Source organism: Notechis scutatus, chromosome 1 (genome assembly GCF_049901735.1).
Source record: "Notechis scutatus isolate UNSWTSFEM ecotype Mainland chromosome 1, rNotScu1.2, whole genome shotgun sequence".
Classification (NCBI taxonomy): Eukaryota; Metazoa; Chordata; class Lepidosauria; order Squamata; family Elapidae; genus Notechis; species Notechis scutatus.
Window position 1 is genome coordinate 57,670,840 of NC_142009.1, and position 144,179 is coordinate 57,815,018.

The window sequence follows — 144,179 nt, forward strand, 5'->3', positions numbered from 1 at the left end:
TCTTTTTACTTTTTCTAAGTTGTGCTATTGCTCCTCACCAGCTTTATTGTATTGTATTTTATCTTTTTTTTTCTTGTAATAACTATTTGGGTTTTTGACTTTGTTGGAGCTTGTCTTTGTTTTTCTTTTTTTCTTTGGAAGTCCAATCTCTACGTTTGCTTTTTATTTTAAAGGGAAAGCTTTAGTATTAATGTTTTTTTTTAAGGGAATAGCCTTTTTCCCCCCTTTCCTGGTATTTTTGTTTTTTCATCTACCTTTATGGTTTATTCTTATGCACTCTTTTCTATTTGAGACCTTTCAATTGGATTAAGGTGTTGAAGAACCTGAAGAATTTTTCCTTTTCCTTTTTTTTCTTTTTTCTTTTTCAAGCCTTTTTCTTCATCTAACTACTGATTGGATTAAGGTATACAAGAACCTGAAGAAATTTTGTCCTCTCTTTTTTTCCCTTTTTTATTATTATTATTGGGCTTCTTCTTTTTTTACTATTTTTATTTTGAATTATAATTGGTTACTTCACAATTGGATTAAGGTTTAGAGGAACCTGAAGATTTTGAATTGCTTAAAATGAGTAGGAAATTTACAGCTCTTGGTTCTTCAACTTCTACTTCTTCCTCTCCACCATCTGGAGGACAACGTTCAATACAGACAATGTTAAAGCAAGAAAAAGAACAAGAAAAAGTGACTCTGCAGATGATTATGCAAGGAATTCAAAATATTCAAGCAAGATCAGAGAATATTGAAAAGAGAATAGAGAACATTGAACAAAGAACAGAGAACATTGAACAAAGAACAGAGAACATTGAACAAAGAACAGGGAAAACTGATGAAAAAGTGGAGAACATCCAACAAATGATGTTGAAGTATGATGAGAGATTCCAAAAAATTGAAGAAGATAAACAAAGAGACAAGAAGATTGGAGATATTGATAATAGATTAACAGTGGTTGAACAAGATAAAAGTGGTATGTTGAGATGGGAGATGGATAGATCAGAATTCTATCTTAGATTCCAAAACATAGAGGAAGAAAAAGGACAAAACTTAGCTGAGATAATGATAGAAATAGTGGCTGAAGCTTTGGAAATAACTCAAGAGAAGATGATGGATGGAACAGATGAGGTTTATCGAGTCTTCACAAGATATGAGATGAGAAATAGCTTACCAAGAGAAGTTCACATTAGATTTACAAAGAAAGCCATTAAAATGCAAATATTGCAAGTGGCAAAAGAGAAAACATTGAAATAAAAAGACAAGGAGATTGTGGTCTTGAAACAAATACCCAGAAGAGTGAGAGAGATGAGAAGAGAATACCGATTCCAGACTAAAATGCTACTTTAAAAAGAGGTGAATTATAGATGGCTGATTCCAGAAGGTTTAATGTTGACATGGCAATAACAAAGACATAGAATTGACTCAATTGAGAAAGCGGAATTATTTTATACAGAATTTTTGGGAGGGAAAGAGGAAGAGGCAGAAAAAGAGATCTCACTAATTGAATTCCAGAGGACTGCCAAATGGCGATTGAAAAAGAAGAAGGTGCAGTAGGTAGAAAGATAGAAGCCAATCAGGAGTGTTTTCATATTATTGTCCATTATTTCCACCATTAGTATTCTTCCATCATCATCGGTATAAATCAATTTTGCTGGGGTGGTCTCTTTAATATATAAAACCACTCCTCTTTTCTTACATTGTGACAAGGAAGTAAATATTTTCCCTAATTTTGGCTGTATCAACAATTGTTCATATTGTTTTTTAATATGTACTTCTTGTAGACAAATTATATCAAATTTTAATTTCTCTAATTTATGAAAGGTTTTCCTTCTTTTAACGGCTGAGTTAAGTCCATTTATATTAATTGTAATCAGTTTTTTCTCTTCCATGGTTATATTTTGTAGTTAAGTTTAGCAGCTCTCGTAGATCTTAGTTCACGTTGTTCTTTGGCTTCCACCTTTCCACCTACTGCACCTTCTTGGACTGTGCTTAAATGTTTATTGGAAGTAAAAACTTACATTTACTGTACAGTGTATCTGTACTCTCTCTAAGTCTCCCTGTATGCTCTCATTCTCTTAATGGGGAATTGCCTCAACAGAGGTCTCGACAGACTTGAACATTGGGTGCTACCTAACAAGTTTTAAAGAAGAGAGACTGCCCAGCAAGTCTCTGGAGTTTCTTGGTAAGGGTTTTCAGCAATGGTTTGCCACTGCCTCCTTTCCAGGACTGAGAGAAAGTGACTAGCCCAAGGCTACCCAACTGTGCCCAAGGTGGGACTAGAACTCACAGTCTTCTCATTTCTAGCCTGGTGCCTTAACCACTACACTAAAGTGGCTGTCATGGTAGCAACAAATCAGAACAGATTACCAGAATCTTGGTATAATAACAGTACAGGTTGGAGGCTTGCCAAATCCACTGTTCCTGGTGTTTACTTACATTATTCCCCTGTTGCTAGCATTTATTGATTGCCATTCCTTTCTTGTTAAACTTTGCTTTGGGAAGAAAAGGTGCAGCTTTAAAGAATATGAGATCTGTGACATAATGCTGCAGTACTTATTTTCCAACAAGAATGCACTTAAAGGAGCTAATTTATTTTCCTCCTCATTATTTTCTTTTCTTTTTCTAAAGAGGCAGTCAAGAGATCATTCCGCTCTCCCCCTTTCTTTTTCTTTTAAAAATATTGTGTATTTTCCCAATTTTCATGGGGTATAGTATGGCAGAAACCTCCCTGCTGAGATAGTTGAAGCAAAACCTTATAAGTGCCCAGAAACAGTGGTAAGAAAACATGCAAAGTCTCCACGAAGGCACTACTAAAGTAATTATCCACTACGTATTTAAAACTGAAATAAGCAAAAGATACTGAAGCTGTTTGTGAACACATTGATTTATTCACTGGAATTTGAGGCCTAATGTTTATTCAGTATCCCTTTTTGATAATGAGACCTTGGTATATCTGTTTCTGCTGCAAAAATCTCAGACAGGGGAATTTTTAGAGCAGTATTGGTAACTTCAACTTGGTATGCACTTTAATTCCCCAGCCAGCACAGGGATACATTGCAGGTCTTTATAAACTGTTGATGAGTAAATGGTCTTCTTTTATAGAATATGGAAGAAGAAAATAACAACAACCAGAAATACAAGATCGTCTCTCAAAACTGTACAAACTCTGTCAGAAAGGTTGAAGCTCAAAATAAGTAAAGCTTTTTGAGACATAACAAAAATAATACCCCACCCTCCAAAATCCATTCAGTGCATTAGAAATAAAAGGAAATTTCAAGATTTTCCAAGAGCTGTGGGTGCTTCATCACTGGAGGTTTTCAAGAAAAGTTTGAACACCCATTTGTCTGGGGTGGCATAAAACAGGGGTCCCCGAACTTGGCAACTTTAAGACTTGTGGACTTCAATTCCCAGAATTATCTAGTCAGCTGGATAAAGTCTCCTACTTTGTGCCTAGAAGACTTCCAGGGTCCCTTCCAGTCTCATGAGTTTATGTTTTTATTTAAGAACATTGAAACAAGAAAATGGTGAATCAATAAGTATAATAAGAGGGCAGAACTTCTTAATTTCTTCTCTCAGGGGGGAAATTGAGCTTTAACTTATCATTGTTATGTTACTGGGGGAATGTGGGAACTACAGCTTGGGGTGGAAAAGGAAAAAGTAAGAAACAATTGATCTAGTTTAAATGATTCATCAGATGCATCACAGGGTACTGAAGGAAATAATGGAAATGATCCCAAAACCACTCTTGGTTGTCTGATGGTGTCCTAGAAGATTGGAGGAAAGCTGATATCACTCCCATCTTCAGAAATAGGGGAAGGATTCAGGAAACTGAAAAAATTGCTAAATTGATCTGCATACTGGACACAGTGAACTTAAAAGGTGACCAAGGATAAATGTGAAAAGATACTGCCAAAGACGAAGAAACAAGGAAATCAAACTGGATGTCAGAACCATGACAATTATCAAAACAGGATGAGAAGCCAAAGCCAAGAAAAACAAAAATCTCAAGAAGGAACCAATGCAGAATTTTAATCAGTATTACAAAAACATCTGTAAAGACTTTGAAGATGGAAACATGGAAAAATAAGGGGGAAAATATCAGAATTCAAAAGGAGATTCCAGTTTTAAATTGGTTTGAAAAGATGCCAATGGAAAAATAGCAACTGATTAAAAAAATATAAAACAAAGAAGTAAGGACTATATTGAAATTTTGTAGAGGAGAAATGTCAATATCCAAGATACACTAGAAGATGTTCCTTATGTACAAGAGGGACTTGTAGTAGAAGATGAAGTTAGACCAGTGTTTCAATCATTACCAAGTGGGAAGGCAATAGAAACTGATGGACTATCTATAGAAATAAGGTGAGCTAAATAAGAACTATCAGTAAAAGTTCTAACTAAAGTATGCAAACAAGTCTGGAGAACAATACAGAGGCCAACTGACATACACATATCAATAAAAGTCTTAACAGTGTACAAATTATTGTGCAATACAGGTATTTTTTGAACACAATTGAGCTCAAAATTTCTGTTGCTAAGTGAAACATTTGTTAAGTGAGTTGTGCTCCATTTTATGACTTTTCTCACCACAGTTATTAAGTGAATCACTGCAGTTGATAAGTTAGTAACCAGGTTGTTAAGTGAATCTGGCTTCCCCATTGACTTTGCTTGTCTGAAGGTCACAAAAGATGATCACATAACCTTGGGACACAGCAATGGTCATAAATATGAACTAGTTGCCAAGCATCTGAATTTTGATCACATGACCATGGGAATGATGCAACAGTTGTAAGAGTGAAAAGTGGTCATAAATCACTTTTTTCAGTGCCATTGTAACTTTGAATGGTCATTAAACGAACTGCTGTAAGTTAAAGACTACCTGTATTTTTAATTTCTAGTGCAAAACAATGATTCAACTTATCCAAGGCAGATTAGAAGCCTGTATGGAAATGAAGATGTTTAAACTGGCTTTGGAAAAGGCTGAGTAATATGTGACATTATTTCTGAATAATTGAGAAAACTAAAGAATATCAAAAGGACTTAGCAGATGCTTTACTGATTATGGGAAAGTCTTTGATTGAATTGATCAAATCAAGCTATTCAATCTATGTGCAGAATATATATATATATATATATATATATATATATATATATATATATGTATGTATGTGTATATATGTATATATATATATATATCTTAAGTTTTCGCGGGTACTTATATGTATGGCCTTCGGCTTTGTTCGGGTATTTTCCCACGTCATTGTAGTTGTTCTTTTAAAGTTGTAGCAACGTTTCAGCAGAATCTCATCTGCCATCATCAGGCTTCTGTATTGTGTCCGTCTGTGAGTCAGACTTTTACAGTGGTTTCAGATTTAAATTTGGGGCAGCCTATTGCTGTGCCAGAATGGTTTTTTTCTTCATCCTAATTGGTTTGGAGTCTTGGTCTGTGTTTATTGGTCTCGGAGTTTGCTGTGTTCTGCTTGATTGGTGTCTCTAATATCTTCTGTCTGTTTTTTGGCTCTTTTTGTATCTTGATTGGCTGGCAGCATTGTGTTACTTTATTGGAGGCCTTTAGTGCAGCTTGGCTTCGGGTAAATGGACGGCTATCATTAGTTAGGAAGCTGGGTTTCATCTGGGTGCCTGGTTGGGATGTGTTTGAGCTGGAGGTATCAGGGGGGATCTGTTTGTGCCCAGGTGTTTGCCTGGCTTGTGGTGTGGAGATTTTTTTGTTTGTGAGTGCAGGCTTCCAAATGATTGACAGCCTGGTGGAATCATCTCTTCTATTCATGCTTTCTGGTCTTTTTTCAATCTCTATGGCTTCTCTGATGATTCTGTGGCTAGGGTTTTCTATAGTGGCTAGGGTTTTGGTGCCATTGAAGGTGATGCTATGACCTGTGGCTTCCATGTGTTGGACTAGTGAGGAAGTGTGTTCCAGCTTTTTGTGTTCATCCAGGCGGGTACTTATTCTTCTATTGGTCTGGGAAAACCTAAACAATTTCCTAACACACCTAAACAGCACACACCCCAAAATCAAGTTCACCATGGAAACGGAAACAAACAAACAACTACCATTCCTAGATGTACTAATCTACAAAAAAACAGATGGCACACTAGGACACACCATATACCAGAAGAAAACACACACCAACCGCTACCTCAATGCCCAATCCCACCACCACCCAGCACAGATAAACTCCGTGGCCAAAACACTAATCGCCAGAACCAAACGCCTGGCAGACAAGACACACATTAAGACTGAACTATGCACCCTGACTAAAGTACTGACAGCCAACGGCTTCCACAAAAGCAAAATCACCAGCTTGATCCACAAAAACACACTGAAACATAATAGAGACCCAGAAGATGAACAGACCTATGGAACAGCTGTCCTGCCCTACATAAGAGGTACTACAGACAAAATTAGTAAGGTACTACACAGACATCACATCAAGACTGCCTTCAAAGCAGACAGAAAAATAGCAGCCATCCTTAGCAACCCCAAAGATAAAATTGACCTGGAAAACCAAGGCATATACGAAGTCCCCTGTGCATCATGCCCAGCCACATACATTGGACAGACCAATAGAAGAATAAGTACCCGCCTGGATGAACACAAAAATGCAGTCAAAAAGCTGGAACACACTTCCTCACTAATCCAACACATGGAAGCCACAGGTCATACCATCAACTTCAATGGCACCAAAACCCTAGCCACTATAGAAAACCCTAGCCACAGAATCATCAGAGAAGCCATGGAGATTGAAAAAAGACCAGAAAGCATGAATAGAAGAGATGATTCCACCAGGCTGTCAATCATTTGGAAGCCTGCACTCACAAACAAAAAAATCTCCACACCACAAGCCAGGCAAACACCTGGGCACAAACAGATCCCCCCTGATACTTCCAGCTCAAACACATCCCAACCAGGCACCCAGATGAAACCCAGCTTCCTAACTAATGATAGCTGTCCATTTACCCGAAGCCAAGCTGCACTAAAGGCCTCCAATAAAGTAACACAATGCTGCCAGCCAATCAAGATACAAAAAGAGCCAAAAAACAGACAGAAGATATTAGAGACACCAATCAAGCATAACACAGCAAACTCCGAGACCAATAAACACAGACCAAGACTCCCAACCAATCAGGATGAAGAAAAAAAACCATTCTGGCACAGCAACAGGCTGCCCCAAATTTAAATCTGAAACCACTGTAAAAGTCTGCCTCACAGACGGACACAATACAGAAGCCTGATGATGGCAGATGAGATTCTGCTGAAACATTGCTACAACTTTAAAAGAACAACTACAATGACGTGGGAAAATACCCGAACAAAGCCAAAGGCCAACATATATATATATATATATGGTGTGTGGGTGTGCGAGTGGCTGTACACACACACACACACACACACACACACACACACATATGCAGGTCTTGGCATATTCGGGTCTTTTCCCGTGTAAGATTGAGAGTATCTTGGCAACGTTTCGACGAGGTCCCACTTGCCATCTTCAGGCTGGTGCTTTCAGCTTTGTGCTTGTGCGAGCAAAGCTTGATTGGAGCTTTTGTCTCCCTATATATACTGATGGGGAGGTTGGCTGTGTTGTCGTTTCTTGATTGGTTGATGGAGTTGATGTTTGCAGATTGGCTGGCTTTTTCGTAAGAACATGTGTAGCTGAGGTATTGGCTGTGTGTCTATTAGCCTCCTGTGTTGTAACGACCTGGGTAATGGGCTGTGTGATGACCTTCTGAGTTCTATTGATTTGACATCCTGTATCTTGTGCTGTAATCTCCTGGGTTGTAATGACCTGGGTCATGGGCTGTGTGATGACCTTCTGAGTTCTATTGTTGTGACATCATGGGTTTTGTGCTGTAATCTCCTGGGTCATTGTCTATGTTGCAACATCCTGAGGTTTTGTGGTGTAACCTCCTGAGTTCCGTGATGTGGTATCCTGAGTGGGTGGCTGTGATGTGACGTTCCAGGTTTTGGTTTAGCTCCAAGTTTGAGGCCTGAATATGTGTTCATGGCGTGTGTCTGTTTGCTTGGTTTGGGGCTCGGGGTGTGTGGCAGCTGGTGATGCAGCTGTGGTCTGGTTTCTGACAACTACCATCCAACTCTGATTTCTAAAACTCTAGTAATGAAAGTCAAGAGGAACAGTGAAAAAATGGGGTTAAAATTAAATATAAAGTGGACAACTACTATGATATCCAATCTTAGAACTGACAAGTTCTAAATATAAAGTGGACAACTACTATGATATCCAATCTTAGAATTGACAAGCTTCTGCCTTTTAGGACCAACCATCACAGTAAAAGAACCCAGGAGTCAAGAGTGTACCACAACATAGCACTTGGTATGGAACCAGGGAAAGCAGGAAAAATGTGGTCCTATGCATCACTATTTTAGAGAAATAATAAACCTGGCCATTGTTGACCCAATTCTTAAGTCTAACATCTTGATTTCTAGGATGTTCATACCTAGCAAGTACAATGCTTGCTGTGCAGTGTTATTAATACAGTCCCATCTATACCATGTCAGCCCTTGTCTCTCTAGGTGGGCAATTAAGGCTGTTTTTATGCTATTAAACAAGCTCTAATAGTTGCAGCCAACAGGCTATCTATTATCATTATTGAGTGCAATTACTATCCCAGTCACAATCAATATTTGTTTACACACAGCTGAGATATTGAAAGCATGCAGTGTGTTTAACTGGTTGTTACCACTCAGATCGTGGAGGAACTCACAGAAGCTGAGAAAAGTTATCGTTTGGCTATTGATCATTTTTGGAAAAAAAATGGGAGGGAATTTGAAGAATGTCTGAAAGACAATGAAGAAGATGCATTGAAGCTAGTATACTAAGAAGGATTTTGAATATTAGAGAGATTAAACTGGCTTACAAAAAGATCACATAAGGAAAAAAAGACATGACACATGACAAAATATTACATATATATATATATATATATATATATATATATATATATATATATATATATATATATATATATATATATATATATATATATATACACACACACACACACACACACACACACACACACATATACACATATATACACATATACACATACATACATACACAAAACAGGCAAAGCAGATAACAAGACCTGGAAAGGACTAAGAACAGGAAAATTGGAGAAAGACAGAGGGGCTAATTCTGGCTGCACAAGACCAAATCTTAAGAACAAATGCATACAAAGCCAGAATTGAGAAGACAGCAATAGATAGCAAATGCCACGTCTGCCAAGAAGCTGAAGAAATAGTAGACCATGCAGTTAGCTGTTGTAAGAAGATTGCACAGACTGACTACAAACAATGGCATGACAAAGTAACAACAATGGTGTATTGGAATATCTACAATAAATACCACTTGCCTGCAAGCAAGAATTGGTGGGACCACAAAAAGATAAAGTAATAGAACATGAAGCAAAATTGCTTTGGAATTTAGAATTCAAACAGACAAGGGATAAGAAAGACAAAAAAAGTCTATACAGTGGACAAGAAAAGAAAAGAAAGAACCGGAGAAGAGAACAAAATACGAAGAATTGCAAATAGTAGTGGGGCACTTGTGGCAAAAGAAAGCAAGGATAGTTCCCATAGTAATAGGTGCTTTGGTTGCAACTGGATTTCCAGTTTTTTCACCCTTCCTACACACATAATAACTTGCAGCAAGTGATGAAGAAACAAGTGAAAAACGTATTTTGTTTAACCTCTTTTTTCATAGTTGGCAATAGCTCCAGAACCTTTTCCCTATGATGCCAAATCTCTCTCTCAACCTGGGAAGGATGGAGCACTTTTCCTTGGAAATGCCATCTCCATCTCTACGTGTTCAAATAGCTAATAAGTGAAGTAATTGTAAAGGTAAACCTCCTTTATTTATATTGTGTCCAGGTTGTGAAATGATATTTTTAAGTAACCAGTTGGATATATAGATGGGTATGAATACTAAATCCACTTGTTCATTTCAAAATATTTTGACACAATTACATTTTATTTTGTCATGCTTAATATACATTATGCTGCAAAGGCCTCATATCTACAAGTACTGAAAATGTAAAGGGGAAAGGTCAAAGAAGCAGTTGCGCATGTTGCTTAACATAAATCCGACAGTGCTCATGGAGGTTAATCCCAGGCAATTGTTCTAAGAACTGTATCTTGATTGAGATGGCAAAATTAGCTTATGAGTGCATCCATACTGGCTGACAAATGAGATGTAATTGCTTCATCCCTGTGCAGAACCAGCATTCATCTTAATGGCACTCTGAAAACATGTTCTAATGTCAATAACTAGGTAAATGTGAGCTGATTGGTTACATGGCATATACTTTAAAATGCACAGACCAATTTATGTATAGCTTCATTCAGTGTTAACTGAAATACTCAGTGCTCAGCAAAAATATTTACAGACTCCTCATATCCTGGACATAAACTGTTTCAACTCAAAGTAACGCTTTCGAGCACTGCACACTAGAACAACTAGACACAAGAGCAGTTTTTTCCTGAACTTTTGCTAAACAAATAATTCCCTCAACACTGTCCAACTATTTACTAAGTCTGCACTACTATTACTATTAATCTTCTCATCGTTCCTATCACCCATCTCCTCCCACTTGTGAGTGTAGGACTGTAACTTTGTTGCTTGTATCCTTACGATTTATATTGACTGTTTCCTAGTATGATTTGATTGCTTATTTGTACCTTATGACTATCATTAAGTGTTGTCCCTTATGATTCTTGATGAATCTATCTTTTCTTTTTATGTACACTGAGAGCATATGCACCAAGACAAATTCCTTGTGGGTCACACTTGGCCAATAAAGAATTCATTCATTCATTCATTCATTCATTCATTCATTCATTCATTCATTCACTCACTCACTCACTCACTCATTCATTCATTCATTCATTCATTCATTCATTCATTCATTCAGGGTTGTATGAATTTCAGATTGATCCTAATGCTCTGCTTTGTTCTTGGACATGGATTCCATGGGATGTGAGTCAAGCATGTGTTTCATCCTCCTTTTCTCTTTTTAATAAATTTGGCAGATAGCAAGCCAAAGGATACTGAGAAGAGAAAAGTAAGGACTATCTATGGTCATATCTGACTGTGTTTAACTTAAATGCATATTGAAGAAATAGCAGGGGGGAATAGCAGTTCAACAAGACTCCTCCAGCCTTGTTGCCAAAATTAAGAATCATTGTTATTAATTAGCTATATATTGTAAATAATTTAAAGGAAATCAGACTTCTCTCTCTATACTAGGTTAGTAAGTCACACAGTCAGTTGAAGATTACACAAATGAAATACCCTTGAACTGTTGAAAGCTATAAGAGAAGAGCCATTTAAAATGGCAATGGTTGCATGGCAACAAATATGGTGAACTTCACATTGATTTGTTAATGAATTCAATTTAAAAACTCAGATGTCTTCCAAGTTAAGGATCTCTCTCTTCATTTATGGGCAGCATCACTTCTTAACTGGTAAGTGGAAAATTTCTTTTCCACTTACCAGTGGAACAAAGAACAAAGTAGACAATACATGGAGATCATTCTTAAAAAAATCTTTCCTGCAATTTTATTTCAGAAAGAATAACTTTATGAAATAAAATCTTTAGTGTATTATGTGAAAGAAATGTTTGAGCTGACGTAGAAAGTTGATGCTTTAGAAAAGAAAATGGCTGTGGTAAAAATCTTAGCAATTGATACACGTAAAACTAGTTTGATACAGTAATTCTGATTTTAAAAAATGGCCACAGATGTTGACACTATGTTCAATATAAATAATTATTTTCAAAATGAAGTGATCTCGTAGACATAATTTCTCATTTTTAAACACTTGTGAAGTTGAGCAAGATTAGTTCACAGCAGTCTTTGGGGAGATGTGTGTATGTAAGGTTTTTTTTTTTTTTTTTTAATTTTTGTGTGTGGTAATACAAGCTTAAAATCCAAACTGATAATTGTAAGGGTTTCTCTTTCAATTCAGTACAAAAACCCAGTCCTAATATTGTGAGGGTTTTTATTAAGGCAATATTATTCATCCTTGGTTGTTCTGAGGAATTTTGGAAGCTGAACTACACACAACTTAAAGTTGTTAAGATTAACACTGATCTACAGTATGGCTTCTCATTTATAAATGCTTCAATTAAATTATACTTTTTCTTCTTCTTGATCTATGAAGATATTTGCATGCATTTTAAAAAATCTCTTTAGTTTTATGGAATTGTAAAATTTAAATGTCCAGAGGACATTGGTGCTTACTATTTTTTTTTAAAAAAGAATTCTCATATCCTTCTACATGAGAATGAGTTTTTTTATCTAGAAATGTGTTGGTTAAGTATATATTAATTAAAATTAAAAATTTGTTAGGGGTATGGAAATTTTGATTAATAAGTCTTCAACATTTGTAGATGATCCAGAGTAATATAATTCTGATGCATTATTTAAAGTTGTTCTGGTTAGCCAGCAGCAGGTGCAGATGGCTGAGAAGAGTGATGACTCTGATGAGGGGCCAGGACTATCAGGGAGTGGACTGCTGCCTTCAGAGATTGTGGGGGCTGGCAGCAGTGATGAGGAGGTTCCCGAGGAGCCTGTGCCAAGTGCACGTGCATGAAGGATTACTCGGAGGAAAGAACAATTACAGCAGCACAGGCGACTCGGGAGTAAGGCTGCAAGGTAATGGCCCCTCCCTCAAGAGGATAAAAGCCAGGTTTGAAAAAGCGTTCTTTGCAGATAGCAAAGAAGCTCTTAGCTCAACTGGTGGACATCTTAGTTCATGAATCTTGTAAATTAGTTCTTATCTCTGGGTTTTTGGCAGCTTTAACAAACAACTTGGCAAGGCTCTTTCTTGTTGGAGATAATTGTTGGAAAGCAGCCTTTTATCTGTAAAGGAACAGCATTCGTGATTAAACTTTGAAAGGTGGGGGATGCTGCCTTTGTCTGTGTTTGCTCTCTGGGAACCCGGCTGGGTCACAGCAAAAGTACAGGTGAATACATATTTTTAAATCTATATTTGCATTTATTAATTATGATATTTCTACTAAGGATACCTTGATACCTTGAATAATCATTTTGAATATCAGATAATTATGGCTGGTGTTGTTAATCAAGTTTTAGATCCATTATTATATTGCAATACTTTTGGGCTAAATTCAATCTTCATGTAAGGCACAGCTACAAAGTTACAAGTTATAGTTTAATTGATATATTGTCACTTCTTTTGAATGCTACATATGTCTAGTTCCATTTTTCACTATTTCAATCTTCAATTGATGAAAGTGATAAATGAAATATTACAATATCCATTCATGTTCAACTACTATTATCTTTTATCTTTTTACTTTTTTTGAACTTTAACATTTTTATTAGATTATAAGATAAAATACAAAATATAAAAGACACAGTGAGAGGGAAGGGGGAAAGAAAAGTGAGGAAAAAACCAGAGAAAAGAAAAGAAGAAACATTGACTTCCGACTCTCTCTGTTGCAGTAAAAAAAAAAGCATTAACATCAAACCACAACTTTTTCTTTTTCCATAATACTATAAACTAGCCATTTCTATAAAAATATATCAATTTAATCGGTAAAATTACCATTATCAATGAGAAATAATCACCCTAAATAGTTTTAAATACTGTACAAATTATTATTTAGCTATCCACTTTTTATAAAACTGATAAATAAGACTTTGAAGATTTTTTAAATAGACTGCAAAGACATATACTGATGGTCATATTATTTCATAAGTATCATAAAAAGTAAGCAATCCAAACAAGACAATTTTTAAAAAATTAAAGAAACTTTTGAGGAAGTATACAAGAAAATCTACGTATATTTACGTGAAAGGATACTATCTGCTAGATTGGAATTTTATTCTCTATATGCACTCAGAGTAGAATAATCATCGAATTGTATAAAATAAAAATATTGTTTTATAGAAAGGAATAGAGAACACATCCAGTGAATTATTGGCTTCTCAGCTGAAACAGCAACAACATTAATTATACTGTATAATTAATGTTCTTTGCAAAATATGCAATGACTCTAATCTAATGAATTAGCATTTTAAAAACAAATAATTGTGCTTGATTTTATAATATGGAGTCAAAGGTTGCTAAGAAAGAAATTATTTAAAATAATGAATCTATATTTCACATACACAAGCTAATTATCTGACTGTATCTTTATTTCTTCCCTGATACTATGAAATCTAAAAATAGGTGAAGCTCCTAGTCCTTTATTTTCTCCTTCTATTTTTGCAATTTTATAATGAGGATTTTTGAATGAAGTATTGTCATCTTCTTTTAATTAGTTTTACATAACTGAATTTGAAGGTTAGTAAAGTTACTGCTGATAGTGCAAATTATCATCTGAATTCTTTTATAAATATTGATGCCAGAATGTTAGTAGTGTTACTGAAATGTAGACTACAGATGAGCTTATCTTTGATTGTCTCTCAATGGAAGTTTTGTAGCATGAAAGTTCAATAAGTCTCAAATAACATTAGATTATTAATTTATATTGCAAATATCAATTCAGAAAAGTGGGATCAATATTGCCCTTGTTGGACATGAAAAAGGCCTCTCTTATCATACAATTTAAATTATTGGAGCACCTTCTGGTGAAACATGAATGTTTCTTTTATTTAATTAACTGAATTAAAACTTTAGTCCTCTGGTCACATATGGAATTACCTTCATTGATGTCAAAGGAGCCTGTTTCTCTCCTCTTGCATTTAATTTGATAGTGAAACCACTATCCTTGTTTAATCAGACAATTTAAGGATGCTCTAGTCATAAAAATGGCTGAAGTTGAAAATAAAGTGTTATTCCAGACTGATGATGTAGTATATTTTATTGATAATTCTGAATGTTCTGTATCAATTCTCATAGACAGAGTGGCTGATAAATTTTCAGGTTAATCAGTTAACTGATGTAAGCTTAATACATTTATTTCAGTTCCCTTAAATATCTTGGAAGTACCTAGACCAGTGATAGCTAACCTTTTGCTCCCCCGCCCCCCTGCGCATGCGCACAAATCTCCTGCATGCACCCCTCCCCCTGCACATGCTCAGCAGATACCTGAAAATCAGTGGAACTGAGCTGGGGCGATGGCTCACGTGCCCGTAGAGATGGTTCTGCATGTTACTTCTGGCACGTGTGCCATAGGTTCACCATCATGGACCTAGACAAATGTCTTTCTGGTATCTGTAAATATTCTTTTTAGTCTTAAAGTTGATAGAAATACATTATTTACTACTGATAGAAATTCTAGTGAGCTTGTTTGGAATTACAAATGATGTGAAATGAATATTATTTCAAGATTCATGTATATACTTAGAGAGGTCCCCAAGTTAATATCTTTAAGGTATTTTTAAAAAAGATACCATGTTTTTTCCCTGAGAATAAGCATACAATTTGTCTTTATCTAAATTACAATTTTCATATATATTTTCTGAACGTCAGCTTTATCATGCCTATTTTTCCCTGGAATCAAAGTGATTCAGTTCAAAACCTTTATGGGAATCATTGAGAAAAATAACTGAGTGATTATAGCAGCTTAAATCTAAAAATAGGTGAAGCTCCTAGTCCTTTATTTTCTCCTTCTATTTTTGCAATTTTATAATGAGGATTTTTGAATGAAGTATTGTCATCTTCTTTTAATTAGTTTTACATAACTGAATTTGAAGGTTAGTAAAGTTACTGCTGATAGTGCAAATTATCATCTGAATTCTTTTATAAATATTGATGCCAGAATGTTAGGTGTGTTACTGAAATGTAGACTACAGGTGAGCTTATCTTTGATTGTCTCTCAATGGAAGTTTTGTAGCATGAAAGTTCAATAAGTCTCAAATAACATTAGATTATTAATTTATATTGCAAATATCAATTCAGAAAAGTGGGATCAATATTGCCCTTGTTGGACATGAAAAAGGCCTCTCTATCATACAATTTAAATTATTGAGCATCTTCTGGTGAAACATGAATGTTTCTTTATTTAATTAACTGAATTAAAACTTTAGTCCTCCGGTCACATATGGAATTACTTTCATTGATGTCTCCTCTTCCATTTAATTTGATAGTGAAACCACTATCCTTGTTTAATCAGATAATTTAAGGATGCTCTAGTCATAAAAATGGCTGAAGTTGAAAATAAAGTGTTATTCCAGACTGATGATGTAGTATATTTTATTGATAATTCTGAATGTTCTGTATCAATTCTCATAGACAGAGTGGCTGATAAATTTTCAGGTTAATCAGTTAACTGATGTAAGCTTAATACATTTATTTCAGTTCCCTTAAATATCTTGGAAGTACCTAGACCAGTGATAGCTAACCTTTTGCTCCCCCGCCTCCCTGGCATGCGCACAAATCTCCCGCATGCACCCTCCCCTGCACATGCTCAGCAGATACCTGAAAATCAGTGGAACTGAGCTGGGGCGATGGCTCACGTGCCCGTAGAGATGGTTCTGCATGTTACTTCTGGCACGTGTGCCATAGGTTCACCATCATGGACCTAGACAAATGTCTTTCTGGTATCTGTAAATATTCTTTTTAGTCTTAAAGTTGATAGAAATACATTATTTACTACTGATAGAAATTCTAGTGAGCTTGTTTGGAATTACAAATGATGTGAAATGAATATTATTTCAAGATTCATGTATATACTTAGAGAGGTCCCCAAGTTAATATCTTTAAGGTATTTTTAAAAAAGATACCATGTTTTTCCCTGAGAATAAGCATACAATTTGTCTTTATCTAAATTACAATTTTCATATATATTTTCTGAACGTCAGCTTTATCATGCCTATTTTTCTCTGGAATCAAAGTGATTCAGTTCAAAACCTTTATGGGAATCATGAGAAAAATAACTGAGTGATTATAGCAGAGGTGGGCAAACTTTTGGCTCGGGGCCACATTGACTTTTAAAATTTGACAGACGGGCCGGGTCAGCACAAGATTTTTGGGAATCGCCCCCCTTCCCCCCTCTTCTCCTCCTTCCCCTCCCCTCGGAGGCCCCTGAGTCAGGAGTTGCTACCGCCGGCGCGCGGCTCCGCGGCTCCAGTCCGCGTTGCCTCGGGAAGGGAAAGGCAAAAGGAAGAGCCGCGGCGGTGCTTTGCAACGGAGCAGCAGCACCGAGGCTCAGGCTCAGCGGCTCCTGGTTTTGCCTTTTCCTTCCCAAGGCAACGCGGGACTGGAGCCGCACGAGCTGCGCCGGCGTAGCAACTCCTGACAGCCCCAGCCGGACACCTGAGCGGAGCCCGGCGAAACTGCCTGTTGCTGCTGCCGGAGCACCGCCGGTCGCCTCCTCCAAGCAGCCCGCCCGCCCGCCGGGCTTCCCTCTGCCGCGCGGCTGGGGCCAGGCGCGGCGCCGTGTTAAAAGGAAGCCGAAAGTTGCTGGGAAGTTGCTCGGGTGCTGGGAGCAGGCTTTAAAGTGCCGCCCAAAGCAAAGTTTAAGCCTGGAAGCCCGGAAATCCGAGCAACTTCCCAGCAACTTTCGGCCGTTTTAACTCGCAGGCGCTGCGCCTTGCCCCAAGCCGCACAGCAGCCCGCTCCAAGCAGCCCGCCCCGCCCGCCAGGCGAACCCTTCCCGCTCCTCGGCGGGAAGATGCTCCAGCCTGCAAACTTTGCCTTTGCAAAGCCCTGGAAGCCCGGAAAACCGAGCAACTTCCCAGCAACTTTCGGCTCGTTTTAACTCGCGGGCGCTTGCCGCCGCCCTGAGCCGCATGGCGGAGGAAGCCCGGAGCTCCGCTGGGTCGCCTCCTCCAAGCAGCCCGCCTGCCTGCCGGGCTTCCCCTCCGCCGCGCGGCTCGGGCCAGGCGCGGCGCCCGCGAGTTAAAAGAAGCGGAAAGTTGCTGGAAGTTGCTCGGGTGCTGGGAGCAGGCTTTTAAAGTGCCGCCCGAGCAGGACCACCGAGCCGGTAAACGGGGCACCAAGGCAGGGCAAGGCTCCACCAGCAGTGGCCTAGCTTTAGGTGGCTCCAAGCAGCCTGCCCGCCCGCCGGTGGAACCCTTCCCGCTCCTTGGCGGGAAGACGCTCCAGCCTGCAAGCTTTGCCTTTGCAAAGTTTAAGCCTGGAAGCCCCGGAAAAAAAGGGGATCGGCGGGACTCACCTTCGGAGAGGTCGCACTCAAAGGTGATTTCAAACTCCCAGCCGAGGCCTTTGCAAATTTCTTTTCTTTCCTACCCCTAGATCGCTCCGAACTGTTTTGCAGCTTTGGGGCCACGCGGCACAGGGCAATGCGCCACGCCCAGCTATTTTTTTTCAGGGGCGGGCGGATTGGACAGACCAATGGCAGCGATTTTTTTCAGGGCGGGCCGCATTGGACAGACCAATGGGCCGGATGTGGCCCGCGGGCCATAGTTTGCCCACCCCTGGATTATAGTATCATGGCAGACACTCGTTTCCTTTTTTATAAATAAAAACTCTTCCAGTATTTCCTGTATTAAAGGTTGTAAAATAGATTTGGAGGATGTTGGGATGGAAGTATTATTCATATGAGAATGCTATTTGGGATAATCCTGATCTGAAAGTTAGGGGGATAATGTTTTTAACAACATTCAAGCCATAACTATTCTAACAAAATATAGTTAGTCATCCTGGAAGGAAACGTTATGAGATTTTTAGTCCACCCCAGTTTGTTATAGCTATTGATCTGCCTACCTTTAATATTGGATTTAAAGTTCTTATACTACTTGCAAATGTATCATTTGATGAACTAAAATGCATAAATTAATAAAATGTAGAGGCTAATAGACTTATTAATACTTTAGTTCTAATTGTTAATGAAACGTTTAAATCATTTAAATTATTGCAAGAGGAATTTAGATTGTCAGACAGCAGAATGTCAGTATATTCACTCAAAACATCTCTTGATGGCACAAATTCTTCTAGGCACATTGACAGCATATAAAATTCTGGATTTGCTATGTCAGCAAATTTAGAACAGACTATGTGGCCTAGAGAGTCAAAACATTGGCTGATATTTATAATGAAGAGGGAAAATGCAAAAGAATGTGCAAATTACTGAACCATTGAACTAATTCATCGTCCAGGCAAAGGTTTTTTGTTTTTTGTTTAAAGAGCTTAAAAAGAATTGAACTATACAGGGAGAGAGAAATGCTGAACAAACAGACAAGTAAAGGCACAGGTCCATGAGAGAGGATAGTTAACACGAAATGGATAATAAAGAAAACAATCCATGAAGGAGTTTTCCTTTTTTTTACCGACTACAGCAAGGCCTTTAGTTGTGTAGATCATGCCAGAATGTGAACGTACAGTTGACAGTGCAGAAGTGAAAGTGACTGATAGTTTTGTTTTCTCTGGCTCAAGAACTGGTAAAGATGGACAGTGTGCTAGAGAAATAAAGACTAGATTAACCCTAAGGAGGAAGGCAATGACAAACCTGGGCAAATTCAGGGAGAATAAAAACATTTCTATCATAGCAAAGATTAGAACTGTTAAAGCAATAGTTGTCAGGTGCAAAAAATCTGGAACTAAGGTTATTCAAATGAATACAAGTTTATTCCATGCTACCTCTAAACATGAATCTAAAGTACTAATGGTCAAGGCAAATTGCTGGTTGATCTCTTGTGGGCACGAAGGAACTCCAAACTGATGATACACTTGACCTCTCCCTCAGGCTCAGCTTGGTCTTCTCCTACAATAGCATTTCTGGTGGCAAAGTATGACTGCAAAGGTGGACCTGAAAAAGAGAGAAAGAAAGTATGGATCTGGAGATAGTTACTGAGAATATCATGAACTACAAGATGAACCTTGACTGTTTACATAAGGCAATGGCCAGCAAAGAGAAACTTACATCCCTTGAACAATGTATTTTTGGGGGGAACAAAAAAAAATGACTACACCTGGCAAAGTTTGTTGGAAGTAAAAGAAGGTAAAGGCAATGGATGGATGACATCAAAGAAATTACAGGGCTGTCCTTGGGAGAGCCACAAGTTATTACTGAAGACAGATTGAGATGGCAATATTTGTCCATGCAATCACCAGTAAACATGCCTAACTCAATGGTATGTAACTATCTAATAAATTCAAAAACAACACAATATCTTTCCAGCAGGAGGACAAAATTCATTCCTTTCTACTTTTTGTGTTTTCTTCTTAATGTACAACACCATATTGATTTAAAGATGTATATGCCACAGAAATAGTGCAAGACAAATTTACCACTGAAACCTCAGAATTTTAAAATTAGCACCCCTGAATATCTAGCCAGTAGAACAGAAGCTTAATTAGCAAGATCCAAGATTGAGAATCTTGCCTGGTTAATTCAAACAGAAAAGTAGGTGCCTCTTCTCATCAATATATGCTAATGTACTCTCTCAGTTCTCCATACCTAAAGACCTCTTGTGTTTTGTAAAATTAGGCAATACAAGAATTTCATACTCACTCAAGGATGGGTGCCAATGAAAAACAGCCAGAAGGACCCCTGGCAATCAGGGATGTCTCAGCACTCAAGCATAGCTGCTTATTCAAGGAAGAGATATTTCATCACCTCAGATCAAAAGGGGAGCTAGTCTGTCTACTCTGAAACCGGAATTAAAGCTCTTAAGCCAGCCAGAAACATACCATTTAATGAAACTAGCAGAAAGAGAATCAGTTCTTTTCTTATTCATTTCTAGTGCTGTGCTTGATTTTTCAAGTAGGTGTGCTGATGCTGTAATACAGAGAAATGTGTCCTTGTAACAACTAAAGCAGGGTGGAGGCACAAGCCTTCTTTCTGTAGAAAATGAGAAATAGAAGAGAATATATAAGGCTCAGGGTTGAATAGTGGAGAACTAGGTCCTCTCTGAGCTTGGTTGTTTGCTTGCAGACGTTTCATTATCCAGGGCACTGATCATGTTGCAAAGTCACTGGATAATGAAACAACTCCAAGCAAACAACCAAGCTCAGAGAAAACCAAGGACTCCAAAAGGAGAAATATACTAAATGGTAAATGGAAACAATCAGTGGCAAACCTAGGCACGCTACCCAATTTTATCTGAATGCATGAGGGACTCGTAGGAGAGACATTGCCCTTGAAACTTTGCTTTGCAGAAAATCTGATTGGATTTACCAAAGATGTTTAAAAGACTAAAATGGGGTTCAGCAATTGTGCTTCAGTATATTTTGTGAAACTGTAGCCTGTTGTATGAACTAGGGCTAGGCTGTCACACTAAGGCATCAGTTAAGTTCATTTTTTAAAATATAAGCTGTTACGTAAACATAGGAACTGCACTTTGTAAGGTTGGGCTTAGAGTTTAGTATGTCAATGAGTTCAGTTTCTGAGTGTAGAATTATGCCTCCTTTCAATACTTCATACTATATATGAGATCTGAGAGTTACATAGTATGATGGAAACTAATCAGGGAGAGCTCCAACCTAGAAATAAGGAAAAATTTCCTGAAAGAACAATCAATCAGTGGAATGGCTTGCCTTCAGAATTTGTAGCTGCTGCAATACTGGAGGTTTTAAGAAGAGATTGTCTGAAATGGTATAGGACCTCCTTCATAAGCAGAGAGTTGGACAAGAAGATCTCCAAGTCCAAGATCACTTCCAACCCTGTTGTTCTATATTCTGCATTTTGCATACTTGAAAGGAGTACAGTTGTGTTATATAAGCATATTTCACATGTGTGCATTAGTCAAATTACTTTGAACATTACCTAAAAATAAGATTACATAGAATCACACATGTTACTCTAATCTTCTTGGCAAACTGGCATCATGCAGAAAATATTAACGACTGTGAGCAATATCTTTGAAGTTCTATTCTCTCATTACCTGTAATGACTTCATGTTTCTTTGTTAAAACACCAGTTCTGTTCATTCATTTAAAAATTATTTTAAAAGATTTATATGGCTACCTATTTTAATCACAATATCTTTGGAGGCTCATACGTACACAATAAACATAAAATAACTACATACTTTTCTTGGGCTCCAACCTTACTTTAGACCAGTGTTTCCCAGGCCTGGGTAATTTACCCAAAACTGGGTAAAAGTGATTTTTCTTTGGGTAATGATACACAAGACCATTATCCAATCACAACAAAGATTTTAAAATAAAGACTTTCTGATAATCTTTAAAGAGGACTTCCAGATAAGTCGTCTTGGGCAATGAAGGAAGATGTTTAGGAAGAGCTGCCTTAAACCATTGCTTGGGGCTTCATAGGTTATAGGTTCAGATTTTGTGGTTGATCAAATGCTTTGTTTTTTCTTAAAATGGTCAATTCTGTCTAGAGAGTTTGGATGGCATTAAGCAGTTAAAAAGGTTACCCCCCTCACACTCTGCTGTTTTGTTTTCTTGACTAACAAGTGGACTTCACAAGACTGTACTGACTATTTAACATCTGAGGGAGTGAATTTAAATAAAAGCAAACCAGATAGTGACCAATCTGTTGTATTTCCTAAACCCAGTGTCAGAGATTGGCTTCTATTTAAAAAAAAAATGCTGGGAGCACAGGTAAAGTGTGAATAACAAACAAAGAGTCAAAAGCTTGGCTCTGACTTACTTTGCTGCCATGTTCTTAATTAGAACATAAACACTGTCAGATTATAACATTAGCAGTTCTAATTGGGCCAACAAAACAAGAGACTAACTGTCGCCTTAGCAGCCAGATTTCTCGCAGGCAGGATCACTGTTCAGAATACAAAAGCACTAATGGCTCTGTGCGTTGAGTGAAAGGAGTAACAATCAAACCCTGATTAATAAGGGTGGGGTGGGAGGCTAGTGTAAGGAGCATGCAGGACCCAAAGAGAAGGCAAGATAAGCAAGCAACTGTGACAAAGTGCACTGTTATTTCTCTACAGACAATATGGGTATTTAAGCCAATTTTCATGGCTGAGAAAAAGGACTTGAGGACATGAGAAATCTATGGTGTATTATCAGTAGCCATCTGGCAAAATGATTCCTGCTTGTTCCACTGAAATACTAGATGGATTGATAGGAATATGATAAATAGCAGCAGCAGCTGTGGTAAATATATTGATCATGCCCCTCTAACTAAGCCCAGAATAAAAACAGCAATAGAAACTATAACATATTACAAGCAACTGTAAAATCACCACACAAAATAAGGAATCTCTTCATAAAAGGCCCATAATGCATAATAATATCAACTATGTTCAAATTAATATATTTTTAAAGAATTTAAATTATAAGAGTACTACTGCCCCCATCCCCAAATATGTGTTTTTAAGATTTCTCTAAATCTAAAAGATCTGGTTCCAAATATAATTCTGGTGGGAGATGGTTTAAAAACAATAACCACAGAGCTAAGAACAAAGCAAGCAGATGATACCACGGCTGACTGGCAACAATAATGCAGACTAAATGAGTGACTGGCCTGGTGACAATTGGTTATCATGTGATCCAATCCTAAGAATAACATTGTAGAGTTATTGTAGTAGAAGAAACCTTAACTGTTTTCTACGAGAAAACAGTTTATTGATGCATATTGCATGTCCTCATGATCCATACATTTTAGAAGTCCTTCTACTTTTTCATTCATTTCCTATTATGTATTTCATCAACAATAAAGGAAAGATGACCATGTGTCAGCCTTCAAGATTTTCTCCCTTTGCTTTGCATCTTTCAACTGTCCTAAGTAACAGGGGGAGGAGGGGGGGATATGGTTATGGGAAGTGAGCTGGAGGTGTTATAAACCAGAACTATATAAGCTTGGGGTGGGGGTAGATACTTGCTTAGGCTTCTATCCTATGCTATGCGCAGCTGCAAACTCTTTATCAAAATATGTCAAGGTCAACGGACAGAGGCCTCATCACCACCTGGAGATGCCCACATGATGATATACACAACTTTTAATTGGATGAGCCAATTGAACTATTGGGGGTGGGAACGTTGCCATTACTTTGTATATGTGATTTACGCGCCCATTTTCTCAGGTTCAGAATTCTTTTGTTGCTACCACTTGATTTCCAGTAAAAGATATATTTTCTCTGATTAATGGAGTCTAAGTATTTCTTTCTTGGATTTTGAATGGAGCATCAGCTGACACCATGTCAGTCGGTTTGTGTTCTCATGAAGTTGGTAACTATGATAAATGTCTTGAAAGTGGCACCAACCTTTGACTGTTTCGACTTAGTGTAACATAAATTTAACAGCTGTAGTTGGGATTAAGGCTTCAGTTTATCTTTGAATTTAGTAACTATGGGTTATTCAATAATCCACATCTTTGCATGCTGTAGACATCCAATAGTAGTTGTCATTGAGCAACATATTAACATAACAACACAATTGTAAATTGTATCTTTAAAAGGTCTGGTGTTTGTTTGTTTTTTAACTTGGACAGCATTAAATACAAAATACCAGGACAAAAGGCGGACAACCTTTAGAAAACAGAACATAAATTATTTGTTTTTCTCATTTTTTTACTTTTTAAATTTAGATTCATCTTTTATTATATGAAAATTATTAACAAATATAAATAATAAAAAAGAAAATTTAAATTATTTAACCCAGTTGGATGGAGAGAAGCTTAAATAACATTGGTCCTAACTATAGCTGAAATCTATGATGTTATTACTTTCTAATGTGTACCAATTATATTGCTTCCATTGATAGACACATAGTGAATAGTACTAAACCCTATTCATTGGTATGATCATGTGGCAGCTGTTACAACAGGCTTCATGAAAGTTCTATTGTGAAAATTTAAATCACAGCTAGAGGTCTATCATTAAAAAAATATCATTGTAATGCAATGACAGTCTAGATCCAGGATGGAAACGTCAAGCAACACTTTGAAAACAACAGAACAGTAAGTATACATTATAAATAAATATAATCATAAGCAAAACCCAGTAAACTACCTCAAGCAAAAATAGCAAAAGGTATGAATATACTTTTCTAATTACATCAACAAGATTATGACACCTCTTAAACTTCAACGCTTGCAATCTTATTCACCCAAAGGATTGATCCTTTTCAATATATCAAATACTGATTTTGTATCTCATTCTCTTGTACCAACATAGCAATAAATCATTCTTTCTGTCAAATTATTAGATGTTAGGCATTTACTTCTTCTCTGACACACAACATTCTGTTCTCTAATTGGATCCTCAAGGCCAGTCATTGACATCTGGCATGATTTTACAAAGCTTCTACTCTTTGGAGACCTCCCCTTCCCATCATCTTTACATAATTTGATTTTTTAAAATAAATGGCCAAAGTTTAGTAGACAAAGAAGTTGATTTGCTATTCTCTCGCTTTCTCCCTCTCTCTCCCTCCTCTTTCTCTCTCACTCTCTCTTCCCTGAATTGTTTTAAAAAATATATAGACTTCATGCATTATTTTCTTAAATGAGAGATGCAGAACCTGAAGTTCTAGGGTAGACACTGGACTTTTTAAAAATTGGTATTATTTTATAATTGTTAGTGTGAAATCTTGGGTAGCAATCATATTAACTGCATTTATTTGCAGATGATTTTTTTTTACTTTAAATTAAATTAAAAGTAGGGTTCCTTTCCCCTCTGCTTATGGGCCCACCCACATTTAAGAGTGCAGATTTCAAATTCCCAGAGGTTGTGGGAGGAGCTGCTTGTGAAGGAAGCAGAGAGTGAGTAAAATGGAAAAAGATAGTGGCCCGCATACCTAATGGCGCACGAATCATATAACTATAAACCAAGAATACCAATAATACATTTAGGGTAAGTGCGCTTGAGATTGTGATTTCATTTTATTTCAAAATGACCGGCTTAGTTCAGTGTAATACATGCATCCAGTTTTGGTCACCACATTATAAAAAAGATGTTGAGACTCTAGAAGAAGTACAGAGAAGAGCAACCAGGATGATTAAGGGACTGGAAGCTAAAACATACAATGAACGGTTGCAGGAACTGGGCTTGGCTAGTTATTAGACCGGATGGAATATGTGCCTACTTCTTAAAAAAGCTATCCACTGCCATAGCCAAACCTCTAAGCATAATCTTTGAAAAATCTTTCAGGAGCAACTCCTTGCCAAAACTATGGTCACAAACAACGGTAATCCCCATCTTCAAAAAGGGAGACCCCAGCCTAGTTGAAAATTACAGACCAATTTCCTTATGCTGCGTCACCTGTAAAGTCATGGAATCAATTATTAACCAATCCATTATCCTCCGCTTAGAGACAAACAACCAACTCTCTAATAGGTTTTCTCTTGGTTTCAGAAAAAAACTATCCTGCAATCTGCAACTCTTACACTGCAAAAACATATGGACTACACTACTTGATCAGGGAAAAGCAATAGAGGCAATCTCTGTGCTCATATTAAGAACAACTGCGTTCTCTTCGCTGATGATGTAAAGCTGTTCAATGCCACAGACAATACTGCTACCCTTCAAAAAGATCTTGACTATGTATCAGAATAGTCAAACAAATGGCAACTTCGAATCTCAACAAATAAATGCTCTTTCTTACATATTGGCAAAAAAAAATCAGAAAATAAAATACAAGCTGAATAGTCAAGATCTTGTTGATGATTCAAACTCTGTCAAGGATCTTGGAGTACTCATCTCTAATGATCTAAGTGCTAGAGCCCACTGTAACTACATAGCCAAAAAGGCATTAAGAGTTGTTAACCTAATCTTATGTAGCTTTTTCTCTGGTAATATCACACTACTAACTAGAGCATACAAAACATTTGCTAGACCAATACTCGAATACAACTCATCAGTCTGGAACCCACATTACGTATCTAACATTAGCACAGTTGAGAAAGTCCAAAAATATTTCACAAGAAGAGTTCTCCACTCCTCTACTCATTGTAGAATACTTTATGCCACCAGATTTGAAATTCTCGACCTAGAAAACCTTGAATTACGCCATCTTCGGTCTGATCTACCCTGTTTCTCCAACAATATGGCCTCCCCCAATAGGAAGTCCCAGCATGTTTTATAGGCATGAAATGAAACTAAGCCCATCCCCCCCAAATTAAGGCCTATATTAAAACATGCAAAATGGGGGGAATGGTGGGGGGGCTTGCCATTAGGAAGTACTTTTGTTGCACACCCGGATATGGTGCTGCCTGCGTTGACCCCGATATGAAGTGCCTCACCAATGCCGAGGTCAACATCCAAGCCATCGCTGCCCGCCCACCCGAAGATGCAAGGGGGGGGAATTAAGTCACCCCCAAAAAGACGGCCTAGCCATTTTTTCGGGGCTCAAAAAAAAATAAGACCCGGCCTTATTATATGAGAAATACGGTAAGTATGGTATATAAAATCATACATTGCAATGACTTACGTGTCAATGAATACTTCAGCTTCAACCATAACAACACAAGAGCACACAATAAGATACAAACTCAAGGTTAACTGCACCAAACCTGATTGCAGGAAATACGACTTCAGCAACAGAGTGGTCAATGTCTGGAATACTCTACCTGACTCTGTGGTTTCTTCCCCAAACCCCAAAAACTTTAATCTTAGACTGTCTACTATTGACTTCACCCCCTTCCTAAGAGGCCTGTAGGGGGCGTGCATAAGTGCACCAATCGTGCCTACCGTCCCTGTCCTATTGTTTTTTTTTCTTCTTATAAGTATCTATCTCATGTATTCAAAACTATATTTATTCTTATACCTGTATCTTGTAAGCCATTGACAAATCAAATAAATACTAAAAAAAATACTAAAATGCTAGTCTAGTAAAGAGAAGGACCAGGGGAGACATGATAGAGGTCTTCCAATATTTGAGGGGCTGCCACAGGGAGGAAGGGGTCAAGCTATTTTCTAAAGTGCCTGTAGGCCAGACAAGGAATAATGGATGGAAACTGAACAAGGAGAGATTTAACCTGGAAATAAGGAGAAACTTTCTGATAGTGAGAACAATTAACCAATGGAACAGCTTGCCCTCAGAAGTTGTGGGAGCGCCATCACTTGAGACTTTCAAGAAGATATTGGACTGCCATTTGTCAGAAATGGTGTAGGGTCTCCTGCTTGGGCGGGGGGTTGGACTAGATGACCTACAAGGTCCCTTCCAACTCTGATTATCTGTTACCACAGTCATGTCAATGCCCAGTCACTTGGGCATTGGCTAAGGGGGGAGTAAGAGGCAGAGAATGTTATCTCTGTATATCATCTTATCTTGAGAATATCATCCAAGTTGGAAGAACATATTCAAAAAATAATACATGCATCCCAGAATTTTGTTACTAATATGTAATATTCTGAGATCAGGAAAGACATAGGAAAAGGCATTTGGAGCAAAAGCTATTTCAAAGACAGACTTTTCTAGTAAGGCTTGGAAAAAATATTATATGATTTTATATATTATTAAGAGACACAAAAGAGAGAAGGAAAGTTAAGCCCATTAATACATCAAGAGAGAAAAAATTAAATGTAAAATCTCCAATGACCAAACTATTTCCTTTGTGGTATTCATAGTCTTTATAATGGTAGGAACAATGGTTTAGACAAGTAAGATTCTCTTACAGCAATTGTTAACTAAGTCAAAGAGAGCTAGAAAATATTTTGTATAAAAAGTGATCAGTTTGAAACATATATGTATTGAATGAGCAAATAGGAAAATACAAAGAAAGCAAAGTGTAAGAAAATCTTTAATGATAAGGCAAGGATATTCAGCTGCTTTTGAAGGAGGAAGGGTTACAGTTGGCCTTTGGGTGATGTGTTGACAAACAGATAATCAGAGTTGGAAGGGACCTTGTAGGTCATCTAGTCCAACCCCCCACCCAAGCAGGAGACCCTACACCATTTCTGACAAATGGCAGTCCAATCTCTTCTTGAAAGTCTCAAGTGATGGCACTCGCACAACTTCCGAGGGCAAGCTGTTCCATTGGTTGATTGTTCTCAATGTCAGAACGCTTTTCCTTATTTCCAGGTTAAATCTCTCCTTGTTCAGTTTCCATCCATTATTCCTTGTCTGGCCTACAGGTGCTTTAGAAAATAGCTTGACCCCTTCCTCCATGTGGCAGCCCCTCAAATATTGGAAGACTGCTATCATGTCTCCCCTGATCCTTCTCTTTACTAGACTAGCCAAGCCCAGTTCCTGCAACCGTTTGTTGTATGTTTTAGCTTCCAGTCTCTTAATCATCCTGGTTGCTCTTCTCTGTACTTTTTCTAGAGTCTCAACATCTTTTTTATAATGTGGTGAACAAAACTGAATGCAGTACTCCAGGTGTGGTCTTACTAAGGCTTTATAGAGTGGTATTAGTACTTCCCTTGATCTTGATTGTATCCCTCTGTTAATACAATTTAGGATTGCATTAGCTTTTTTGGCTGCTGCTGCACACTGCTGGCTCATATTTAGCTGGTTGTCCACTAAGACTCCAAGATCCCTCTCACAGTTACTGCTATTGAGACTGGTTTCACCCAGTCTATATGTGTACTTTTGGTTTTTTCTTGCCTAGGTGTAGGACTTTACTTTTCTCAACATTGAATTTCATTTTGTTAGATATGGCCCAGTGTTCTAGTCTGTCAAGATCCATCTGGATCTTGAGTCTATCTTCTTGGGTGTTAGCTATTCCTGCCAGCTTAGTATCATCTGCAAATTTGGTAAGTTCCCCTTCTATTCTCTCATCTAAGTCGTTAATGGAGATATTGAAGAGTACTGGGCCTGAGACGGAACCTTGTGGCACCCCACTGCTTACTTCCCTCCATGTAGACTTAGACTCATTAAGGACGACTTGTTGAGTGCAGTTTGCCAGCCAGTTGCGAGTCCATCTAATGGTGGTGCTATCTATTCCACTTTTTTCTAGCTTACTAAGAAGGAGGTTGTGGTCTACTTTGTCAAATGCTTTGCTGAAATCTAAATATATTGTGTCCACAGTATTTTGCTGGTCTACTAATTTAGTCACTGTGTTGAAGAATGAAATAAGATTGGTTTGGCATGATCTGTTTTTAACAAACCCGTGCTGACTGCTAGTTATTACTTTACTTGTTTCTAGATGTTGGCAGATCTGTTTTTTTTATTATCTTTTCCAGTATCTTCCCGGGTATTGATTTTAGGCTGATTGGTCTATAGTTTCCTGGGTCTGTTTTTTTCCTTTTTTGAAGATGGGAACCACATCAGCTCTTTTCCAGTCCTCTGGTAGTTCCCCGGTGCTCCACGATTTTTGAAAGATATGGTGCAGTGGTTCTGAGATGACCTCTGCCAGCTCCTTTAAAACTCTGGGATGTAATCCATCAGGCCCCGGTGATTTGTTTTCATCAAGATCAGACAGGTGTTCTCTTACTATTTTTTTTCTTATTTTAACTTTTATTTCTTGTTCTGAACTAAGCAAGCTCGTTGGCTTGCAATGCTAATAGTTTTCTTTCCACGACAGGTTTGTAAACCTGCACTTCTGATTGGCCCGCTGATAGCGGATCGTGATTGGTCGCTTTTGGCTGATCTGATTGGCTGACAGCGGGTCGCTGCTGATTGGACACTCCCAGCGCGGCAAACTCAAACTATTGGGTGTTGTGACAGCAGCCAGCTCTATAAAAGGAGCTGCTGCTGCCCAAGTCTTTCGCTCTGTTCTGAAGTCACTAATAAAGAGTTGGAGTCACTATTTCGATGCCTCGTCTCCGTTCTTGCGCCCACATGCCCAGACATAACATTTCTGGTCTGTCTTTTACAGTTATGTTTTTGGTGGGTTGTGCTATAGTTTCTTTTTGCGTGAAGACGGATGCAAAGAATGACTTAAGCAGTTCTGCTTTCTCTCTGTTGCTTGTTACTTCCTTGCCGTCTTCTCTCTTTAGTGGACCGACTGTTTCCTTGATTTTTTTCTTGTTATTTATATGTTGGAAGAAACTTTTTTTTATTATCTTTGACTTTTATTGCAAGTCTTCGTTCGTTCTGAGCCTTTGCTATCCTGACTTCGTCTTGGCAGATTCTGGCTATCTGCTGATATTCTGCCTTAGTTGTATGTCCTTCTTTCCATTTTTTGTACTTGTCCTTTTTTTCTTTTAATTTTCCAGAGAGATCTTTGTGCAGCCATGCTGGTTTCTTCTTGGATTTCTTGCTTTTCTTTCTCAGTGGTATTGTGCTGATCTGGGCTTCTATGATCATACTTTTTAGAGTTTCCCAAGATTCTTGAGTTGTTGTCCCCTTTAGGATTTTCATCCATGGAATCTTTCCCAAGTTCTCTCTGAGTTTATTGAAATCAGCTCTTTTAAAATCGAAGACTCTGGTGTCGTTATGTTCTGTTGCTTGTGGTTGTGTTATGTCAAATTCTAATATGACATGGTTACTCTCACCCAAGGTTCCTGCAGTTTCAACTCCCTCTATCACTTCTTTTCTGTTTGTAAGAATTAAGTCCAGTATGGCTGTCCCTCTAGTTTCGCCCTCTACCTTTTGGACAACAAATTTGTCAGCTAGGTTGGTTGGGAACTTATTTGATTTCTCACTTGGTGCAGAATTAGTTTTCCAATTGATATCAGGATAATTGAAGTCTCCCATTACTATTGTTGTGTGTTTCCTGCATATGTTTGTTAGTTGGCTGGCAAAAAGGACATCTATATTTTCTGCTTGATTGGGTGGCCTATAATATACATCTATGGCCATGTCATTCTTTTTTTCTTTTATATTGACCCATATGCATTCTAGGAGATTTTCATATTTGGTTTCATGCATTTCTGTAGCAATATAGTGGTCCTTTACATACAGTGCAACTCCACCTCCTCTTTTATGGGGTCTGCTTTTTTTTGAATAGTTTGTATCTTTCTACCAGTATGTTCCAGTCATGGGTTTCATCCCACCAAGTTTCTGTTATTCCAACTATATCATATTTACCTTCATGTATTCATAGTTTGATTTCACCCTGTTTGTTCCCCAGACTTTGTGCATTTGTATATAGGCACTTGAGATCTTTATGTCTGACACTGTGTTTACTGTCTCCATAACCTGCCTGCCCCTACTTTCTTGCCACCTGTTTGATTAATGCACTTGGCATGGCACTCACTATTAAATACTTGGTTTTGGTTGGCATCAAGGTTGATAATCTTACTTGCACAAACATCTGTTTTGCATGCACTGGTATCCTTATTAGTTTTAGGTTGCTGGGGACAGAAATGTTCTGAATCCATTAATTCTCTGTCCCCGCTGTTCAGTTTAAATGTTTTTCCAGAAAATCTGTGAATTTAATGCCAAGTAACTCAGTCCCTTTCTTTGATGGATGCAAACTATCTCTTTTGTACAGTTTTTCATTGGACCAGTTGCAGACATCATGACTAATAAAACCAAAGCCTTCCCTTTTACACCACTCCTTTAGCCACACATTAAACTCTGCTACATGCTGCCCTTTCCCTTTTTGTTCCTTGTATACTGGTAGAACCTCTGAAAAGATAAGCTTACAGCCCATATAACTAAGTTCATACCCCAAGCTCTGGAAGTCTTTCTGAACAGAAAGTAAATCCTTCTGGGACAGATCATTTGTACCAAGATGTATAATAGCATCAACATCACAGTCCTTGCTGGCATTCTTGACTATCTTAAGAATACACTTCTTGTCTCTGCTGGCAATAGCACCTGGTAGACACCTGACCTCTTTCAAAACCTCAGTATCCTTTCCTAAATTTATATCCCTTACAATTGAGTCCCCAACCAGAAGGTGGCTTCTCTTTTTGGATGTCTTGCTCTTCTTGTGTGACTGGTGCGTAATACCTGATTCACACTTTCTCCTTTCCAAAGTAAGTACTTCTAGGACCATGATCCCCGGCTTACTTGAGTTATCATTATCACAACTACCTTGACCTGTCACTTTAGTGTCCCTATTAAGGTCAGCAAGGGCACTGTATCTGTTATGCTGGGACAAAGCAAAAGCTTTGTGTTTATGGTCCACAGCTCTCACCCTGCCAAATCCCATGGTTGTCCATACTGCCCTTTTCTTGTAGGGTCTTTGTGGTAGTGGGGGCTGGTAGCACGACAGCTCAATAGATGGCTGGATTGGGCACCTAATTTCTGCTTGGAGAGCACAGATTAGAGATTGTAGATCGGTAATCTGTCCATGTAGACTGGTAATTTTTTTACAAAGAGAATAGTATCCAGTACTTTGAAAAGAGTACTACGAAAGACAGCTGTAAAACAAGTATTACACTGAACTAAGCCAGTCATTTTGAAATAAAATGAAATCACAATCTCAAGCGCACTTACCCTAAATGTATTATTGGTATTCTTGGTTTATAGTTATATGATTTGTGCGCCGTTAGGTACGTGGGCCACTATCTTTTTCCATTTTACTCACCCTCTGCTTCCTTCACAAGCAGCCAGCAGCTCCTCCCACAACCTCTGGGAATTTGAAATGCAATGGAAGCAATTCAAACTGCCTTTCTTTTCTACTCACCCTCTGCTTCTTTCACAATCAGCCAGCAGCTCCTCCCACAACCTCTGGGAATTTGAAATGCAATGGAAGCAACTCAAACTGCCTCTTTCTTTTCTACTAACCCTCTGCTTCCTTCACAACCAGCCAGCAGCTCCTCCCACAACCTCTGGGAATTGGAAATGACTTGGTGTCCAAAGGCCAAAACATGATGAAACCAAGCTTTTTTTTAAAAAAAAGGAGGTCAAAACACACCCCAAATACATTTCAGTCTGGATTTTTTTTTTTTTTTTGTAATCAGCTACGATCAACAAATGTTTACTCTAAATGTTGTGTATGTGTATGTATGTGCTTGTGAGTGAGTATACACATAAATACACATATACATATGATTTTTATTAGCTTTCGGGTTTTATAGAGGGCCAAAGATCTACCGTATTTGCCGGGCGTATAAGACGACTGGGCGTATAAGACGACCCCCAACATTTCCACTCAAAATATAGAGTTTGTTATATACTCGCCGTATAAGACTACCCCCTCTTCCACACACCTTCCACTTTTGCACTTTTTTTTTTTTTTTGACGCACTTTTCTGCTTTGGACAATTTTGAAATGAGCTAATCCAATTTTGAACCAAGAATATGCAAATAGCTATGGAGTTTAGAAATGAGTTTTAAAAATATTTTTCATTGCTTACCATTAAGCGTAAAATATGTTGTAAATAAAATGAGAACACAGGAAACGTTCTCTTCTCAATACAGCTGATCTCTCTCTCTCTCTCTCTCTCTCTCTCACACACACACACCAAAAACCGGACACTGAAAAGGCTGCCAAGGAACAGTATATTCAATGCCTTCTCTTTAATCAAGAAACAAGGAATTCCTTAGAATCTTTTTTTTTTCCCAAGTGGCCCTCTTTAAAAAAAAAAAAATGGAGGTAACACTTTCATTCAAAAAGTCTTCCAGTATCTGGAGTCGCTCAGACATATTGAAGTGAGGCAGGAGAGTAAGTGAAATTTGAAATGATCCAGCTACCGTTTTCTTCCCTCCCGCCCGAAGGCCATTATCTCCACGTCAAAAACGAAGGAGGGAGGCAAAGAAGCCAAACACGCTAAAAAGGATCTCTTTATTTTCCTACACAAGGTCACACCTACTTTTCCGCATTCAAAGGACAACCTCTCCTCACCACCACCACACACACACACACCCCAATACCCGCAAACAATGTTCTGGGCATTAATCACCATTGCTACATTAACCTGGTAAATTTATACCCTGCCTCCCCAGTGTTGCTTTGACGGCAGGATTTCACACAGCGGGCGCTCGCTTGCTCTCTTCTCCGCTCTCCCACCGTTCGCACATGTTGGAAGCACCATAAAACCTGATAACCCACCCGGGGCTCCCCATCCTTAACCTACAGCCGCCCGCATGCAAAACCTGCGTGCAAAAAGAAAAAAAGAAAAAGAAAAGTACGCCGCACGTGAGGATCTTGAATCCTCTCCTCCCCCACACCGCTAAGGAAGGAAGAGGGGGAAAGGTTGCGCAGCGCGTGGCGCAGTGACACACACACACACACACACACACACACACACCGCTCCCCCAGCCTCCCTCCCGGCTGCAACTCAAGCTCGAAGTGGGAGTCGGAGTCCTCCTGGCGTATAAGACGACCCCCCACTTGGAGGCATGTTTTTCAGGGCAAAAAAGTCATCTTATACGCCGGCAAATACGGTATATCTATATCTATATCTATATCTATATCTATATCTATATCTATATCTATATCTATATCTATATCTATATCTATATCTATATCTATATCTATATCTATATCTATATTTGAATGTCATGCTTCCGTATTAAACACGTTTTAATCTGCATATATGGTCCCACACAATTAATTGAACACATACTAAATATGGCTCATATTTGGACAGACTGGTTCTTGCAAGGTAATGGAGTTGCGTGCAACTTTTTCATCAACAGATCACTCTCTGGTTGGCTTTAGATTAGCAATTCATATAAACACTCATCCAGATATCTATTTATGTAGATTCTCAGTCATCCAGAATGTTGAACATTTCGGATGAGGAGCAAAACATCTTCAGTCAAAACAAGAAAGGAAAAACCTTTGAAGGAAATACTTAAGAACATTGACAAACTAGAGAGTTTGTCAAACCAGAGGCAGGCAGGATGTTGAGGACCCTGTAGAGAAAAATATATGAGGAAGTTTTGGAGGTACTGCTGAATATGTTTTTCCTGAGGAAAGAAAGTCTATGGAGAAAGAGTAATATCTGAACAGTTATCATGTAGAAAAAGAGACAGAATTATTTAGAGTTTTTCTTTAGAAGACAGGGAATGGAACAAACAGAATTAAAATGTTCATGAAGTCTTTAAGAGTTGCTTTGTGACAAAGTAGAAATAGTACTGATCAAGGAGCCTGAGATATTCTAAACGAGAAGAGCAATTAAGATAACATTTCTGGTGATTCCATCTTTGTGCATCGAAAGAATTCAGATCAACATAGAGACAAAGAACCAAAAACAATTCTCCAAAAATATATGAAGAAAGATCCATAATGTCCAAAGTGCAGAAAGTACTCAATATATTTTTTCAGAAAGTACTCAATATATATCTGAAGGATGGAGAAAATCTAAAACTACATATAAAGGATACCATGTCAACTTAAGATGCAAAACATATTTAGAGAGAAAGAAATGAAGGTTTTCTTTTTATAAATAAATTGCCTAGAAGTTACCAATATCAGGGATATGCAATAAAAATGAAAAAGGAAGTAGATATAAATTTTAAATAAATAAATATTTTTATCTGGTGAAAATGAAACTTGCTTTGAAACTGGATAAAGAAAGCTAAGCAAGACAACCTCCAGCAGAGTTAAAAGAAGTGATGAAATTATTTGAGATGAAACTGAAATGATTGGATGCTGGAAGAAATATTTTAGGAGTGAATAAATAATAATATTACTGTCCAAGAAGTATTAATAAAAAGGCATAAATGCTAGGAGAATATTGAAAACAGCTAGATCTGCAAAAATAAATGGCATAATTGGAGACCTATATAAACATAAATGCAGTTTGTCATAGTATGGCACAGTGCGAGTACTGTATCTGTGCCCTGTTCATCACAAAAATGTTGCTAATATTCTTCTGTATAAAGGGCAGTTCACAAGAATAAATGCATAAACTACAGAGGATTAATGTGTTAAAAATGCGAAGAAATTTGTGGAATTCTATGTTAATGAGCAAATTTGGGAAGCCATGTTGGAAAGGTAAGAAATAGTAAGAGTTGTGGTGGTGCAATGGTTAGAATGCAGTACTGCAGGCTACTTCTGCTGACTGCTGGCTGCTGACAGTTTGATTCTTACTGGCTCAAGGTTGACTCAGTCTTCTATTTTTCCAAGGTGGGTAAAATGAAGACCCAGATTGTTGGGGGCAATATGCTGATTCTGTAAACTGCTTAGAGTGGGCTGTAAAGCACTGTGAAGTGGAATATAAGTGCTCTTGTTAGTGCCAGTGCTTCTCTGCATTTTGCATAAGGGAATAATAATATCAGTGGGGTTAGCATGATGGGTGCATCTTTATGCATGAGATAAGTGTTGTGAATCAATAAAAGTTACTAGCATAAATGCAAATCAGGGTTTGGAAACCTGCACACCTGATTGGTCCTTATACAACAACTAGGGATTGGTCCATAACTAGTCCCTGATTGGCCACTATTTTGACACTTCTCATTGGTTATAAGTTTGAACTTGTTGCACATGTCATTAGTTATCAAGGTAGCAGCTAACCCTATAAAAGGGTTGCTGTTGCCCCTAGCCTTGCTCTGTTCTGTTCTATTTACTATTATTAAAGAGTTGAAGTCACTGGTCAGATGTCTGGTCTCCATTATTCTCCAAACTTAACACTGGCGACGAGGATGGGATACGGAGACCGAAGAGCTGACTGAGTTACAGAGCAACCAACAGAGCACGTGGTCGAACACGCATCATCAACGGCAACATGGCCAGCGGTGCCGTACCACCCGCTCCATTCAACCCAGAAACTGAAGACTGGGAATCGTACATGGATAGGTTCCAGATGTTTCTGGAGACCAACAATTTGAAAGATGCAACAACCGGCAAAAAAAGAGCTATCTTTCTAACTCACTGCGGGCCTACCGTGTTTAAAATGGCAAAATCACTTGCCAAGCCAGCCGAAGTAAAAGAGATGGACTGGGACGTCCTCGAGCCTTTACTACGGGCTCACTACGCGCCCACCGTGCCAACCTTAGTCAGAAGACACGAATATTACCAGAGGGACCAACGGAAGGGCGAAAGCCTTGCCAATTACATCGCGGACCTCCGCAACCTGGGAGGCCTCTGCGGATTCTCCGACTTAGAAGAAGCCCTCCGGGACCGCCTGGTTCTGGGCCTAGAAGACGGCACGATCCAGAGCAAAATTATGGCTAAGGGGGACATCAGCCTCACCGATGCCCTTAAAGAAGCCACGGCAGCGGAGGCGACAAAGAAGTCGGCAGCCCGAATGCGCCACACCAACACACCGCTACGTCAACTCGCCAAAGATACCTCGCCTCGCCCAGACACCCGGTATCGACTCACCACGAAGACCTAGAATCCCCATCAGAAAGCGATGAGGAAGAGGTCAACCGACTCCGAACGGAACGAGACCAGTTCACACAACCCTCATTCCGACCGTGTGCAGGATGTGGGGCGAATCACCCACGATCCAGCTGCAAATTCCTCGACGCACTCTGCCGCATTTGCGGGAAACGAGGTCACATCGCAAAGGTCTGCAGAAGCAAACAAAACTCCAAACCCCGACAGGCCGAATGCCAATCTTCCGGATTCTTCGGCACACACCGAGAAAAACTGAACCACCAATGGGGAAACCACTCCTACAGAAACAAACCGTCCACCACTTCCACCAGGCGGGAAGAAACCAGGCGGGAAGAGACCCACCAAACAATCACCATAGGCCACGCTACATCCCTTGATGCCGGGAAAATCCGAGTAAAGGTCGCCATCGAAAACAAACCTTGTGTGATGGAGGTGGACTCGGGATCTTCCCTCTCGATGGTGTCGTGGAAAACGCTCCAACAGCTCATTCCAACGATTCGCCGCCAAGACCTTAACCCTCAAAGGGTTATACTCAAAGACTATCAGGGTAACCGAATTCCCATCGTCGGGTCCCGCAGATTCCAGGTTTCTTTCAAGGACCGCACCGTCACACTACCACTGACTGTCGTGGACCGCGACAGGCCTAGTCTTTTAGGCCTTCAATGGTTCAGACCGCTCGGAATCACTGTAGCCGGAGTCCACCGGGCCGAGAGCAGCGATTGGGAGGAGGCACTCGTGCAAGAATTCCAAGACTTTTTCGCAAACGGACTAGGCAAGTACAAGGGGACCCCGATCTCATTTAACTTGAAACCTGAGGTAGCACCCATCCGCCTTAAGCCACATCGGGTGCCGTTTGCCTTGAAGCCTAAAATCGACGAACAACTCGATAAGCTAATAGCGCAGGGCATGCTGGAGCCCACCGACCACGCCCGCTGGGAAACCCCTATAGTGACGCCTATCAAGCCTGATGGGTCACTAAGAATTTGCGGAGACTACCGGGCCACCTTAAACCACGCACTGCAGCAAAGTGCATATCCAGTGCCGGTAGTGCAACACTTGCTCCATTCCCTGGGTGGCGGGAAAGTTTTCGCTAAACTAGATCTAGCCCAGGCGTATCAACAATTGCCTGTAGATCTGACCACGGCAGAGGCACAAACTATCGTAATGCATAGGGGCGCATTTAAATGCAACCGGCTCCAGTTCGGGGTAAGCGTTGCCCCTGGAATCTTTCAGAGCTTATTGCAAAGGTTGTTACAAGGGATAAGAGGGGTCGTACCATATTTCAACGATGTACTCATCGCCGCCCCTAACAAAGACATTCTAGAAAAACAACTCAGAGAGGTTTTACGAAGATTCCAAAACGCAGGCCTCAGAGTTAAAAAAGATAAATGCCAGTTATGTACCGAAAAAGTCGAATTTTTGGGATACCTCCTGGACAGCCAAGGAATCCATCCCACCAAGACAAATTAAGGGCGATTAAAAAGGCCCCCACTCCAAGGAACAAGGCAGACCTACAGGCGTTCCTTGGACTTATCAATTTCTATAATGACTTTTTACCCCACAAAGCAACGGTAGCTGAACCATTGCATAGACTATTAGACAAAAAAGCAACGTGGGTTTGGGGACAACGGGAACAATATGCTTTCCAACAAGTGAAGAAATTGCTAACTTCTGATTCTGTACTTATGCAGTACAACGAGACTCTTCCGCTCACTATCACGTGTGACGCATCACCTTTTGGGGTTGGGGCAATTCTGGACCACGTATTACCAAATGGAGCGGAAGCCCCCATCGCGTTTTTTTCGCGAACCTTAGCTAAAGCTGAAAGAAATTATAGTCAGCTGGACAAAGAAGCTTTAGCTATTGTGGCCGCAGTTAAAAGATTTCATGAATATGTTTATGGCCGTGCATTTACGATAATTACTGATCATAAACCACTACTGGGGATCATTGCAGGTAATAAACCAACCCCGTATATATTGTCCCCCAGAATGACCCGTTGGTCTGAATTCTTGGCGGCCTACAACTACACCTTGCAACATCGCCCGGGGAAATCAATTCTCCACGCTGATGCATTGAGCAGAACGCCGCTCCCAGACTCTGTTGTAGATCCAGCCCCAACCATCTCAACACTACAGATCGAAGCTGTACATGTACCACCATTGACGGCTAGAGACATTGCCTTTGAAACAAAACGTGACCCAGTTCTGCAACACATCCTACGCTGGGTTGAACGGGGGTGGCCGACAGACCAAATAGCACCGGAATGGGCGCCCTTCAAAGCCCGCCAAACCGAACTGTTTTCCCAAAAAGGCTGTATCTTGTGGGGCGATCGAGTCATAATCCCTGGCAAATTGCAACAAACTGTTTTGGCGGTATTGCATGAAGGACATCCGGGTATCGTGCGGATGAAAGCACTCGCACGCAGCTACGCTTGGTGGCCGGGAATCGACAAAAGAATCGAGGCCTGGGTCGCTACTTGTCAACGTTGCCAGGACGTCAGCAACGCCCCGCCTAAAGCAAGCCCAACCGAATGGGAAACTCCGAGGGGACCTTGGTCCCGTATTCATATTGACTTTGCGGGACCTACCAAAGGACACACTTTCCTTATTACTGTTGACGCCTATTCAAATTGGCTCAAGATCCATCGAATGAACACAACTACAATGGACTCAGTTATCAATAAATTAAACAGACTATTTGCCACACACGGGTTTCCGGACGTGTTGGTCTCGGACAACGGCCCACAGTTTACTGCATTACCCTTTGAACAATATCTTGCTGATCGGGGCATCCGCCATGCGCTAACCTCGCCCGCGCACCCTGCGGTGAATGGACGTGCAGAACGCATGGTACAATTTGTAAAAAAGACCCTTCACAAAACGGAATTTGGCAACATCGACGAGAAAATCAATCGAATTCTCTTGTTGCAGCACATCACGCCCCACAGCGTGACCAACAAAACACCCGCTGAACTTCTTATGGGGCGGAAACTGCGATCGCACCTTGACCGGCTCCATCCCGCATTCGCACCGGAAAAGCCCTTCGGCTCCAGCAGCAAATGCCGAGAATTTAAGGTAGGCGATTTAATCTTTGCCAAAAACTTTTCCGGCGACCCGTTATGGATACCCGCAACCGTTACCCACCTTACCGGGCCTAGATCGTACCGCCTGCTAACAGACAATGGGAGGGTGTGGAAACGCCACATAGACCAACTCCGATCGAGATTACCACCCAGCGCCCATGACTCCCTGGGTTCACAAACTCAAGGGGGAGGAAATATCGAGGAAATTGACTTTGATATGACAAATAGCAGGCCAACGGAAACCCTACGGCCCAGCGAAACACCGGAACTTGAAGCGGGGAGGGAATTGACCTTTTCAGGGAACTTTAATACGGGGGAAACCGAACTGCAAAACCCCGAAGAAACACGGAATAGCGGAGACAACCACAGTGAAAACAGCACGGAATCACTGTGCAGCGAAACAGACTTTAATAAAGATCATCCAAACGCTCCACCGGAACCGGACCTTAGACCAAAACCGGTGGAGCCACGGAAATCATCCCGACAGACCAAACGGCCTGTCTATCTTGAGGAATTTATTACAGCTCCCCTCAAACGGAACCCAAGGGGGAGGGGTGTTGTGAATCAATAAAAGTTATTAGCATAAATGCAAATCAGGGTTTGGAAACCTGCACACCTGATTGGTCCTTATACAACAACTAGGGATTGGTCCATAACTAGTCCCTGATTGGCCACTATTTTGACACTTCTCATTGGTTATAAGTTTGAACTTGTTGCACATGTCATTGGTTAATAAGGTAGCAGCTAACCCTATAAAAGGGTTGCTGTTGCCCCTAGCCTTGCTCTGTTCTGTTCTATTTACTATTATTAAAGAGTTGAAGTCACTGGTCAGATGTCTGGTCTCCATTATTCTCCAAACTTAACAATAAGTACCTGCAGTCTTGCCAAAATAAAATTGCAATGCTAAATAGTATGCTGCTATCATAACATCAGAATACTTCATTAACATTAAACATTAATACTTCATTAAGAATTAAAAAAGAACTTTTGAATCTAAATCTGTAATTATTTGGTACAATTAAAGTACAGGTGTAGGAAAACACTAATCCATATTTGCATTTACTTCTAATTTCCTATCATGATATGGCAATGTAGACAAACAAATTATGTCACTGGAAGTATATGGAGTCAGCATTTCTGAATGAAAAAAAATATACATACCAACTTTACATTCTAAAGAAAGATTATTAAGTTTACATTCATCTTAATGAATAATATCACATTTTGGGAGAATTGGTGAATATAATGCATTGCCATCTTTCTAAAGACTAGCCATGTGATATTCAAACAATAGACAATTTGAAGATCACATGACTGCATCAGACCCCAGCAGTGTAGCATCCACTAATAGCACTGAAGCAGCCACAACTTTCCCAAATTTCATTCTTTCAGAAATGAAAGGTCCCAGATTTTTGACACATTTTGTAAGTTAGCCAATACTGTGGTTTAAAAATGGTTGTGTCCTGTGATATATCATTTCATCCAGTTAAAGGTCATGATAATGAAGTTGACAGAAAGCCTAAACATGTTTAGACATTTTGAAGAGAATCTCAGGCATGATAGGTTAAATAAAAGCAGCCAATTCCTTCACTGAATGCCATATGCAATGGAAATTATTGTAATTCACAATACTTTTTTTAAAAAAAGAACAGAAAAGAAAATAATACCATTCTCCAAATTAGCAGTGTCATATTATCAAAAGGTGTTGGCTGCATACTCTATCTCAGGAACTCAATTTCACTGAGGGACTCATCATGGTTATGTTTGACCTGGAGGGGGTGGATGGGCATGGCTGGGATGGGCGTGGTCAGGATGGGTGTGGCCAGCTTGATGTCACTTGTGTCAGGGGCACCTGTGGTGGCTCGGAGGGGCTACAGCCCTCTGCCAGCAAAAATGGAGCCAGGAGAGCCACGCACGGCCCTCCCAAGCTCCATTTTCACTGGCAGAGACACCATGGGCCGGTCCTTCACTATTTCCAGGGTGGGCCCATGGGCCAAATCTAAACACCCTATGGGCCAAATCGGCCTGCAGGTCTTGAGTTTGACACCCCTGCTCTATTTGCAAATACCCAGGCTTTTAAATGCATAGGATTTCCATGCATTCTGGGACCCCCACATTACATATTGGGGTCAGGACCAGGGATGGGATTCTACCAGTTCGCACCTATTTGCTGGAACTGGTTGTTAACATTCTAAGCAGTTCAGAGAACCGGTTGTTAGAAGAAATTACTGGCCTAATCCTGTAAGGAAGGCAGGAAAGAAACATTCTGGTGTTGCTTACAGAAACTGCCCCTCCGTTAACCCTTATTACATTCTTGGCAGGACTAGACTTCCTGTCTCAGGAACCTCTCTGGAGTTTTTCCCCCCTCCTTTGCTGGTACTTTGCTTGTGTGGAGTGACCATTCAAAGTTACAATGGCACTGAAAAAAGTGACATGACCATTTTTCACACTTATGACTGTTGTAGCATCCCCACTGAGGAGATGCGTGCCTCGATGTGAGTGATATTGAATTGGCCGTGCCCAGCCAATAGCATGACCACCAAGCCACGTCCACCAACTAAGCCACACCCACAGAACTGGTTGTTAAAAAATTTGAATCCCACCCCTGGTCAGTACCATACGTGAGGCATCACAACCCCATTCTATATGCTTCAGCTCACACAATGTAAACAAGATAAAGACTAAAGACAACGTATTAGATTGTAGCAAATCAATGTTTGGAGAGTTAAAGTATGTAAGAATTTTTTTGATTTTTTTAAAAAATACTGGTCTATACAGAAACAGATAGATTAAAAAGAGAAAGCTGGAAAAAAGATTGTTCTATACATTTTACCATAAAGCTGAGCAGACTTCAGGAGCATCAATATCAGCGGGAAACCTGTGGTTCTTCTGGGGTTTGATGCCTTCGTTCTAGTGAGGCAAAAGATTTTCCGGAAATCTGTTCGCTTTGGAATCCTTATTCATCACTGCCACATAGCTTGAGAAAGTGGGAGGGGGTGATTTTTATTGAGTAGCTTTAAGTAGACAAAATAGAATTCTTTTGTTAGTTCAAGGTCATGGAGTGTGGCACAGGAACAAAAAGGAACTTACTTGGGATTGGTTCATGTGATGTGATGATGAGAGAAAAGGGGGTTTGTAGTTTGGGACTTAGTGGGAAGTCCGGGAAACTTTTAGTTTCAAAATTCCACAGATGTGCCAGGTGCTATTCTAATAAAGGTACTTTTGAGATTATGCTTGTCTCGGAGTTACTGACTGGAATGGAGGTTCCCTGGAATGCTGACAAAATCATGATAATCATAATATAAAAAAATACAACAGATTCAGCAGGCAGGGATGGGAAGAGCAGTCAGCCACAGGAAATCACAGGCTTTTCCAGAAACAAAAGATCTCCAGTACAATAAAGAACAACAATTTTATTCTTCTCTGTGTCGAGCCCTGTTCTGGGGCTCGCCATACCTGGGGTGGGGGGGTCTATACTAAGCCAGCAATGCAACTGAACAAAGCCAATGGAGCCATGGGAGTGTCGGGAGCATCGGGTGAGGCTGCGGCTACAGCAGCAGGACTTCTGGGTGCTGCGCTTCACCACCGCTCGTCAGCTGGCTGCTCAACAGCTGATGGCCTGTGGATCAAGCCTCTGGTCGGGAGGAAAGGCTGCTACGGCTGCCACAAGACATCCAGTAGGGATGTGCTGTGCTGGCCAGCTAATCACTCTCCAGCTGGCCGTTTAGATGGACGAGACAGGACTGCTGGTGCTGGTGCGAGGAGCTAGAACATGACTATAGAAGAGGAGGGAGAACTGTGGTTGCTGGAAGGCAGGGAAGGCTGATACTGGATGTTGGGTGACTGGGGGGATGTGGCCGGACCAGATGGCATGAGGGTGTGGTGTCTAGCCTACAAAGCACACTGGGAGGTTGAAGTTCCCAGTGCTGACTTTGCAAGGGATTTTTATGTTCCTACTTACTGTGTGTCAAGGCTCTGGACTGAAGATTAAAGACTGGTTTGCTGCTACATTGTTGTGCTCTTTGTTATTGGGCATGTGTGCTGTGGTTCTTCCCATGGTCCACCTTGGACCTTTGAGGCTCTCATTCTATCAGAAAAGACTCCGACATTCACACCACCAAATGAAATTTCTGTTTCTTCCATGTCTCTGACTTCAAGTGGTCATAGTCCAATTGGGCCAGGTAGGAACCCCCGGATCAGAAAGATGGTATCTTACTAGGCTTCCTCAGTAGATATCATGGAGAGTCTTTGGCACATCAAAGGCTGTGATAACAAGGGTCTTTATAATTCATCCAGATGACTGGGCTTCTGGATGGCAGCAAATGTGAGAATGGCAGGGAGGGTCAACACAAGGCTGGCCAGTTTCTACGGCTTGTACAATCATGAAAAGTGAAGCTTAAAGCCAATTATCTTCCCCTACCAGTGTAGTATTTATTTGGAGAAGCAAAAGTCATGCCAGTTACTTCCTCAAGAGGCAAACTTTCCTGGTAGTGCAAAGGGTACAATGCCTAAGCTTATGCTCTTAGATTCCCCAGGTTGAGGCTGTAAGTGCTTTATAGGTAATTAGCATTGCTTGCAGTTTCCTGGTTTGTTTTTGTGCCTTGCAGAAGCCTGTAACCAGTCCATGGGGGGTATAAGAAGAGCTGTTAGACAGAAGGGAAACAAGGCAGAAATTGGCCAATTAGCTAACCTGCTAAACTGAAATGTAGTCTCCTTTGCTGTCTTGGGGACCTAGTCATTCAACTGATTAGGAAAACTGAAGTTTTCTTACCTTGTAACTACATAGGAGGATTGTGATAGCAACAACGTCAATAAAGTAGAATACAAAATTTCTCAGTTCAGAAAGTCATGCTGTATTGTGAGCTCAGCATAGAGCTCTTCAGATGCAGGTTCAGCCACAACCATAAATTCTCTTGTCATAGTAAAATATAAATTACGTCCCTTCCTCTTTTCTCATGAAATCAAGCTAGAAGTGATATCCAAACAAGGGTTATGGCTTTACAAATAACTGCTACACTGGTCAACTAATTTCAATCAAGGACATTTTTTTTTCATTTTTGTATCCCTCCCTCTCAGATATGCTGAGTCACTCTTGTGAATACTTTAAAAGTATTTTCATACCAGTCCTTTTCATATGAAACCTTATAGACCTCTTTCAACAAAGTTGCTAATAGAGACTGATCAAGACACCATGACCTCATTTTTAATTAGGCTCATTTTTAGGCCTCGACTTACGACCACAATTGAGCCCAGAATATCTGTTGCTAAGTGAGACATTTGTTAAGTGAGTTTTGCCCCATTCTACGACTTTTCTTGCCACAGTAGTTAAGTGAATCGCTGCAGTTGATAAGTTAGTAACCTGGTTATTAAAGTGAATCTGTCTTCCCCATTGACTTTGCTTGTCAGAAGGTCACAAAATGTGATCACATGACTTTGGGACACAGCAATGGTCATGTGAGAAAACCACAAAACACATTTAGAGACGGTGAACAATATGAAAGAGCTTTATTATTAAGCTTTTGCAAAAGGGAATTCTGCTCATAGCAGAAGAATCTTTCCCAGGAAGGCTGGGGAATATATATACAGGTTCAAATATACAGTCTCTGCCCCTTTCCTGGGTTCAAAATCTATCCAACTATGTAATTCCCTATGCCACATCCATAGCGTACCACCTGTTTCCCTTTCTTTGGAAACCACCCTTGTTCTCATGGCATCTTCCTGTTATGTTCTTCTGAACACAATGGATCACTAACCAGTTCCGATCAGGTCAGAATGACCCTCGCATATCTACATTAATTCTCAAGCCAAAATACAAACCCCCATGTTCCAGCCAAAAACCTGACATTTACTTTAGAACATAACATGTTACAAAACAGTACATATTTGTTAGATACAATAATATAACCAGTCATCATTGTAAAAAGGTCACATTTGCTCTATACTTCTCAGGTAGAACTTGAAATACATATATGTTATTTCCACATATGACAGGTTATAAGCATGAACCAGTTGCCAAGCATCTAAATTTTGATCACATAGCCATGGGGATGCTACAAAGATCGTAAGTGTGAAAAATTGTCATAAGTCACTTTCTCCAGTGCTGTTGTAACTTTGAATAGTTACTAAATGAACTGTTGTAAGTCGAGGACTACCTATATTTTACTATTTGCTTAAAAAGTTACAGAGAAATCATATACACACAAAAATAAAGAGAGATAGCATCTGCTTGTCTCTGAATAACTGAACAGTATATAAATTGGATTACATATTTTGTTTTTAAAAAAATCTTCTTTCCTAAGAAATTCAAGTTAGGAATATATTGGAAGATAGGTGTCTGGGGTCTTTTGGTATTATTTTATTATTTTGCAGGATATTTTAAATGAAGCATGTGGTGGATATTTATGATCCTAGTATCAGGAGAGGCGCATAAGATATTAAATTGGAATAATGCCAGAGTGCAAGAGAAGGTCTGAAAATGCAATATACTGAGTATTGACTCAGAAATAAGAGAAATTTCTTTTCCATGCAGTGTTGTGAAAGGACCATTTACTCTTGCTCAAATTCCCTTTTTCAATCTACATAATGAGGATATCAGCAAAATTCAGTATTATATATTAGAATATGTGCTGCACGAGGCCTCATCTGAGGCTCATAGGACTGTAGCCTTAATAAACCTAGCTGCTTTGGGTGTGCTTTGGCTTTTTAACTTATGGAAGAAAAACAAAATATGAGTGCCCTAAATACTTTATACTGAATGAATGAGCCTGAGTTTGGAGTTGGTAAGTTTTGTCCTGCAAAACATGCTTTTCAAGAAGTATACTTGCAGTAGTATGAAGCCTTTCATTTCAGTTTATAAAATCTCTTTGGCAGCAATGTGCAATACTGTAAGAATAAAAAAAACATATATTTTCCTATCATTGTTTTTTTTTTCAGAGATGTTTGAGCAATCTGACCAGGCAAGAATCAAGTTTGGCCTCTATACAACCTCTGCTATTTACATAAAGTATTTATTTATATATCACATTAAGAAACATCCCCGGTTTTTTTTTCACCTTTTATGTTATTCCTTTGTAATTAATCTCTATATACAAGAGATCTGTAACATGGCATTCATGGGTTCCACTACAGCTGTAGATATTGCCCCCTTTTGCCTGAATCATCCTAACTCATTCATTGTTATAATTTTCTTTTGATTTAAAGGAGATAAATGAAAAATAAATCTCCTGCAGAGCAATGCATCAGTACCAAATATTACCAAGCTCCATGCCAAACATTTCACTAGATGTAGCTATAAACATATTTTAAATATGACAGTTGAACATAAATAAATGAATAAATAAATAGGAGGCACTTTGAGAGAATAGGTCTGCTCAGTCATGGAGACCTATTAGTCACTCCCAATTTGGATTATTGTAATAAGCTGTACCTGGAGCTGTCTTTGAAAAGGATTCGGAAACCTCAGCAAAATGCAGCAGTGTGACCAGTTACAGGTGCAGGTCATTCAGCACATGTGACAACACTGCTCTGGAAGCTGCAATGGGTTTAGTATGCTTCCAGGTGCAATTCAGGGTGCTCGTAATTACCTTTAAAACCTTTCACGGCTTCAGTCCCAAGTTACTTAGGGCAGAGGTCTCCAACCTTGGCAACTTTAAGACTTGTGGACTTCAACTCCCAGAATTCCTCAGCCAGCAAAGCTCTATGGAACAGCATCCTTCCTGAGATTAATTTTATATTGCCCCTGCTGGCCTTTCACCAGGAATTTGAAAACCTGGCTTTGCTTTCCATCCTGAGGCCCTGGCAGTATTGGGGAGCCTGCCTTATGGCTGATTTGGATGTAAGATATGAATATGCTTGGCAGGTATTCTATGTCATTGATATTGTCCTGTCCCTCCTCCCCAAATAGTTGTTTTATCCTGATTTTATTTTGTTTGCAGTTGTTATCCTTCTAGAGCCATATAAATTTACTAAATAAATAAATATTTATTACTCTTTGAACAGAAGCATCTAAAGGCTGGGGACATCTATGTAATAATATACGAACGGCCCCTGCCTTTGGGCACCAGGAACTGATTCCATGGAAGGCAGTTTTTCTGAAGACCTCTGTTTGTGTGTGTGTGTGTGTGTATGTATGTGTGGTTTTGCATGCTGTCTGGATCCCATGTGTTTATGGGGCTTTGCTAACTTGCATAGCCTGGTTCCTGGCAGGCCGCAGACTGGGGACTGGGGATATCATGTACATATAAACAAAACAATTTACATCCCTATCCCTGTTTCTAGAATATTTTTGTCATTCAGCTGTGAGGGGCCAGGGTTTTCTGGAAAGTGGAAGCTGCCTCAGTTATCCTGACATATGGGGTGTGAAATAGTTACTTATTTTCCGATGTTTATAATAATACTCATTATATCTATCCAAACCTAAAATGGAGACTGCCTTTATGTGTTTCTTCACTTGAACAGTTCTTGGTTTTTCATTTAAAATCTCGGTGTTGTTTACAATGTTAACTCAAAACAATACAAATTAAAGTCCCTGCATGAAACCCAGAAGCAAGCCAATAAAAGCAGCAGAAATTAAATTAGACAAAATGAGTAACCAGACAGGTTTCTGCAAAAAAAACAACAGCCAGGGTATGTGTAGAGTGCTTTCTGTTGACTGTTAAGTCCTTACCATAGCCAGTCCCTACTTTGTAAGGCAAGGGGTTTCCAAATCAGAAAGCATATTTACTTAGTAGGCTTGAGGGTTCCCTTTCAAAAACAAAATAAACAGTAAAAAATTGAATGCAGCATATTGAGTGGAATTTACCAAATATTTCAGCTGTAGTCTTAAGTACCTTGACCATAGCTTGGTTGAAATGAAAATAAAATTGAAGTATCAGTTTTGTATTGTGCCTTCTAAACTGGGAAAGTAAGATGTATCATTGTATTATTTATAGTGCTGGAAAAATATATGTTAATGCAGAAGTCACTCCAGTGCACAGCTTATTAATCATGGGTATGTGTGTGTGTGGGGGGGGGGGGAGATGGCATGCGTGTTGCCTTTTATGAAAACTTCTACCAGAGGCAGAGGAAAATTACACTTCAGCATTCAAGAGAATTGAGAGACAAAATTATTCCACATAAGTGCACAATTTAATACTGATGCCATGATTTATACATTAATATTAGCCATTTGATAAGTTGGGCTGATTTTAGCAAGTCAAGAAATCATAATGAGGGCAATGAAAAAGAGGCCATTTTTCCCTTGAAAAAACTAATTCCAGTTGTGGAGGATCAAGCCATCATTTTTAAATGATGGAAAAAACCCACTATTCCTTGGTGATGACCAAAAATTATTTTCAGGCACAGATACTTAAGCTTCAAATACTTGTAATATTTACCCCCTGATTTAAAGCTAACCAAAAGCAATTAAAAATCTTTCTTCCTCTCTCCAAATTTACTATGGTATTTATCTACTAAAGATCTCTTAAAGTTACTCTTTCATTCTCAGCATTGATAAGGGGCAGGTTCTCCAAGAAAAAAATAGGAAGGGGAAGGAATTTATCTTGCAATAGCTTACAGCAGTAGTTCCCAAAGTGGGCGGTACTGCACCCTGGGGGGCAGTGGGATGCCTTAGGGGGGCGCTAAGAGGCAGCATGGGGGCGTTCAAGGCATCGGCACCACAGGCTCACCCGATTGACTGTTGCACCGCTCCAGAGCCGGCACCTTGCGGTGGCAGCAGCTTTGCTCTACTTTCCCAACATGCTGCTGCATTCGAGGCGTCGGCTCTGGAGCAGTGCAACAGTCAATGGAGTGATCCTACGATACTGACACCTCAAACATCCCCCTGCTGCCTCTTAACACCCCTCTGCTGGCCCCCTTGGGGGCGCTAAGAGGCGGCAGGGGGGCATTCGAGGCGCTGGCCCCTCAGGTTCACCCCATTGACTGTTGCAGCAGAGTGGTGCAAGGGGCTCAATGGGGTGAGCAGCCCTTCCAAGCCGGCCAGCTTGCACAGGCAGCTGGCCACCTCGTAGCGCAGGACTTGGGCCATGTGATGACCGAAGATCTGCCAGTGGCTGGCCAGGCACTTGGCTTTCAGCTGGTCCTCATCCAGGAAGTAGCAGAGGTTGCGCAGCTTGCGGTTCTCTGCCTGCAGCCTCCCGTAGATGGCTTTCAGCTCACGGATCTTGCACAGGTGCTCCTGCAGCTGCTGGTTCACGCCCTGGATCAGCCGGCCACATTGCACCAGTGCCGCCAGCTTCTCGGCCTCCTCCCGGTGCAAGCAGTGCACCATCTCCTCCTTGCTGCAGCCGTCCAGGTCCACCTTGTTAAGCCTGGATTCCCCAACGGGTGTTAAGGAAAACAAACTAAACAGAACGTGCAGCGAAGTCAGATAGGAAGACAGGTAAATGTGTGAGATAAGTTTTCTAGTTAACACGCAGTAAAAATACAGATACGCTTGTGCTATCAAAAATATAGTTTATTCCATTTAAGAATTATAGCATAGTCAAATAAACGGTCCATTAGTCATATATCAATTTCAGTCAATTCTTGTCGGGGATACTCTATTTGCAAAGTCCGTGTTGAATAGCCAATGTCAGTTCACTTACAATAAATCAGTCCAATCTTTATATTCTCTCCGTTGAGAAAAATCAACACTCCTTCTTCTCTCCCCCTTCCATCAAGAATGCAGTCATCAATCCATCCAGTAATTAGTGATCAGTAAGTCAGAGAGAGCGAACTGCAATTGCCTCGCTTCTTATATAGTGCTTTTACAACCACACCCTTAATTACATTCCTGCAGTTAAAGTTACACACACTTTAACTAACAAACCATGATACCTTATTTATTATTTTTACCCAAACCAGTTAGGGTAAACAATGTTATCCCTAACACGCCTCACTGGCCGGGGCATTGGATAGTGGAGGCGGTGGCAGAGGAGCCAGTGGCCTGGAGGGGTGGCTGACCAGGGGCGGCAGAGGCACTGGGAACATCGCTTGCTCAGCTTTGGCCAGTGCAAAACGGTGGTGGGGGAAGTAACTGGTTAGTCCACCGTGCAGTGGCATCTTTGTAACGCTGGACGCCAGGAGAAGCAAGCTGTGCTTTTGCAGTGGGACCTCCCTCTTTCTCCGCCATTGGCGCTGGGATTACTGGGTCAGATGCACAGCAGGGCTGGGTGCACTGTGCCTCTGCCAGCCAGGAGCAGGTGCAACGAACAGAGAAGGGAGCCTGTGCGATGGAGGGCGGGAGTGAAGGGGGGAGGCGGGATGCCTTGTCGGTGCAAAGTGTGTGTGTGTGTGTGTGTGTGTGTGTGAGTGAGTGGGAGCACGTGGGCCCATGCATGGGAACGGACCGATGGTGAGGGAAAGCAGCACTGTTTTTTCCCCCCAAGTCGGGAAAATTGGGGAGAGAGTAGGTGTGTGTGTGGGGGGAAACAGAACAGGCTTGCATCCTTTCCCTGGTCGCAATCCGGATTAAGGAGTCTTCCTGCACCCACCCACCCAATCACTCACTCCGGGGTCTGGGACACACACACTGCAGCCTTCTGTAGCTTGGTAAGGGGCGCACATGCATGGAGACACAATTGGGATTAAGGGGCATGGGTGTGGGGGAAACGGCTTGCACCCTTTCCCCGCCGCTCCGCTTCGGCAGGTCCCTCCAGTGCAGTGGGCTCAATGGGGTGAACCTGCAGGCCTGGCACCTAGAACGGGACAGTGGCAGAACGTTTGAAAAGCAGAGCAAAGCCAGAGGTCGGTAATTTTTGCTGCAAAGAATCACAAAAGCTTGTGGGCTGTGCACAAGAAGGGACACACATGTCAATGCAATTCAGCAACATAAAATAAAGAAATAGAAATAAAACAAATCAACAAGAATCTGCAAAGCATCTGATTAGATTCTATTCACTACTAGAATCTAATCAGAGATGCTTTGCCGATTCTAGTCCAATGACCTGCTCCAGCACGGTTAGAAGGGAGTGTGTGTGTATGTGTGCGCATGGCTATCAAAACTCCAAAAACAGGTCAAGTATCTCTGGGGAGGCCAGTCATAAACAACCGGCCATTAAGTGAGGACCACTTGTATTTGGTGTGCCAGTCACCTGGCCATGTCCACCCAGTCACATGACCACCAAAGCACACTTACCCTGTCATGTGACCACCAAGCCATGCCCAGCCAGTCACGTGACCCCCCCAAGCCACGCCCACCCAGTCACATGACCAGCAAGCCACACTTATCCAGTCACATGACCAAGCCACACCTTCAAATTAGGCCATGCCCACAGAAATTTGAACCCCACTCCTGAGTTTGTAGCACCAAGGGGGTGGTGGACTGAAAAAATTTGGGAACAACTGGCCTACAGCCTTCAGTGTTAGAGGATGACCAGCAGTAGTGATGGTGAACTTTTGGAAGAGCTAAAGCAGGGGTCCCAAAAATTGGCAACTTTAAGACTTGTGGACTTCAACTCCCAGAATTCCTCAGCTAGCATAGCTGAGGAATTCTGGGAGTTGAAGTCCACAAGTCTTAAAGTTGCCAAGTTTGCAGAGCTCTGAGCTAAAGGATCAGGTTAAAGACAGGTTTGGCAGGGAGAAAATCTTATCTATTTGATCGCTTAAGAGTTGATTGCACATTGTCAATGAAAGCCGATGGATTGGAAAAATTGTGTTTTCCTAAGGGCTATTGTGGATGTCATTTACCACATTTTCCAATATAACTGCAATTTACTAGTTCCCTTCTTTCTGACTCTCCTTGGCTGCTATAATTGCCAGAGAAATCCAAATGAGACTTGGGCAAGGGCGTAAGAGTTGTATAAAAAGGAAAAAAGGCCAAAGCTGTCAAAGCTCTTCCCAGGCAGGTAGGGCAGCTGTTTGCCTTTAGACAAAGCATTTCAGCTGGAGAATTTCACTCCCATTGCCATTTAGCAACAGTGAGCAAGCATAAGCATACTCAGTGCGTCTTCTGCTTTTATAGCATTTATCGTTTGCTGCAATAATAGTCTTCCTTATGCCTCTCCTATGTTCAGTATGAATCACCTTATTTCTCCCGGTCGGTGATTTATAACATTTTACAGTTCCAGCAGCCAGAGGAGATGAAATTAAAAGGCCTAAGCACGTTCTATGGTATTTCCACAGCGGCTTTTGTTTGACCCGTCTAATATTTTACAACAAAATTAAGGAAAGTACAACAACGGCAAATTCCTCTTCAAGGGGAATATTTCATTCATCTCAAACAGCCAGCCGGTTACCGCCATCAGATGGGAGGTTTTGCTTTCTTTCTTTTTTTTCTCAATGGCCGGCTCTTCTCCAGCTCAAGCCTTCCCTATCGATCCCCTGCTCATTTGCATAATGATTTCTTCCGAGGCGGCCATTGGCTGCCGCGAGCCGCGCTCGTGCGTGATGTCAGCACTCACAGAGTATTGCTCGGGTTGTGGCGGGCAGTTGGAGCCTGTCAAAAAATCTTCGCGCAGCGGCGGTCGCGGCCGAAGAGGGAGAAGAAGCGGGGCTGAATCGCCCAGCAAAACCCGCCTGTCGAGCGGCAAGAGGAAGGGGGAAAAAAGAGAGAGAGAGAGAGAGAGAGAGAGCGTAGCTGGCCGAGACTCCTCGCTTGAGGGTCACCTAAAAAGAGCCTCTCCGTCACCTGCTCCAAGCGAAGGAGAAAGCCCAGCGCAGAAGGAGAAGCAACGCGGCTAAAGAAGTCACCCCGCTAGCCGGAGTGGGTTCCCACTAAAACAAGGGCGACAGGGGCCGCCTCAGACCACTCTCTCTTGAGGGGGCTACCTTCGTTTCAGTCCCGCTAGTAGAAGCCCCGACAGCGCCCGCCTCGGCTTAGGACAGAGACGGAGCCGCGCGAGCAAACGTGAAAGTCGGGGTCGTCCGCGGCTTTCCTGAGCCGGCCTCGCCTGGAGACCAGAGGAACGCCGGACGTTAAGGGACGATCCGATAAACGCTCCCGCCTCCACTTCTCTACAAACTCGCATTTCTCAGCAGGGGCTGGAAGATCCCGGAGGAAAAGCTTTTAGCCTGCCCTTCGTGGCCAAAGGTTCTTTCCGACGTGGAAAAAGGCTCAACGGGGTTGTTGGCTGCCCCTCTCCCCGAGCATCCGGTCAGCCGGCGTGCAGGAGGAGTTCTTCGGTCCGCTGAAAGAGGCTGGCGCGAGATTGAAGCGAAGAGAAACCCCCACCTCTCTTCCCTTCCAAGTCCGCTCCTTCCAAGGCAGAGCGCGCCTCGAGGACAGGACGAGACCTTTAGACGCGCGGCTTGCGAAGGGGGTCCCCGGCCGCGAACCTGGCTTAAAGGGAGGACTGGACTGGGGGGTCGCTGGAACAGGCTGGGGCGGGCGGAAGATCAATTTGTTTGGTCACCTAGCCGTCCTGCCCCGTCTCCCTCTCCCCCCTCCACCTCCGTAGCCGCCTGATAATATGAAAGGCGCTGGTTTCCCGCCGTTCCTTCTGGCTCCTCTCCTTATCTTTGCCACGCAAGTGGGGACTGTGGATGCGGGCAGCCCGTTCTCGGGCTCTCGCGCTGGCGGCCCGCAGCCGCCCCGAGATGCCCCAAGTTTCTCCCGGCAGCAGAGAAAGACCTTAGCGATGGATTTCATCGTGCCGTCGCTGTTCCGGACCTACCTGAGGGAGCTGGTGCTGGGCGACGGGGGCAGAGGCGAAGCCTTGGGCGCTTTCAAGGCGCACTGCAGCCTGGTGCTGGACTGCCCGCCGCTTTTGCGCGCCGCCAGCTCTTGGCCGCCCAGGAGCGGAGGAACCTCGGAACCCGCCGGCCGTGCCAGAACCCAGTCCAAGGTGCTGAAAGCCGGGACGGTGCGAAAGCTGCGCCGCGCCAAGCAGCTGGTGCTGGAAGTGGGCGAAGCCAACCTAAGGGACGACTGTGCGTGGCGTTCCGAGGAAGGAGTCGTGGCGACGGCGAGCCGGCTCGAGTTTACCCTCACCGAGGAATTCAGCTGGTGGATCCGCTCCGGGGAAGGCAGGCTGAGAGTTCGGTTGATGCCCGAAAGGAAGGCATCGTTCTTGGGCAGGGAAGGCAGCTTATCAGCGGCCATCAGGGCATCCCGGCCCCGCCTATTTCTCCAGATGGCCACCAGAGGTGAGAAAATAGTTGGCGACTTGCGCAACCTAGATAAAGTCAGCTTCCTCGAGGTTTGGCTAGTCTGTCTCTGAGGAAAGTTTGAGAAACGCAGCGGTGGGAGTTATCCTCTTTTATGTTAAGATGGTACTTCTAGGTGGGATTTCTAAATCTCTGCTTTCATTTATCCCAGATAAAGTGAGCCTTTCACACTGTAATTCTTGTAGTATTAATTCAGAAACGTCCGTTGGAAAGAGTTTGTGTTATTTTTTATTTTAAAAATCCATTATACTTTTAATTTTCTGCATTCTACATAGTGATGCTTATCCTGGAAGGGAATAACATAATGAGTACGTAATAAACTAAATATCAATTTTCCCCTCCCAGTTCACAGTGCCTAAATGCCTCTTCCTCTACAGTATGTAGCTCTTAAGGGTTTGTTGGAGAGTAATGCACTGCAAAGGAATTAATGTGCTGGTTAATGACTGCAATAAAGTTATTGTAAATCTTAACATGTCAGCCAGTACACTATCAATAAACTTTTGTGCTGAGTTAATTGTAAAAAATATAACATATAACATTTGTTTTTAGAGATTTTCTCCAAGAAGGAGCAGGTCTTGAATGCATTGTGCTTGGCAAATGAGATGTGCAGGATGAGAAAAAGAAACTTCTTATTAACATACCTGTGAAAAATTATATGTATTTTTCATTTTTTTAAAAAAATGCCTAAGAAATATTTTACTCAATGACTCATTAGTAGCACATATCATTTCTTTTTAACTGAAATGTAAAAGTTATTCATTCAGAATAGTATAACTGAGATTCATAATTGCAAAAGCCACCCTCTGATTAAATTAAAATTAAGATTTGTCATTGGTCATAAACTGTTCCCATTAATTAACAGATCATAATTAGTATCTTAATATTTTAGTGCAAATAGCTTAAAGACATTGCCTACATCAGGAGATTTCTGCAGACTAATGGCCGAATTAAAAAAGAAATGCAATATGGTTCACTGGGATATACTTCGTTTTTCTAAACTGATAGCATAAAATATTATATTTCAAATTTATGTAGTTCTGTGAATTACAAACTAAGCTGCTAAAAAAGTACAAGCACTGAGACATAATTAGACTTCATGTAGCATAGCCAGACTTCATTCCTTAGTCTACCAGTTCTAAAATAGTTCATATACTTAGTTATTTTAAATTTAGTGAGATTTTCGTAATATACAGTAATGTGCAATCCAAATAGCACATTGAAAGCAGCAGAAGTTGTTCAAGAAACAGAACTAGATACAGAGGTACCCGCAATGGTTACTTTCTCATGTGACATGGTGAGGTTTTACAGAATCATACTTCTTAATGTTGTTTGTCTTTTCTACAAATTAAGCCAGTGTTTCCCCACCTCACTCCAAAGCATTTATATCACCTAATGCTAGGCTATAAGTTTGCTGTGGAACATGTGATCTTCAGGAATTAGTACTAGGATGGGTATCTGTTGAGCTGTTGAGAAGGAAACATATTGGATAAAGTTTTGCTGGAGAGACTGTTAGAATTTACCTATACTAGCCCATGCAACCTATGAATTAAACTTAAATCAGAGGGAATTGACCTAATTGTCAAACCATTTCATATAAAGATTCCATCTCATTACACTTCAGCAATATTAGACTAATGCAGACAACTATTAAACTGGGTATCTTTTTGCTGTAATTTTTTTAGATGGACTTCCTAATCTCCACTTCTTTAGCACTAATATTATCTGCAAAAAAGCTCTTTTCCTCCTCTGTAATTTTATGCACTTCTTATAATATCCCATAGGTATATAAACTAGTCATTATAAAACAAACTCTATTTTTATGAAATTTCCAAAAAAGAGTGCTAGAATCTTTATGTTTATAGTTGCTAATTTTTGTAAATATTTCAAAAGAAATCTAGTTTGAAATTATGGAATGAAATCTGAAGTATTCAGATTCAATCTTATATAGGGATGAACAGGTCAGAAGTTTAATATTACTGAAATTACTTGTAGCTGAAACTACACTTGGACAAAGAGAACTTCAACTCCTGATTGGTGACCTCCAAGTAGATTCCTTGATAATAAGCTATTGATGCTCTGACCTCAATTCCAGGAACATCAAGAAAAGGATTTTGAGAAAGTACCGTTCAGATCGGTTTCTCCTTATTACTTATAGCAGATATAAATAATATTCTGATTTTGGGTCATCCACTATTGGTCCCAAATAACAAACTAAGACTACATATGTATCTATGCATGTGAGCGAGATATTATTGTATAGATTGCTATGTTTTATATCACTATCTTCCACAGCAAACCAAGCCATTATGTTAACAACTCTATTTGATTTATTATTATGTACAGCCATGCATTCTAATGCTACAAGATATGGGCTGAAAATTATGGATGATCACTCAGTGGTAAAGATGCATTAAGATTTTTTCGTACTTCTTTGTTGCCATCTAGGGATTGCCTGATGTTTTGCAGCCCAGTTCTATACATTCTCAAAGTATGTTTCTTCAATGTTCTGCCAACACCACTAGCCACAGGTAGAAACCTATCTTACACATGGGCTTTCAATACTGCTAGCACCAATCAAGCTGTTGCAAGTGCAGCAAAGCAACATCTTTCTCTATAGTTAGCTTCACAATTGTTCTATTGCTAAAATTGACTGGAAACATGCTGCAAACAATGACATTGGCACTGCAAAGCCTTTACACTGTGTTTGACAACCTTTCCCCCACTTTCTTTGTAGTGAGTAGTTCACGACTGCCACCAACATGCTATTTTTTATTTAGTAAGCAAAGTTATTGTTTGTCTAAGCCAATATTAAAATATTGTCTAAGGAATGAAGAATTCATCAGAACTATGCTTAGGTTTCAAATGAACAAGTAAATGTCCTTGCTGCTGTATCCTACCACACATAGAAGCTCATAAAAAAAATGCTTAACTGAAATTATCTGTTCAATAAATCACTGTTCTATGAAGGCTGACCCTCAGTGTGTAAGGGCTGTATTTTTAAACAGACAGTGAAATATTGTAAGAAAAATAATCATAAAGGATGATGAGCAATGCTCTATGAAACATGGCAATAGAATATTATTTCTTTCGAAATTGATGGTAGAAAGCTAAGCAAGCACAAAATTTACACTAATATTTGTAACATGTTTTTCATGGTGAATTGTAAACATAAGTTTTACACAATTCTCAAATCATATGTGAAGCAAGGACAGACATAATTTAAAGTAGAAACACTGACTGTTGTTTATCAGGGTTTAAAGTACCAGCACAAAGTGCTATTCTTTAATGACAGAGAAGTGGGCCATCTTGAACTCTCCAACATGCAAATAATAGATTGTGCAGGCACATATTCCACAGACCATTCATTTATATGGATATTGGATTAACCTTTTCTCCCCTTTTGAGGGAAGCAAAATGTTTAAAAGAGACCTTTGTGTTTATTATTTATGTGAGTAGAAATCTAATTTGAAGGTGGATATAGAAGATACTCCATAGCTCAATAAAAGTATGAACTTGGGTCAAAATCTATAAATCAATGGTCCATGGGTTTCAGCTCCTAGTAGATCTTCTGAAAACAATGCCATTTGCTAATTCCAGCACATAATTTGGCAAGAAATCTATAGCTGGTAATCTATGGATAGTGACGGGTGGGATTCTACCAGTTCACACCTATTCAGTAGAACCGGTTGTTAACATTCTAAGCAGTTCGTAGAATTGGTTGTTAGAAGAAATTACTGGCCTAATCCTGTAAGGAAGGCTGGTGTTGCTTAAAGAAACTGCCTCTCTGTTAACCCTTATTACATTCTTGGCAGGATTAGACTTCCTGTCTTTGGAACTTCTCTGGAGTATTGCTAGTACTTTGCTTGTGTGGAGTGACCATTCAAAGTTACAATGGCACTTTGACTTATGACCTTTTTTCACACTTATGACTGTTGGAGCATCCCCACAGTCATGAGAGGCCAGGCGAGGAGATGGTGCCTCGATGTGAGTGATATTGAGTTGGCCACGCCCAGCCAATAACATGACCACCAAGCCACATCCACCCAGTCACATGTCCACCAAGCCATGCCCACCAATTAAGCCACGCCCCCAGAACCGGTTGTTAAAAAAATTGGATCCCACCCCTGGATAGTGATAAAGATTTAACTCCCATATCAGTAAATTCTCATATATTTAAAAGTGTACAGGTTTGGGGATACCTGATAAAGGATATGCATATAGAGTATGTGCTAGTACAGTATAGGTATCTCCCGGTCGGTGAGACACAGAAAACAATATATATCCTTGCAACATAAACCTTCTACTAGAGTTTCTAGATTGCATAGAACAGTGGGAGCAAGTTCAGGTTAAAACTGGACTTTGCTTGTGCCTGTGATATACTGGCTGAAATGAATTTTAAAATATTGTTTATGGTGAAAGGCAAAATTCATGAAAGATACACAATGACAAGAGCTTCTGAATATGGGATATACTGGTAGTGCCAAGATCTTTTCACAAGTGAAAGATCGTGAAAAATTGGACATGAAAGAAAAAAGGGAAAGAAACTACTATGAAAGAACAATAGCAGGAAAAGAAGGTGTGTAGAGCTATGCTGATAAGAATCTGAAATAGCACGCTTAGTGGTACGATGAATTGAAAGAGGCTGTGGATTTAAAAAAAATGTAACACAAGCTGCATAAATTAAGATGACTGAAAGATATTATGGAAGACAGAGAAATAAATTTGTTTTAGTAGAAATTTAAAAAAAATGGTTTGGTAGTCAATGAAAAAAACTAAACAGGAAGCTTCCAGCCGAATTAATGGAATTAAAAATAAAAGGCATGAAATTATTTCAGCAAAATTAAGCTGAAGGAGGGCCGAAAGGAGTAGAGATTTCTATAAGAATGGTGATGATATCTTGAAGTATGGAATTAATATAAATACAAATTCTATAAATGTTTGTGGCCATTGTTGAATAAAAACTCATAAATGCTACGTGAGTGTTAATACATCTGGAGGTGTACATTATATAACTGGAGAAATGTGGTTTTTCTAATTGGAAGAATTCTTTTATTGTGTTCATGGGCCTTTTTCAAACAAGCTCCAACATCAGGCATCTCCTTTCCCATCTGTTTTGGATGATCTTAAACATTATTTTGCTAACATGTGACATTAAGGACATTATGCAATACTTTGCACATTGTTATTTTTTTCTCCTTGGTATTGGAATGCACATTAACTTTTTTCAATCATTGGTTATTGTGTTGCTCCTTAGATGTGTGCAGGTTTAGCCTGACTAGCACTTTTACTGATTTTTCTTCGGTTGCTTACCATTTTTCTATAGATATTCTATCACTTCCTGTAGCCTTGACAATGACCAGAATGCTGACCTAAATTCATCTTCTAGTTCAGAGATTCTTGTAAGTAGGGAATAGTTTCAAAGAAATCATGGATGTTGACACCTCTCCTCTACAGAATTTCAGAATTTCACCTTTGCTTGATCATCACTGAATACTGTATGTTACAATTTGTCAATTCTTTTATCATAACTGCTAGAGGTTAGATCCTCCTTTTGAGTTCAGGGATCTTTTGAAAGACTGAGGGTGGAGGTTTGTTCTCCAAGCTTGTAGGTTTGTTTCCGAATGTTTCATTACCAGTCTAGGTAACATCTTCAGCAGAGTTTAGGGAATGTCTGTGTATGTGTTTTTCAGCTTTCAGTTATGGGAGATAAACTGAATGGTGCTGGTGAAAACTAAATTGAGCTACTTTATTTTATGTTATAGCAATAGCAATAGTACTTAAACTTATTCACTACCCCATAGTGCTCCATAGTGCTTTACAGCACTTTCTAGGTGGTTTACAATGTCCCCAACAATGTGGGTCCTCATTTTACCACCCTCGGAAGGATAAAAATAATATGATGGATATTCTTGTATTGAAGCACTGATAAGGCTATATAGTTAGATTATTCAGAAGGTCATGACACTTGGATTTATAAGACAAATTGAGATGTCAAAGTCTTCCCAAAAGTAATGAAATGAAAGTAACAATTCAATTTTATTCTCCAGAGAGCATTTCCCCCTAATCTATAGCACACTTGTGGACTAATACTAATTTAACTTGAGGGCTATGGCAGAGTATGGCATGGGTTTGTCACTGCATTTTTTCTAGATTTATTGTCATGCTGACATCTTAAAACCAGCTGGATGCTTAGTAACAGTTCTGAAAGGTTCCCTCAGTGAAGATTTGATTTCATTTAAACTTCTTATGGACTTAGAGTGGCAAAGACTTCTCTGGTTTTATGCCTGCAAAGTTCTGGCCAATAAATTTGTTAAAAGAGAAATGAGGTATGTGACATTATGAAAAGGTGTTCATTTGTGTGTAGTTTATAACCTACTTTTGATGATAACATTATCCCAAAACAGAACTTACAAGAAAGAAAACTGAAAATTCACTGAAAATCTTCTATAAATTAGGTTTTCAACTGGAATACAGACCACACATAAGTTGGGATCAAATGTTTTCTGAATTAGACATGGGATCTTTTCAAGTCCCTTCATTTGGAAAGTTTTGGTCTTGAAAGAATTTCTGAATGAGGCTCAGCAGAGGATGCTTTTATTCCAAAAAAAATCTGCAAACTTGAGATATAAAAGAAGTAGTGAAACACTTTACTTGGCAAGATTGTCTGGGCACATTTTCTTCTCTATATGTCTGAAATGGATTGCCAAAGTTGCCTTGGACAGCAATATGGGCGGCATATAAATTTAATAACATAAATGCATTTATTGTATTCCAAGGTGGAGACAGGAAATATTTTATATCACCAATTGGCTATGAATTTGGAAGAAAAATATGTTTTTATTTAGCCTGATATATATGACAATATGAATATTTCTTATATGAATATATAAGAAAACATATATTTAAACCCTATTAACATTCTGTATAGAATATCATATTAATTTAAAAATGTATGTTTAATGCAAGTACTTCAAATATACCCTGCGAAATACAAAAATTAGTTGTATGAATGTATGCAGTATCTTCATGATGTATCTATTGTAGTGTTATAGGACTTTTCATATTTAAGTGCTAAATGCAGAGTAAATGAAGTAATGTTTACCCTCTGTGCAAATGTTTTCATAGTGTGCAGGAATACGTAAAAAGGACATTGAATCAAGAAAACAGCTGAGGTTTTTTTCAAGTCTTCATTAGACGTTCCTAGTTTTCTGTGCATTGGAGTGCAAAAAGCGAATCTCTCCTTTGAAAAGTTTGCTCAGATTTATTTATTTATTTGACTTGTATGCTACCATCTCGCCTAGACTGGCCTACTTACTGATAAGATGTAGAATATGAAAGATAATATATTTTTTACCATCTCTATTTTGCTACTTGGAATCATAAGTGGAGAAGGTACAGTAATTAGGTTCTATAATTAGAATGCACTGTAATTCACTGACTTCAAAATATACAAAAAAAATCCCTTTGACTGGCTGCTCTCCTAGACAGCTTCAGTCAAAGATATTAACTTTTTTACATATCCCACTTAGCTGAGTCAAGGAAGATGCCAAACATGAAAGTCCAGTGAGGAAGGAGTAATTTTAAGCTAAACTTTGACCTGCTTTGGATGAAATTGCCTTTCCACAATAAGTTGCATTGTGCAAAACTAGACAAAGTATGATGGGAGACAAATTATGTCTTTTTCTGCTAGACAAATGTACAAAAGCTTAAAGCAGGCCCACAAATACAGAGCTTGTTGAGGCAATCCCTGTCTGTTGTTCCCTCTTCTTGGGAGGGATTGTTACCATAATCCTTTAGGGAAGAAATTCCTTCAGAATTAATGTTTTTCTATATGAAAGGTTTAGATTCTGGGGAAGTCTCTCTAAGTCTTCTGATTTTAAATAAATAAGAGCAAGCTTCCAACAGTGTTACTTTTCATTTCTCATCTGCAAACTATCCAGGAAACACATCACTGGCAATAGAGCTATGGAGCTGTTGCTTCGGAAGGCTTAACCAGCCCCAGTCTGAGCATTTGAAACATCTTGTCTGTCTCTGACAACCATAATGCTATTTCCTTAACAGTCCCTCATCTGATCTTTTGTGTTGTTGTCTTGGTTTTCTAGTGGCCAGTGGGATGCTGGTATTTTCCCCTTGGCTTCTATTGTTTCATTTCATTTTAGAGACAGGCTCTTAAAACATTCTGCTTAATTGTCCTAGGACTATAGAGCCTTTGATCTTGTTAATGATTTTTATGACACTAATATTAATTCTCCACATTATGTATGCTGTGATATAAAGGGGCAAATGAGTATAATAACAGTGTGTCTGTTTCCAGAGGGGAATATCTCCTGAGTAGAAAAGTAGGATATAACTAAAATAATACTAAATCAGCATGTTGTTTTTTCTGCAAAGGTCTAATTGAATTCAATGGCAAAATAAAGACCAACCACTTTAATAGCGCATAGAATTTTCTGGCTCACACTCTATCTACTTCATTAATACAGGGAGTATAGTACTGAGAAAAGAATGTGACATAGAACCATGAACTCATAGAGTTAGAAGCTTTCGTCCAATCCCTTGCTCAGAATAGGAATCCCAATTAAAGCATCTTTGACAGATATCTCCCCAGCCTTCTTCTAGTAAAGAGAAACTTACCATATCAATAATTAGTTTGTTGAACTGCTCTGACCACTAAGACATTTCTGCTAATATTCTGGCAGAATTTGCCTTGCTACATCTTCAGATCAGTAGAGTCAGGTCAAGGCTTTTTTTTAGGTGACACTTCTTCAAGCATTTGAAGCAGAGGTGGTATTCAGCCAATTATGACAGGTTCTGGAGAACCAGTAGTGGAAATTTTTTTAAAATAAAGTTTTATTGAGTTTTAACAAAACATATAAAACATCTTATTTGAGTACAGCATGGTTCTGGGTTATCACATTTCCATACAGACACAATTTCATATGCATATTCATCTTATGTATTCAACTTCATATCTTATTACTCTTTTTCCAACTTCTCACTATTTCTCCCTTTACTTCTCTTAATTTCCTTTTATGGTTATCTCATTTTCTTCTTATTCGATTGTTTTTCTTTTACCTAAATTTCTATATCTTTTTATTCATTATACTTATACTTTTGTCTGTCTTGTTTACAATTTCATATGTTCTCTTCCAACATTCTTAAAAAGCAAAATTCCCCGTATGATTGCCAATCGGAGTGCAACACCTTTAAGTCTTATTGTTATTATCATATGAATTCTCATTAAACATTAAATTTGTGCATTCTAAAATTATAACATTCAAATTTCTAATATCTATTTTATATCATGCAAATCTCATCATTCAGACTCTGCTTGGTACTTCCCCTTGAAAATGTAAAAAGAAAAATTCTAAAAACAGCAAAAAACAATATATATATTCAAATTCATTCTAGAACTGGTATGAGCCTTGTAAATCTTTCACGTTTCTTTTCAATATTTATCAATTTTTGAGAACAATTGAAATGTTTCCCTCCCTTCTTCATTATTATGTTAATTGTTAATAAGCATACCATTGGATAGTCATACAGTTTTATCTTATAAATTATGTACTATTAATAAGCAAAATAATTATTCAAATTCATTCTAGTAACTGGTATAAATTCCCTTATAAATCTTTCACATTTCTTTTCAATATTTTATCAATCTTTAGAAACAATTACAATGTTTCCCTCCCTTCTTTATTATTGCATTAATTATAAATAAACATACCATTACATAACAATACAGTTTTTTTCTCATAGATTATTTACTTATTCCATTTCTAACTCATTACAGTATTCTACTGTCACAACACTATCTTTTGTATCTTTGCAGAATCCTCACTTTTAATTTAGCCATTGTCTTTGTGTTTTCTAGCTGAGCAAATACCTTTAATCCTAGTACGTTTCCCCTTTTTATTTCCTGCTTTTGTCCCTCATAAGTTCTTTCCCTTTCTATCTTTCCCTCTTTTTTCTCATCCCTTTTTTATACCCTTCTCTCTCTGATTTTCCCTTCTGTAGTTTTCTTTTCTGCTTCTCCTTGCTGTTATACTTCTTTTTCAGACTATTTTTCTTTTTGGCTATTCCCTTTGATCTCAAACTTTTAACTCCTTTCCCCCCTTTCCCCCTTTTTACCACACTTGGCATTATTTGATCATTCAAAATGTCTTCTTCTTTGTCCCGCCCTTCTTCTTGCTCTTGAAGCTTTTCCTTTTGCTTTTCATAGTTCAGGATCTCCATTTCAAGAAATTCAAATACGAAGCCAAAAGATCTTCCTCCCCTTTCTACATCTTCTTTCTGTTTTTTAAGACTCATCTTCAATTCCTCCAGGAGTGATGCCATTTTAAGCACTTTTGAACAACCACCCGATTGACTTTAAGTAAAAACAGGAAAAAAAAAACCAATGCCAATTTTTTTTTTAAATCACCAAATGATCCCAGACTGTTCCTTCTTGTTTCTTTCCTTTACTTTTCCTTTCTGTGGGTTACTGTATCTTTTAATAAGATTTCAGTTACAATGTTTCCTCGGGAATCTTTTCAAAGTTTCACTGTTAATCCTCTTTATTTTTCCAGGTGGCACTCCATTTTTCCATTATTCTAAGTCCCACCCTTTTGCCTCCACTCTTCTCCTTTTTAGGGCTTTAAAATGACCAAGAAAAAATCTTTATTCTCCTTTTGACACTTAGATTTCAGCTTAAGATTGCCTATTAGTGTCAAAATAGATTAATATAAATTTCTTTCCATACCATTTGTAATTGTCAATATAAAGGTAAAAAAAGGGTTTTTAACCTCCTTTTCTCTCTCCTTTGCTGCTTAAAGATCTTTCAGAAGTATCCCTCCCGGTACTTTTAGATTCAGTGTACCTTGCTTAGATGTTCTCTGTTGTTTAGCCCGGTCTGTCCTGCTTTCCTTTTTGTCTTCCTCCTGCACAATCTTATCCAGTCAGGTTCTTCTTTGAGGTGGCCATTTCTGACCACCGCTGCAACTGCCTTCGGGGAAGGGAGTTTAGACCAGCCAAGGAGGAGAGACGCGGCTCCCCTCCACTTGGCTAGCAATCTCCCCCCTCTTCACCACCTCTACGGGGTGGCTTGACCCCCTAATCCAAAGGATCGGGCGCTCCAGTGGCGAGCACAGATTGAAACCACGCACGATCGCGGATTTCGGTCTGTCGCTGAAGAAACCCAAACTGGAAGTCTCCAGTAGTGGAAATTTTGAGAAGTTCAGAGAACCGGTAAATACCACCTCACCCTGCCCCCATCTATTCGCTGCCTCCGAGTTCCAGCTGATTTGAAGTCCCAGCTGATTGGCTGGGTCTTCTTTTGTTGCCCTGCACAGGAGAACGGAGTTGGAAAGCAGGTTAGTGGGGTGAGGAGGGTATGGGGATTTTACAGTATCTTTCCCCTGGAGTGGGATGGAAATGGAGATTTTGCAGTATATCCTTCCCCTGGAGTGGGGTGGAAATGGATATTTTTACAGTATCCTTCCCCTGCCACGCCCAGCAAGCCACTCCACACCCATCAAGCCATGCCCACAGAACCAGTAGTAAAAAAAATTGAATACCACCACTGATTTGAAATCTTTATGTTTAAGACATGGCCACCCCAGTGATCCTTTCTAAGGTCAGCTGCAAAATTTCAAAGAGGTTTAATTTAATGTAATTTAATTCAATGAAATTTCCATTAAATCACCTCTTTGGAACAAATTTGTAAACCCCTGTTCAAATGTAGTGAATTGATTGAGGTGGTTATGAAGTGTTTCACAGATCCAGCTCCCGCCCCCTTGCTTTTTGGGAAGGAGGGTTGAATTTTATGATATAATATTGACATATGCAGGGACTCTTACACTGAGGCTGGAGATTCCACCTGCCATACAGTGGTAGCCAAAGCTGCTTCAGGTGCTGCTGATCTGCAAATCCCAGCATCCTTCATCATTGGCCAGGATTTTTTTTTTTCAAAAATCAATTTGCAGCAATTATTTAGAAGTGCTTTAAGGCATTTTTATTGTGAGGTGTAATATTACTGTGGTCATATTTTGTGGAATATTTAATCTTTACCATCACCACTCTGTGTTCTGCCCCATTCCTCACTATTTATTTATTTATTTATTTATTTATTTAACTTATATTGCCGCCTATTCGCCCATGGTGACTCGAGGTGGCTTACACAATGTAAAACCATATTTAAAAACAAAAATAAAAACTAACAAAAAGAAGCAAATAAATTAATAAAGTACAATAGAGCAATATCTGAAAAAAAATAAAAATAAAAAATAAAAATCACCCCCAACTCCCACCCCCCGCCCTGACAGCAGATCACACTAGCCATTTGATGGGCTCCATCCCGCTCTGGGTTCCTCAGGCCCACTGGCAAAACCAGGTCTTCAGTGCCTTCCAAAAGAATGCTAGAGTAGGGGCCATTCTAATCTCTAGGGGAATGATATTCCAGAGAGAGGGAGCCACCACAGAGAAGGCCCTTCTTCTGAGTCGCACCAGATGTATCTCCCTCAGGGATGGGACACACAACATTCCTTGCCTCCCTGCTCTAATGGGTCGGGTAGATGTGACTGGCAAGAGATGTTCCCTCAGATAACCTGATCCCAAGCCATGAAGGGCTTTAAAGGTGACAACCAGCACTTTGAATTGCACCCAGAAGCAAATAAGCAACCAATGCAGCTCCTGCAGGAGAGGTGACACATGTGCATACTGGGGTCTGCACAAAACCATGGGGGCTGCTGCATTATTATGCATTATTATTATGATGCATTATTATTATGATGCATTATTATTATGCATTATTATTATGCATTATTATTATGGCAGTGGTATGGAGTGTGTTTTTAGAAGGAATGAATGAAGAAGGTTGGGATTGTATTACAGATGTATATATTCCCAGCAGGATCTCCCAAGCTGTAAAGGTCTAGTTAAAGAAAGCAGGCACTTACATTGGGCACAGCAATATAGAAAGATGTTAGAGGCAGAGAATCATTTTAGTGACAATCACAAATAACATGGGAAATAAGGAAAGTTCTTCAAAAAACCCCAGAAGGAGGTTCCAATCTCAAATTGGTATGATAAAGGATGCCAATCAATTAACTTTTAATGCAGAAAATTTCCAGTTGGGTTAATTAGTAGTTACATGTACATTAGTAGTTACATGTGTATACAGATGAGTCACTTCAATTCCTCTTAAATCTCATTAATTTTCATGAAAATTTAGAGTACATAAATATGTGTAGATGCAATATTCTAAACCACACAGGGCAATTCTGAAGGACCATCCTGTTCCACCCAGATTCAAATTTATGATCTTAATTAAAGCTTAACCGGTGATCCTACTGGTTCTCAGTGTTCTGTGTGGAACCAAGGTTCAAAAACCAATTTAAACACGAAGAATAAAGACCAGTTTCTGCTGGTCTTAAATTAATTCAGAATGCCGTATTACAATCTCTTCTTCATTAGCTCTGTTACTGTGGTTGACAGCTACCTCGACACTGACATAGGCTGTCTACCTGTGTAATCGTGTAAATAAATGCAGTTATTTTTTCCTTTACTAATGGGGAAAGGTGGCAGAAAATCCTTGAAAGCTTTTCTAGAGGCAAATCAGCATGAAAAAGAAGTTCCCCAGAGGGCATCTTGACTATTGAACTATCTCCTATAAGCTCAATATTTTTCAAAAGCAGAGCTGCTAATATGTTGTTTCCGATATTCTAATTTGCCGAAACATCACCAGTTCCACATAATGTTCTGACTTGAAGGTCTCATCAATGATTCATATAGGACTGAACTTTCTTTATACAAAGGCTGGCTTTGGAAATTTCAACTCATTTAAATCTTTCTTGTTTGGAAGAGAAGTTCCCGTTGGGAAGCACCATAAGCATCTTTCTCCATTTAGTTAAAAGCCCAAATATTTCAGCAGCCAGGAAATGTAGATTCTCTTGGAACTGCCAAGTAAAATATTATGAATGTTATTGGTTACTTCTCTCCTCTTTTTTTGTAAACAAGAATCATAATTTATTTGACAATCTGTAGTTTTAAATCATGTTTCTAACCTGTCTATATATAATTTATGAATGGCTCTGACATATAGGAGTTATTTGCCACATAATCCAGAAAATGATTTTAATAAAATATTTAACCTATTTAAGAACCACTGTGTAAATTTATATTTAAAGTTCAAGATTTATAATGGTATGATTTTGTTTTTGTTTACTGAATCATGTATTTAGAAACATATATCAATGATTCCAAAATTAGCATTCCTGAAATACAATTTTATAGTTGCCCAAATTTAATTCATTACTAAACTACCCAGCAACAATCTAATTTGCTGTAATTTTGGTAGATAATAACATTATGCAATGTAATAGCCAAGCTGGAACTATGTTTAATATAAGAAAATAGGCACAATTTCTTTAAAAGCAATTACTTTAGCTTTGGCTATTTTGTACATCTGTTTCTGAAGCTTGGCAGGCTCTCTTGAGACTGTTTTGTGTAAATATTTAGTAGAAATATAATTATAAATGAACATCAACAAATGATGTATACAGATGAAGTGTTTAGAGGATCTGAAAGTTGGGTTACATTTCTTTAGTCTAAACTAGTTATCACATTCAGAAATTGAAATCTATGTTCTTTTGTCCGATGCAGGTTGGATACACTCCAGTATAACAATATTCACCAATATGGTGCTTTGTGGAAGTGTGAGACAACTCATTTCACTTGTTATTCTACAATATAATGTAATGATAGTAAGCTAGACAAGCTACTATATGCAAACCAAGGTGTGTGTGTGTGTGTGTGTGTGTGTGTGTGTGTGTATACACTTTTAAATCAGTGTTGATTTCTGGTAAATGCCCAGATAAATTCTTGCAATTTTGTTGGCAAGTTTTTTTCAGAAGTGGGTACCATTGATTCCTTCCTATGACTGAGAGAGGGACTAACTCATGGGCCACCCAACTGGCTTTGGGCTTAAGATGAGACTAAAATTCATGATCTCCTAATTTCTGACATGATGCATGAATCATTACACCAAACCTAGAAGTGTCTACCCCTAAATTTAGGGTGACTCAAGTTTGACCAGAGATATTTAGACTTACACCAAGAAGAAAGTGACAGAACTGGAGATGGAAATGGAAATGGAACTCTTCAATACATTAAAAAGAATGTTGACAGAGTCTTTAGGGAAATGGAACTGGACTGTCCCATTTCTCCAAAGAGTCTCTCAACTTTCTTTTTAATGTATTGAAGAGTTTTCTTTTACATAAAGGAAATCCAAGGGGGGAAGTATTATGTCATAGGTGGTCATGCTAAGATGGAAAGGATCTGTTCTGAAATGATCCACATTTGTCTTTTCTCTGTAATTCAGAGAAATTTGGTGGGAGAAAAATGTCAGCGAAGCATAAATGCAGATTTGATAAGTTTGATCTTTTGTCTTTTCAGAACAATAAATGCCAGAAAACTTAAAATGACAAGGTGGCATAGTGGAGTTATTTATATGTTTTAATAATTTAGGGAGGACGTGCATTTTGAGAGCTTCATACTGCTATGATGGTCTTGCCAAAATTGGTATCTAGAAACACCAGTCTCATAGTCACAATTAAATACATTTCTACTATAAAACAAAATAACAACACACAGTATTTTAGGTTTAATTATAACTTCATGAATGAACAACATTGTTATTTTGCTCACAAATGGAAGAAATCAGTAAAGATACGATAAAAATAGTCCTATATAGTTGACATAATTCTCATCTCCTTTTATCCAAAATGCACAAATACACTGTCCAGAAATATTCAGGAAGATAGAACTGATAATCAAACACAGAATAAGCTAGAATAAGATAGGAATTATATGGAAAAATAGGTTTCAATAGAAGGGTATCATTTTGTGACCTAGGTGCTTATTTCCCCAATATAAACATATTGCTACAATAATTGAATGATATTAAGATAGCATAACATTACATTTAGCTGTAGTAGAATATTACTTCATTTATGAGATGGAGGTTTTGGGCTGGTTTCTGAATGTTTTGTTATTTAACTAGATAACATCATTGGAATTCCACTGAAGATGTTACCTAGCTGGTAATGAAATGTTCAGAAACCAACCTACAAGCTTGGAGAATGAATCTCCATCCTCATCCTACATCGAGCTACAGATACTTGCCACTATCACAAATTATTTCATTTATATTCAATCTGTCTTTAATATGTTTTAAAGCAACATTTATACATTTCTCAAGAGATTTCCGATTCACACAAAACTACAGAGCCATACTTTGCTTTACTGATTATATCACAGCTTTGATCATACACTTCACAGGAAGTGAATCTTTGCTAAGGAAATATTCTAATCTAGTTCTAATATAGTTGGAAGATGACAGAATGTAGACGGCATTTTTCACATGGATGACAACCAATAATTTTTTTCTTTTTAATTCACAAATTAATATTTTGAATGCCCTCATGCATCTTCATAATACGCAGCAGCATGCAATCTTGTATGCTTACCATTTTATTTTGTCTGCAGTTGTCAGTGAAATATTTTTTAAAAAGTTTCAAAACAAAATATACATCCATTTTTGCTTTGTTGCAAAAGGATGAGGGTGCCTATTTGAGTATGTGTTTTAGAAAGCTTCTTCCTAGGAGTAATAAAGATCCCTTCTTCATTCAAAAGGAATATCTGGTTCATGTTAGAAATCAATTTTTTTAAATTCAGGTTACTGTTTGTCCTGTTATTTGGGATTCCTTTAGGCATATAGTTTGATAACATAAATAGTTTTGTAAGATGTTATTTATCATTTGTTTGCTTGGCCCTTCATTAAATCAGTGACCAGTTGATTACTTATAGTCCTGTATTGCATAACTTTTTTTCGTGATCCAACAAAGCTTAGGCATTGCACACCAGTCTTAATTACAACCATTTCCAGTTTAGATAATTAGGAAAGTGGTGACCTCACTATTCTGTATCCATCTAAAAGGCAGTGATTATATTTTAATGGGAATCTTGGTTAAGAATGCTTGGGCCTCTTTGGAGGACACTTATACTAAGAATCATAGGCTCCACTAGTTTTCTTGGAATATTCAGCAGGTTCTGATAATTACACTAATGACATTTTCATAAACTGCCTTTTAGATTTTAATCTTAAAGAATCTAGATGGCAATGTTCTGGATCCTTTCTGATGTGGACGGTTAAATGGAATAAGTGCTGAGGTTACTGGATGCTGTTGCAACACTTTTGAAAGAGCAATTCCATTGCCTGGGAATACTTTTAAACTGCTTTAGATGCTGGCTGAAGCAAAGGAGCATATTTGACTGGTTATGTCTAATTCACTAGGTACAACTATCCCGAGCCACTCAGATTTAGCAATAATTACACCCCAAATGTGCTTTTTCAAAAGGCAACTGGACTTTCTTTGTTTTTCCTTAAAAAGGTTTTTCACTTCTCATACAAGAAGCTTCTTCAGTTCTGACTGAATGGCAGAAAATATGAAGATTTATACTCCTTGCAGTCATCTGGTCATTAGCACTCTCTCTGAGAGTTGTTGAGACCACTTGGGAGTTTATCTGTGCCCTTGGGGTCACCTAAGTGCAAGTCGGTGTGGAACCTTCTTGGAACTGCTGAAAGGACAGCGCTGTAAACAGGAGATAGATGATGTAATATCCCTCCCCCTCTGTTTGAGAGAGGGCTGTTTAATTTTAATGTAGATGGTTTCTTTGATCCCTCTTTCAAACCAGCAGTCCTCTCTGTCCAGAATGTGGACTTTGCTGTCTTTTGTTGAACTCTTCACTAGTTCAGGATTGTTTTGAACAGAACTGAAGAAATTGGTATTAAACTTTAAATCCTGCAGAGCATATGGTCAGATAATCTGTGGGATTATTTACCTCTCTTGTTGCTGTTGTTAAGATCTGCAGGAGAGGCTTTTCTGAAGATATCCTTACTTTATGAGGCTTTATCAACCATTCTTCTATGTTACTCCTAATCAAGGGAGGAGTTATTTTGGATCCTCTTCCCACTTCCTTTACAAAACAGTTAAGGTACTGGTTTTACAGCCAGACATATAGTGCTATTTTTAAGAATGATTTTTTACGAATTGTGCCTTAGTTTTTAATTATTTTTTTTACTCAATTGTTTTATTTTATTTTTTTCTATTTGTGCTCATATAATGAACAGGCTTACTCACAGAACATTGAAATGGCAATATCTATTAAAAGCAACCCTGTGAGATGGATTGGGCTGAGAAAGAATGGCTGGCCCAAAGTCAGGTTCTAGAGCAGAAGTAGAGAGCACAATGCTCTTCCTTGGCATCTCCATGTTTCGTTCTGTTTGACTTTAATTTTCAAATCCTTTCACATATAAAGAAAAGCAACAAAAATGGAAAGCTAGCCTATTCAGAAAAAAAAAATACATATGAAAGCTGGAAGGTGTAGCTGGAATCATTTTTATGCAGCTTGAAGAGATGATGGGGAATTGGGGAAAACAGTTTGTATCCTGGCAAATGTATGTTATGAATTGTCACACTCAAAAAGGCAGGCATCCTTCCCATGGAAGCCATTATGTGACATGCTCATGACATGGTGTCAACGTTCTAGAAATAACTGCTGGTATTTCAGAGAGCCTTGAAGGCTTGGCTTTTTTGCCCAAGCCTTTGGTGACAGTAATTGAAGCCCCTTTTGGATAACTTGGTTTCTTTTGCTTGTGGCCCAGTTTGCGCCATTTTTTTGTTTCATGTTTTAATCATTGTATTATTTTATTGTTCTCAGTATTTTTTATCAGTGAACTGCCCAGAATGACTTATTTGTTTCAACATGATGAAATAAATAAATACCCTCCAGCCACAAAGAATGGCTACCTCTCTATTTGTTTATCAAGTTATTATTGCTATTGGTACAATGCCAGTTGTCTCAATGGCAATAAAAGTGTACTACCAGAATCTTTGCAGTGGCCCACATTCATGGAGCACAAAATTGCATATTTTAGGCTTCTGGTTTGAGCTTCTTCGGCGACAGACCGAAACCTCGTCTCTGCGAGGCTTTGATCCGTGCTCGCCGCTGGAGCGCCCCGAGCCGGCTGGTTTCGGGGCTAAGCCACCCCGTAGAGGTGGTGAAGAAGGGGGAGACTGCCTGCAGGGTTGAGGAGAGCCGCATCTCTCTTCCCCCCCAGCTGGCCATTACTCTCTTTCCCGAAGGCGGTTGCAGCGGTGATCAGGAATGGCCACCACAAAGAAGAACTCAACTGGAAAAGAATGTGCAGGAGGAAGATAAGAAGAGAAAGTTTTGGTTGACCGGGTCAAATAGCAAAACCAACAAATAAGGTACCCTGGAATTGAAATTATTTTAAAAAAACAATAATATTGTTCCCTAAGAAGATTTTTAAGCTGCGAAGGAGAGAGAAAAGGGAAAAGATTTGGTGTTTTTTTTCTTCTCCTTTTCCTATACTGACAGCTAAGAGACTTAAGCAAGAAATTGGGAAAAAAATCCACTTTGACATTAATAGGCATTTAATGCTGAAAATAAAAAGTCAAAGGGATAATAAAGATCTCTGGATAATCAAAAGTTTTTGAAAACAGGAAAGGAGAGAAAAAGAATAAAAGGGCAGGATCTGGAAGGGAGGAGACTGCCTGGAATTAAAAAGAATTTACAGCAAAATCTCAACAAGACTTCCAAAAGATACATTTTAACTGAAATATCGCAACAAAAACCCCAGGAAGAGAAAGTGGAAAAAGAAATAAGAAGAAATAACTCGGGACTATTTGGATTACTTGATGATTTCTGGATTTTTGGTTATTGTATTTGAATGACTAAAATCAATCGGGTGGTTGTTTAAAACTGTTTAAAAGAACTGAAAATGGAACTTAAAAAGTACAAAGAAGATGCACAAGAAGGGAGAGGTTCTTTTGGCTTTGTATTTCAGTTTTTAGAAATGGAGATTTGGAACTATGAGAAACAACAAAAAATGCCTGCAGAACAAGAAGATTGCGACAAAGAAGAAGCCATCTTTAATGAATAAGTAATCTTAGGTGGGGGGAAAAAGGAAAGGGGGGAAAGAGAATGGAAAGTTTAAGATTGGGAAAAACAACTCCCCCAAAAATAGAGTGAAAAATAAGTATAAAATCAGAAAGCAACAGAAGAGGGAAATGCAGAAGAGAGAATTAGAAGTAGAGAGACAAGGGGGTAAAAAGGGGAGGGAGAAGAAGAGAGGGAAGAAAGAAAGGAAAAGAAGTTATAAAGGTCAGAAACAAAATATAGAGAAACAGGGCCTATTTAGAGATAATGGGTGAAAATGTAATGGAAAAAGGGATTCTGCAAAGGTACATAAGATAGTATTGTTATATTAGAAACAGAAACAATTTTAGAAAATATGAAACAATGTATGATTAAAATGTTTGATAAAATAGATATCGTAATTCAGTGGAATGCTTGTCAATAAATAAATGTAACAAAATGAATATTCAATGATTTACAAAACATATGTGAAGAGAAATAAGGGATAAATTAATTATGGAGATTATATGTGTCTTTAAGGAAGTATGATATTTAATTGAAAAGAAGTGTTAAAGATGTTAAGATTTTAATGATTATTAATGATAGAACTGAATTGGAATGGAATGAGGGTTTATAATTACATATATTTATAATCTTTTTTAAAAGAATATAGGGTGTATTATAAGAATGTACCAGCAGAATTCGATTGGAAGTTATGTATTATGTGTTATATTGAAGGTCATAACCTTAAGGTATATATTGAAGTTTAAATAAGAGTTGAATGGATGTAATTAAAAGATATAAAGGTGTCATACTCCAATTAGTAACTACAGGAGAAAATTGAAACAGAACAGACAAAAGTATAAATTTAATGATTTGAATTGAGATGAGATAATCAAAATAAAATTGAGAAAATTAAAAGAGGAGAAAAACTATATAGAAAATGTAGAATAGTATAAGATATGGAATAGAACACAAAAAGGAGCATGAAATTGAGTTTTGTGTCTGTATAAAGAAGTTCAACACGGGACCATGCTATTTTCAAAAAAGATGTTTTACTTATATTTTGTGTGTGTGAAAACCCAAATAAAACTTTATTAAAAAATAAATAAAAATTGCATATTCCAGTTTCCTCAAATCTGGTATTCTCTAGATGTGTTAGGTCTGCAATTTCTCAATACATATAGAGGTGCCAGGTTGGAAAAGTTATTTAGAAAAATATATATATTGACATATATTTTAAAGTAAATAACCAAGGGAAATATGATCCCTAAAGTACTTCGGAATGTATCTTTCCCATGTAATAGGCATAAGGGATTATGTTTCAAATAAAAACACAGACTTCATGATTCAGCTAAGGGGTGATCATCTTCCCACTTTCAGCCATATTTCTTCACTCAGCAGACATGAAAGTGTTAATCGGAGAAAAAATGCTTACAATGTATATTATTTATTTCTGCAACATTTATGAAAGGCAGGATCATATCCATAATCAGAAGTGCCATGTTTTTCTCTCTATTGACTCAGGTGTTTGAATTAAATAGCTATTAACACCATCAAATAAACAAGTATCTTACACAGCCTGCATAAAATATTATTCTACAAATTAACCAGATGTTCCTTTGGGGAAAGTAAAAAGCCTTGCAGAACTTTTTTAAAAAATTCAATGTAATGACAATATCTTTTCTGAGATTTGATTGATGTCTTCTTCTCTTATTACACCTTAATTACTCAAATACTTTGATCACAGAATAATAAATAAGTCCATTATTTAATTTTGCAACGGGATATAGCACCAAGTGGTGAAATTAGGTTTTTTTTTTTCATTTGATCTACAACCCAACTAGATTTTAAAACTAGCCCAGAGCTACTTTTCAGAGTGAGATGAGCAGCATATACATTTAATAAAATAAAATAAAATAAATCTGAGTCAGTTTTTCCTAAGAATGAGGGATAGACTGCCAGGAGAAGCATAAGCATTTGTCTGGCTTTTTCTCTGACATCATTTTAATTAAGAGAAAAAGGAGAGAACAAATCAGGGTTTTACATCAGTGGTATAACCATTTTTTTAAAAAAAAATTCCAACATTTTTTTCTTCCACTGATGTAGTGTTTCAGCTTCATCCCATCTGAGATATCCCATTTTTTACTTCTTTCCCTTCCTGAAAAATAAGTACTAGCATAAATACTATGATGCACATATTAGTAATAAAAGAAAATGCAAACAAAATAACAAAACATTTATTGCATTCATCCATTAACCAAGAGGAAGACATAAAAATCATGGACATTAAATGTAGCCTTCTCCAGCCTTAATTCCCTCAGTATCATTAGCATTCCTTCAGCCAGCATGACCCTTTGAAGACACCTGGCATTTCTTTTTGAGACATAAAAATAAGATCAGAGAAAATTATAACCCAGAAGTGTTGAGGACATGGGAGACCTTAAAACAAAGAGTACTTCAAAATCCAAATTTATATCTATCCTTAAACTGTTAGATCAAGTTTTTTTTCCTGGATATTTTTTTGTGTGGAATGGATAATTATGGGAGTGATTTACACAATTTTTAAATGACAGTCTTGATTAATGAACTAATTTAGCACTGATTTTACTGTTATTTTACTGAATGAAAAACAGCTTGAGGAACTATCTGTGCATTTAAGCTTTAATTTAGTCTTCAGTTCTGTGATCCATTATCTTGAATGGAGTTATTGTATTTAGGATTGCAATCTTAAAGTAATGTGTATATTTGTTTGTTTATTCTAAGAGCCTATATCCGTGATATCCTATGGCACGTGTGCCGGAAGTGGCACGCAGAGCCATTTCTGTTGGCACGCGATCCATTGCCTGGAACTTATCCATTGTGCATGCGCACGCGCCCCCCTGCAAGTCAGCTGATTGTCAGGTATCTGCCACGCATGCACGGGGGGAGACGCCTGTGCGGGAGATGCACTTGCATGCACAGGAGGTGGAGCACACGGGGGACTGCACGTGCATGCGCAGAGGTGCACAGTGTGGGGCGCACACATGCATTGCATTATGGGTGCAGATACACTCACGTGCATGCATGCTGCACACACTTTTGGCACGTGGCGACAAAAAAGGTTAGCCATCACTGGCCTATATACTATTTGTTTCCTGAGAGAGACCTCAAGCTGGGAAATCAAGAGCATCTCTATATTTAAAACAATAACTTTCAACTCCTTATTTGTACAATTATTTAAAAATTAAAACAATATTTGATAAAGTAAAAGTTACTTATTAAGGCTTTTCCTTGGATTTGATAAAAAAAAGTTGCTTTAGAGCACTTGAGGCATAAAGACAGAACATGAACCTGCTTGAAATTCCCTAGAGCAATCACAGGATTTTTGTGGCAATGAAAGTAACCCTATGATCACAGGAAAAGGGGAAAAAATTGCCTTAAGAAGTTGCAGATAGGTGCTTCTTCACAACCCTAAGACCTTTGGAGCATCTCTCTGGAACTGAATTACATAAAGCATTACATGAACCCATTAACTAAAAATGTAAAAAAGCACATGTATTATTAAAACATTTAACCAATCCTCTCCCAAAAGAGAATGGTATTATACTTGACACATTTTTGTCTGAAGAACATTTTGTGGTTATATAAGCAAAGAGGATGCTAAGTATTGGGCCAAGCCAGCTTATCCTTTAGGGCTCCAGACATCCACACTATGTCAAGCTATTTGTTTAACTGTCAGATTGGGATCAGGCTCTTATCTTGCTTTCAAAGAACATCACTACTATATAGTCATTTTTATTTTAAAAATACTATATTTTTCAATGGAATAAAGCTTCTACATGCAGACTCATTCATGAACCAATGTGCATCCCATTAGCTGGTTTGAGGAACACCAACCATCAAGCTAATGCAGCAGAATGTTCATGCCCATCCTAGTTAAACATGTTCCAACATGAATCTCAAGCACATATAAATACATTATATCTTTCCATTCTTTTTTTAAAAAAAATCCTTGGAATGTACAAAGGTTTGTAAAGTGCTGTGGAAACTTTTCTACTGCCAGTTTAAAATCCCCTCATTTTGAAGTGTAATGAAAGCAGCATTAAGTTATAACATCTGAATCAATAACACTTTATTGATTGTTATGGGCAGATATGAACTCTGCAAACTGTCTTGTGAATGACTTATAAGTAGTGAATTTTGTTACCAATTCAGATAACTTACATTTTGTTTTGGGAAAGATTGCAAAACAATAGTTGACACACAGATTCTAAAGAGAAATATCGTTAGAAAACATAACCCAAGGAGGGACCTTAAATAAACAAACATGTAGAAAATATTTTATGCCTTAAGGCATAGCTGTTATGCCAAATATAGATGAGATAACTGTCACCCATCAACTCTGGCATGCAGCTTTTGTGTTCCTTTGTTTTTGAGAAATAGTTGTGATTTCTAGCCTAGAAAACAATCATATTTCTGTTCCACTTCCCTCTTATAAACCTGATGGTGCTTTATCACAGAACAATGCAATAAATTAACAGTAGCTTAAAAACAGTATGACAATAGCATAGTTGTTTAAAAGGTATGGGGAATGAAAGACAAAAGCAGAATAAAACCAGTTAACTAATATTAATCCTGGAAAGGCCTGCCAGAAAGACATTGAAGGACATTAATTGTTGTTGAAGTGTTTTGTGGGTTTGTGTTTTCTCTCTCCTGAGAGCAGGAATCTAACCTGAGCAAGGATTAATGACGCAGGTTTCATAACAATAACAGAAAGGGGATTTATTTCCAGAAAATACGTGCTAGGAATAAGCAGAGACTAACACCTAGCTAACTATATCTTTCCATGAAATATTCAGATAGCATGGCCTCTGTGGTGTGTGTGCCTGGAAAGCAAGATTACTAATTCTTTGGACAAAGAGCAGCCAGATTGAAAGACCACAATGGGACACAGAATTAAACCTTAGTTCCCCTATCACTACCAATTAGATCAGTAGATCATAAGGCACCAAAAAGTTAGTCTTGTTGGATTTGTTACCTCCAACAGAAAAGGAATCTATGCAAAAAAGTAGGGGGCGTGCATAAGCGCACCATCGTGCCTACCGTCCCTGTCCTATTGTTTCTCTTATTCTTTTATTTTTCTTATATGTACCCATTTCATGTATTCACAACTATGTATACACTTATACTTATTATCTTGTAAACAATTGGCAAATCAAATAAATAAATAAATAAATTGAAGGAAAATAGGAATGATCCCCTTTCTCTGATACTTCTCAGAGAATCCTGAAAGAAATATTTCACATGTTTTCCATCAATAAAAAGTATATCAGGATATTGGCTTTGCATGGAACACTATTGATGCTACAGTTTGGACTTAGGCAGCCATTGATTAAAATATATACAGAATAAACCTGTGTTGTCAACCTTGGCAACTTTAAAGTGTATAATTTTCAACTCTGTCTGTCTGGGCAATTGTGGCTATTGAAGACTACACATCTTAAGTTTGCCAAGGATTATTAGAATGAATTGTTCTAGGTGGAAATCTAGCTCTTATTAGCTGGTCCTATCCTATAGCATCTTAATAAGGAATGGCATTTTTACTGGTATGTTCTGAAATTATAACTAATAAAAATGTGGCTTCATTTCAAATGTAATGCCTAAAATTCTCTGAATAGTGCTGGGTATATCTTTTGGGGAAGAATATTTTTTTGGGAGGGGGTGGGATTGCATGTCCACCACATATGCCAGATTGTTCCTTAACTTTCATGGCATTTCCAGCATATATTACTATATGATTTGTCTATTTTGGCAATTACTTGTGACTTTTTACCATCATTATATATTCCTATTTTACAATGGTGTTTTGGATGGATGGATGGATGGATGGATGGATAGATGGATGGATGGAAGGGGTGGATGGATGGGAGGAAGGAAGGAGTTCTATATGGAAGAATAATTAAACATTTTATTTTAGGGAATTCAGAGTTTTGTTTTTCTAAATAAATGTCATTTCACTGTTCAAATTAACTAGTTATGTAGAATAATATTTGCATATCTGCCATGGAGTGCTATAAAAAAAATCTGATATTGCATTTTGGAGTACAAAAAAAAATATGGCCATTAATGATTTTAAGATTTCTTAAAATATTATTCTTTATTGGTAAAATTGTGTGATTAGACACACAAGGAATTTGTGTCTTAGTGTACATACAAGCAGCAAGTGATAAATCATGATCATAGTCATAAAATATGATCATCATAAATCATAAGATACAAACTCAGTGATGGTCATAGGATACTAAATAAGCATACAACATAAATCATAATAGGATGCTAAATAAAGAGAACATAAATCATGAGATACAAACAACAAAGTTATAGTCATAAGAAGCTAAGGAAATAACAAGGAAAGATGAAAAAATGAAAAGGATAATAGGTAATATAGCCTTACTAGGTGGTTTGACATCCTAGGACATAAATGGTGATGTGGGAATTAGTTGCTTAGCAGAGCAGAGGGAAAAACTGTCTTTGTGTCTGGTTGTTTTGGCATGGAAAGCCTTGTAGCACTGTCTTGAGGGAAGAAGTTGAAACAGTCTACATCTAGGATGTGAGGGATCTGTAACTATTTTCACAGTTCTTTTTCTGGCTTGTGCAGTATATAGGTCCTCAATGAAAGGCAGGCTAGTTGCAATTATTTTTGCTGCAATTCTAACTATCCGTTGAAGTCTGTGTCTGTCTTATTTGGTTGCAATGTCAAACCAGATAGTTATAGAGGTGCAAATGACAGAGTCAATAATTCCTTTGTAGAACTGTATCAGCAGCTCCTTGGGCAGTCTGAGCGTTCTGGGTTGGCACAGGAAGAAAAATTATTTGTTGTGCTTTTTTGAGGACATTTTTTATGATAGGTGTTCATTTTAAGTCTTGAGATATTATAGAACCTAGAAACTTAAAGGTCTCTACTGTTGATACTGTGTTGTCTAGTATTGTAAGAAGTGGTAGAATAGGAAGGCTTCTCCTAAAATCTACTATCATCTCTACCGAGTGTGTTCAGTTCAAGATTGTTCCGGCTGCACCACAAGGATAGTTATTCAACTTCCCATCTGTACACAGATTCATTTTTTTGTCTCTGAATCTGAAGTGAGTGAATAAATAAAAAAATAGCAAACTCATATCAATTAATATGGATATGTAAATTGGGCATCCTGAATTTAAAAAACCCATACTATCATAATATTATATTATTTAGACATTCAGGATCAGTGATTTATTTACTCATGATTCTAAGTACTTGCCTGTGAACAAGTTACATCTAATTTAACACAGCTGTTCTATGAATAAATAAGAATGTTCCTATGCTCTTGGAATAAAGTTAAGTAAAAGCATAGTAATTGAAATAAGGATGAAAATATCATGTACATCAGTATTAAAGGCAATGCTATCATTCAAATGCCATTCTAAGATTGAAGAGGTTTGATTTTGAAATCTCACTCAGTTATAAAAGTCACAGATTTGGGGCTAGTGATGCCCTCCCCCAACAGAAAGATGGAGAGCAGACATATATTGTCTATCTGTCTATATATGAAAGTTAAAGCCAGACTGCATCAAACATCAGGTTTAAAACTTTTATTACATTAGAAGTTTGTGTGCATTTTTGTTTCCCTGACGACATGTGGAGAAATAATTTACCATTCAAATGGTGAAAACTAAAAAGATCTTTTGCTGCAGTTTCCATCACAATATAGCTTATAATATAAATTATTCTGCACTATTACAGTTCACAGTGTACTAATTTTGAACTGATTGGTAGATAAATAAAGCATAATTTGTTTTGGCTAGACAACACACTTCAGAAATCATAGGATAGGTTCCTATTTTTAATTCTGTGGCAGTGACTGATATAATAGAGTAGTGAAAGCTGTCAGCAAATATGCAAAAAATAGCTCGAGATTGTAAACAGGAGTGCTGCCAGCAATAAGAAAAGCAGGGTAGTAATCAGATGTGGAATTCCTTATCTTGAAGAAGCACAGCTTAAATGATGGCAGTAGTGGGAGATAAAGCAAAAGAGGTGATGAAGGTAAGGATGAACAGAGAAATATCTTCTAAAGAATTGGAACAGAAGACCCATGTAAAAAAGCTATCGCTGAGGAAAGATTCCTGCACTGCCAAAAGTGAGTCTCTGCCAGGTTCTGGACAGGAGTGATAGGAAAGATAAATTAAAAAGAATGGCTGTATGCCTACTTCAAGACTCTTCATCTTAACATGAAAATATATGGTATATTCAGTAGTGCCAAATCCATCCTGAAATGTTCAGATTTGAAGGGGCAAAGTTTGCCACATTACACTGTTTTGGCAAGTTGAAATTCCTTCCATTGTTCAGACTGATGAATTTGAAGTTTAACTTGAGAGTTGCACAAGTGATCCAAAACCTAGTTGCAGCTAGAAGCTAATTGAAGATTTCTTCTTAGTGTTTCTCATTCCCCCACTCCCACAGTAGTTCTCAGAATCTGTTTATTGCAACAACTTTTCCTCCAGAATCAATCTCTGTCATTTTTAGCCAGCAAAGCAAAAAAGAGGACAGAGATTGGGCAATACTGCTTGAAAGGATACTAGTGATATTCATTATTTTAATGTTAGTATCCATGTATTTACATTAGAAATTTTCAGAAAAGAATGCAAATATGGAAAAGGTAACACACGCATCCTTGACCTATGACCAGTCACTTAGGAACTGTTTGAAGTTATAACAGATCCCCAAAAGTTCATTATAACCCAGATTTGAAGTTTCAATGTCCACTGATAGTGACATGATTCATGTTTTGGATGCTTCACCACTGGCCCACATTTATTACTGTTTGCAGCACTCCATGTTGATGTGACTGTAATTTATGATGCTTTTGCCAGAAACTGAATTTTATTTCCAGTTTCTGATAAAAAAAAAATCCTGCCCCATAATGAACAATGGGCTCACTTAATGACCACAGCATTCACTTAATGGCAGCTATATTTACTTAATGACTACCACAAAAGAGGTAGTAAAATCAGGTCTGGTCATGTGGTGGGCTAATGCTATACAACCATCACAGCTTACTTGTGGATTCAGTTATGATCATAGGTTAAGGACAATTTATACAGTACAAACTTGGGCAGCACTGTTAGTGCATCATCTTTACAATTTTAGTTTTCCATTACTTCAGTCATCTCTCTTAAGACACCTCAACACATTTTATGTGATTTATACTGATTAAAGATTGTATGGAATTAAATTAACTATTTAAATATTAAATATTGAATGGGATAATAATGACTTCTATTTGTATTTCATTGACCTACACAGCAGCCCCCACATCTGTGGGAATACGTTAGGAAGAAGATTTGTATTTCATTGACAATATTTTTCTTAGTATTAATTGTCCCATTTCAGAATCTTATCACAGTTACAATAACATGACAAATTGTAAGTTGTGTGTCATTTGGATAAACACTTCACTGTTCCTTTAATTCAAGCCATTAGCAACAGTCCAGGTGGTTTCAGCGGTCAGAAGGGCCAGATTGAATTCCCTCAGTGTTTAGTTGAGAGGAAGGGATTATAAGTCCCTGCTGTGGGCATAGCCCACCTGAAAATGATGTCTCCCCAGAGCTATTAAAATACACTCCATGAAATCTTTAATCAACATTAATAAATCAATTAATTACATTAGATTTTTATTTCACCATTATTACTTTTAAGTAATTCAAGGTGGAGAACATACCTAATACTAATTATACTAAACACCTCAAATGCTAATCATAATTTCAACAGAAACTTTAGGAAATCTAATGTTAACACATCATGTAGAGTAAGAGATCTTCACTGGACAGAATGGGGGAAATGCTCACTTTAGTTTCTATCATCACAATCCCAGTTCCAAGAAAACAGATTATTTTCATACGCTTTTACACACACTATTTATGACCAGTAACTGTAACCAGATAAACATCTTGCCTTGTTATTCTGCTCTGTGTTTATGAGCATGGGTATGTCTTTTGCAAAACTCAGCCTATGCATTGATGCAGTTATTCACTAGTATAGAGTCATTATTTTTTTTTTGCTTTCTTCTACCCTATTCAGTTCTATCTACATTTTACAGGCATTCTCTTTAGAAGTTTTTCTGTTCCAGTTCTTCAGATTTTGAACAGTGTATAAAAGGACCTCACATTTGACTATGCATTTCTTTTTGCAACTTTTTATATCTAATAACATTTCTCACAATAAATGGGAAGATTAAATACATTCAGTATATTTTATGGAGACACAAATTATATTTTATAAATAAATTTAATGTTTTAAATGGAGCAAGATGATGCTGGTACAGTGAGAACTGTCACTAACCAAGATTCATTTCAAGAATATCATTTATAAGATTATACATAATACAAACATGTGATGTACTGAAAATTATACACAAAAAGTGATGTAATGAAGTTCAGGCTAGAAGGAAACCAAATTTGTATTTGTGAAGAAAGGTAACACAGGATTTTTAGCCAGACCTTTTCAAGCTGTGCTCTTGGCAAGATTGAAAAAAAATATTACAGTAGTTTATAAACATTCAACTGAAAGTCAGAGGTGACAGTCAAGGCTCTTGTAAAGGTGAAAAATAAAAGAGACACATTTATATCCCAATATACTTCAACAGCTAGACAGAATGCTAGTTGAGTAAAAGGATCAATAATGAGTTTGTGAAAAAGGATGAACTTTTGTGAAGTGCAAGTGATAGGGTGCTTGAATAAATGATGTTCACTTTTTCATTCTAGGCAATATTGGACACGTATAATCAAATTTGACTTCACTTGACTTTCTCTAATCTTTATTGGTTTCCAAAAGCCACCTGTGGATTTGCTGATATAACATCCCTATGCTTTGGCTTATCCAAACAAAACTAGAGAGGTACAAAGTCCTCATTTATATTTTTCTGTAATTGATCCAGATACACCTTATATATTTCTTATTCATGTCCTTTATTAGCTGTATGTATGAATCGTGGCAGGCAACAAGTCAGTTCAAAGTTGTGAGAATGAAAGGTTCTGAACTCTCTTTGTTTGCCCTGATATATTGGAATGAAAACCTGAAATTAGCAATAGAATTAAAATTAGTAAATGGAGAATAAAAAGAACTTAATAAGAAGAACCTGTCCCTAGTATTCAAACTGTGTTATACAATGACTTCCTTTATTTAGGAATTTTCTGCTATTATTCTGTAACCTTGCTGTGGACAATAGCTAATTCCTCATTCTTCTCAGGAATAGTCCCCAATGAGCCAGCATAGTAGGAATTGGGGGAGGGAGATCTGAAAGGTACCAAGTTATTATTGTTGTTGCAATTATTTGGCGGGGTGGGGGTGAGGGGGAGAATAAAAAGTATTGGTTATACTAAAAAATTAAAAAGAAAAAAAAGCATATTTGGAAAATACCTATAATCTTTCAAACATTTTGAAGATACTTTATGTCTGTCCAAATTGAACTGGAAGTAATTCATTAATCAAACATTATCTACTGAATACAGCTAATAAATAATGGCCCAATTTCATTGTTTGTTAAAACTCTTTGTTATGTTAATTTTGCAACCACTGCAGCTTCCCAATTTTTTTTAAATACCATTGAGCCAACAGATAATCTTTTTTAGTTTTCCAATATTTTCATTAAAAATAGCAGCCACTACTAAAGCAACATTATTATTGTATGTTCATTCAATGAATATAATCATTTGAGTATTTTCCATTTTTCAATGATTTAGGTTCTAACCAAGAGCTAAGAAACCATGGAGGTATCTTTACTGTATGTAGGAAGTTCAAAGAAGGTTGTAGTTTTTCTTTGTAAAGTCAGTGGTGTTCATCTGCTAAATTTAAAATGTCCAAATATTTGATGAACACACTTCCAAAATCTTAGTGGTAGTGATTTTTTAAATTGTTGTTTCACTGTTATTTTGATGACTTAATTTATATTCATTAGGAAATATAGATAGTAAAGTAACTAAATAATTTGATATTTGTCCAAATAATTTTATTCACAAAGACTTCTTTTACTTTTGACCACAAGCAATGGTCAACTAATTCATAATCATCACAAAACCTTAGTTCCAGAAGACAGAACATTGAATACACGACTGTGTCATTTTTTTCTTCAGAATACATCAAAGTACAAATTCAATATGTGATACTTTTCCAGCAAAGTAAATGTTTTTTAGAATATAAAGTAATTCATCATGTTCTGGACATGGTAGTTAAGACTTTCAAGCAAGCTTGTCATAGTACAATAGTTTTATATAACTTTAATGAGATTTTCTATTATTAAATAAAGTAGATATACAGCTTTCTTCAAATATTTTAGTAGTCTTGACTGCTATGAAACTATATATTTTAGAAAGAAATAATTAAAGACTTACTTGAAACCTGGTTGGCATTTATGTCTCTGCCTTTTGCAAAATATAAGTTGAAAAGGGAAGAAGTCATAAGCATACCCATATCAGTCTGAATTGTGAGGAATCTTCAATCCTCATGATTGCCCAAGAATTAACTTTATCCTTTTTGATTGACATCTTTTCCTGCCACACTTGACATTTGGTACTGTCTTTTCAGCTTTTGCACATTATCTTATTGATAGATGGACAGACAGATAGACTGAGTCCTAATTCCCTTGATTTTTTTTTCAAATATTCTGTTGGGTTGAAAATAATAAAACTCACTTGCTAATATTTATTTCTCTGAGAAATAATTTGCTTAATCAATTCATTTTTCAATCTTGTTCACTCCAACTGAACCTCAAATCTTATCCTCTTTTGCTACATTCACTGAACAATGTAGAGAATGTCAATATTCATTTTTTTCTGCTTTCCTGATTTTCATGGAATTGATCTGACCAAGTTTTTTAAATACAATATTCAGTTTAATCTAGATTTAACTATAAATGTTCTGGTCAGTCACTGAAGGAAGAGGTTAAAAACCCACAACAATGCATGTTTCTGCTAATGCATTTTATTCTTCCAAATGCTTCTATAAAGAGCAATTCAAACATTTTTGCTAGAGGGAAATATAAAACTGTGCTGCATGCTTCCTTGTGAGTTAACTATGTGAATTCAGTTCTCTGCTTGCACTTCATCTGTAATTACAAAAACAGGTCAGGTATGAGTAGTCCAGCTGTTTTCCCAATACTTCATGTAATCTACAATGCCTGGAATAATCTCCATTAAAATTCTTGTTGCTTTCAGCAATGTAAACATTAAAATTGGTTTCCTTTGCATCTGTAGATGATAATTTTATCTATGAGTGGATGAGAGGGGTGCCAGATGTGGTGAGGATTTTAATGTATAGCATAATATACTTCTCCTGTTTGGTGGTATTATAATCATTGCTTGTCCAAGCAGTACTGAAATGACAAGAAAAATACAATTTTGTCTTATTTCATTTTTTATGAAAATACCTGCCTAAGGAAAGCTATCATGCTGTGCTTCCTCTTTGATTATAAATGTATGACAAATCATTGAGTGAAAAGAGTACAGCAGTCATGTAACGGGCTGTTAATTTGTGGCTCTCCATAAGGAAATGACAATTCTGGAAGCATTTGATTTCTTTTAGATGAACTTCAGAGCCCTGAAGAAACAAGCCTCAATAGCAGAAAAGAAAAAAGATTGCTGAAATTGCTGAACTAGTTCAGATAAATAAATAAAATATTGGACTAATGCTGATCATTTTTGATATCAGAAGTTTGCACACTGCAGTTTTATTTTTCATTTTCAAAAATCCTGAAGCAGGAGCCATATAGTTATCAAGCTAGAAAGATACAGAAATGATTCAGCAACCTTGGTTGGGTCAGAATGCTCCATATCCAACCAGCTTAGGTAAACATGACCTAATTATGTGTATTCCACAAATAATTATGATTCATCAGCTATGTGTGTCAAAGACTACCTTTGAGGAAGGAAAAGAACCAGACTGAGCAATCTCTCCAGCCTAGGTTCTATTGAACTCCAATAGCTTTAGCCAGAATGATTAATGGAAAAGAATAGCACAAGCTGCAGTTCTATAATATCTATAAAGCAACAGATTTTCTACTCGTAGAAAAGAGTATTGTATTCTTCATGCAATGTATCATTACAAAGCCACTATATTCTATCATTGCTAGTCCCCAAATCCCCTTTGCTTTTGCTTTTTTCTTTATGCAAATAGGACTGATCCTTCCAGATAAGATTGATCTTTAATTTCACATTGCAATATTTACTGTAATTTTTCTCTGAGTTACTTTCAGACAACTAGCACTTATCTCAAAGCTATCTTCCATGCCCCTTCAATGACTCAAGGAAATAGGCACTACCAACTGCTTCTCATAGAATAACTGAGTCAGCTATATTGATTCCAGTTGGAAATCTAGATACAAATAATATGAACCTTTATAGGTCATAAGCCAGTCCTTTAAATTGTACTCATTACTCATGTATTAGAAAGCTCACGCATGGTCCATACCACAAGAATAATATGCTTCAACAGATAAATATAATGCTGTATTTTTCATAAACTGAAGTTTCCATATAATCTCCAGAGAAAGCCATATCTAAAGCACATTTTCATTTATCTAGGCTGGTAAAGAGGAGGGCATGAATTATTGTGATTAGGTCATCCTTTCCCAGATAGGATCACATATGGCACACAAACTGGAATAGAACAAAGCTTCCTCTGCCAGCTGTTTCTTCCACTTGTCCAGGAAACAGTACTTATGAATCAAGGTGAAAAGTCATAGACTTTCAAAGGTTTGGAGAGGACCTCTGTTTAGAGAAAACACAGGGGCAGACAGAAAGATGCACAAATAGCCATACACTTTTGCTAGGATTTAGTTTTAGCCTGCTTTCCTCCCATCCAATCTTTGAAGATATCCAAACACTTGGACCAGACTTTAACAGCAACTCTAGACTTGCCTAGGGTATCACTTGACAAACGTTCATCATAATGAACAATGAATCCCCAAAAGATTTTTGTTGTTGTTAAACCGTGTAGAGTAATGACTTAAAATTGACTAGGCATTGAGTATAGAAATGATGGAAGAAAAAAAAAAACTTTGCTTGACATTAAATGTTCTCCATGTTTAAAATAAGGAACAATATGTCAGCCCCACTAGATAAATCAGATCAAGGAATCAAGTTCACAGGAAGGTTAAAATACTTTTATTGAGATTGACTGTGATAATAGAACTTTGCACATCTGATTGTCTCCAATACTCTTGGGAATTAGGGAGGCATCTCTCTGGACTGTTTACAAACATTATTGGCCTAAGATATTATTTACTCCTTGTCCTGGTAATAGAGTTCTCATATCTCCATAAAGGACAAAAAAGTAAACATCTTGTAATCAGTGGCATCTTCAGGGGGATCAAAATAGGCAAGCTGGTAATTGTGACAGCACAACCCAAACCCCACTTTTTTTTTTTGGTCCACATACTGATGTTGCACAAATATGTACTAAAAGATGGAGCTTTTATCAGACTGCTGTAACTGCTATCTTACCCACGTAGGCTGCCCTGTAGATGCTGTTGCTTGTAATAGTTTTATCTTCCTCGGGTTTTTTTTCTTTTACTAATTTAATAATTCCTACAAGCACAAAACAAAATGCAGCCTTGTTCAAAGAGCAGGTTTTTATATGAATCTTTCTCTGTCTCCCCCCCCCTTTTTTTTTTCCATGGGAAGCTTATATTCCTCAAGCATCAAGTATCATATTCTGTGCACAAAATTACAATGATGGTAAGATTTTATGCTTCCCACATTCAATTTAAATTATACTGTAAGGAATTTGGCTTACCATAAAATTGTTTTGGTCTATAAGCTTGATTCATCTAGTTGTAATTTCTTCTACATATTTTAACACATCTTTGCAAGTAGTATTCCCTAGTAAAATGTTATTTGAATGATTTTCCCAATGTATTATTAATTTTTTTTGCAATGCTTTGCAAAACTAAGGAAATGTGGATATTTTGACATTTTATAGTTTGTGCATAGGTTCAATAAAAATAGGTATCTTTACATGTGAACCATAATTGGTATCCTGCTGGGATGAGCATAGAGATATTTTTCCTTAGGAATAAGAATTCAAAGAAATGTTATGGGTTATTAAAATGAAAGGGAGTAGAGAAAGTTATAGGTTCATATACCTTTTTGCCTTGCAGTCAAATCTGATGATGGATTATTTTTTCTTCTTTTAAATGTATTGCTATATTGGACACATAGCCTTACATTTACTTTTTTGCTTTCAAATGTATAATGAAATTTGAATAACTACAATGCAGTCTGAGGAAGAGATAGTTTTGTGTAATGGTTAAAGGCACCATGCTGGAAACCAGGAGACCATGAGTTCTAGTCTTACCTTAGGTACAAAACCAGCTGGGTGACTTTAAACCAGTCACTTCTAGGAAGAAAGCAAGGGCTAATCACTCCTGAAAAACTTTGCCAAGAAAACTGCAGGGACTTTTCCAGGTAATCTCCAAGAATCAACACTGATTTGAAGGCAGTAAATAAATAACAACCTGAGAGAATATTGGAAAACAGCTGTGAGGAATATGGCCAGTCAGGAAAAGGTTAAAGAAACTAGCTTGATTGTCCCACCCAGGTGAGAGGAAAGAGACATCTAGCTTCAGGAATACTCAAAATGTCGAGCAACCAATCAGATGTCTGTTCCTTCTCTCAGACATGCTTTTAAAAGAAGGAGAGGGCAGTGCTATTTTGTCTTTAGGGAGTTGTGTTTTCTCTGGCTAAAAGCAAGGTAATGGATGTAATTAATTTAGAGAGAAAACCCGCAGTCAATAAAGAGGTTTTGGGAAGGTGCCACAGGACTATGAAAAGGAGCTTTTTCTGGGAAGCAATGTACTCAAACCACTCATTGGATGTGCCATTATAACTGCTAGTAAATGGACACATGCCCAATTTCAACATTCCATCTAATATGAAATGCAACCAGATTAACCTCAGTCATTGCAATTAATAGCCCTGGGTAACTGGGTAATGGAGACATTTTCCACTTATTTTTATCAAGCTGCTCAGTAAAGAGAGAATAGATTATTCCATCCTTAAAATATTTCAAAATGCAAATCATTTGGGATTATAAAATCTTTCTTCTCAAAAAAGGATTGTTTGGTAGTTGCCATAAAGTACATAATTTATATGAACAGCCCCTTGGGTTCTGTACTCTTTTCATTAACAATATCTGAATTATCAAACTGAGACTTTGGAAAGCTGCTGCCAATCTGAAGAGAGAATATTGGCTTGAATGTGCAAGTAAGGCTGATTCTTCCCAGTAATTTCTCTTCCATGTATTTATTATTAAACTGCAAGAACAAAACAGAAAAGTACTTTAAGATGTTGTGATGTGTCATATAATAAGTAGAAACATCCCAGGATTCTTCTGCAACCAAGGCTTCCGCTTTTAATGACTTTTGCTGTATAGTGGAATTAGAAGTTACACACACATTTCTGCTATTGCATGAAAGGTCCAAATAGCTGCAGGTTACAGTGTAATTAAGACCACAGTTCTCCTTTGCTGGCTATACTTTTGCAGACCTTGCAATTTGTTCCTTTCAACCTGGAATGAGAAGTATTGTCGTACATTACGGTAATATAATGTCTTCCCACAGAAGGTAAAAAGGACACAATACAATTTCCAGCTCCACTGAAGAGGGTAATAACTCTAGGCTTTGTGGCTTCCCATAAAGTTATTGAGCTTCATTCCCAGGATAGAAAATGTGAAAATCTGCTTCTTGTGGTACATTCCTATCTTTAATGCCACTGTCCTTTTTTTTTTTTTTTTTTTGGTAGCCAATCTCATTCAAAAACCCCTACCATGTGATTGCAATGCTCAGATTCATTGTGCCCTGTACTCACAACTGCTGTTCGTGCAGGTCAGCAGGATAAAATGACAATCAAACCCAATTAACTTTAAAGTTAATTGTGGAAAGTTCCTGATAAGATAATTGAACTCTGAGTCATATATGAGCTTTCTTGGAATTCTTGAAGGATTGTATCTGCTGCTGAACAAAATCAACAAGCAAATTTGCAAAGGGAGCAATTTGGGCTTTCTCTCAAGAGTAATTTGTTATTTCAATTTCTATGGTAGTCTCAAATTCAGGACTCTAGGAAGACAATAATTAGTGGTAGGTAGTGCTTCCTCTCACTTTCGCCACACATTCAGTTTTTAATATTTCTTATATGTATTAATTGAAAATCAGATTTTAATAATTAAACTGAAAACTTTACAGTGCTGTTTATATATGTCTACTCAGAGGTAAGCCCCACATACAGTGTGACTTATTTTCAATTGCCATGCCTGAATTCCTTTCTTAACTCATTGGATTAAATGAATGTAAACTTTTTGATTAATCTAAAAATGGACTGTGTATTTGGAAAAAAATACAAGGGCATTTCAAAGGGTAATGCTGTCATCTTAGAAAATAAAGTTCCTCCTTTGTTTTACAGCATGAAATCCTTTAAAATTGTAGCTCATACTTCAGCATGATTGTACATCAATTAAAAAAAACATTATATTCCTTTTTTCTTTTAGAGTTATTATTTTTAATTAGTTTGGATTCATCACAACAAATATAGAATAAGTGTGTTCTTTCAACAATTTCTTCCTTCTTGGTTACAAAATGTAAGATCAACCCTGGTTCAGTTTAAGGACTGATCCAATTCAACAATGACCTTGTCCACAAAACCCATGCATTCAGGAAGTTCAGAAGTATTCTTCCACTGAAGCTTCCTAGAAGTGAATGAGTCTTTAAAATATACTGCTTGAGCTTCAGGAAATAGGAAATAGGCAGTCAAGCAGCCATTGAAAGCTGGAATGTAAAGTCTCCTTTTCAAATAATCTAAATTGGTAGCTATTGCTATATAGAAAAGCAATGAATTCTTCAAGTTAATGATGTGTTTTATAAAGATGTACTTTGCTTTAGTGATTCTGAACCTCTCCACATTATATTATTTGATCTATACCTTTCTACTCTGGAAAGCACTCAGTTAACAAGCAATCCATTTAGCTTCAATGGATTACCAAAAGCTCTAATGTGCGAAAGAAATAAAAACTTACCTTATACACGCATACACACACATGTGTAAACTACTTCAGATATAATTTCATGTATTTAAAAAAGGAGATGCCCATCAAATGGTTTTGTGTGCCTTATTTCCCTGTGAGTTTTCGATGAATTTAATCTAGAAAATCAGACCACTTTCATTCAGATTTTTCCTTTCCTTTCCTTTCCTTTCCTTTCCTTTCCTTTCCTTTCCTTTCCTTTCCTTTCCTTTCCTTTCCTTTCCTTTCCTTTCCTTTCCTTTCCTTTCCTTTCCTTTCCTTTCCTCTCCTCTCTTCTCCTCTCCTCTCCTTTCCTCAGGAAACAACTGAATGAAAAACTGCTGACAACTTTCTACCGCTGCACCATAGAGAGTATCTTAACTTATAGCACTTCTGTATGGTTTGCCAATTACACAGTGGCAGATAGGACAGTGCTCCAAAGCAGGGATCTCCAACCTTGGCAACTTTTAAGACTTGTGGACTTCAACTTCCAGAGTTCCTGAGCTAACATGACTGGAGGAGGAATGCTGGGAGTTGAAGTCCATAAGTCTTAAAGCTGTCAAGTTTGAAGACCCCTGCTCCAAAGGGTTAACATCATTGCCCAGAGGATTATTAGTTGCCCTCTCCCCTCTTTGGAAGAGCTTTATAGCTCCCGCTGCCTTAAGAAAGTTCAAAACATTCTTAAAGATCTATCTCATCTGGGCACCCTTTTTTTTAAACTATTACCATCTAACAGATGGTACAGATATTAAAAATAAGGACAAATAGGCTGAAAAGCAGCTTCTATCCCAGAGCAGTAACTATATTGAATTCTACTGTATAGTGCAATATTAATGCAATATCAGAGGTTTTCAGTTCAATTGTATAGAATGAGAAGGATGTGTATTTGTGTTTTATTTTTATAGTTATAATGTATACTGAAGATGGCATTTAATTTTGTTGTACGAGGTGCAATGACAATAAAGTAAACCAAACTAAACTAAACTAGACTTTTATTTTTTATATTTCAAGTTAAATATTTTCAATATGCCATAGCTACATGCATATTGACATCAGCTGCTCATCATGGTTTTGATCCATTGAGGTTTTCACATAATACTTTTAGTGACATTGAGAAGATTACTATCTTTAGTTACCAGATAGGTTTAAAAAAAATATTTTTACCTGTATCACATTGTAGAGGAGTTCATAGATGCAGCAGTTGTTAGAAAACCATCAATTGGAATGATAAGGAGTGAGGAAGAAATGCCAGACTGTCCAATTTTGTCTCTCATTGGTATAACAGGAAAAGCAAGCACAATGCTGTGATACTTTCAATATTATGTTGTTACAGCCTGCATAAATAGTTCTAGTATTTCGTGTGATATCTGTTTCCTGACCTGCTCTACCTCAGAAGGCTGACAGCCACAAAGTTTAGTTTTATTTTAAACATGGTCACCCTATTTTACTGTATGCATCAATTCATATATTGCTAATTACTATTTGAATGTAGCTTAGGATAGTTATGGGGATGAAGATCGAACTTCTCTGCAACCTGATGGCGATGTCAGGGTATTAGAATATATGAAGAATAGTGGCAAACCATTGGCATTCTCTATGCTATAAAGAAAAGGGTTTAGAAGCCTTTTATTGATGTCTTGATTAACATTGAGTTAAGTTGGTGCTTTGTTCACATTATTTCTTAAAACGATTACCCAATAAATACATAAAGACACTGAGTTCTAATAAGAAATCAAATTCACTGACTTGTACTCCTAATGGGTAGTTGAAGCATTCAGTAAAATCCTAACAGAATAATGTGTGGTCTGAACTTAGTTCTTTATCAATTATTAATTTTCCTGAATCTTTATGATTTCTTATTTTTAAAATGTTTTAAATAACAGAGAACATCTTAAACAATGTTTAAGAGTTATAAATTCTGAAGTGTAAATGGTACAGAATCTATGTGCAAATAAGCAGAAATCAACATTGAGGATAAAGTAGTATGTCCATCAGGGATGGGTTTCTACCGGTTTTGTCCACCTCTGTAGAACTGGTAGCTCTGAAGAGCAGCAGACATAGAACCGATTCTATGTCTGCTGATGTTTTTGCCCACCCACCCATCTGGGCTCTTACCTGATCTTTATTTCCTGATTTTTCAACTTCAGCTGCCGAACGAGGCACAGCTGCAGTTACAAAAACAAGAACAGAGGGCTGTTTCAAAGGCTGCTTCTCGGCAGGCAGCGTGCTAATGACGTGCTAATGATGATTTATGATGATTTACAGGCTCGCAGCTCACAGCGGGCAGGGAAGCTCGTAAATCCCAAACCAGTAGTTAATCCTTTCGTATCCCACCCCTGATGTCCATGGTTAATAAGAATATGGGTTGCTAATCCAAAAGTTGTTTTTTCTGATTTCTGTGAATCCAATTATGAATACCTATACTTCTTTTATCTTGGCTTCTTATTATGTGGAAGAGAAATCCAACTTAGAATTAAGGAGAAATGTCCTGTAGGGAGAACAATTCAGTGGAATGACTTGCCTCTAGAAGCTGTGGGTGCTCCATCACTGGAGGTTTTTAAGAAGAGATTGGATAACCATAGGTCTGGAGTGCTACAGGGTCTCCTGCTTGGGTTGGATTAGAAGACCTCCAAGATCTCTTCCAACTCTTTTATTCCATGTTGTGCAAAATCATTTTTGTTTCCATAACTTTCTTAATTTGCTGTAGACAAAGGATTTTTTAAAAAAAGACCAGGATAATTATTACTTGAAAGCACAAGATATGCAGAGGTTTGACTGCAAACCTCAATTTCAGCAGCATGATCAGATTTAATGGAACAAAACTGAGACAGATTAGAGCCTTGCAATCATCTTTGGAGATGTCACTCATGTTATAATTTAGTTCTTTTGCATGTGATAAAAAGTCAGTGGGATATCTTAGAAGAGTGTTCTTTAACTAAAAGTTTTGCTGACTGAGAATTTTCAAACTTGGGGAACTACTGGTAAGGAATGGGAACTTCCAGTCAGCTGAATGTCCTCAAGGGATGTCTGCGGCTTTGCTCCGCATATGGAAGGCTTCTCACTGGGTGGTCGAATGCATCAAGAAAGACACCAACGCAAGTTCTATCTTGGGTGAGCTGCCCCGATCAGAGTTAGGGGAACTCTTTTTATTAAGAACATACAAAAGAGGTGAGCTCCATCCAATCATTATGTTACATGCGTAGGAATGTTAGTGGATGTATGGTATCTTCCAATCACAATGCCATGGTCAATTTAAACTAGCAAACCAACGCCTGCATTTCAGTTAACTGCCCTTATGACGTGTTAATGGCCTTGTTCCTAGTACCTGCTTTCAGCCTACGTGAGACCTGGCTCCATTGGTTGGGGTTCCCCATGGCCCAGTTAATGGGCGTATGACACAAGTATTTATGATTGTGGGCGTACGTTGATTTCCAGTCATCCGACCCGCATGAATGTCTCCCTGGTTTAGAACAAGCAACACAAACATCAAAGATTAAAACAATTGGGTTAGTACCGTCCTTGAGCACGGTGGTGTAGTTTAGGTAATAAAGTTTTCCTTCCCCCTCAGGATCGGATCTGCCAGAGGTTCTTGGAAGTCCCGCCCATAAGGTGACGTTGAGACGTACAGCTGTCTTGGGATTGTAGCAAATAGTTTTTGAGTTCCTTTTGCATAGATGGTACATGTTCCCATTGTTTTGGCAAGTTTTTCCCGTAGGAAGGCACTTCTGCGGTTGTTGGGTATGGTAGATGAGAGTTAGTTGAGTGGAGCCTGCCTGCGTGGTTTTGGTCAGGCAGGGGGTGCAACCATCTGATGCGCTGGCAGAGTTCTGCGATCTCTTAATCTGATGTAGAAAAGGGGTGGCCTGAGCATAAATGTCAGGCTGACTTGCGAATTGTCTGTGATAATGACGAGGTGAATGGGGTCTAAGGACTGTCCAGGATTCATAAATGTTGCTTATGGAATCATAGAGGCGTCGACCGGAGCAATAATAGGTGGTGGCAGTGGGGAAGTATGAGGAGTGTAGTTCGAGGGGGATGTTCAAAAGTGTTGATCTGGAAGGAAGCATTGCTGGAGATGTGGGGCCACGGCTTAGGGAGCGTTGACCATCTGAGGTAGAGGGGAAAGATGTCCCCAGATGCGGTGCAGGTCAGCAGGAGGGGAGTGCCTGGCGTGAAGTACGTCACTTGAGACGGAATGGAGACCTTGGAGGCATGTGCGGCAAGAAGGAGGAAGAGGGTCGGCAAGGCAACGGGACGAATCATGTTGATATGTCTGCAGGTGGTGACTTTTCTACCTTGGGGTGGTATGGTCTGATGTGCCATCCAGGAACCCACAGGACACGATCTGGAAGCTGGATGGCTGCGTAGCCACGACCCCAGGTGAGGAGAGCAGCAGGACCCTTCCAAGTAGGGTCTGGCAGTTGGCGGTAGTATACCTGTGATTTGAGAGAATCAGGGGAGGGGGAGGAAAAATGTCGCTCCGCTGCCGTCATAGCAGGGGTGCCGGAAAGATTGAGGAAGTTGAGAGTATAAAGACAGAGATTAAGAGTGTCTTGCATCGCCGGGAGGCCAAGGGTTCTTTTCCCTTTGATCAAATGTCATTCTAGCGCTATTTTTAGTGTTAAGTTGGTTCTCTCTACCAGGGCTTGTCCTTGACTATTATAAGGAATCCCAAATTTGTGGGTAATTTGCCACTTAGCGCAAAATTCTGACATAGCTGTGCTAGTGTATGCGGGACCATTATCTGTTTTTATTTCTTTCGGGCATCCCAACAATGCAAAGGTGCAAATGCAATGGTTGATGACATGTTTGGAGGCTTCTCCTCTTTGCGGAGTCGCCATTATAAACCCTGAATAAGTATCAATTGTAACATGCAGATACTTCCAGGGGGCAAATGAAGGAAACTGAGTAACGTCCATCTGCCATATTTCACAGGCTTTCAACCCGCGGGGATTTACCCCTAAGGGAATGGAATGGGCTTGTTGACTACAGGTGGGGCACTGCTGTCTAATGGCTGAGGCTTCGGCCATAGTGAGGTTGAAATGTTTCATGAGAGCTTTGATGTTTTGATGGAAATAAGAATGGCTCTCCCAAGGAGTCAATGTGTGTGATGTCATGATGCCTGCAGCCGCTTGATCAGCCATATTATTGCCTTCCTGGAGGATTCCTGGGAAAGGTTGGTGGCTGCGGATGTGTGCTACAAAGAAAGGGTGTTGACGCTGTGCAACAAGGTGTTGTAATGTAACAAAAAGAGAGAGGAGGTTTTTATCAATAGCAGGAGAGAGGTAAGAATCGTGGATAGTAGAGACTATTTGGGTAACATATAGGCTGTCTAAAATCAAGTTGATGGGTTCGTTAAAATTCTGGAAGACTAATATGGTTGCAGCAAGCTCAGCCTTTTGTGGTGATGTTTGCACAGGGGTGGTTTTAGTGTGCCACACCCCATTCTTTTGCCAAGCGCATGCCCCTCATTCCCTATTGCCATCAGCAAAAATAGTCAAGGCGTTGACCAGAGGCCTTTTGCTGATGGGAGAGGAGAAAGAAATGGGTATTGTCCAAATGATTTGAAAACGTGGATCAGCGGGCGGGTGGCAGGAAACTAGTCCAGGCCAGTCAGCTAAGGCAAACTGGATTTCTTGGGAGTTCTGGAATAGAGGTTCCCATATTTGCAGTGAAAAAGGGATGAAAAGTGTGGAGACATCTATTCCCATAAGTAATTTTGCATGACTCCTACCTTTTATGATCAATTGAGCCAATTGAGCTGATTTGGAAGTGATGGAGCATCGTGGCGTATGGGAAAGATGGATCCACTCTATGATGTGGAGTTTTTGGTCCTTTTGAGTTACTGCCACGGTCATAAGCCTCGGGGTGGCCAAAATGACCATATCTAAAGGAGTATCGGCAGCAGCTCTGTCTACCCATATTTTTCGGATATTCTCTTCTATGAGAGTTATTGCTTGAAGCTGAGGTTGCTGCAAGGATATTATGTCAGCAGGCTTTTTCCCCCAGGTAAGGGCCTCAAACAGTGGAGAAAGAATATCAGTGGTTAAAGACAGGAAAGGTCGGGCCCAGTTAATGGTACCCAGATATTGCTGAAGTTGAACCAAGGTGGGTTGAGAAGACAGAGACAGAGAGGGAAGTGAAGGATAGGCAGTAGCAGAAAGCATTCTATAACCCAGATATGCGTATGGAGTTAGTACTTGCACCTTTTCAGGTGCTATGTACAAACCTCCTTCTGCAAGAACGGCTTTCAGGAAGGAGAATGAAGTGAACACCGTACCCGGTGGCCCAGGAGCTGCAACAAGGATATCGTCCATGTAGTGATACACCAGAAATTGTGGAAAAGCTGAACGATAGGGTAGCAAGACATTATTGACATAGTGTTGACACATGGTGGGACTATTAAGCATGCCTTGAGGTAGGACTTTCCACTGAAAGCGGGAGGAGGGAGAGGAGTTGTTTAAGCGAGGTAGTGTAAAAGCGAATAAGGCACGATCTTGTTCATGCAGAGGGATAGAAAAAAAAACAGTCTTTTAAATCAATGACCATTAAATCAAATTTCTCAGGGATGATGTTGGGATTTGGCAGACCACATTGTAATGCCCCCATTGGTTTTATAATCGCATTCACGGCTCACAAATCACATAATAGCCTGAATTTTCCTGACTTTTTCTTTATAACAAATATGGGGGTGTTATATGGACTGACAGATGGTTCAACGTGCCCTTTGACAATTTGGGGGGGGAGCTTCTAACGGGAAAGCATCCTTAGTCTTGGTTTCAGTTGTGTAAGGAGGAGGAGAATCCTCCTCAGGGGAGGGGGCCTTGGTCAGCGCTGAGCCATGGATTGTTAAGCATTCCATGACTGTCCTCCACGTGGTCAGAATTTTTGGTGGAGCCCTGGGATTGCTATGAAAATAGTCACCCAAACGTTGCCATGTGGAAACTTTCAAGGACCCTTTATCCGGATAAGCCGGGCATTGCGTGTAAATGTAAGTCAAAAGGGTAATAAGGTCCTTCTTAGTTGGAATCAGGAGCGTTTTGCCCTGATTCCCAAGAATACGAATTGAACTCTTCGTTAATTCTCCTAATTCCTGCAAATGTGCTATCTGCTCTTTGGAGAATTTTCCGCCCATACTCACCTGAAGGGAGGATGTCTTCTTTGCTGAAGATTCCTGGGGAGGGATCCGTGACACGGAGACAGCGTCCCTGGGTTGCAACTGGCTCGTCCGGCCAGGTAAGATAGGCAGTCGAAGAGAGACGCACCCATTTCCTTTAGCGGATCACGTCGGGGTCACCAATTGCGGCTTTGCTCCGCATATGGAAGGCTTCTCACTGGGTGGTCGAATGCATCAAGAAAGACACCAACGCAAGTTCTATCTTGGGTGAGCTGCCCCGATCAGAGTTAGGGGAACTCTTTTTATTAAGAACATACAAAAGAGGTGAGCTCCATCCAATCATTATGTTACATGCGTAGGAATGTTAGTGGATGTATGGTATCTTCCAATCACAATGCCATGGTCAATTTAAACTAGCAAACCAACGCCTGCATTTCAGTTAACTGCCCTTTTGACGTGTTAATGGCCTTGTTCCTAGTACCTGCTTTCAGCCTACGTGAGACCTGGCATGTACTGGAACTATTGAGGTTGCTCACGTGAGGCTTGGCACACAATGGAATTGGCCCATTACAGCAGATGTCCGCAAGGACAGTGTAGCAACAGAGATTGCTGACCAGACCATCTCTTTGGAAAAAGGAGTTTGTCAAATTACCCAATGCACTCTGAATAGTTGCTCCTCACAAACAGATTACAGGTATCAAGGTTTTTTCGGACAGCTAATGAGTGAAGTGGCTGCAAGTTGAGGCACTTTAACCAAGCTCCTAGCCATTAATAATATAGTCTATATGGACGAAAAGTTCAGTTGAGCTTCATTTCTTAATTACTTTTAAAATGGCTTTTTAATTGCTTTTTAACTATTAAGAATCTTTGGATTTTCAACTTTTACAATGTTTCCTGGGTGAGTCTCCTTCAATCCTTGGAGAAAGAAGTTTTAAGTACAAGATTAAAAAACTTTTTTAAAATGGGGGGGAGAGAAATAAACAGCAAAAGTATGAATAAAATCTTGATTTCAGAAAAATAGAAATAGTTTGAGGCTTGAGTGGGATTTGAAATAATTTTGAAATTAACTATAAAAATCTTCCCATGGGGAAATGCTGTTGTTTAGAAAAAAAATAAGATAGTTTAGACACTGGGGGGGGGGGACTTTGTCTATATTTAAAGAAAGTCACTTAATTTCAATTTATTAACATAGAATGAAGCAAAATACTTTAAATTTGGATGGATTCAAGGATATTTGGGATCAATGGACTCAGAGGTTAATTAGACTACCTGCTATCATAGATGAATGGGATTTAAAAGAGGTAATAGAAGAGAAACAGGTTTTACTGGTCAAAACTGAAATTCAGGTTGACTTGAATAGGAATTTAAACATCATAAGTTATAAGAATGATATGAAAATGATGTAAAACTGGCTGATGTCATAATAACTACTTAACAATTAAAATCATAAATCAAAAGAATAACTTGGATAATTTATTTACTTTGGATTTTCCAAAGAGACTTGTTAAAGTTTTGAAGGATTTTTTGAGAAGAGACAAAGATAAAATGAAAAACCAAATTTTGGAGCATTATTTAAAGGGATTAAAGTTTAACATTGGAATTAAAAGTTAAACATTTATAATTTATTTTGGTTTTTTTTTTTTTTGAGAGAGAAAATAATAAATTACTTAAAGTATCAAAAGCCTCAAAGAACACATATTTGTCAAAGCATACAATATTCTTTGTTATTTCCAGTATAATCAGATTTGGAGAAGAGACATAGTTTTTTTTTGAAAGTATGCAAGAAACACTAAGCAAAAAAAAAAAAAAAAAGGCATTAAAAAATCAGGTACCACTTCTATCATCAAACAACTTGTCCTAGAGCAGTTAAAGAAATTGGTATTCAGATCAGTTAATAAGCATGTCACTTTAAAGAGATTTGTGAGTTGGCCTAGCAGTGCAGTGGCATTGTGTTTTATGGCCAGTTGGGAGTCAAAAACTTAGATTTCATTTCCTTCTATGATATCAGACAACACAAAATGTTTGTTCTTCCAGCAAATATTGGCACTGTAGTGGAATTAGAAAGAGCTTTCAGTTTGGAATATTTCCTTCCAGAAATTGCTGAATAGTCCCCTGGGATAGCATGATCTGAAGTTAGAGGTTGCTGGCTGGCATATTTTAGAATTAGAGGGTGTGTGTTGAAGGTCCATTCTCTGAGCTTGTGGGTGACTTTCCAAATGTTTCGTTACTAGGCTAGGTAACATCTTCAGCAGAGTTTAGAGAATGTCCGTATTCTTCTGTTTATAAGGGCTTCAGGTGTGGGTGTGTCAAGTGAAGGTCTTGTGATGGGTCATCTGTGAGTCATCAGTGAGTCTTGTGGTGGGTCTTGTGATAAGGGGATTATACCAGGTATTCGCCAGTATTGCAAATATTTTAGAATTGTCCAAAACTGCCTACTTTTAATTTGATAAACCTTACATATTATCTATCTAATAGTCCTACACTGTCTGGGGATTTAAAATGTTGACCAGAAATTCAATCAGAGTTGTTTGCAATAACTATTAGTATAAATGGAATTATAGGAAAGGGGGCAGGGCAACATAAAAATACATTGTATTGAGTATAAACACATTTATGAGCAAGCCGCATTTTGAAAACATTCCTAATTGTATTTACTTAATGCATCCTAACTGTTAATTTTAAAAATTTGCGTACATCAGATTTGCTGCTATTGGATCATAGCAATAGGTTATAAATGCATGAGAGCAGCAGTTTTAAGTTACATTTTGACTATCATTCATTTGATGTAAGAATTTCTAGGCAACTTTCTAGTAAATGTGAACTTTGTTTTCATGCTTTCAACAGAAGTTTACAGTTCTGAGAGTACTTGGGAATAAGACAAGTATGATTAAGATAAATTTAACTGCAACTACAAATTTAACTCAGAGGCTTTTTTACATTTAATTCCATCACATTCAGTTAAACAAAGTCAAGGCTATTAAATACATTCTTATAAATACTTCAGAAGGCACTAGTGAACTCCATATTTTAATTATGGCATCAGCATGTCCTACTATACAATAATGGCCATGTCAACACAAGAGACTTCTGCATTTTTCTAGATGCATCTTTTTGTTGGCTTGCTCACTTTTTTAAGGAGCTTATTTTTCTAATGTAGGGAATAGATCCATTCAAGACATCTTAATTGTGGATCTCCCTTTTTATAGAACTCTGGATAATCCAAAGTACTGCAGGACAGATACTCATGTATGAGAAGCTTCTGGCAGAGCAGTGCTGGGTTAAGCAACTATGGCTTTACTTTCAATTATTTATACCCCTTCCTCTTTTCTTATTTTGTTGCTGTCCATTCTCACCTCTGGGTGAGTTTGAAATAGGCATTAAAATAAATAAGTAAAATGCCATGTATATCAAGATTGAGCAATTTGTGTCTCTGGAAGCTCTTCTAAATGTTTATTCAAATGAAAATGCATACAGAAAAGATTATTTGCTGAGCTGATTTACTCCATCACACCAATGGCTTAAATAGAAGAAACCGAATCAGCTCTGGAGGTTGAAAGCAATCCATACAAACTACCTTATTACTAAGCTTTGTGACTTAGAAGTGATCTAGATGGATGATGGTGAATCTTCAAGTCTCTACTTCACCTTATGCATTTTTCATAAATGTTCTTGTTATACTTACGGTTTCCTTGACTAGTGACCAAACTTTATTAGTAGCTTCTTTCATTTCTGACTGCTCAGGGAATATGATCTCTTCAAAATATATGACCCATGCATTATTGGATGGGAAAGTCATGACATATGGAGGCACAGACATAACATTTATTATTATTATTTTGATTCATATTGATTTATTATTTCCTAGTCTTTTAAGAGGTCCCTAAAGAGTTTACAATAAACTTTATTTGTATGCTTATTATCCTGCCCTTGCTTCAAAGTCAAAGCAGTAAAATTGGTTTTCTACATTTTCTATCTAGAATAAACTGAAAGTAGATTACGATAGATTGAGAAATTGTGACTGGTATAGCCTTGTTAAACCAATTGGTATAGTTATATCTCACTGAATAAACTTCAATTATCAGTGTTTACAGAAAATATTGAAATGATGATTAACAGATCATACAAATATAATAAGTTAATAGGTCTCATTGAAACAATATGTATAGCCAGGGATGTACAACTTTGGGTAGCTCAATGGTCATGCTGTTTTTCTACAACATACCAAGTGCAACATTCCAAAAATTGGGAGGCCAATGTTTGCTTTGGCTTCTTTATTAGTATTATACTTTATGTTAGTAGTATACGTTTAAATATTATTTATTTCTATTCTCCCATTTTGTAAGTATGATGGCTATAGAAATCCATTAATAAATAAACTATTTTGTTTCCTCACTACAGCCTTGGATGTGTTTGCTTTAAACAACAGGCATCCACATAGAAGAAGGGAACTACCAGAATAGGGGTCATGCAGAATATTTTTTGTATTGGGAGGTTTTAAAACCCTTAAAAAGTTTGATCCATATTGGTTCATTTTGGTTCAATTTGCCAAAATTTCCAAAAGGGGAAATCACCCCAATGTTTAAGTTAAGGGACCCCAAAGCTGAATATTTTGTACACAACAGCTTAACTTGATATGAACTCAGTCATAGTTGATGGTGTGTGGTGTGTGTGTGATATAGCATAGTGTAGCACAGCACAGCAGAGTCAGGTATTTGAAGTTCTCTCAGTACAAAGTCAGTAAATCATAAGTTTAGCAGAATGAGTGAACCTCATCCTATCTCAAAGGCTTAGTGCAGTGTCTTTCAAACTGAGGAACTTTAAGATGTCTGAACTCCAGTGTTCTGAATGGAGAATTCTGGAAGTTGAAGTCCACACACCTTAAAGTTATCAACTTTGAAAAACACTGATTTAGAGCAATGCATAAATCCACCTACTAAGTAATTAATAGACCTATGTAAGATCTATTAATTACTTACTAGGTGGATTTATGCATTGCTCTAAATGGCTGGGTGCAATGGCAGTTCCAATGGCTGGAAGAGTTACTTCTTTAGAGGTATGGCAAATAACGTCACAGGTGACATAAAATTAGCAGAACACTATCCAATGTCTTATGCCAAACAAATATTTAAACTTAAATTCTTTTGGATAATGTTTGTCTAGTACTATTGCAAACTTCCCAACATTTGGAAAATATCAGGTTGGGAAAACTATAATACAATTAAGCTTTATTAATCAAAAATTTAAAAATGAGGTAGAATTTATTCATTTTAGTTCAGGCATGTGTTCAGTTTCAGGGTGTAGGAGTGGGAAATCTGAAAGCTGGTTACCTTGGATAGATTACAGCTTGAATGTACCAAGCAGACAACATACTCTGAAAAAAAAAATACACCCATTCTTAGCAACTACCTTGTTTAGTGACCATTCGCAAATATAATAATAAAAGTAATACATCATTTTCGGACACATGCACACATTTACAAGCAAATTTCCATATCGAGAACAATGCATAGTGGAGTAAGAGCCACATTGGTGTAGGTGTATGAGAGAACTTTATCTGAATGAGATAGCAGCAACTACAATCTTCCCAGCGAGTTTCTTTCTCGCTCAGTCATATTTTCACTTAGCAACCATGTCACTTAGTGACTGAGTCATTGGAAAAGAATTAGGCACAAAACCAGCTTGGTGAACTTGGGCCAGTCACAGTCTCTCAGCTCTAGGAAGGAGGCAATGGCAAACCATTTCTGAGGAAAAAAAACTTGCAAGAAAACTGCAGGGACTTGTCCAAGTAGCCACCAGGAGTCTCACTGACTTCAAGGCACTAATAATAATAAAATAAAATTGAGGAGAAGTGAGGAAAAATAATTATATAATATTAATACAGAACTAGGTCAATCCATCAACTAATATGTGTTCTTGTATCTAGAACAGCGGTTGCCAACTGGTGGGCCATGGCCCACTGGGCGGCCCTGAGAAAATTTTGGTGGGCCACAGAGAAATCTCACACCAAGAGCACCCTCCCAAAGCAATTAATCCAGGCTGCACAGAAACACAAGGCTGCACCACCCATATGACCCGCGGGAACCCTCCCTGCCCACTCACTACTTACCCAGCAAAATTGCCTACTAAATTGCTATTTTTTTCTTTTTCCAACCATCAGCTGTTCTGCTGTGCTGGGAGATTTAGATTAGCTAGGAAGCAGGAAATCGTTGGATTTCTTGTTTTCTAACTAGTCTTTAGATCTTCAGCTCTGCTTTTAAGCACAGCCAAACCTCCCTTAGGACTGAAGGTTCTATTATTCAGTGCAGACTCACGGCAAACAAATTTTATGTGACAGACTGAGCTAGCTGGTGGCAGATAGATAGATCACTGAATGAATCTGTGATTCTGTAAGCAACTCAATCTGCCTGCCTGCTTTGCCTGGTTTTGGGTAAAAGTTGCTCTTTTTTTATAAAAAAAAAAATCAATATTTATATCAATATTTATAATATTTACATACAAGCCATGCCCAGCCAGTCACATGACCACCAAGCCACATGCACAAATTAGGCCACACCCACAGAACCTGTTAGTGGTCCCCAGGATTTAAAATTATGAGTTTGGTAGTCCCTGAGGTCCAAAAGGTTGGTGACCCCTGATTTAGAAGTAAACTTTAGAATGTTCCCATATTTAACATCTGTACACTAGCTATGTTTGAACCTTTGCAGTTGTGTGTTGTAAACCTTTCCCTTACTTGAAAGCTATAAGGAAAGTGTAAGGATGAATATTGGCATCTAAAGATAAAAAATATTTTTTTTAGGTTAAAGTGGTAGAAATAACATAATGAATACTGTGGTAGAAGTAAAGATGTCTTTGTTTGGAGGCATTTTCTGACATAAAGTTCTAAAATGTCTAAAATGTGGCTTCTTTTCATGCAGAGCTGCTGGGAATTGTATAGATATTATCTTTGAAATTGAATTCAGTGGAGTTATGTCAGCAGCACATAATATTTTATCACATGGGAACTACAAAACTGTTTTGGGGCCCTGCTCTGACATTATGGCTTCAGTCCTCTCTATGCTTGCCTATGAATTAGTCCCATTCAAGACAGTGGCAGTAAACATGTGAGTGCTCTGAAAGTTTGGATGCAATACAATTTTTTTTAAAGTGCCCCCATGGGTCCAGAGATTTGATTTACCACAAACTTTTTCTGCAAGAAAGATATAGTATAAAACTAAATTTTGCTGATGGAGCTGTTCCAGGAACTGTATATAGAGAAAAGGAATTGCAACATAATTTGTTCTGAGGTCTTGAGGTTTAGAAGTCTATAATTCTTTAGCCATGTGGAAGTTAAATAAGTCTTGATTTGGATAGTTTATGGAAATACGGATATTCCATACTTTGACCACTGACTTTTTCCAAATTGGCTCTGTCACTTTGTTAAGAAATAACAGTAGTCAGCTTTTCCTAAGGGTTCTATCCTTTTTTAATCACATACAAAAATACTAACATCTCTATTTTTGTTTAGAGATCATAACACTTCCATAAACAATACATATTTTTCCCCATATGAAGTTTGAGAAAGATGGTGGTATTACGGTTAGCTTTGTATGAATTAGGGGTAGGAGAAGGAATGGAAGAACTGGGGGTGGAATTAAAAGAGGGATCGGCATAGAATCCCTATGTAATGTCTGAAATACTAAGTCGAACACCCCTCTTGAATTCTGTTGACCCTTATCTAATTCCAACCATTTGCTAACTGTTAGTTGAGAAGATTCCTGTGCATAAGGTTTTTAACAATAAATGAGTTTAATTGGACTTTCATGTGTAGACTTGGTTTTGCCTGACTAGGCCAGCTTTCTGTTTCTTATCTATACTATTGATATATTCTTAGAGTTAAATTGCAAGTCAGCATCAATGTGTTTCTTAAAAAAATAATTTAATTTGCACTAATATGCCTTTGGAATACCAGTGGTGGTATTCAGCAGGTTCTGACCAGTTCTGGAGAACCTGTAGCGGAAATTTTGGGTAGTTTGGAGGACTGGCAAATACCACCTCTGACTGGAGATTGTACAGTATCCTTCCCCTGCCATGCCCACCAAGCCACACCCACAGAACCAGTGGTAAAAAAAATTGAATCCCCACCACTAGTCTATACTTTTAAAAATAATAGACCTTTCTCTGAAGGGGTCTAATTAACTTATAGGTTGTTTTTTTAAAAAAAAGATAAAACTCATTTTTTTGTTTGTAATGGTAACACAAAGACCTAATGACAACAATAGTCACAAAGCGACAAAAATCTGTGTTTATGTGAAAGATAAATAATAAATTAGTTAACTACCTATATTCTGATAGATCCAGAATACCTAGAATGATAACAAAAGCCAATTATCTAACTAAATTCATCAATATTTTTTAAATAATATAGATATAATAAATAATCTATTAAATCATTTGGAAATCTTTCAATTTCATACTGAATAAATAATGTTTTCTATAACAAGCAGGTAATAATCTCACCACTCAATTGCTTAATGACAATGCATGAAGCTTTCAATAAATGTAACATTACAGCTATAATCCAACCACACTATTTCTATATATACACATTTCTATGCATAACTTGGAGTTAAAGCCTGTTTTCATTCTGCAGTATTTTCAGTTTCCATTCCAGCCATAGTAACTTGATTTATGCTTTATGGTTTTTTGGGCTTGACCTCCTATATCTGCAAAAAGTGGAAAGGGGCCTGGTGTGAATGGCTGTAAACTTCTCATGACATAAAGCCATTTAGTACTGTAATCAATGAGACAGGCTTGCCCAGTACCACAATGGTGTGTTAATTAGCTTCCAATTTAGAAAACAATGTGAATTCACAGTTGCTGTCACAAGGGAAAAGAGCAAAACTAGAGCAATCTAACAAAATGCAGAAAGATGCCAAGTGGTTAGAAACTCCAATCCTCATTTTTTCTTGTTTCCTCTCATCATTCACAGCTGGGTTTGAGGGAACACTACAGATCTGACAGTGGAGTGGCAGGTATCCAAAGTGTTTGTACTGTAATCTGAATGTGATGACATCTGTCAAACTAATGCTGCTTCCATTCCTGATTAGAAAAGCATAATTGGAGCAAAATTCTGGGGAAAATGTTGTTTTTGTTTTCCATATCCTTAAAAGATTGACTTGATATTTTGAAAATATTAATATATTGTGACCAAGTTATTCCAAAAGTTCCAAGTTCAATAAAAATGCATATATGCAACTTATACTGCTATACTGATGTTAATACAAACACAGTTGTATGTATATTTATATGCATGTATATTTAGGCATTAGACAACCTGATGCCCACTTGATGTTTTTAACTATAGGTGTAAGCATATTTAATGTTGCCCATTCTGGAATGCCTCATGGTAATTTCAGTCCAAAAGATATACGTGATCCAGGGGGCTCACGTGGTAAGATGCTGGGCTTGCACATTGTTGAGGTTGGCAACTCGGCAGCTCGATTCCTGTGAGTGAATAAACTGTGCAGGGACAAGAAAGGAGCCTCCCCCAAATGCCTACCTGCATTCAGGTGTCCCACAGGTAAAGATAACACCACCCAAAAAATTTTCTTTCACAGAGGCAGCCAGCCACCTTGGTGATTCCTGGCTAACATGTGCTGTATGCTAAATAAAATAAATAAACTTGGTCCAGGTTTCTTTGTGTTTCTGTTTTAAAGTTGCATGCTTAAAGTTCCATTCTGCCATCATTTTTCGTTTTTCATTTTTCATTATTATAGATGTGATAACCTATGACCTTGTAACATCTGGCTTGCATTATTGCTATGTGGTCTACATGGAATTGTTGGAAGAAATGCCCATCTGGGTTCGGTTCCAAGTGGGGAAAAAGACACTGGAAACATGGAGGCTGTTTGGATATATGGTTTAATGTTGGACAGGACCACATGGCTTGGAGTTCTTGGATGAAGAAAAAGGGAAGAGATGCTAAGAGTCCCTGGGTTTTATACCTTCTCTGGCTTTGAACTTCCTGTGGCACAGGAAGAGTATCCTGATTGCTTGCTTTCAGAGGTCATAGCTAGCTTTGTAGGTTGTGCTAAGTTTGGTTGACACTTGGTGGGTGGTGCAATGAAGGGCAATTAAATGGCTCTGCCTGAAGGAGGTAAATCTTTGTTATATAGAATAGACTGGCCCAGGCTTTAATGGCCCATTAGCAAAGGTGTGGGGGCTGAGTTTCTACCTCTCTGAGTTTCTACTTCTCTTTTAGGGGAAATATTCTGCTTTTTTAATATATCCCAAAATATTTCATTTTCCTAGGAGAGGGGTGGGTTTTAACTTCCAACAATCACTTGGAACTGAACCCAGATGGACATTTTTTTCCAACAGAACATTTAAAAATAATTTAGAAACTAGAACTTGTACAAAATACTAAATCAATACTAACATTGGAATCCAGTTGATAAAGCTACTGTATAATCTAATTTCTTGTATGACTTTCTCATTGGTTCTAAATAATTTTATATCCATTGTCAAAGGATAAGATTTACAAAAGGCCCAGTAGAACCAGACTCATAATGCTCATATTTATTTTTCTGGTAGATTTCTTTATAGTATATTAATGAGATGGACCTCATTGATTTGTTTACATACAAAAACCAAGTTATTTCTAGGCACATAGGCTTTTCACCTTGTGAGATTCATTCTAATGAAAACACAAAGCCTGTGGGTGTGGGGGGGAAAGAACCTACGTGTTTTTAATTTTGAACAATCCTGTTTCTACCCTTTTATTGTGCTGCATAGATATTTGCTTGTATATTTTCCAGGCCTCTCATGCTGAAGCCTCTCATACTGAAATTCAGATGTCACCCTGCATGCTTTCATTGCAGTTCTAGACAATCAATGTAGAGATCTGAGATAATAGGAAATATCCAAACATAGGTGGGGTGACAATATGAAATATACATATTTGCTCAGTGACACTTGAATTTTTAACGACAAAGCCGCTGGTTTTTATTTAGTTGTCTCCTTTAATTTCCTTATACATGAGCAACTGATGGTAAAATGTCTACAGGTGGTTGCACAGTATTCTCCAAAATTATGCTAGAGGTAATGAGCAATTTCTTGCTTAATTCCTGCAATACTGCTTAGAAATCTTATGAAATCACCAAAAGACCAGAACTTCTTCAGGTCTGAAATGTGACGCTCTAGCTGTAAAAAAAAGCAAGAGATGTTGCTTTGTAAGGCACCATCTATTTATGCATTTTTCCCTCTTGCAATATTATTTAACAATAACATTGATATAATGAAATATAGTAACAATTCTCTAAATGTTCAGCATGCATGTAAACAATTAAATTTCTTCATTTAAATACTATTTCAATTTCAGAAGTTCTATCACAACACATTATGAATTTCTTACCAGTCAACAAAGCAAACATTTTTCTATTACTTGTTTTATTGAAACTTCTAAATGTGAGCCTGCAAGACTTAAAGTCAATACTCTCCATCCAAGATAATCCAATAATAATACAATATCACAGATATGCTTAATCATTCAATAATATCAGTAATTAATTATGTTACAACAACATAACATTGTGATACTGCCTCATTAAGTCAAATGCCTTTATATCATCATGAAATAGCATGCTGGAATAACATGCTTTCTAGAAAAAATCAATTGCAAACTTCCTAATTCTGATGAACAAAGAAATCTTTGTTTGAGTTAGGATGATGATTTATTTACCGACAGAGTTGTGACCTTGGAAGGAAGATTTATGAAAATAATTGACCAGAGCACCATTGTAGGGTTCATAAAATGACGGTTTCACAACTCAGTTTCAGGTAGAAGTAAAATTTCTTCTATTCATTTTTATTAAAGTTCTTAATGTGCCATTTTCTTGGGTTATAGTTCTGTTTTTAATTCTGAATCTCTATTTAAAAATATATTAATAATCAGAAGTATATTTAATACATAAAATCATAAAGCTCACAAAATGAAAAGAGGGAGGTGGGAAAGCTCTCCCATGTCTCTAGGTAAATGGTCCTATTATACCAGCAGAAGATAGAGGCAGGATGAAAGCCTTAAAAAAAAATAGTCTGCAGCAAATTGTTAATATTTACTTCTACAAACTATAGAGTTATTTAGCTCCTTTTTCAGCTTTAAAATAAGAATTTGTCCAATGCATGGAAGAGAAGTGCAACCATTATTATTAGTTATATATTTCTTCTAGGTCCAGAGGAACATGCCACCAGATACAGTTGCTAGTAAATACAGAATGCAGAGATGTTAATATATTTATTTTCTGCTACTTGTTTACTCTCAATTCATGTATTCCCTTTTCCTTATTCAGGGATCAGCAATCTTCCTTCAGGTTAATTTCAGATATCTTTATGATAGACCCGTTTACCCAGGTAGAATGGTATTATATATAATAATAATTGTTTTTGTTTTTTGGCTGTCAATTCTTTTTTGAATTATATCTTTTGAACTATGCCATTGAATGATTTTTATACTGTGGTTCTTGTTAAACTGTGTTTATCACCCCAAGTTGCTTTGGTAAGATGAAGGGGCCATCTAAGTAAATAAATAACATCAGATATCCAATAAAAAAGCTATATATTATGTTCTTTGAGAGAGCGAGAGAGAAAACTGCCCAAAACAAATTATATATAGTTACTGAAATTCATTTTTTTCTCATTAATCTATACTCAGTACCCCATAATAAAGTGAAAACAGAAATTCAGAAATGTCTGTAAATTTATTAAAATTACACACACACACACACACACACACACACACACACACACACAAATAGAGTGATGAAGATCAGTTAGTCCAGATAATTGAGTATTGCCATCTGGAATTAATCCTCAACACAGGAACAGAACTATTTTACCTGCAGCAACCCAATATATATATATATTTATTTATATAATTTTATTCATAAACACCTGGAAAAATGAGGATACCCTGTCAGATGAGGTGGCAATTCAGAAAAATCTAGAATGTGCTGAGGTGGGCAGACTAACCCAAAAATAAATGAGAAAGAAGACTCAGAATACTACTTGATATGGAACAGATTCTATGAGTGGTTAAAGACAAGAGGTAGAAGTTAGAGGAAGAAAAACAATGAATGTATTATTAAAAACAGAGATGGTTTATAACTATCAGAGATGGTTTATAACCACTATAAATACTAAAAATATGAATGAGTTAAATATAAAAAAAAGATCTATTTAAAATTTGGTGATATTTTTACTATATGGGAGTTATCATAGTATTATTAGTGCTATTAATTTATGTGTTATTATATTATTAGTATTATTATCAATTAATGGGTTAATATCTATTATAGTATTAGCTATGGTTTTTGTTTCTGACAAAACGCTGTATTCAAAAATGTTTATGAGCAACCCAATCAGTGGTGGTATTCTACTTGTTCGGCCTGGTTCTGGCATACAGGTAGTGCCAAAGATCAGCTGGCAGAGAACCGGTTTGCTCCGAGCCTCTCCAACGCTCTGCAGTTAGGTCCACCTGCCCACCCCTGCTCCTAGGTCCTTTTTACCTCTCAGCTGTTTGGCACGGCAGAGCAGATTGCTGTGCTAAACAGCTGTGAGGCACAGTAGCTTAGTGTTTACTGTTTTAATGCGTGCACAAAGTTTGTGTTTGGCATGCGCATGCACGATAGCACGATTGCGTGAGTTGCGCGATCCTACCCCTGCCCATAGAACCGGTGGTGGGAACTTTTGAATCCGACAATGAACCCAATATATTTAGACAGTCTGAACAAAAGGTTCTCTATTTGGTTGGACTGTAACCATGAAAGGCCATTTTTGCTTCCATAAATATTTAGTTTAAGCACATTCAAATTGCTCCATAAGGCAATTTTCCTCACTTCTCCATTATTAACTTACAGAGAAATTGCCACATTGATTCATTTTGCATTGCACTGAGGCTTGTCCAGTAGTTCAAGTACAGGTGATCCTTGTAGGAGAAGAACAGGCAGAGGTGCGAGGAGGCAGAGTTAAATACGTCATAAGTTTAGAGTCCTTGCTTCATATCCAAGTCCAGCTTCCCTTGAATTCTGTTGATCCTTATCTACAACCAATTTAGTATTGACTGTTACTTGATTAGTTTCTTGTTTACAGGTTTGAATAAATCTTCTATGCTGCAACCTGATTCTTTGTGCCTGACAATCCTCAACTTACAACTGTTCATTTGGTGACTGATCTAAGTTACAACAGCACTGAAATGAGTCACTTAATACGGTGTGTTTTCATACTTATGACAGTCATGGCATCTCCACGATCATGTAATCAAAAGTCAGGTGCTTGGCAACTGGCATCTATTTATAGCAGAATCCTGAGGTCATGCCATTTTCATTTGTAACCTTCCCAGCTGGCTTCCAACGGGGAAGTCAATGGGAGAAGCCAGATTCACATAATGACTGCAGTGATTTGCTTAACAACCATGGCAAAAAAGATCATAAATGAGGGTATGAATCATTTACCAACTTTGCTTAACAACAGAAATTCTGATCTCAATTGTGGTTGTAATTTGAGGACCATCTTTAGCCAGCAGAGGCTTCTATGCATATATTTCATAGGTAAGGAAGCCTCTTCAGGATAAAAGAACTACAGATATTCCTCAAGTTATGACCACAATTGAGCCCAAATTTTATGTTGCTAAGTGAAACATTTGTTAAGTGAGTTTTCTGCCATTTTAGGACCTTTCTTGCCACAGTTGTTAAGTGAATAATTAAAGTTGTTAAATTAGTGACACGATTGTTAAGTGAATCTGGCTTCCCCATTGACTCTGTTTGTCAGAAGGTTCAAAGGGTGATCCCATGACCCCAGGACACTGTGACCATCATAAATATGAACCAATTGCCAAGCATCTGAATTTTGATCACGTGATCATGAGAATGCCGCAATTGTCATAAGTGTGAAAAGCGGTCATAAGTAACTTTTTTTTAGTGTTGTAACTTTGAATGGTCACTAAACTAACTGTTGTCAATCAAAGACTATCTTTACAGAATTACTGAAGATGCCTTAGAGCATAAAGTACTGCATGTTCACAAGGTTCACAATCCAGTATTGCAATGAGAATTGAGTTGTGTTTATGGCAGAAATCTTCTCTGACAACTGCCTGATAGGGTTAAGTGGAAAATCTGTATCATCCAAGGGAGCCAAAAACCAAAGTCCTAACCATGGGATGACAGTTTTTCCTTTAAAAGCAGTCTTGAAGTCAAAATAATATAGATATCAACATTCAGGTAAAATTTGAGCAGCACTCAAACTTTTTAATATTCCTTACTCAGGAGTAGAATGTTAAATTTTTCATATTCTACATCTAGATTAGGTTTCTTCAGGAAAGGCCTGATCATCACCTTTTTAAAGCAGGCCTTTGAAAATATAGATTTCCAATAATTAATGAACATTTACTTGAGAAATGACTTGAGAAGATAATTTTAAAATCTCATTATGCTGGAAATTTGTCTTCTAGGTTTGCAAAACAACAGTAGATGGTTAATCTGCATTAGTTGTTTGATTAATGTTTGTTCAACTAGTGAAACATTCAGTCACAGGCAGAACTATTCTGAATTAGTTTTCATTACCATATATTGACTATAATTAAAATAGTATTTATCTTTTTAAATTTGGCAGCTTAGTTGTGAGGGTAGATGAAGCGAATATTACTCCTTGTTGCTTTGCTATCATGAACATTTAATTTTCTTTTTAGCTGTACGGTACATTCCTTCTTTTCTCTTTTTTCTTGCTTGATTATTAAGTTGCAGCTTTTATTCTCATTTAAAAATTGTTTTTATCTAGATTTGTAGTTTGTTTTGTTCCAATGTCTTAACTTAATAAACATCAATAAATCCTACAAGCCCCTGCATCTGAGATACCTTGCCATTGTACTTGTAAAGGAGCATTGATGAAGGAATGCAACAATGCTTAAGTAAACATCAATTTAATTTTGGAAAGGATGAATGGGTGACAAAGAAGCTCAAGGTAACCCCTCTTTGATTTTTTTCATATAAGAGGGAAATTCTGTCAGGCTTTCAATATTCAATTATTATTCCCGATATCAAGAAAGTAGAGTGCCAATGGTCCTTGTAGCATCTGTTTTCTTATTGGATCTAAGTTAAAGGACTGACAGCCAGACACTGTTCATTTAAAATCCCAAATACATGAATTCAAATATTCAGAGAAAGAATACACTCAATGAATAGGTCTTCTATTTTGCTCTTTATATGCTTATGTTGATGAAATGTGATGATGGAACTTCCCTCTTGTATGGGCCAACAATTCTTCATAAAATGTAAAGGCTGGAGGGGCACAAAAGTCCACAAATAATTTGGGGACTTTGCAGTCTTGATGGAGTCATATTCCAGCAAATGTCTAGATAGTTAAAAATCTTTGCATTATTACTACATTTCTCTTTGTTGAATATTTTATAGTCTGGTCCAGGAGTGGATTGCCCAATCTTCTTCCTCATTTGGCAATCTGCAGTACATTTCCCATAATTTCCTTATGTTCTTCTTACCCAAATGTTCTTCACTGAACACTCATGCTGAAAATCCTGGATTTTAATAGATATGCTCATTTCCTTTGTGTATTATGTCACTCCTTTTCTTTCATCTGGCCTAATCCTTTTGAATGTTTTGTAACCTTCAATTCTTGCACCATGCTCAGATTTTCTCCCACCATGTTTCAATAATACCCATTAAATCATATTTGTCTTCCTACATTAAAACTTTTAATTCTTTTTATTTGTTACCCATACTCTTTCCATTATATATAGGGACTGGAATTTTTGGATCATGCATCTTGATCTATTCCTTCCTGTATTTCCATGCTCATTACTGGCACCTTCACATCCTGTATCTTCTTAGATCTACTTGATATTGCACAATTATTTGGGTTCTCTTCTCCATCCTCCACAGGGTTCAATGCAAAGCCCTTTGAACCAGGACTGCAAGGCCTCTTCCAATCACATTCTTCCCAGTTCTTATAAAAGGAAATGTCCATCTCTTGCCAGGAGATCCCCAAGTCAGAAATGTGTCTCATTGTCAAAGAATCCAAACCATTCCCATTGACACTTCAGGACAGCCAATTCTTCCCTTCCAATATTATTATCTCTTCCTGGGAAAAGTGTAACAGGAAGGAGCAAAGAAAACATTATCTGTGTCCCCAGCGCTTTGATCTAATGTTTCATGGTGCCTTGCTATGATGTTAAGTTTGTCCAACTATATCATGAATACCCATGTGAATCTCATAAAGTCCTATGGGAATCTCTATGACGCACCTGAATGTGCGCACCAGGAAAGCCATTTAGCTCATTTAATAAGCTATCCAATTGACAATACTGCAAATTCCATCTCTCTCAGTATAGTGATCTTCAAGTCAAAAGCACAAATCTTTCCCATTTACAGGATCTCTAGAATTCACTTAGGATAGAGGCAATGGCACTTTATCCAGAACTCCAGAAATGTAATCAAAATGAGCCTTTTCTTTTTTTTACTTTGCTTTCCCTTTCCCTTTTTTGACTATTTATGTCTAGGATAACTTAGTATCACTTTTACTTATTTTTTGTAAATTTTGTATATCTGTGGGCAGGGGGTTGGACTAGATGACCTACAAGGTCCCTTCCAACTCTGATTATCTGTTATATGTTAGCCTTTCATCAGACCTGTGCTTTTTTATATATAGCAGCTATTGCTCTATTATTATTGATTGTACAGTCAACCAGATGTTTAGACTGAATTTGACATTTTGTCCATTATTATTATTAAAAATAATAATAGTAATAGTGAAAGCAGTAGTGGTAGTTATGAAACAATACATGACACTAATTTCTAAATAATTTTTCCATCACAGATTACTAAATCATTAGAGTCTAATGATACTGTGACAATTTTGTAGAAAAAGGCAAAAAAATATTTTGGCAAGTATTTGCTTTTCAGAAGAATTTCCTTTATGGAAAGCAAAATTATATCTTGGGACAAGGTCATTGTCAGATCATTACATTTACCAAGAAACAAATCTATGAATAACATAACAGAGAGATGTTAAGGTATAATAATCATTTTATTTATTCAAGGGGAAATTAAACAGCCATCTGTTAGGAATGTGCTAATATTTTTCCTGCATTGTGCAAGGATTAGGCTCAATGGCCTAAGAAACTCTTTCAAACTCTGTAACTGTATGATAATATTGTAACTACTTTGTAACTAAAAAGTACTTGTATTTTCATTTACAAATAGGGTTTGTATTTCAAGTCCTACTTAATGTATGAGTAATGCTTGAGTAGTGATTTGCAAAGCATTCAATAGAGTTGTTTTTGGAACAAGCTAAGCATTTGCTCACATAAAATGCAGTTTACTGAATTTCATACATTGGCTATAACCAGTGACTCTTCAATTGTAAGATGTAGTGTGGCCCAGGAGGTTACATCAAGGGTGGGATGTGATAATGGATGTATATATTTTTTCTACCTGCTTGTTCAAGGATCATATCGTATCATTAATTTCTATAGATTACTTTATAAAATATTATCATAAGGGAAAATAAAATCATCAATCTCACCTAGCATTTTGGCTTGTATGATTTTATCCAAATATTGCACACTCTACAAATGAGGGCTTTTTGTGAGCTATTATTACTGCATTTCCCATTTCAGATAAAGTAAAAACTCTGGAGATTCTAAAGGAGCAAGTAATCAGTACTATAATTTTTAACTGAGTGACAGTAACAGATGGTTGAGTTTCTTTCATCTTCTCTTCATGACTTTTTCCCATCTGATTTTCACATATATACCCTTAAATGAATTAGTCCAGTTTGGCAATTTATTTATTTATTTAAATGTTTATATCACCATTCATCTTGTAACCAGTTCTTCTCTCAATCAAAAGTTAAAATAGCAAAGAGCCATATTAAAACCTAAAAAACTAAACACATTAAAAAAAACCTAAACGGATTTAAAAAACTGAAAACAAGAAAACTCATGTCAAGTCAAATTTATAATGTGCGATTACCTATTCCAGAGGTGGTTAACCTTTTTGGTACATGGCCCACCCACCCACTGGCCCCCACCCTTTGGCCGAGCGCAAACCTTACCTTTAGTAGAGCCTCATGAGCTGAAACTGGAAGGTAAGACCAATGGTGGGGGAGGGAAATCTGCCCCAGGGTGGCTTACTGGCATTGTTGGGAAAGTCGGTCCCATATTCCAGAGGTGCAGTAGTCACAAGACTGGCCCTTTGGTCATCCTGGAGCAGCTCCTCCAGTCCATGGCAGGCCGGTGCACCCGGATAAAAGAGCAGCTGCTCTATGATGACCAAAGGGCCAGTCCTGTGACTATTGCACCTCTGGAATATGAGACTGACTTTCCCACCAACGTCAGCAAGCCACCGTCAGTCAAAATTCATATTGGTGGTCCATGTGATTTAAAATTATGTGTTTGGTGGTCCCTGAGGTCCAAAAGGTTGGCGACCCCTGCTCTAGTCTATGCTTAAATATCCGTAGTGAAGAAGAATAGTCCACGTTTTTCCAAACATTAATCCATACTCTCTATATAAAGTTTCAGATTTTTGAGGACCCCTAACAAGTCTTCCCTTAATCTTCTGTTGGTGGTCCCTGAGGTCCAAAAGGTTGGCGACCCCTGCTCTAGTCTATGCTTAAATATCCGTAGTGAAGAAAATAGTCCACGTTTTTCCAAACATTAATCCATACTCTCTATATGAAGTTTCAGATTTTTGAGGACCCCTAACAAGTCTTCCCTTAATCTTCTGTTTCGATAAAAAATAATAATCTATGGATGTGTTTTTTTTTTTCAGTGTCTTCCTGAAATCCCATAAGGTTTCCTTTATTAATTGAGTTGCAGTTTTCACACGTATATGGTTTATAATCTGTCAAGACACCTGCCCTCTTTTAATACATGATCATCAAGCCTACTATTTCTCATTTTAAGTTTACTCCCTCCCATGGCATACTATATACAGTAGATATCTATACTTAAATGAGAAGTTTTGATCTCCAGTGAAGTTTATTTTAATTCAGTCCTGCATTTTTGTTGTAAATATAACCCAACAGAAGAGAATACGCGTAGTTTAAGTTTGAACTGTGCAGTTTCTGGTATTCTCTGAGCATAGTTATTTGCTTGCAGACATTTCACTATCTGATGACTAGGTAACATCATCAATGTTAATGAATATAGAGTTTGGTCCCTATTGATATACAGTAGCTTGCCCTGTATATTTTTCAAAGTTTATACTTTTCTCCTTGGTAGTTCCTTGATTGGGATAATGTATTCTGCTTGATTTGTCTGGTGTTAATCTTTGCTTATGAGGCTCCTGGAGAAGATGTATCTTTTCTTTTGTTTCCTTATTTTTTGTTGTCTCTTTTGAATAATGTTTAAATGTGGTTTATGTCTATGCATATATTGATGGTTAATTTTTCTGAATGCCACGCTTCCAGGAATTCACTAGCATTTTTGGATTTAACTAGGATATTCACACTTTCTCAGTTGGAACCATGTTCTCTGAGGTTAAGAATTTTTCATCATGTCTTCTGCTTGCTAATTAATGTTTATGAATGTGCTCTGCTTGTCTTCTGCTTGTCTATCCTACATAGTAGCTGTTACAATCCTTACACTGTACTTTCAAATGACTGCTTGGGCTACTGGTTCCTGAGTTTATTTAAGATATTTTGGAGGACTTATATGCTATGGTGATGCTATGTGGTGGTAATAATTTATGGATTGTTTTTGAAATGTTTTTCATATGTGGTAATGTTATCCCTTTCATAACTGGTGTCACTTGTGCTTTAGTAGGTTGAGTGGTCAAGCATGTTTTGATAAAGTTGTGCATGTAAAGTGTTTAAAGTTGTGTCTTTTTCCTTTTTTCTGGTGTCCTGGTCTTCTGCAATGCATTTGTACTCATAAAGAATATGTATAGCTCAGGGTGGAACTGAAGGGTTCTTGGTACTGTCTGAGCTTGGTTGTTTTCTTGCAGATGTTTCATTACCCAAACTAGGTAACATTAGCAGGGCTAGTCACTAAGTACCAAGGACCCTGCATTTGTACTCATCTGAATAATGGTCTTACACGGCTCTTCTTGTGAGAGGTTGAGTTGTTACTTTAGTCATCAAGTATTTGGTTATTGTGGGTTGTTTTTCAATAGACTTTCATTTCTAATTTGCCACTGTTTCTTCTTCTGATTAGGATATCTAGGAAAGCTAGTGTGTTGTCTGCTTCTGTTGTGAATTGTATTCTTTTGAATAAAGAGCTGGATTGTTTTGTGTCATCTTTAGCTGTTCCTTTTTTATTAAAAGTGTCATCTACATACTGGATCCATGCTGTGATTATATGTGTGGGAGGGTAGTCATCTGACTTATTGGCATATTTATCCATCAGACTGAAAGTAGGTAGTGAGGTAAGGTCCATGATTCAGGATATTTTAATCTCAGAGTTTTTGGCTAGGTTGGTTGTGTTGTATAGTATATCTATCATGGATTCTTAACATTTTTAGGAAATTTAAAAAAGAATTGCAGCCAGAATTAATTACAATAATGTGTCTGTGTGTGCATTTGTGCCCATAAATCTTAAGTCAAAAGTAAACTAAATTATATTATTGATAAAGTTCCTGTAGAATTCTTCACTCCAATGGCAACATATTTTCCTGAAAGTTTGAATATTCTAGCAAAGACTGGACTAAGTGATAGGCTAATACAATTGGAACAAATATTTCCAGTGTTTAATTATCAGCTTACTAAATTTATCAAGGTCAAATTGAAGGCCAGAAAATAGCTTTAAAATGTTAAGATAAAATGAAGTCTCTGTTGTAGCCTCCTTGTGTCAGTGTTTCTTGAAGAGAGCACTGATAATGTCTTGTTCCCTCTCCAAGGCTCCACTTCTATCTGCACACACTCTTGTCATGCTTGATTTTGATATATGGTAATTAATTTCTTGGGGCTCTTTATACTAATTCACCTGAAAGTGCAAGGATATTATCTTAGGATATCAGCTAATTAATCAAAGGTTACATGTAGGGAATTAATCAACAATCTCTTGTGTAAAAAACATTTTTATAGTACTAAGGCAGACAAGGATGCATAAGTAAATATATTTGCATGTTAAATAAACATTCTCTTAAGAATACAGAATAATATGTACACAAAGTCTTCACCTTTGGTAGAAATGTTAAATAAAACATAGGTTTTAAAACACCTGGTTACAACTAAAACAACATATTTGTAATGCTTTGCTTCTTTTCAAATATCTCTATTTTGTATGAGAGCTCACAGATAATACACACAAACATTTTTTATTCTCCCAAGGCAGATCAGAATTTCCTAGCTAAATATGCTACAGTTAAAAATGGATAATATTCAGTACATTTTTACTGCATGGAAGATTCTTTGAGTACTTTGAAGTGTCAGATAAACATTACTACTGTATTACTGTGGGTAGATAACCACCCAGAAGTATCCTAACATATTGAGCTAATTTTTTTATGCCACACAGAGTTTAGTAGAGCATAGACAAACTCCTAGAATAATTTTACAATATTAGTAATTGATGTTAAACTTTTATAATATTATAATATTTATTATATAATATAATATTTATAATATAATATAATTTATAATATTACTGTTAATCTTGTCCTCACTCCTTATCACCCATCCCCTCCCACTTGTGACTTTGTCACTTGTATACTTACGATTTATATTGACTGTTTCCTAGTATGATTGATTGCTTATTGTACCCTATGACTATCATTAAGTGTCGTACCTTATGATTTTCAACTCCTGACGAATGTATCTTTTCTTTTATGTATACTGAGAGTATTTACACCAATTCCTTGTGTGTCCAATCACACTTGGCCAATAAAATATTCTATTCTATTCTATTCCAATATCAAGACTCCTTGTGACACAGTGGTTAGAATGCAGCATTGTAGACTAATTCTGATGACTGCCAGCAGTTCGATCCTGACAAGCTCAAGCCTTCTATCCTTCCAAGGTCGGTAAAATGAGGACCTGGATTGTTGGGGGTTATATGCTGACACTCTAAACTGCCCAGAGTGTGCTACAAAACACTATGGCGTGATATATAAATCTAATTTCTATTGCTATTATTATAATAGGGATACAAGTTTTAGATAGTTTTAGAGCACCTAAATATTGTCTCAACATTGCAGCCATGCATTAGACACAGTCACAGCATAAAGGAATACAGTATTTTCTATTTACCAATCATTGCATTATGTAATTAGCAACCACATAAACAGCCAGGTCAAGACAATCTTTCCTACTTTAGTCAAATGTGTTAGTTTATTTAATTTTCCAAACTTATTTAAATAAAATAGATCTCAATTTATACAGGCATCAGAGGTCTTGAATCTCTATCTATTTATTTCATATTCACTATATGACAGTGCAGTGTTGCTTTTAACAACATTTCATTCAGCAGCAAATTAACTGTCCAAATGATGATTTATGGGGATTTGGGGGAAACAATCTATAAATCAGTTTTTCTGCCACAGATATATAAGCATGCATCCAAAACAAGTTTATATTTTATAACATTCCATTAACTGTAAAAAGTGAAATTTAAAATGACTGAGTTGATGATAGAAAGTAGGACACGGTATATTTTTAACATATTAATTCTGCATCAGGACCTGAATTCCGGAAATTCAGAAAAATAATACTGTATCAGGTCAGATTCCTCTTATCCAGCCTATTTTCAACGATCCTGACTGAACTATTCATAACAGAACAGGATCTCAGACCATGAGGCCATTGTTATCATGACTATATATTGGGGCTGCCTACAGAAGGGTCAGGTTCAAAACAGGTACTTATCTTCTGGAAACTGGCTGACACAAGATGAGGAAAATCATTTTTAGTTACGATTACTTTATTACATGTATATATTGCTGAAACATTCAGACTCCCAATGGCTTACAACAAGACAAAATACATAAACAGTTCATATTAAAAAGAAAAAAACCCAATACAACATGTTCAAAATATGTTAAGAAAAAAAAAGAAATAACCCACAACCCCAATAACCTTCCCAGCACAACACAACAGATAACAATTCAAAACCAACAATGTTTATTTTCTGTCAGTTGGCTGCTTTCCTGAAATACTAAAGAAGGCATTTCCCTGCTCTGTAGGTATTTCCATATATTATTACCTACTCATTTGCTATGTAGTTTTATTTTCTATCACACTTATTTATAGTGATTTCATCTTTGGCCATAAATACACTAAACTAAAAATTAAAAAGTACCCTGAGACGCAATCCTTATCCTGTCTCCCTCCAGTCAAGGATTTGGCAGTTTTGGAGCCAACCAACACAACACCAAATGATTGCTATATTAGCAAGCCTTCTTCCTGCTTCTTTTCCATCCTAAAATGACATCTTCCAACGCTAGCCTCTTTCAAACGCTAACCAAGGGTGGGGGAGTCTCCCTTTTACTATTTTGTTATATAGCTGATGGCAATTCAAAGTGAAGGAACTGCTTCCTACTTCCTGTCACTTTTACTTTTTAAGAAATATTTGCCTGCTCATGGGAGTCAATAGCATTAATCTGAAAGCACAGCTGAAGGGTTTTACTTTATTGGTCCACAGGAAGAATTTTATTTTTACTTCTTAAAAAAAAACACTCTGGAGAGGTTAGGGGCCTTGGCAAGTACTTCAGCATTCAGGGGTGAGAAATTGACAATGGAAGCTACCATGTTATTTACCCAGTCTTAGATGATCCTATAATTAGATATTGAATCTTTTACCAAATGTCATTCTGGGCCACAGTTTTCTTTGCAGATGTTGACTGTTAAATCCAGGTTTGTAAAGCTACAGAACTCTTAAGTTCACAATATCTTGGCTATCAATGCTTTGTAGCAGTAGACATTGCAAGCAATGGCCCAACAAACCCTTTGCGTAGTTAGGACATTGAGGCCACTAAAGGCCACTTTAAAATTGCACAGATAAATGTTTCTGTATCTTCTTGCTAAATACAAATAATATTTCCTATTTGTACTACTGTGTTTCTCATATAATAAGGCCGGGTGTTATTTTTTTTTGAACCCCGAAAAAATGGCTAGGCTGTCTTTTCAGTGGTGACTTAATTCCCCCCCTTGCATCCTCAGACAGATGGGCAGCAATGGCTTGGATGTTGACCTCGGCGTTGATGGGGCACTTCGTATCGGGAGACCTTCTGCCACCGTTGCTTTCCCTTCTCCCCATGCTGCCGCGGTGTTTGGAGCAATGCCATGGCATTTGGCACAGCCACGTGGCATTTGGCGCAGCCATGCGGGGCTGGCCAAGGCTCCTCCCTGCAACCAGAGCCCGGCGGAGACACTCGGCTTCAGGTGCTCCTGTCGCCACCTTCCCGGGCATCGTTTGAAAGCAAAGCTCATTCTTTTAAAAATGACACCCTACTACTGGTACGACAAAGCCTCCCCTGCCCGAGAGGGCAGCCCAGCCCCACGTGGGAGGCAAATCTCCCGGGCCCACAGCGCAGGATCGGCCCACCGTGGGAGAAGTGCCCAGCCGCCATCCCTGCCTGGTGCCGGGCAGTACGCAAAGAGCTTCACCTGGGGTGCCCAGCGCAGCTGACAGGTGGGCCCTCCTGCCCGGTGGTGGAGCTCTGGCCAAGGCAGCGAGCACCTCCCCACTGGGTCATCCGCTCATCCCGCCAGGGCCGCACTGGAGCCGGGCGGGCTGGGCAGAGCCGGGAAAGCGAGCCGCGGGTGTGCGCCCGCCTGCCAAGCGAAAGAGCCAGGCCAACCTGAGCTTGGCTTCCTTCCCAAGTCCCTCCAGCCCAACCCCAAAGGGGCCAGCGGGAGAGGCAGTCTGAGGCAGTGACAGCGCCCACCCATCCGTGGACAGGGAGGCAAGGTGACAGCCCGTGCCGCGTCATCCTCTGAGCTGAGCCCCACCAAGTGAGCGCCTCTGCCCGATGTGTGTGCTGCTGCAGCATTTGGAGCTGCCGGCGTGTTTGGAGATGCGTGGGGATGGGGATGGGCTGGGCAAGGGGTGGAAAAGATGGGCGGCTTCAGGCTCTCTCCGCCAGACCCACAGGCCAGGGAAGCAGCACTGCTGTTGCCTCGCCTCCCTGTTCACGGATGGGTGGGCGCTATCACTGCCTTGGGCAGCTTCTCCCAGTGGCCCCTTCGGGGTTGGACTGGAGGGACTTGGGAAGCCAAGCTCGGGTCGGCCTAGTTCTTTCGCTTGGCAGGCAGGCATGCACCCGCAGCTCGCTTTCCTGGCTCTGCCCAGCCTGCCCGGCTCCGGTGTGGTCGTGGCAGGATGAGCGAAGGGCCCGGTGGGGAGGTGCTCATTGTCTTGGCCAGAGCTCCGCTGTAGGGTAGGAGGGACCACCTGTCAGCTGCGCTGGGCACCCCAGGTGAAGCTCTTCGTGCTCTGACCGGCACCAGGCAGGGATGGTGGCTGGGCGCTTCTCCCAGGGTGGGCCGATCCTGCGCTGTGGCCCTGGAAGATTCACCTCCCCACGTGGGGTTGGCCTGCCCTCTCGGGCAGGGGAGGCTTTGTCATACCGTAGTAGGGCGTCATTTTTAAAAGACTGGGCTTTGCCTTTGAATGATGCCTGGGAAGGCGGCAACAGGAGCGCCTGAAGCCGAGTGTCTCCCCTGGGCTCCAGTTGCAGGGAGGAGCCCTGGCTGGCCACGCATGGCTGTGCCAAACGCCATGTGGCTGCTCCAAATGCCGCGTGGCTGCACCAAATGCCGCGGCGTTGCTCTAAATGCTGCGGGAGCACGGGGAGAAGGGAAAGCAACAGTGGTGTAAGGTCTCCTGATACGAAGTGCCCCACCAATGCCGAGGTCAACACAGGCAGCACCATATCCAGGTGTGCAACAAAAGTATTTCCTAATGGCAACCCCCCGCCATTCCCCCCCATTTCGCATGTTTTAATATAGGCCTTAATTTGGGGGGAGGGGCTTAATTTCATTTTATGCCTATAAAACATGCTGGGACTTCCTATTGGGGGAGGCCGTATTCTTGGAGAAACACGGTAATATTAATTTGAAACTCTTGGTACATTTTCTTTTCCATTGCTTTCCTATAAAATTCTATCTACTGACAGAATATTAACATTCAAATATTATTAATGTTTAAAATAGTTTTATAGATATTTATTTATTTTACAGTACTCCTTTTTTAGAGCCACCCTGCTTATTTTATGAATCAGATAATGACAGAGAAAGAAAAACCAAAACAACAAATGTTCAAGGGTCTAAAAATACAAATTAACAGGAGGAAATCATGTAAACTGGATTTACAAAGGAAAATACTTAAAGGCACAGGAAACGGTGACTTTATAGTAATAATATAAAGTCAGAAATTGTGAAGAGAAAGGACAAAGTTTGCTCGGAAAATACTGCAGTGGAACGGTATTTTTTTTCCTTAAAAAAAGAAAGAAAAATGAAGGAACAAAGAATGACAATTTCAGAGAAAAAATATTAATTTGGAAACCACCGTGGATTCCTTCACATTTACTGTAAGTAGTTATAACAGGATCATTTTATTAATAACAGCATTATTAAACAGCTAAGTATCATTATCTCTAGATGAGAAGGAATATTACATATTATTTTACTGATCAAATAATCATCAGAAGGCATGAAGCTCTTTTATGACTCATCGTCTTCATTTATTTCAATGTATGAACCAATTTTGCATGTCTAAATGGAACTTTCCTTGAAAATGAGTGGGAAAATTGTGTCCATGGAAATGAGGCAGCATTCTGGACTTCTGCTTTGCAAAATCTCTGAAATTTATCATAAGGGAGATTCTAAGAAGTATTTTAAAAAGATTTTTCTTTTTTTTAAAAAAATGGAGTATTTAAAAAAATTCTGAGTCTCTTTTGGAGATTTGGAGTGTTTTAAAAGGATTTGGAGAACACTATTTGCTCATTTAAAAAGAAAGTAACTGCAAAATATATGGAATTGAAGAGGAAGAATTACATCAGGCACTATGTCAACTTTTTCCACTAATAAGTGGAATATCTATTCATTTCATAAATGAAAAAGTCTATTGTTATTGCTGTGCTCTTATCATGCACAGCAAGCAAATATTTACATGAGAATAAAACCAGATGGAATATTTGCTATTTGTATTGGTCAGCAGCCTATTGGCAACATGCTACCAAGACAATTAACTGCAAAACAGAATAGCTACAATCCAAATGTCTTATGTCTAAGGTGGGTTATGCTGAAAAAAAACATTCTAAGAAAAATCATTATAAATATTCATAAGCAAGTAAATATTACTTCTATTAAGTAATGATTGTATACAATATACATCTTAAAAATCTTCTTTTGGGAATAGTATTTTGTATTCATATTAACTCGGTAAATATTTTCTTTGCTAAACATAAATGATAAGACAGTATATGAGAATCAGACTATTATTTTGAAACATTTAATATGTGGTTTTCTTAACATTATGGCAGCCCGCAATAATACCATTTGCACATTTTCCTGTTATTCAACAAAATTAAAATGGTTGAATAATAATTTTGGATTAATGTATCTTGCTCAGTCAATCAATAAAAGACTTTAAAAAGAAGTCAGCACAGAACTATAAAAAAACCAAAAGTGAGGATGAAACATCAACAAAGGGATGAAAAGATTTAATTAAATGGATGGGGTTGAAATTGAATCTAGACAAATAATATCTGTTTTGTGGAGTCTTTGATACTTACTGAGCTTGGTTGTTTGCTTGCAGACTGTAGATGTTTAATTACCTAACTAGGTAACTTCATCAGCTGCTTTGTAGCCAATAGGTTATGGGAAGATGAAGAGCCAACTGTTTGGATTCATCCCTCTGACAAGCATTATATGAATTTTAGAGGAAAGTATTCCAGAGTGAAGGTACTATCCCACGGAAGGCTTATTTATGATTAAGTAATAAAGTAATGTGTCATTCTTGATTTGGGGCCTGACATCTTACAAGTCTTCATAGCTAATGAAGGTTTTCAGATGGAAGCATCAGATCACTATGGACTAATTGAATAGAAAAAATATTTCCAATCTTAAATACAAATTCTACAAACTGGTAATGGAGTTAAAAGGTGTCAGAATCAGAGGCACACAATACAATATTAATGTCTGAAAACAGTATGGACACAGACCAGGGATATGAAAAGGAGCTACAAACATTTAGAGAACTCTTGAGTTTTTAGTCATAGCATCTCTGTGAGGCAGTGGTGGGATTCAATTTTTTTTACTACCGGTTCTGTGGGCATGGCTTGGTGGACATGGCAGGGGAAGGAGACTATAAAATCTCCAGTAAGAGGTTGTATTTTTCCCGGTTCTCCAACTACTCAAAATTTCCACTACCGGTTCTCCAGAACTGGTCAGAACCTGCTGAATACCACCTCTGCTGTGAGGTAATCTCTTTTGCACATGAAAGCAGTCTTCATAAAAGATGCTCTGCTAGCGGATGGGCATACCAGCGGTGGTTAAAAGCCTTCCTTAACATTTTGCAGGACATTAAGGCCAAGAAAGTGGGAAGGGAGCTATTACACATATGGCTAAGATTTCTCTTTTTATATGCAGGGAGGATATTTTAGTTTTCACTTCAAAATAGTAAGAAAATACTCTCAATTTTCAGTAGCCATAACTAGAAAGTATTCTGAAGAGATTACAAGAAGGGAAACCTGTGACTGCAAGTCACCCATTTCTCCACAACGCCACAAGTTTGGATTTGGCTAATTATAAAGTGCAAATCTAGCCACTGTTTAATTGTATAATTTGTTTGATCCCCAACTGATCATGATGTATTCATCAACCGTATTTAACCAGGGTATAGCACAATGTGTAAACCTAGCAACAGTGTGTGTAAGAGAAAACAAAAAGTCAAGATGATGGTCATGGCAGTGTAATTGAAGCTCCACCCTTTATACAAATATGAAATGTTGATTATATATAAAAGAAGTGGAGCTTTAGATAAATATACTACCCAGAATTTCATATTTGTTTCAAACAATTCCCATTAGGCTAGGGAAAGATTACTTTGAAGATTTAAATAAAATTGTGTTATTTTATTTTGTGTTAAAATTGTGTTGAAATCTATATGGCAGGGTAAGAAAGCAAGAATAAAACTAAAACTCTTGCAAGAAGCTAGAATAAGAGGAAGAATTGGTTTGCCTAATTGGGAGTTGTACTATCAAACTACAAATCTGATGTGGGTTAAAGAATGGATAACATTAAGAAAGACAAGATTGTTGACATTAGAAGGACATGATCTGTTGTTGGGGTGGCATGCCTTCCTGTGGTACAAGGGAACTAAAACACAGGGGTACTTTAGAAGACATTATATATGGGAGGCTCTGTGGTTAAATTGGGAGAAGACTAAAAGGCAATGTCATTTGAAAATTCCAGTCTGGCTATCGACTATTGAAGCATTTTCTTATCCTATAATATGTAAAAAGGAACAAACAGTTAGATATGGTGAAATATTGAATGAAAAGTGTGAACTTAAATCTGTGCAAAAACTAGAGGAACAAGATATAAAGATGAATTGGTTTTCATATGCGCAAATATGTTCTAGATATGATAAAGATTCTAAAACAGAAGGTTTATATGATAAATTGACTGATTTTGATAAGATCTTGACAGGTACTGATGAAAAGGTGATTAAAAAAATGTATGGATATTAATTAGAAATTAAGCTAGAAGAAGAATAAGTCAAAGAAACAATGATTGTTTGGGGGAAAAATTTTGGATATGGGATTGATTTATAGAAATGGCAAAAATTGTGGTCTCAAAATTATAAAATGACAATGTCAACAGCATATAAAGAAAATTTGTATAAGATGTTTTACAGGTGGCATTTTCCCCCAACAAGAATAGCAAGAATGTTCAAGAACAAATCTAAAAAATGTTGGAAATGTCATCAGATACCTGGCTCATATTACCATATGTGGTGGACGTGCGCGGATGCTAAAAGATATTGGACTAAAATCCACACAAGGTTGGAAAAAATGACAAAAAAGCATATGGACTTGAAACCAGAGATATTTTTATTGGGAATTTTACCCGAAATATGCAGTAAGGAATTGAAATGTTTGATTGTAAATGTATTAACAGTGGCTAGGATTGTATTTGCTAAAAACTGGAAAAATGAGAAAATACCAACACAGGAGGAAGTTATTAAGAAAATAACGGAATGTGCTGAAATGAGTAGATTGACATTTGAAATCAGAGAATAAGAAGATAAACAATTTTATAAGATTTGGGATTTATTTTATCGATGGTTAGACAATAAAACATGGTAATGAAATATGTAGATTTTTATAATATAAAGAATATATAAAGATGTATTATCTTTATCATAATCATAATATAATTATAGGATAGATTTGGGATGATAATATGAATTGTCATAAAACAAATCAATTAAAATATGGATTATCCTTCAAAACATGAATGAATAATAGTATAGTCAAATGGTTGACTAGTAATGATATCAATGTATTTAGGAATAGTTGATAGATAATATGAGAACATATACAAGTAATTGTAAGTGATGACTATGAAGTGGATGCACAAAACAATTTGTAAACCAACACACTGTATGTACATGAGTGGAAGATGGCTTGATGTTTTTTTGTTGTGTTTGTCTATGTTTGTCTAAAAAAGTAATAAAACTTTTTCAAAAAAAAAAGGAGTGGAGCTTTTCACCTATCCCTCAACCCTAATCCCTGGGTGCTGCTGGAACCTAATCTGGTAGTGAGAAAGCAAAGCTTTCATGAGTTTTTCATGAGCTATTATCTTAGTATCAGTCCTGATTTCATCAACCAAGTTGCCTCCAATATGTTATATTCGTTTACATTTATTTATTTATTTATTTAGTCAAACAATTATTAGATAACAGGTATAAGTATAAACATGGTATAAATACATGAAATGGATACGAATAAGAAAAAAAGAAACAATAGGACAGGGACAGTAGGCACGTTTTGGTGCGCTTATGCATGCCCCCAACAGAATTCTAAGGAAAGGGGTGAGGTCAATAGTAGACAGTCTAATGTTGAAGATTTTGGGCTTTGGGGAAGAAACCCTAGAGTCAGGTAGAGTATTCCAGACATTGACTACTCTGTTGCTGAAGTCATATTTCCTGCAATCAAGTTTGGTGCGGTTTATCTTTAGTTTGTATCTATTTTGTGCTCTTGTATTGTTTTGGTTGAAGCTGAAGTATTCATTGATAGGAAGGACATTGCAATATATAATTTTATGTACTATACTTAATCGGACCGAAGGCAGCATAGTTCTAGGTTGACTAGGTCTAAAATTTCAAGTCTGGTGGCATAAGGTATTCTCCTACGAGTAGAGGAGTGGAGGACTCTTCTTGTGAAATATTTCTGGACTTTCTCAACTGTGCTAATATCAGATACATAATGTGGGTTCCAGACTGATGAGCTGTATTCAACTATTGGTCTAGCAAGTGTTTTATATGCTCTAGTTAGTAGAGTGATATTGCTGGAGAAAAAGCTACACAGGATTAGGTTAACAACTCTTAATGCCTTTTTGGCTATGTAGTTACAGTGGGCTCTAGCACTTAGATCATTTGAGATGAGTACTCCAAGGTCATTGGCAAAGTTTGTTTCATCAACAAGGTCTTGACTATTCAGCTTGTATTTGATTTTTTGATTTTTTTTGCCAATATGTAAGATATTTATTTGTTGAGATTTGAAGTTGCCATTTGTTTGACCATTCTGAAACATAGTCGAGGTCTTTTTGAAGGGTAGCAGCATTGTCAGTGGTGTTAAATAACTTTACATCATCAGTGAAAATATTATGTACCACTTTGTATGATGACAGATCTGCAGGGCAACAGACTGGGGAACAGCGGGTTAACCAATATGGCAGAGAATATATATTAATTTTTTAAAGATAGTTAGAACTCAAATAACATTGCATGTGTTATCTGGATGTCTTTAAAACCTGATGATGTTCTTTAAAATGTATTTTTATCTTTACATTCTCATTCAAACACAAGATAGCCAAAGGGCATCTGCTAATGGCTATAAACTTCATCTTCGTAATATGTTATTTCCAGGACATGATGAAGTGCACAGTGACAATGACTGAGTATGCTAATCATATTGAATATTCCAAATACATTCTTCCGGCATAATTAAATTGTAGCCTAAATTAATGGTGTTTAATTTAAGCGTTAACCAGGAAAAACATTATAAAAATAACTAATGCTCAGACAAATGTTTTATGAGTTCTAGCTTATTTGCTTCTACTTACTAATTATGTTGTCCAGACTGCTAGTAATACAAATAAACTATGTTGTCATTTAGAAGAGTTATTATTAAATGGGACACTTTAACAGTAAATGCATTACTTTCTGATTGTCTCCAGAGAAAATGCAACCATTAGAATCCAGAATATCAAATGCATCTATATGGGTATATTAAAAATAAAAAAGTACAACTATCCTGTCTGTATATCTACAGTTTGGGAATCTGGAGCTCCATTTAACTATGGTTGAATTTCTTCACAGCTCTAAGCCATATAATGGTTTGCTTGATGTTAGCTTAGTCCTAGACAATCCATAACCTATTGGGTTATCCTTTCAGAGATATTTTCTTACCTAAATAGAGAAACAGAATGATCACGAGCTAATTGCTATTGTTTTAGTTTTAAAATTAGAAGAAAACATTTTATTAAAGAAAGATATGTATCAAGACAAATATAGGAGTTTTTCATTTAATAAAGGACACCTTTAATGACATTTGTGCTTGATCTTTCTTTTTTTGAAAGAATACTCTTAATGTTTTCAATTCTTTTGTCTCAGTTCAGAGTGACAGATATTGGAATACTGGCTTTTTCAGATAAATCAGTGCTTTGTGCTTCATGCATAGTGAGAGATAGTGCTTTGGGAACTGTATCTGCTGAAAAGAGACATCTTCATCTTCTGACACATTGAACATAATTGTGGAATTATGACGATGTCATTTTTGAATACACCAATGTTTATCTTTGAATCTTTGATAAAATGAGATTCTTGTGGAGTTTTTCCATGATCATCTGTGTTCCATGAAAAGCTTCAGAAAATCCAAGTTCCTCATTAAAATGATGGGAAATCCTGTGTTTGGTTCTAACTTCTGTGGTGGCAATCCAGAACGTTCAACTGAATCAAAGAATTCTGTTAGAAAATAAGTAATGTTAGTTCCTGTATTGACAATATTAAAGGCAATATTCTTTTATCATTCCAGGGAAATGGATACTACATATAGAATTTATTTTTCATATCATTTTATTGAAGGGAACCAAGATAGAGTTCTGTGAAAACAGTTCTGCAGGATTATCATATGTTGGGTAAATGCAATGTATACATTCTTCCACAGGTCTTGCTGGCAGAACCATATCTTCAGATCTAATTCTATTTTATCGTTCCAATTTTTCTAGATTTTGTCTTCTCCAATATCCAGTAAGAACTTAGAATATCTTCTTCAATTCAATCACATTTTTAATTGAAATTTGGCAAAGCTTTTCCACAAGTACAGGTAGTTCTCAACTTACAAACACAACTAAACCCAACATTTCTGTTGCTAAACGAAAAGTTGTTAAGTGAGTTTTGCCCCATGTTAGTACCTTTCTAGCCATTGTTGTTAAATCACTGCAGTTGTTAAATTAGTAACATAGTTGTTAAGTGAATCTGGCTTCCCCATTGACTTTGCTTATCAGGAGGTCACAAAAGGTGATCACCTGATCCAGGACACTGCAACTATCATAAATATGAAGCAGTTGGCAAGTATCTGAATTTTTATCATATGACCATGCTGCAACAGTCATAGTGTGAAAAGCAGTCATAACTCAGCTTTTTCAGTGCCTTAAATTTGAACTGTCACTAAACGAATAGTTGTACATCAAGAACTATCTGTATGATTTTTTTTACAGAGAAGCTTGTTCATTATGTCTCTTATCAAGATATTAGGATCATTGATAGTTTTCTCAATTTGGAAAAAAATTTCAGACATTGCATTTTTGAACAGGTTCCACAATTGTGGATTGTTGACATCAGTGCTTGTTAGCATGATGACAAATCTTTTATTTCTCTGGATATTCTTGTTCTTTTGGTGTCTTCTATAGTTTGTTGCTAATAATCAGCTTGCAACAATCCACTCTCTCTACAGACATTTCTCAGCGAGGGAAAGATATGTCCATTATGTATCTTCAATGATTTGAAAAATATTGGCTTCTTTATGTGATGAAGAGGCAGTCTGAAATAGTAGACATCACCAACAGTATACAATGGACTCAGAACATTGGCTTCAAAATTGTATTATTCCAATTATTATGTGAGATAGGTGAAACTAAAAATGGATAATTGGCTCAAGGGCTCAAATTAAATTTTTATGGCCTATTAAAGATGTGAATCTGGATTTCCCAAAATCATAGGAGACCATTCTAGCTGCCTCGTAGCATTACACAGCATTCCATCCTTCTGAGGTGGGTAAAATGAGGACCCAAATTGTTAGGGGCAATATCCTGACTCTGTACACCACTTAGAGAGGGCTATAAAGCACTATAAAGTGGTATATAAGTCTAAGTGCTATTGCTATTACAATTCCATAGACATTTTGTTTCACTTCCCACTAAAACTATTCTAGGCACTCTTTTGCCTAGGAGAACTTTCATGGAGAGTAAGGGTCCCTCCTCTTCTATTTCAATGATCTTGTTCAGGGACCAGGCTGGTAATTTGTCCAGAATGCATGCCTGTGTGTGTGTGTGTGCGCACACACACACACACACACACAAACACAAATACTTCCTGGGCATAAACAACATAAATTTGAAGGTACTTACCAAGCTTCTTCCTTTCAAACAGCTGTCTGGGCTCAAAAGACCCCTTTGCTATCATTGCTAAATGGGCAGAATCTGGGAACAAATGGTGACAGCAGGGAAAATACTTACTGGGCTGAGACTGCTGGGCTAGGTTAGTCTCATGTCCAATCTGGGTTACCAATTGTTAGAAGAATAATTTGGGAGTTCCATGAGCCAGTGTGGTACAAGAGCAAATCAAAAATGAAATCTAGACATACTGTGGGAAAGAAGGTTCATTTATTCCAAGTAACAAAGAGTTTTACTCTTGAGGATAGGTTTGAGTAATATCTGCAAAGTATCTTTTAATTTGTATTTGAAGCTCAATATCTGTTTAAGGATTTGCATGTAAATGCCACGAATATCATTGGTTATGTTGAAACACTTGTACCTTGCTTTGAAATTCTTCAGTTGCTTTGCCTGAACAAATATCTTGAAAGTCATCTCAAAATACTTTTTCAGATGAAACTAGGGACAACTCAGTTCTGTTACTCATTAAGCAATGAAATAGATATTCATAAGCTTGCTTGCTTATAATATCTAAATCTCATCAATAAGTAATGAGTTATGAAAGAAGTGTTTTGGTTGATATACCGTAACTTGATATATTATGAAACATCCACCACTAAATTCGGTCGGACTTAAGCATGGTATATAAAATCATACATTGCAATGTCTACCTGTCAATGAATACTTCAGCTTCAACCATAACAACACAAGAGCACACAATAGATACAAACTCAAAGTAAACCGCACCAAACTTGATTGCAGGAAATACGACTTCAGCAATAGAGTAGTCAATGTCTGGAATACTCTACCCGACTCTGTAGTCTCTTCCCCAAACCCCAAAAACTTTAACCTTAGACTGTCTACCATTAGACTGTCATAACCCTTTCCTAAGAGGTCTGTAGGGGGCGTGCATAAGCGCACCAACATGCCTACCGTCCCTGTCCTATTGTTTCTCTATTATTTTATTTTTCTTATATGTACCCATCTCATGTATTCACAACTATGTATACACTTATACTTATTATCTTGTAAACAATTGACAAATCAAATAAATAAATAAATAAAAAAAATAAATTAACCTAAGAGGAAGTAGCATGAATCAGGATATTGATGTGTGCTGTTGATTCTCCAGTAAGCTCCAGTAAACTTTTGGAAGTTTATGTTACCAAAGCCATTATGAATTTTGTCATTATGTGGCATACATAATGTAAGGGGAAAAGATAACTCTGGCTACAGTCTTCTAGTTGCTTCTCTCACTGAGATCCATATCAGAATATTCATATGTGACTAGAACCAAACCCATCAGCAGTATCTAGATAGATGTTTAAGGACTCCCCAATAAAGTTTATTAAACAAATTACATGCTATGATAGAACTCCTACTCCTCTGAGCTTTCTTTCCTCAAAGTGAGAGAGATAGAGAAAAAGCAAGAAGGAAATATTTTACTTTTTTCTATAGGAAATACAATAAAGGGAAGAGTGTAAGGGTATCCATCTCTCAATCAGGAAGCAGAGCAGAGATAAAGGAAGAAACATACGAGGGGAACTCTTGCTCGTACCTACATATTTAATATCCCTAATAGTTAATTAACTAAAAGGTGAAAAGTAATGATGCTTCTGGAGCTGCATTTCCACTATGTACTCATGATTATTTATAAACTGGCTTTCTTCCTCTTCAGAAGTCTCTTTGGAACATTAAAAATGTGACAGAGAGGATTGTGATTTATTTTTTAAAAGAGTTTTCTGCATTACAATTGTTGAAAAAATATATGAGCCAGGATGTGTATGCTAGTTTCAAATGCTCCAAATCCTTTTTTTTTTATCTTTCATTTTTCCTTTCCATGAATGAGTATTCTAAGAAACTACAATCATGATAACTCTTTTTTTAAATTTCCTGATGTGGGGAAGCATATTTTATTCAGTTCTATTTAATGGAAGAATATAGGTCCTGTCATTTAATTTACAAAGAAGAAAGTGCAAATGTCTTCAGTATTTTTCCCTCTCCTTTATATTTCAATGTTTTAGCATATGAAGGAGGTACTCCCTTGAAGAGATATGTAAGCTTCAAGTTCAGAAATAGCTTATGTATCTCCCCAGAGGAAAAAGTGACAAGCCCTCTTTTGATGCATGCCAGCAGGAAGAAAAGAATTCAAGTTTCTTCTATGCCTGGGAAAAAAACACTGGTGATATGCTAGATCATTTTCAGTGTAGCAACAAATTGTATCAAAAGATAAAATCACTCTTGAAATAAAAGGGTACCCTCTGCCATGACTGACACACTGACATACTAAAGAAGTTTCAAAATTTAGTGGCAAAAGGCAGTATAGCTACAGCAAAAGCTGAGCTGAATGCTTTGGGATTTATTGCAGTAATTAATCAGGAGCTGGCTTGGAAGCCAACTTCAAATACACTGCAGTAGTTTGATCAGGAGGTTCTACTCCTTTCCATTTACTAGCATGTTGCTGTTCAGTTAAGTTGCAATTGCAAGCACAGAAAGGTTTTTACAAAGTATTTTAGTATTACATAAGCCATATTTATCATGAAAACATTAAACTCTTGGAAAATCAAGAGCTTCGATGAACAAACCAAGATGCTTTTCCTATCATGCAAGATGTTGACTGCTACATGTCATTTTCCAATACTAATTTAGAAGAATGTGGTGACTTTTCCATCATAAATATGTTGAGAAGAAAGAAAAGACCTTCAAAGTCCTTTAGTCAGAAAACGCTCCCATTTAGGTACAATCATTTTTGGCATTATTGGTGTAAATGCAATTAATGCACTTCTGAAATAACATAAACAGCAGGAAGCAGAATAGTTTGGGGACTAAGTGGACTTGGAAAAGTGTTTATTATCTTCTTTTACCCCTGACAGGATCTAGAGAAGTATTTTGCTTCTGAAGCTATTTCTCCATGTTAATAAGGACTCCCTTGAAATGAAAATAGCAATATTGGAGGAAAAATGAGAAGTTCATATATCCAAAGCCAGGGTAGTACTGAAGTTTCTCAGGCTTGCTTTTTGCTGCTATTTAAATTAATTTGTAAATTCACAGATATCTACTACTCATCATTTTCCTTTCCTGTCTAAATATGGTTGAAGCAGTAGAATAGAAAAGTGACTGAAAAAGGAAAGTAGATTTTACCATTTTTGTTTGTGTTGTGTTCCAGGAAAATTTGATCTTGGTCAGTGGGAATGTCAGTTAGGAAAGAAAACTACAGGCAAGAGTAAAAGGATTCTTCCATCAATGTGACCAATATGATGCAGGAAATACGGTGGGAGAGCCATAAATTCTTTTTCTAATCTTTTTCTCCCCTTATTGTATCTTGTTTTGAGCAGTATTGCTAACATGTTTGTGTGCATTGCCCAATTACTACTGCACTTAGCAAATGTAAGAACAAAGATTTATTCTATTAGTATTCCAGGTTAATCAAGTAAGTTAATATTTTGTAATTATTGTCTTTAGCAATCTGTCAGCTTTGGAAACCTTATCCAACGCTGCCACATAGCTTGAGAAAGTGGGAGGGGGGTGATTTCAATTGAGTAGTGTTGAGGTAATTCCCCGTTAGGAGAATGAGCGCATACAGGGAGAGTAGTGTTTAAATAATACACACACAGCACACAGATACACTGTACAGTAAATGTAGGTTTTTACTTCCAGAAACATTAAAGTAAAGTTCAAAATAAGCAGTCCAAAGTCATTCACAGGTAAGGCAGTCCAGGGATAATCCAATAACAAAGTCCAGTGTCAAAAACAGTTCAGTAACAGACTTACATCAAATCCAAGAATAACAGTCCATTTAGAAGGAACGGCAATACTCTCCAACAGAAGGAAAAAGAGACTCAGTGAGATACACTCTTCTTAGACTAAGACTAAGACTAAAACCCAGGTTTCTGGCTCCATCTTATGGCCCTAAGTAGACAAAATAGAATTCTTTTGTTAGTTCAAGGTCATGGAGTGTGGCGCAGGAACAAAAAGGAACTTAATTTGGGATTTGTTCATGTGATGTGATGATGAAGGAAAAGGGGATGGGTTGTAGGTTTGGACATTGTGGAAAGTTCTGGGGAATTTAGTTTCGAAATTTCACAGATGTGCCAGGTGCTATTCTAATAAAGATACTTTTGAGATGACGCTTGTCTCGGAGTTACTGATTGGAATAGAGGTTTGCTGGAACTCTGACACAATTCTGAAGTTCTGTCAGTATTTATTCAAGTTCATGAATAAAGTTGCATATTTGAAATGCTTGAATTGCCATAATACCTGGCATTGTTCCAGGAGCCCATTCTATACCAGATGTATAGACTATCTGCAGAAACTGCAAGCAGATGATCACAATTATTGGTGCAAGTCCAGCATTTTTGTCTGCCATGCCACATCACTATTACAAGAATTATATTTTGGAGTTGCGACATATCATCTTGTTAGTATACCATCATAGCTGCAGATATAGGCTCACAACATTACTCCAGGCCTACTGAAATAGTGTCATTGATTATCTTGTGAGGTGAATGGAATTATGGAAAAGTCATGTTATTAGCTTCAGGCAAACAGATGGTTTTCCCAGAAAATATGTAGCACTCATCTAAGAGACACAGCAAAACTCTGGGACAGAGTATAAATCTTCCATTTCACTCTAAATCTTGGTAATAGTCAAACTTTAAAAAAAGAATATTAAATATGCACCAAGGATGCATAAACAGCCTTATACTACAAAAATGCTCTTTTGTTGATCCCATGTATATGTGTGCAAAATGTTCATGAAAACATGCAGCTCAGATGTTTTTTGCTCAGTATTGATAAAAAAGGGTCTTGTTGCACAATGCTTTTTCTCCATTCACATCCCTAGTCATGCAGGGGGAATTGGGAGACTGAATTTTGCCAGTGTTGAGGCTGAGGAGTTAAATTTCTGTATTATTTCTGTGGGGAAACTTAGTTTTATTACCTTAGCTACATGACTGAAGTTTCTATATTCTCCTCTTCCTTGATTAAGATGTGTATAGTGCAAGAATTGATCTACTAGCCTTGCAGGATGTGGAATAATCTTAAAACCAGTTATTACTCTGCCTCACTCTCCCTGGACAAAGGTAAAGCAGCTTTGTCACTTGGTTGCAATTAAAAAAAAAAGGCAGCCTTTCTTTTTCTTCTTCTTCACAAAGTTAGAAAATGTTCAATCACACCTAAGAGGATATTTAGTCCATTCATATTGTGGCTCAACCAAGCTCATTTAATGATTCCAGAGAATGACATGCAGTTCCCTTTGGAACTAATATGGCTATTTTTGTCTCCAAAACAAATGGACATTTCATAATTGCTACTACACTCACCTTTAACCTGCCCCCTCCTGAATACCGTCCCTGTCCTATTGTTTCTTTTATTTTTCTTATATGTACCCATTTCATGTATTCTTAACTATGTATATACTATGTATATTACCTTGTAAGCAATTGACAAATCAAATAAATAAATAAATCTGTTGCATGTACAATTTACAGTAAGATTCCACTCCTATCAGAATCTAATGCCTGAAGATCTGAGGTGGAGCTGAGTGACTCTAGCACTAGGGAGTGGCTGCAAATACAAGTGAAGCCTCACTTGCTTGCTCATCCCTCACCTCCATCTATGCAGCCCAGTTCCTAACAATCCACGGACTGGTACTAGTCAGTGGCCCAGGAGTTGGGACCCCTGCTCTGTAGGAAGCAGAGCTAACATAGGGACAAATTGGTTTATATCACAAAGTCCAGAGTGCTGCCTTATCATGGATTTTAAATAATTCATAAGATCAGCTGGGTCTTCTCCTTTTTCCTGCCTCCATTTCTGATGCCAATCTGTATTAAGGGGATAGAATATCAAAATCTGATTTAAGATAGAATTTCTAAATTCAACCATGCCATCTGTGTCAAGATTTGCCTCTGGCCAATTTGCCTTTCTGATTAATTGATTTTTGATATCACGGGGCATAATTATTCTGAATAATTGGCTTACATCTTTCTGTTTTGGCTCATAGAATTGGAAGGCTATGTTTGGTTCTTCTTTGAATGTATTTAGTTGCTCCTAGTGAAAGCAATTAATTTAACAGGATTTCAAGGTGATGCA